Source organism: Haliotis rufescens, unplaced genomic scaffold (assembly GCF_023055435.1).
Source record: "Haliotis rufescens isolate VD_foot unplaced genomic scaffold, xgHalRufe1.0.p SCAF_23, whole genome shotgun sequence".
NCBI classification, from domain to species: Eukaryota; Metazoa; Mollusca; class Gastropoda; order Lepetellida; family Haliotidae; genus Haliotis; species Haliotis rufescens.
Genome location: NW_025963924.1, coordinates 12,909,293 through 13,038,974, shown reverse-complemented (window position 1 = coordinate 13,038,974; position 129,682 = coordinate 12,909,293). Strand labels below are relative to the sequence as shown.

The 129,682-nt window shown below is 40.5% G+C and overlaps 6 protein-coding genes across 17 annotated transcripts; 1 reads left to right on the top strand and 5 right to left on the bottom strand.

Annotated features, from left to right (window-relative positions):
- The first annotated feature begins 12,914 nt into the window (after nucleotides 1–12,914).
- On the top strand, nucleotides 12,915–22,620 carry LOC124133107 (L-threonine dehydratase catabolic TdcB-like). 2 transcript variants are annotated; one of them, XM_046497359.2, is made up of 7 exons: nucleotides 12,915–12,993; nucleotides 14,561–14,742; nucleotides 16,510–16,703; nucleotides 18,118–18,248; nucleotides 19,280–19,428; nucleotides 21,397–21,486; nucleotides 22,365–22,620. In XM_046497359.2, exons 2-7 carry the CDS (start codon nucleotides 14,562–14,564, stop codon nucleotides 22,610–22,612), a joined length of 993 nt encoding a protein of 330 aa, XP_046353315.2. In that variant the 5' UTR covers nucleotides 12,915–12,993; nucleotide 14,561; the 3' UTR covers nucleotides 22,613–22,620. The 2 variants fall into 2 exon arrangements, with proteins under 2 accessions (XP_046353315.2, XP_046353314.2); XM_046497358.2 differs by having other exon boundaries at nucleotides 12,923–13,215.
- Nucleotides 22,621–27,691: 5,071 nt separating this feature from the next.
- LOC124133143 lies at nucleotides 27,692–33,509 on the bottom strand. Its single transcript, XM_046497401.2, has 4 exons — nucleotides 32,686–33,509; nucleotides 31,864–31,932; nucleotides 28,445–28,534; nucleotides 27,692–28,021 (listed from the first exon to the last, which is right to left on the bottom strand). Exons 1-4 carry the CDS (start codon nucleotides 33,127–33,129, stop codon nucleotides 27,878–27,880), a joined length of 747 nt encoding a protein of 248 aa, XP_046353357.2. The 5' UTR covers nucleotides 33,130–33,509; the 3' UTR covers nucleotides 27,692–27,877.
- A 2,740-nt stretch (nucleotides 33,510–36,249) lies between these two features.
- On the bottom strand, nucleotides 36,250–60,770 carry LOC124133130. 5 transcript variants are annotated; one of them, XR_007222779.1, is made up of 12 exons: nucleotides 60,624–60,770; nucleotides 57,609–57,777; nucleotides 56,418–56,563; nucleotides 54,301–54,418; nucleotides 53,953–54,011; nucleotides 48,802–48,918; nucleotides 45,842–45,928; nucleotides 44,295–44,364; nucleotides 43,761–43,846; nucleotides 42,575–42,591; nucleotides 37,429–41,032; nucleotides 36,250–37,155 (listed from the first exon to the last, which is right to left on the bottom strand). XR_007222779.1 is itself a non-coding variant. In XM_046497388.2 (11 exons), the coding sequence occupies exons 1-10, from the start codon at nucleotides 60,729–60,731 to the stop codon at nucleotides 42,577–42,579; spliced, it is 975 nt and encodes a 324-aa protein (XP_046353344.2). In that variant the 5' UTR covers nucleotides 60,732–60,770; the 3' UTR covers nucleotides 36,250–41,032; nucleotides 42,575–42,576. The 5 variants fall into 5 exon arrangements, 1 of the variants encoding a protein (XP_046353344.2); XR_007222780.1 differs by having other exon boundaries at nucleotides 36,250–37,428; nucleotides 37,506–41,032; XR_007222781.1 differs by having other exon boundaries at nucleotides 36,250–36,960; nucleotides 37,584–41,032.
- Nucleotides 60,771–65,114: 4,344 nt separating this feature from the next.
- On the bottom strand, nucleotides 65,115–68,840 carry LOC125383491. 4 transcript variants are annotated; one of them, XM_048401804.1, is made up of 2 exons: nucleotides 66,393–68,840; nucleotides 65,115–66,158 (listed from the first exon to the last, which is right to left on the bottom strand). In XM_048401804.1, the coding sequence occupies exons 1-2, from the start codon at nucleotides 68,838–68,840 to the stop codon at nucleotides 66,036–66,038; spliced, it is 2,571 nt and encodes an 856-aa protein (XP_048257761.1). In that variant the 3' UTR covers nucleotides 65,115–66,035. The 4 variants fall into 4 exon arrangements, with proteins under 4 accessions (XP_048257761.1, XP_048257760.1, XP_048257759.1 ...); XM_048401803.1 differs by having other exon boundaries at nucleotides 65,115–66,665; nucleotides 66,705–68,840; XM_048401802.1 differs by having other exon boundaries at nucleotides 65,115–67,172; nucleotides 67,212–68,840.
- Nucleotides 68,841–69,922: 1,082 nt separating this feature from the next.
- LOC124133104 lies at nucleotides 69,923–86,247 on the bottom strand. Of its 3 annotated transcripts, XM_046497356.2 has the most exons (11): nucleotides 85,761–86,246; nucleotides 83,820–83,988; nucleotides 82,652–82,800; nucleotides 78,942–79,059; nucleotides 78,389–78,447; nucleotides 77,266–77,382; nucleotides 74,877–74,963; nucleotides 74,001–74,070; nucleotides 73,490–73,576; nucleotides 71,433–71,453; nucleotides 69,923–70,278 (listed from the first exon to the last, which is right to left on the bottom strand). In XM_046497356.2, exons 1-10 carry the CDS (start codon nucleotides 85,869–85,871, stop codon nucleotides 71,434–71,436), a joined length of 987 nt encoding a protein of 328 aa, XP_046353312.2. In that variant the 5' UTR covers nucleotides 85,872–86,246; the 3' UTR covers nucleotides 69,923–70,278; nucleotide 71,433. The 3 variants fall into 3 exon arrangements, with proteins under 3 accessions (XP_046353312.2, XP_046353311.2, XP_046353313.2); XM_046497355.2 differs by lacking the exon at nucleotides 71,433–71,453 and having other exon boundaries at nucleotides 85,761–86,156; XM_046497357.2 differs by lacking the exons at nucleotides 69,923–70,278; nucleotides 71,433–71,453 and adding an exon at nucleotides 71,486–71,735 and having other exon boundaries at nucleotides 85,761–86,247.
- Nucleotides 86,248–90,424: 4,177 nt separating this feature from the next.
- On the bottom strand, nucleotides 90,425–125,972 carry LOC124133103 (poly(ADP-ribose) glycohydrolase-like). Of its 2 annotated transcripts, XM_048401799.1 has the most exons (20): nucleotides 125,596–125,972; nucleotides 121,623–121,883; nucleotides 114,730–114,830; nucleotides 114,042–114,138; nucleotides 113,245–113,352; nucleotides 109,836–109,979; nucleotides 109,312–109,527; nucleotides 109,093–109,194; nucleotides 106,095–106,178; nucleotides 104,776–104,850; nucleotides 104,121–104,213; nucleotides 102,810–102,970; nucleotides 102,496–102,575; nucleotides 101,956–102,092; nucleotides 100,095–100,242; nucleotides 98,100–98,178; nucleotides 96,739–96,847; nucleotides 95,456–95,561; nucleotides 94,400–94,528; nucleotides 90,425–91,891 (listed from the first exon to the last, which is right to left on the bottom strand). In XM_048401799.1, the coding sequence occupies exons 1-20, from the start codon at nucleotides 125,680–125,682 to the stop codon at nucleotides 91,785–91,787; spliced, it is 2,424 nt and encodes an 807-aa protein (XP_048257756.1). In that variant the 5' UTR covers nucleotides 125,683–125,972; the 3' UTR covers nucleotides 90,425–91,784. The 2 variants fall into 2 exon arrangements, with proteins under 2 accessions (XP_048257756.1, XP_048257757.1); XM_048401800.1 differs by lacking the exons at nucleotides 114,730–114,830; nucleotides 125,596–125,972 and having other exon boundaries at nucleotides 121,623–121,749.
- Nucleotides 125,973–129,682: the final 3,710 nt, after the last annotated feature.

Genomic DNA, 129,682 nt, shown 5'->3' with positions numbered 1-129,682 from the left:
AGGTGACACATTAGTAACTGATAAATGTGATATAGCCAATAAATTAGGAGAAACTTTAGCAAAACATTCATCCTCATCAAATTATTCCCCCAAATTTCAGAAATTTAAAGATCAAAACGAAAAAAAGGAAATTAATTTTAACAGTGATAATGGTGAGGATTATAATGAAATATTTTCTATTCATGAGCTGCATACCGCATTAGGACAAGCTCATGATACTGCTACTGGTGCAGATAATATCCATTATCAGTTACTAAAACATTTACCTGATTCATGTTTAGAGACATTATTGACTATATTTGATCATATCTGGACAACGGGTGATTTCCCTTCATCGTGGCGAAATGCTGTCATAATTCCTATACCAAAACCTGGCCGTGATCACACTGATCCAACAAATTATAGGCCAATATCTCTTACTAGCTGTGTTTGCAAGACAATGGAACGTATGGTCAACAACAGACTTATATGGTACTTAGAAACAAATAATATTATAACAAATATTCAATGTGGTTTTAGGAAAAACAGAAGTACCATTGACCATTTGGTTAGATTAGAGACATATGTGAAAAATGCTCTCATAAATAAACAACATGCTGTATCGATCTTTTTTGACTTAGAAAAAGCCTACGATACAACCTGGAAACATGGAATTTTAAAAGATCTTCATGAGATGGGGTTGAGAGGCCGTTTGCCTTCTTTTATATCTCAGTTTTTAACAGATAGAAATTTCCAGGTACGTGTGGGATCCACTTTGTCTGATTTTTACGATCAAGATCAAGGTGTCCCACAAGGTAGCATTTTATCAGTAACGTTGTTTAGTATAAAGATAAATAGTTTAGCTAAGGTTTTAAATGACTCTGTTGATGGGTCGTTATTTGTTGATGATTTTAATATATCATGTCGAGGTAAAAATATGCACACGATAGAAAGACAGTTGCAACTTTGTCTAAATAAAATCAATGTTTGGGCAGAGCAGAACGGATTCAAGTTTTCTAAATCTAAAACAAATTGTATCCATTTCTGTCGAAAATATAAACCGCATAAGGACCCAGAATTACATCTAGCTGGAACTCCAATTAAAGTCGTAAAGGAAGCTAAATTTTTAGGAATAATTTTTGATCATCACCTTACGTTTTTACCACATATTAAATATTTGAAAGCTAAATGTCTGAAGGCACTAGATTTATTGAAGGTAGTTTCTAATTCCAAGTGGGGAGGAGATCAAACGACCCTCCTTCACTTATATAGATCACTTGTCCGTTCTAAGCTCGATTATGGCTCCATCATATATGGTGGAGCCTGTAAAAGCAATCTTAAACTTTTAGATACAATCCATCATCACGGTCTAAGACTTTGTCTTGGATCTTTCCGAACCTCCCCTATTGACAGTTTGTACATTGAGGCCGACGAGCCATCTCTTCAACAGCGCCGTATTAAACTTTCATTGCAGTATATCACAAAGTTATATTCTAATGAGTCAAACCCCGCATTCAGCTGTGTATTTAATCCCCTTTATGAGGAACTGTTTAGTAAAAAGTCATCTCTTATTCCGCCTCTCGGAATAAGAATTAAACCTTTTATTTCTGCTGCTGACATAAACCTTGAAAATATATCTCCTTTCCGTCTGTTTTCCTCTCCTCCTTGGCAATTGATAAAGCCACAGGTAGATCTTACATTATCTACACTAAAGAAATCTGACACGAACCAACTACAATATCAACAAGAGTATAATCAGTTGAGAAGCGAATATAACACTTACAAATCAATATTTACAGATCGATCCAAGGATGGAGGTGCTGTTGCCAGCGCAACTATCATTGGATCCAGAACTCTATCAAACAGGTTACCAGATGACTCCTCAATTTTTACAGCAGAATCAAATGCCATATTAACTGCTCTCAACTATATCAATAGCCAGTCCAAACATAAGGAATTTATCATTTTTTCAGACTCATTGTCCTGTCTTCAAGCCATAAAAAATATGTCGTGTCAGCATCCAGTTTTACTTGACATAATTGAATTACACAATAATCTTGCAACTGGCCAATACGACATCGTCTTTTGTTGGTTACCCAGCCATGTTGGGATCGTTGGTAACACTTTGGCTGATGCTGCTGTTAAGGCAGCACTCAACAAATCTGTGACACCACTTCTTATACCCTATAGTGATTATAAACCTGTCATTAGATCTTACATCCGAGATCTAATGCAGAAGAAGTGGGACACCCAAGTGGGTATAAATAAATTACATGCAATAAAAGCAAATATCGGTTATACTTTCTTGGGTTGTCAGTCCAGATTTGAAGAGGTCGTCTTAAGACGATGTCGTATTGGTCATTCTCGATATACTCATGAATATCTACTTAAAGGTGAGGATCCTCCATTCTGCATCCCTTGTGATGAAAGAATCACGGTCAAGCATGTCCTGCTTGACTGTATTGATTTTTCCATCACAAGGGATAATTTTTTCAAATCATCATCGCTTAAGGATCTTTTTACCAATATGAGTCCTCATTTAATTATTGCATTTTTAAAAGAAATTGAACTGATAAATAAATTTTGATGTACATAATTGTTTCTTAATTTGATAGTGTCTAATTGTGAACTGAGATTGTTACTGGCTGTGCCCTTGACGGGGGTTAAAGTACTGTAAAATTATTGTCCCCCTGAGAGGGCATAGTAAGTCCATATCATTCGAAGTCTGTTATTCCTACCATAGTTTTAATCGTAGAATATATGTTCTTTTAATTACAGCTAAATTCCCTAATCGTCGCCAACAACTGAAGGGATGATGTAAATCCTGCTGGGGTCCATGCAGGTAGCAAAGGTACTGTGAGTCCCCATGGTCCCCAGTATGGTGATCTACCTTCAGTTGCTGGCGATCTATAGCCCATTTTATAATGTATTGTCCTGTCTAGTGATGTATTTTTATGGTTCCCTGCTAGTTTTACATACTAATCTGTGATAAGTCTAGTTATTTTACTGTCCCTTGTCGACAGGTTTTTTATGGTTTACATGTATTTATTATATATAACTTTTGAAAGTCACGATATGGCTGAAATATTGCCGATGTGACTTAAAATCTTAACTCACTCACAATCTTACGTCACCTCCGTAACCGAGTTTTGACAGCTACATCAACCAGAAATGAACTGTTGAGGCGTAGACTGAGTGCGCAAACTGTTCGAAACCGTCTGAGGACAGCTCACCTTCAAGCACAACGGCCATACTGCGGGCCGATTTTGACTCAATTACACAGACGTCAACGTCAATTGTGGGCACAGCGACACTTACGATAGAGGAATTGGAATCAAGTCGTCTTCAGTGATGAATCCCGATTTAATCTTCGATTTGCTGATGGTAGGGCGAGGGTGTGGAGGCGCCGTCATGAACGTTACGCCCAGTGTTGTGTACAGGAAGTTGACAGATTTCTAGGCGGAAGTGTCATGGTTTGGGGTGCTTTCTGTGGCAATGCACGTTCCCGGCTTCTTGTCATCCGTGGCAACCTCAACGTTGCTGCTTACCGCGACCAGGTACTGGCACCAGAACTTCAGCCTTTTATGGCAGCACATGGACCCTGTTTGATCTTCCAACACGACAAGGCCAGACCCCACACAGCAATTTTGACAAGGAATTTCCTTCAGAATGCGGGAGTCAACGTCATGGACTGACCGTCAAGGTCTCCCGACCTCAATCCCATCGAACACGTCTGGGATGCTCTTGGCAGAAGTGTGCGCACTCTCCAGAACCAACCACAGAATTTGCAAGAACTTGGCACCATTTTGCAGCAACAATGGCGTAGTCTTCCCAATCATGTGTTCACAAGCATCAGAAGGTCCATGCGGAGGCAGTTGTCAACGTACATGTTGGCCATACACGCTACTGAACTTGTGTGCCATCAGATTCTCGTGCTTGGGACTGATTTAAACTGTTGATGTTTTTACCGAATACCGTAGGTGCTTGGAACAAATTATGGTTACCACCGTTAATTAAAATCCTTCTTTGGACAATAATGATTAAAAATTACCTTCTCTGATACATTTGTCCGTTGTATATCATATTTGGGATTACTTTTAAAAATGTGAAGTCTCTAATTTGACTCAGTATATTTAAAGAAATGAATGCAAAACAAACTCAACGGTTAAAATTTAGACTTTGTACTGTGTATGAATATTTTTCCTGATGAGTATTATACATTTTCTGTTAACAAATATATCAATCGTAGCGTTCGGGTTACTTTAATTTGTATTGCAACAAGACTTGGGACTAAGCCTGCACACCTTGTCCTCAAGTAGCAATGCGTCTAACATCTATACACTAGGTATTAATCGTTTGTGACTTCATGAAATTAGGGGGCACGGGTGGCCCAGTTGTCTAAGGCGCCGCGATTCGCTGTGCAGAGTTGCGTCCCTTTGGCACGCCAAATACCTATGATTGTGGGTTCGAATCCCGGTTCGCCCCGATTATGTTTCTAGGTTTGTCAGCACCATACCCGCGCTCGTGAGTTTCACCGAAGTGGTAAACGTCTGAGACCTGCATCACTTGGGGCTTTCCTCCCACATTAAGCTGACAAGCGGCGATGTAACTTAAATACTGTTAAAAGCGGCGTTAAACCCAACACACTCACTCACTCACTCACTCAGTAATTAGTAGGTAAGACCAGGCAGGTAAAGCGGGATATCTGCGAAACTAGTTGCTCCTTTTATGTGACCGATTAGTTTTATGACCACGGGCCTCGGCACAAGCGTGGTGTTGGAAGACAAGTTATACATGTACATCCCATATGCTGACTGTTTTTCACTATTTATATTCTAAATTCATTCATAATACCACAACATTTTAGTACTCCTTGAAACTTTACAATGACTTCAAAATGTACAATAGACTGAACGAGAACAAATGATATATTGCAGATTATTCAATCATTGTCTCTATTATCAGCCGCTACGTTTGCATTGTACAAAGAAATATTTTGTCTGTCCTATTGCAGATTTAGCCTCAGAATGTGCTCATTCGAATTAGGAACGAAAATAATTGCTTATCATGAATATATATGATACAGTTAAAAGTTACTTGTACACTGTAGATGTATTCACTTTAGAGTCGTATACGACTTCGCCAGCGAGTTGAATGATCCAGGTTAATTGGAACGAAGTCTAGAACGGGTTATAAAGTTTTGTATTTGGTAATGTGTAGGTTTGTTAAATATGATTTTTTAAAATTCCTTTTATTCAAAATGTAAACACATTAATTATGCGCTGAAAAATAGAGCTGACTTGATGCGTTAGCCACCTGAGATTGTCTGGTGGACACGGTTTAACCTTACTGTGCCCTCACCCTGGTTGTTGTTGTTGTTATAAGGGATTAAGAGCTACAGCTCATTGCATGTTTTGGTTACAGTCTGTCTGACTAAAGTGGACATGTGCAGGTGAACTCTGTTCAATTAGTGTCTGAAATGCCCAAAAATGTGAACTCCAAACAATAATAACCTAAAAGTAAATCGACGTGCGTCTGCCTTTCCCCTCGTTCACCTTCGAAATCCTTGATCATGCCAGAGTTCTGAAATTCAGTGACAATGTTGCTGAACAGTAGAATCTGATGGACGTATTTGACACTATGGGTTCCAGGACCACTAACACTGGGAAGAGTGGCACTCTAAGCTGAAAAAGTTTGGTCCTAACCGCCCCAACATCTCCAAGTTTGTAAGCTTGTAGACATCATTGAGAAGAAATTAACAGTCCCATGTTGAGACCTTTCTCAACAAGCAGATACATTAGCGACAGTGACTAGACTACATGTACCTAATCCGTATCAATCAAAGGTGTAAAAAAACTGAAAATCATATCTGTCGGAGACCTACCAAATTACCAAGTTTTATTATTACTATATTTATTACAAAGTAAATACTTTAGTGATACATTTTTCAGAGGAGAGGGCACACACACACGTATATTGCTTCCGTGTGTGAATGCAGGTTTTACTTGGCATCTCAGTTCTCAGTTTCATACCGGTTGTATATCTGAATTTGTATATGGTACCATGCGTACAGCATGACAATTACTTGTTAGTCGTCAGTCTACAACACACATAACACGGTCAAACAATTTATGGCACCGCTTTTGCAAGTTGTTTAGTACAATAATGTTTTTATTAAAATCTCTTTCAATTTGCTTTCACCATTTTCCCTTTTCCGTTCCATGCATGTTTATGTTGCTACATCTTATTGCTCATGTTCCCAAGTATTATAAAACACTTTAATGTTTCCCCTTCCTAATCTAACGTTATAACATGTCAGGTCATTACCATCATCTAATACACAAAAGATGATACCAAGACATATTTTATTCGGTTTTATGGTCTATGCGGTCTTACAATTGATTTTATTAGTCTTTAAATCTCATGTCTAGTGCATATTTTCACAAACAGGGCTGTTAGCTGATATAAGGAATGTAATATCCAGTTGAATTCCCAGTTGACGTTCTTACTTTTTTTTATCAAATAAGAGGACTGAATACGACATTCGTCAGTCTGTTAACGAACTTTCTACAATTAATATTTTGAATATGCTGTTAATACGCCACTTGTGACAGGGATGATGGTATGATAGCTGTAGCAGACAGATTGACAGTAGTTGTTACGTGCGTCACAAGGTTATTAGTACGGCATTCACCTAGTTGATTGTTACTATACTTTGAGGATTTCTGTGGCCAGTGGAGGACGTAATTCAAACTCCTTCAACACTGACACTGCATCAAATATATTTGTGTACCGATGACATAACTCTTACTGACAGGGTGGGGTGGTAGTTCACCGGACAACACTGTGTATATTGGGCGGCTCCTTTGATATCGCCTCCAAACATACTTTCGTTGAATTAAGTTAAAATGAGTTAAATCTTGCGTCATGATACTTGAAAGAAACACGTTTATGTATTTGCGAAACAAAAACATGAGTTTGGAGCAAAGGAAAATAGTCTCGCCCATGGGCGACATAGTGTAAATATTGAGTTTTTGAACAATTTATTTTTCATTTTTTCTTCCTTGGTATGTTCCCATGAAACAGCATGTTTAATTTTGTAAATACCTTTGACCGAGACTAGGTAAAGACCTTAGAGTTTCTGGACTATTGGGTTTCCAGAATTAAAATGGGACGTGTTATACCGTATTCGACGTAATACGCGCCCCGCTATAATAAGCGCCCACGGCGATATTTACTAATATATTGGCTAGTGAACAATCTCAATTAGCACCCCTTCCGATTGATCAATGTACACAAGACTTATTTATTCGTGTATAATACATGTCTTATATGCATCTTATTATGGGAAATTAAATTCTGGAAAAATATATCTGTCGTATATAAACATTTCAGGCTGTCAGCATAAACCACGAAATTTACGATCTTTCAACTCTGTTGTTTTTCACCAAAATAATATTCTAATAAGAGACCCCTATTTATAATTTTCAGAGCGCCCTGGGCGCTTATTATGTCGAATACGGTAATTTTGTTTTTGGCATTGAATGATACAAAAGGTTTGGACTCATGGTAGCTGACACTAAACACACAACAAATGCTCCATCTTTTCATTGGAGATGAGGGGTCGAAGTTATCTATCCTTTCCAGGTATTGTCCATTGTATTTCTTTTATGGACAAAACAAAGAGATTTAATTAAAGATTTTCAAACTATGTCTTATGTTTATACCACCATTTCTAAACTAGCGGGCAATAGAAACGCCACGAAATAAATAATGGTCGTCAGTTTTCAACAAATTTGCCAAACAGCACGAAAACAGTTGGGAAAACATAGCTGAAATGCATATTAGCTATTCCCTGTGAACATGTACACGTGTTTCACGTGATTTGCGAGAAAAGTGAATTTAATCACTAAGAAATGCAAAATGCGCACAAAGTTACACGTGTGAAATTCTGGTATAAAACATGACCTGGATTGTACTCTCTCATCACATGAAACCGTTTACAACAACGAACATGCCTCGACCAACCGCAGAGCAGAGGGAGAGCGCCATCGGTATGTTCCAAATGGGAGCGGCGCAGGAGCACGTTGGCAGGATAATGATCTGCTTCAAGTGTCACACGTCACAAGCAATCTGGCAGAACTGCAGACAGGCCGATGAGTGGAAGACCCAAGGTCACGACCCGACAAAAAGACGGGTATTTACGGGTGCTTCACCTAATGTCCCGATTCCTAACTGTGACGTCATCATCCGCAAACTGCCTTGGACATCCAGTCAGCAGAAGGACCGTTGCTAGACGACTCCTCATGTATGGTGCCTATCGACCTTTCAAGGGCATGACGTTAACATTTTTACACCGACGTCGCAGACTGAGATGGGCCAGGACTGTACAGCATTGGCAGCAGAGCAATTGGCGAAGAGTGCTCTTCAGCGACGAGAGTAGGTGCCAGCTCTTCAAGTCTAATGGCCGGGTTCGAATCCACCGACGACGTGGTGAACGGACGGCACGTTGATGCGTCCAAGAAGTGGAACCTTATGGAGGTGGTAGTGTCATGGCCTGCGGTGGCATCTGCGGGGACATCTCGAGTCACTAGCGACTTTCTGAACGCCAACAACATGACAGTATTACAGTATAACAGTGGCCAGCCAGATCACCGGACCTGTCGCACCTCTGTGTCCAACTTTGACGCAGGATTCGGAAACGTCAACAGCCGCCATCGACGAGGGATGCCTTGGCAATTGCCCTGCAGGACGAAAGGCGTATGATCCCAAATCAGGATGTCGGGAGACTCGTGTACTCAGTTCGACGTCGTGTTAGGGCCTCCATCGTTGCTGGATGGGGGTCACATCCGATACTGAGCCATGTGTGTAACACGGAACTTTAAAAGAGATCGACGTCGATTCTGCGGGTGTGATCGAATACTGGACAGTGCACCCAGCATGAAAAACGTAAATGTGTTTTGATCTTTTCATTACAAATACCGTTTTTGAATAATTGTTTTCTATAATAAAACTGTTCCTATTTTGCGTTTGTTTTGTTTTAGACCAGAAAAGTATTTGGAGGCTTTTCTTTTGCCCGTTAGTTAAGGTTGTTTTGCACGTCATGGATTATCATGATAATGTCACACATCGGCTCCTAGATACAGTATGTATGATGTTTCAGCGCAGGCTGTGTCCCATCCTATCACCTGCGGGACTCGCGCCACCACGCAGTGTCAGTCTTGCTGAGAAGGTACCACGAGTTACTTCCCTTTTCATTCGCCGTCGCTTGAGTCGATATTGTCGTGTGGTGCGTTGGTTTCCTATTTCATTAATCTTGTGTATATGGTATCAAGTATGGTTGACTCTCTGACACATTCATAAAACACATTCCACCATGAATACTCGATAGGAACAGAGTTTTAAATAATACGAGCTTGCAGAGACAGATATCAAGGATTATAATAGGCCATTTGTGTTGCGTATTTTTCCACACCACACAGGGGCATGCTCAAAGCGCTGTTGTTACCCAGGTAACTGGATCAGCTTCTCGTCATTTTCAGCTCCCTGGGGAGTATACAGCCAAAGCTGTCTGGTAGGCGCTTAAAGGTTCATAGCCACATTGCAATCTCCTCCTACCGGGTACGGATGATATAAATCCTGCCGGGGTCCATGCAGGAAGCAAAGGTACTGTAAGTCCCCATGGTCCCTAGTATGGTGATCTACCTTCAGGTGCTGGCGATCTCTAGCCCATTTTTATATTGTGTTGTTCTCTAATACTTACTAACTTTTAATATTTTTTTCAACTAGTTTTAAAACAAAATCTGTGATATACTAGTTATTGTACTGTCCATCGTTGACAGGTTTTTATTTCGTCTCCATATATGTCTTATTAATGTAGTTCTCGTCACGATATGGCTAAAATACTGCCGATGTGACGTTAAATCTTAACTCACTCACTAACTCACTTACTCCTACCGGGTACCCATCCACTGTTTGGTTAACAGAAGCACATTTCGAACAAAGTCACTTTCCCAAGGAGACACCACATGTGTTACATGTGCTTCAGTGTGGGGCAGGACCGAAGCCCTAGAAACTCTCAGGAGCCATGCAAGTACTCTCCGCCACCGTCATTGCATAATTTCACTTTTTGTGACCTGTACCCTTGACATAGGACCACGTGCCACCACGTTTGTGTAAAGGGTGTTGGGTTGGGTGTGAAATATTACATTCGTAACTCCACTTGGGGGGAGGTCGGGTAGCCTAGTTGTTAAAGCGTTAACGCCGGGTTCGATTCCCGACATGGGTACAATGTTTGAAGCCCATTTCTGGTGTCCCCCGTCGTGATATTGCTGGCATATTTCTAAAAGCGGCGTAAAACCATACTCACTCACTCACTAACTCCACTGTGTGTGGGACGACGAGTGGGTGACCAACAACTTGTACAGAGAACAATAGGTGTTTTAGGTAAACATGTTACATGGACTGTAAGCTTACCCTGAACCTAACGATTCCTATTACTATCTCATAGCATTTCGACAACAGAACCAACGTAACAAATAAAATTAAGTTATCGTTACCTTTCTAGGAGAGTTTTTAGAACGAGTGTTACTTGAGGAAGATGCTGAGACAGACAGTTTTTTTCAGTAATTTCAGTAATTTAGGCATCACGGCCCATAGTACAATGCAGATTGGATATTTGTCTCGTGATTTACATGATTAGATTTTAAATCAAGTTACACATTCCTCATTATAAAGATATGTTTTAAGAATACAGAAACAGCATGGATCATACCAGGATTTTCAGAGTTTAGCAGATTTATCATTAACGGTCTTTAAAAAAACCTTGCAACATGAGGAGAAATTTATACCTAAAATGGGAATACGTTTCACATATAAGTAAGACATGGTATTCATCTTCTACTCCTCCGGATGAACAGTTTGTACAAATAGAGCTCACAGTATCACCGTCTTTGGACTTATTTACACATATACTTACACACATATTTACATTAAAATTGTGCAGTGAAATTCTAAGTTTACAATAAGCTCTGATTAAACATTAAATGATTTAAACGAGTTAAATATCTTTCAGTTTGTTTTACTTTGCTGTAATTGCTAAGATAAAGTGATTCTGAAATACTTTGGTGCCACTGTTGACAAAATATATCCTTCAGTCATTGCTTAAATGAATATAAAAATAACTGTGGATCTCCCTCATCTGGAGAAATCCATACATATGAAAAGCCACTAACAAATAATAGATTTCTCACATCTGAAACCCAATTATTTTTTCCATCATCATCAAGTACCTTTAACATTTTGTAACACGGATATGGGTATCTATCAGGCATCATTCCAAGTAATTTAATCCAGTACTTAATTACCCTTAATTGGCAAAATATGAAGTGGGAACATTTTCAATTGCAGCGTAATACTTAGCACCCCATATTTCAGAACCATACAAAAGTATAGGCATAATTTTGCCCTAAAAAATAGTACATGCTGTAAAAAAAGACACACGACTATTGTTCCTGAACAAATTATAAATAGGCATAATGACTTTCGACGCCTGAACAGCGAATTGCTTACATGCCATAGACCATGGCAATCTAGAGGAGAACATAAGACCTAAATATTTATAGTAGGTGACTACACTCAAGGCAGACGAACCAAGAAACATAATAATACTAAGAATAAACTGTCTGTCTCTCTGATGCTGAGATAATTCAGCGTACGGAGCTTCTGAACAGGCATGAGCTCGTGCCAGAACCGACTTCAGCAATGGCGTCGATCCTCAACGGCCACGTCCCTGACGCAGACGAGAAGAAAGTTGTCGCCGTCATTGTCCCGCCCGAAGAACTCAACGCAGTGATGCCAAATCTTTCTGTAATAAAATAAATCTTTATCGCTTCATGGCTCATCAGTAATTCCTTCTATCAAAACCCCTCACAAGTTCTAAGTCATGGTTTATAGCATGGGACTGAATGCTGTTTTACGCCGCTGTCAGAGATATTGCAGGGATATGAGAGGATTACATGTGTAGTCAATATATTGACATGACCGTAATCTCATCATCATGCGGGGCGGTCGGGGAGCCTAGTGGTTAAAGTGTTCGCTCGTCACACCAAAGACCCGGGTTCGATTCCCGGCACAGGTACAATGCTTGGAGCCCATTTCTGTCCGTGATATTGCGGGAATATTGCTAAAAGCGGCGTAAAACAATACACACTCACTTGGAAAAGAATAGATGGAAAATTACTGACAAGGGACACACTCTTCAATTTCGACACTTCTATACCTCTCTTGCCAAAAAGCTCCTGACAAAACAGTTGTAGGGCCATACAAAACTGTTGAATACCGCTCAGGAGAGCGATTGAGTGAGTGAGGGAGGAATGCAGCGTGCCGGCGTGGGACCGCGGGATCGGGCTTAAGACGTCGCACTCATTTGGGGAATCGAACGTGCTACCGCTGTAACCACTGGTCTGAAGCTACCCTACTGACCGCCACCACGTGTACACACACACGTCGCTATATAAGTGCAATATTGCAATATTCTGGAAGCGACCTCAAACCCCATTTTGACCTCACCCTATTTCACATCAACTCACATCATATGACCTAACTTAAATTAAACGCTGTTGAACGTGTCATGCATTAAATAGTGTATCCCTTTTTTAACAAAATATCAATAAGTCCACCTTGATTTTGTAACCGTGACCGACCACTCTATTGCGTTCTCACTATGTTAGCTAATTGCTTGTCTGGCCAAGAATCGATACATTTAGTCAAGTTAGGGATAGTATTAATATTATCGAAATAATGGACTTGAATAACAGCAAAATAAATACGACGAAAATCGACGTAGGCTGTAAAACAGGAAACGATGCATGCAGATACGGTTTACTGCGTTGACCGTCTTACGAATCCTATTTCGTTTCTTCCCGATATTTCGTTTTGATAACACAACGTAGGCTTGAGCTCGCATGCTGTCGAGTTGCTAGCCTGTATTGATTTACTTTCACAGATACAATGGTAATGTAGACTATGTTCCGTGATAGTGTCTAACGTGTAGTAAGTCAAAAAGATATTGACAAGAAAAGCTATTCAAAATTGTGAAAATTCTTAGCTTTTAAACAATTCACCGTTGTCAACTGGTATTTATAGTTGGGGTGCATGTAAAATAAGAACGAACCACCTACTGCGGACTGCGTGGATCGAGAGAAGTGTCTTAAAATCTGATCTTGCGACGTTGAGGTACGTGCATTTGAAGCATTAAGATTTTATAAATTATGATTTATTACGCCAACTATTTGTTGCAGTGATAAATGTGACCACATTGGGCCGAAACACAATACAAAATGTATTTTCAAGACATACAATGAACAGTTATTTTATAAAGGACTAGGAAGTGGGTAATTGTGGGTAACTACCACAGTTCGCCATAATTCAGGTATGTGGAGAAGGCACAAGCTAACCTGTGACAGAAAATACGGGACCGACCCGCGCCATGCGGATACGAAGACACGGAATTATTCAAGTCGATCAGCCTGACCACCCGATCAATTTTAGTTCATACTGGGGACTTATTCGTCCGAGGAATTATGTAACTGGGTGCAAACAGACAAGGTCTACTGATCATTTGTTCAGTTGCTTTATGGCCAATTTGAACAGAATTTCAGATATTTTACGACGTGTCAAATTAAAATAAAAAGTCACAGCGTCTCATGTCATGGACATTTACCACTTTTCTCAATTATTTCAGCAACCCATGCTTGCCGTAAAAGGCGACTATGCTTGCTTATAAAGCGACTAACGGGATCGGGTGGTCAGGTTCGCTGACTTGGTTGATGCACGTCATCGGTCCCAATTGCGTTGATCGATGCTCATGATGTCAATCACTGGATTGTCTGGTCCAGACTCGATTATTTACAGACCGCCGTCGTATAGCTGAAATATTGCTGAGTGCGGCGTTAAACAGCAAACAGACAAAATAGTCAATTATGGGATATCGTGACAAATCGTCACTATATTGTCTATATGTAGGTCTTCCGTGAAATAGTCGATTAACCAAATACGTCTTTGATTAACCCAATGAGTGAGTGAGTTGACGCCGCTTTTAGTAACATTCCAACAATATCTCGGAAGGTGTGTGTGGGGTGTGTGGGGGGTGTGGGTGGGTGGGTGGGTGGGGGGGGGGGTTCGGGGGGGGGGGGTGGGGGGAGTAGAGTAGATTGTGTGCCGACTGGGGGACATTAATCAGGCGAGACGCGTCATCGCCTAGACTTACGCTTCGTCTCTGAATAATTTTGATAGAAACAAACAACTACATTTAATCTGAACAGGAGCCCCAATGTGATGAGAGATTCAGTTGAACCAGGGGCCATATCTAGACTTGCTTCATTTAGGATTATAGCATTACAGTTAGGGCTGGGCGGAAGGGAAAATACTGTGGTTTAGGGACTGTGAGACAGGCTAGTCATCACCTATAGCTGCAGCCACAGTTACTAATGACTTGGCGAGATAACCAAACACGTTTGTCCTACATTCCTTTATGTGGTACCGTACCGTCATCACTTGTTCTCTGACCGCATCTCCGCAGTATGGCTGATGCCGGGTGGGATCTCGTGACGGTGGGGGACATGCAAGAGGCGAGGAGCGTTATCACCAGGCACCCACTGTGTGTCCGGACCCCGCTCCTGAAGCTGGTCCAGGACATGTTCCCGCAGCTGGCCGGACACAAGCTGCAGCTGTACCTCAAGCTGGAGAACATGCAGACGACAGGTAAGGGAAGGGATCTACCAGCATTATTCCATGTTTAGGAACTCATTTATTATTTTCATACAATGCGAGGCTTATGTAAAAATAAATTTGCAAACCGGCAGATTTTTATTAACATTCTTTTCAAGAGAAAATCCGCCCCATCCTGAAAATCATGTAGTTTCTCTCCTTACTCTGGCTCGCGGAGATCGACAACAGATTAAAATCCACATATTTTTTTATATACAGTGTCAATCCGTTAGCGCGGATCTCGTTAGCCAGACAGTCCCGCTTTTTGCATGAATGCAGCTAATATATAATTAGGTATTACTACGGTGTCCTCCCATTAGTTAGACGTCCCAATAGCTTATAACAACTCTTTAAACGGTTGAGTGCACACTAATCCTTATGCTTCTTACCTCAGACTTTAAAATGGAATAGTCCAGATAAGATCTGACAAACAAAGCAAAGCAGCTTTTAATACGCACTTTCCACGCTCTGAAATCACGGCATCGCTGGGATGTTGGCTTCATCTACTTGAGTGACTTGCTTCTCGTACGATGCCTGCATCTGTGTGGTTTCTTCTCGCGCTCTTTTATGAAGATTGCTGACAAAGTTCACTCTGGTTTCATCTTCAGGCGGAACCTGTGCTGAGAGTAAGGTAATTTAGGTTAATTAAACGAAATTGTAACATATATACTCCCTAAAGTGTGAGTCCCCTATCCAAACAGAGTACTTTAATCTAATTAGGACTGATCCATTACACCTGTAGGTATATTCCCTCTTTGCCTAAATATATTGCCCATGTGACGTTAAATAATAACTCACTCACTCAGTTTGCCTAAATAGAAATGTCTAACAATTGGGACGTCTAACTAATGGGACGTCTAACTAATGGGATATAACCATTACTACACATATATGATTCGTTAATCCAGACTTGTTAATCAGGACGATTCCTCATGGGACCGTACCGTCTGGATTAACAGGGTTTCACTGTATTACATTAGCGGTACACTTTTACGGACATTGCGTTAAAATGGGTGCAGACATCCTTATACACATGCTTCCTGAACGACGCACGTTTGGTGTATTTACCTGCATTTATAAACTAAAATTGTTGAAGATGTGGTCGATAAGCAGTCTAGTCCCGATGGGACTTAGTCGGGTGTTACGAACAGTTAAACATGACGAATTCCAATTCTATAGTATACGTAACGCACTGGTCAGAAATCGGATGAACTTTAGCAACGCCGGTGGCAGGTAGTAGGTGGATGGGTGTCCTCGTTCGGCAGGTTGACTCCTGAGAGTTTCTAGGGCTTCGGTCCGGCGATACAAAGAAGCACATGTGATGTCTCCTCGGGCAAGTGGCTTTGTTCGATATATGCTTCTGTTCACCCAGCACTCAAAATGGAAACCCGGTAGGATGAGAGGGTAATGTTCTGTTAACCTTATGGGTTTGAAAAGTATGATCCCCAGGGAGCTGGGAATGAAAATTGCTTGCCCACTGATCCATTGACCGGGGTAATGATGTTAGCATGTACGCGGGCATGTAGGCTAGCGCAAGTTTAAGTACAGACCTTATTTAATGTTGTTATTCGTGTTTTTGGCTTTGTGAAAGTCGTATGTAAAGAACATGATTTGAGCGTCCCTTTGGATTTCGCCATAGCCATCGTAGAATCTATTCATTGATTATGTGTTGAATAAACTAAATGTCATACTGTTTGATTATTTTGCATTTTCACACGATCAAATACCAGCCATTTACAAACATCAGCCATGCCCACCTAGGTTCGTTCAAGATCCGTGGTGTGGTCAACCAGATGCGACATCTCGAAGCACAGCTGGCCTCTGACAAGATCCCCATCACAATGTCAGCTGGTAACTATGGGAAGGCGTTTGCCACATATTTACACCAGAGAGACATTCCTGGGAAATGCATGATCCCGGATACAGCACCACAGAGCAGAGTTCATCTTATACAGGTAATTTATATAAGGCAGCTCTGTTGTGATGAACCTGATGCAGTTAACATAAAACAGGAACGTCCCAGTGAAGATCCGGGTTAGAATTGGTCTGCAGCAACCTATGCTTGTCATTGGGGCGACTAACGGGATCAGGTGGCAGGCGCGCTGACTTGGTTGATGCATGTTATCGTATATCCATTTGCATCGATCAATGGTCATGGTGTCAATCATTGATCTATCATGACTTTATTTCTGGACTTTCGAACAAACGCTCGAAACTTGATGACGTAAATTCAACGACGTTAGTTTTGAGAGGGGAGTGTCTAGTAAGTTGTTCCCCCTTGATGTAGCTGGGCTACGCAGATAAACGCAGTAGTGGCTTAACGTTGGCATCCAAAAGTGGGTGGGATGTGACAGTCGGTATTTGGAGAAAAGGTACAGATAATCGAGATGAGGATTGTGAGAATATGCAGGAATTACCAAACCTACTTCCCTGTTCGTAAAATGGACATGTCCGACATTTCCGAGGTTGGATTCTATTCAGGGAGTCATCATAATTAAAATTTTGATAAATATTTTTAAAGCTTGTACTTTTTATCAACATCCTTAAAGAGGCTATATATAATGTTGACATCTCGTATTGGAAGTGTGAGTGAGTGAGTGAGCGAGTGAGTTTGGTTTTACGCCGCTTTTAGCAATATTCCAGCAATATCACGGCGGGGGACACCAGAAACTGGCTTAACACATTGTACCCATGTCGGGAAACGAACCCGGGTCTTCGGCGTGACGAGCGAACGCTTTAACCACGAAGCTACCCGACGGCCCTCGTAAAAAAAAATAACGACTCGTACAATAAAACACTGCAGCGAGAGTAAACCATGAGGGGTGTTTATTGTACCGTAAACAACTCCCACCCACCCTTTTTAAATATAATTATACACTGTTTGTTTAATATGATCCAAACCGAGAGGGAAGCTTCTGAGACCGACCCTACCAATAGTATGTCTGAGGTTTGCGAATTTATGTATGCCGACACCTGTTTCGTTATAGCAGTATGACACACACGTAGTGGATGTCTCTGTGTTCAGTAGCCTATAGGCACACACAAACCACCCAACTGATTCTATGTAACCCGAGGGGGCACGGGTGGCCCAGTCGTCTAAGGCGCCGCGATTCGCTGTGCAGAGTTGCGTCCCTTGGGCACGCCAGAAACCTATGATTGTGGGTTCGAATCCCGGTTCGCCCCGATTATGTTTCTAGGTTTGTCAGCACCATACCCCTGCTCGTGGGTTTCACCGAAGTGGTAAACGTCGGAGAGCTTTCCTCCCACGTTAAGCTGACACATCGTGATATGACTGGAATACTGTTAAAAGCGGCGTTAAACCCAACTCACTCACTCACTCACTATGTAACCCGAGATCTTCCTGCTCAGAGTCTGGGAGTGTCGGTGGAGCAGATGCGGACAGCGGACCTGCAGGCCGCCGTGGACGATTACACCAGTGATGGCAGCCATGTTTTCTGTCACCCGTTTGACGACATCCACCTCATCGCTGGATACGCCAGGTAGGCGAGGACGATAAATCTATATTCCCTTGCACACGGCCCCTCTCAACCGAAGTGGACCTAAGCCAGCACTGGCTGGAACCCATTGTGTTACTAGTTTTGTGCACGTGACAGTCACATGACTGAACACCACCTGGCGATGGTTCTCAGCCTAGTATGACTATTCAAACTGTTTCCTTTTATTTTTGTCTTTAAATCAAAGTGACTACCTGATATTCAGCACATATATAGCTATGTGCTGTTCAGCACATGAAAAACCTGTGTTTTAAATGGGCGTTATGTTATGCGAACTAACTGCGGAGGAATGTGGCGTTACACGGTTTACAGTGAATTCGTGCAATATCACAACGCAACTGCTCGAGGTAATGCCGAGAAGACCCGAGTACTTCCTGGGATAGCAGGAAAGAGCTCTTATTGGCACGTGCAATAATCCTAACCCCTTCTATCACTGTAACATTTTGTGTCTGAATAGCACGTGCTGCATGCATGCGCATTTGGGGAGGTAACCGCGTTAACTTTTTCAAGCTATGGCCAAGTGATCGCATGGCCGCTAAAGAGCCAGTTTAGAATAGGTCTTCAGCAACCCATGCTTGTCGTAAGAGGCGACAAACGGGATCGGGTGGTCAGGCTCAGTGAATTGGTTGATGCACGTCATCGTATCCCAGTTGCGTTGATCGATGCTCATGATGTCAATCACTGGGTTGTCTGGTCCAGACTCGATTATTTAACGCCCGCCGTCTTATGGTTGGAATATTGCTAAGTGCGGCGTTAAGCAACACACAACCAAACAAGGCATGGCAATGTTCCATTGGACAAGAGCCTTCAGCTGTGCTCACAACTAACTGTAACAAAAATGTACCGCTACAGAGAAGACCCCGGAACTTCTTGAAGGTAGAGAGGATAAAATATTTTGCTCACGATTACATTTTGAATAATTCATTATGAACGATAATTTAATGTCATTATATTATGTTGAAATAAACACAACTTGGGATATTGCAACGAATACAAAGGGTTTGTTATCATTACAGTGTTGCTATGGAGATACTGGATGAGGTGTCTGACCCTGACATTGTCCTGGTTTGCTGCGGGGGTGGAGGGTTGGTGTCGGGTGTGTCTGCAGCCATCAAGACACTCGGGCCGTCAGCCTGCAGAGTGTATGCCGTAGAGCCGGAAGGAGGTCAGAGTTTGAAATATTACATATTGTTGCCAATGTTCTTACTTAGAGAGGGGGGCACGCGTGGCCCAGTCGTCTAAGGCGCCGCGATTCGCTGTGCAGAGTTGCGTCCCTTGGGCACGCCAGAAACCTATGATTGTGGGTTCGAATCCCGGTTCGCCCCGATTATGTTTCTAGGTTTGTCAGCACCATACCCGTGTTTGTGGGTTTCACTGAAGCGGTAAACGTCTGAGACCTGCATCACTTCGGGCTTTCCTCCCACATTAAGCTGACACGCCGTGATATAACTGGAGTACTGTTAAAAGCGACGTTAAACCCAACTCACTCACTCACTCTTACTTAGGGAGATAATTCTATTAACACATCTTATGTGCATACCACTAAGAATAACTCGTTACTCGCTTTCCCTTACATCCAATGACATGCATTTAACTAATCATGTTTTTGATTTGTAGGATAATACACAATATGCATTTTGTCGTAACTATGTTTAAATTATGGGGATGTTGTGTTTTTGTGGTGTTTAGGCTGTGTAACTATAGCTTATTTCATGTCTTTCGACCCTAAACTTTGTAGACATTAAACACCAAATGTGGATTTAAACGCACTCCTAAGCATGTTTACTGTTTAGACCTACGCTCTGTGCACATCGTTTACAGTGAAGCGCTTGTTGTAAGAGACGAAATTTGACCAGGCTCTGACGTCAGGTGTTGTGTGATGTTATTATCGCGTGAAGACATACAAATCATTTCTTTGAAATTACATGTATAAGCAAAACACTTATTGTACATTTAACTACTAGTATTCTTCGAGGTAAAACTGATTTATTTTTTCTCAACAATTAATATCACCAAAGAAGTCCCAGTCCACCAACAAATCAAATCGCTCGACCCCTATGTGATTACAATAAATAGAGACAAAAAACATTTCCATATTAACAAGAAATCTCGACTAAAAGCGAGAGTCCATTGTACAATTCGGGGGCGCGGGTGGTTCAGTCGTCTAAGGCGCCGCGATTCGCTGTGCAGAGTTGCATCCCTTGGACACACCAGAACCCTCTGATTGTGGGTTCGAATCCCGGTTCGCCACGATTATGTTTCTAGGTTTGTCAGCACCATATCCGTGCTCTTGGGTTTCATCGAATTGGTAAACGTCTGAGACCTGCATCACTTCGGGCTTTCCGCCAACATTAAGCTGACACTCGTGTTAAAAGCAGCATTAAGCCCAATTCACTCACTCACTCATTGTACAATTCCGACTAAATTATATCAGGAAATTGTGTTTGGTGACAGTGAATAGTGATAATACCGGGTTACATGAAAAGGTGAGCGTATCCCGACTTGCCTGTGGCACCCGTAACAAACACATGCAAAGGCAACTCAATTGTTCCCATGAACAAACACAGTATCACATGGTACAAGTGAAAATAGGTAATTGCGTCAGACATAATTTTTGACACTGGCGAGTCAAATTTGGAAATGTTCTTCACATTTATTCCAATAATACTTTTGAAAGCTTAACTGAGGCGGGGGCACGGGTGGCCCAGTCGTCTAAGGCGCCGCGATTCGCTGTGCAGAGTTGCGTCCCTTGGGCACGCCAGAAACCTATGATTGTGGGTTCGAATCCCGGTTCGCACCAATTATGTTTCTAGGTTTGTCAGCACCATACCCGTGCTCGTGGGTTTCCCCGAAGTGGTAAACGTCTAAGACCTGCATCACTTCGGGCTTTCCTCCCACATTAAGCTGACACGCCGTGATATAACTGGAATACTGTTAAAAGCGGCGTTAAACCCAACTCACTCACTCACTCACTTAATTGAGGCCTTGAATACTGTCTCCTTGATCAGACAACCTTTGTACAAGAGTTGTACAACGCTAAAATCAATTTCAGTTTACTTTGCTTGGATCTTATCTCAACTTTGATTTGCTCACGTAGCGACTGGTGTGTAATAATGTTCATTTCATATTGCAGCTCCGAGTATGTTTGAAAGTTTCAAGGTAGGCAAAGCTGTGAGCCGTTCTGTGAATACAGTAGCCACGGGCCTCGCGCCACCGTATACAGGTACGTGTTCATGATTTTGTAATTTAATGGTGATTTCAAACTACTTCTTTTGCTTCCATTTTTCGTTTTAGTATTTCGTCTAGTTGCTTTTAGCTGGAATTCGATACGAACTTTAACCTCCACCGAATACTGGAAAATCACTGCAGTGTGACATAAACCAAGTGATCACGATTACCTGTGTATTTGCATAAAATAGGCCTAATATATCATCCTAACCCACTAATTTTGAAATACGCAATAGTAAACTATATAGTGTCAAAAACAGATTAATCAGCATCGATTATCTACAAAGAACTTGGGCGTTAAAGGCAAAATAGAGGGGAAAATAGTATGAAGGGATCACTGAAAAGGAGTGATGACACCAGGTGTTCGCGAAAAGGGTAAGCTTGTCCCTTTCATGCCCACACACAATGTGCATAAAAAGTAAGTCTTTGCTGTTGCCTGACACCGCACTGCAGGAGGATGGTGCCATACAACCGTGGCCTGTAAACAACCAAGGCTTGAATAGGCGGCCTATTCACGAAACTGTCTTAGCTAAGAAAAATCCTATCGACTTACGACCAAAATTACGACTGTCATCGGAGCTATTCTTGAAACTGTCTGTAACCTGAGTTTCGCAACGTTATCCTACTTACGACACAGATCTTAGCTGAGACAGGGAGCTCTTTTGCGACGGAAGTAAATTAAGCTGGGTGTTTCCCAATGACGTCATCGATTATTCAGGGAATTCCCAAGATTGACATTTTGTTATTATTCCATTATTAACAGACCGCCGTCATATAGCTGGAATATTTCTGTGTGCGTTGTGAAACAAACAAACAAACAAACAAACAAACAAACAAACAACAATCTAACAACTTTTACTCTTACCATTTCAGGCAGGTTGACGTATCGGCACTGCGCAGAGTTTGTAGAGCGTGTGTTACTTGTGTCAGATGCTGAGATAGTTCAGAGTATGGAGCTTCTGTACAGCCGTGGACTCGTGGTAGAACCGTCGGGTGCTGCAGCAATGGCGGCACTCCTCAACGGCCACGTCCCTGACGTTGACGGGAAGAAAGTCGTCGTCGTAATCACAGGCGGGAATGTTACACCGGGGGAAGCTAACTCCCTGATAAATAAATCATGATGTCATAACTATTGTTTATTTTTATATATATATATTTTTATTACACTGTGTGTCATGTTGGTCTCCACTGATACTTGCATAGCGCGCTTAACAAGGTGATGACTTGCTGAAAGTCGGTTACTTCACATGTTTTACACAGCAATATTCCAGCTGTATGACGGGGTCTGTACATAATGAAGTCTTGACAAGACAATCCAGTAATTAAAATCATGAGCTTCGATCAACGAAATTGGGATACGTTGACAGGCAACAACCTGACCACCCGACCCCGTTAGTCGCCTCTTGCAACAAGGATAGTCGCCTTTTAGGCAAATATGGGTTGCTGAAGACCTATTCTAATACTATAGTCTACATCTGTACTATTGCTGACAGAAAGGTAAGATCACATCGCTGAATTATTGCGGACTACAGCTCGCCTTGATATACATGTAGCTATGATATTGCTGTCTACAGGTCGCTATGATATTGCTGTCTACAGGTCGCTATGATATTGCTGTCTACAGACCGCTATGATATTGCTGTCTACAGTCCGCTATGATATATCTGTCTACAGGCCGCTATGATATTGCTGTCTACAGACCCCTATGATATTGCTGTCTACAGACCGCTATGATATTGCTGTCTACATACCCCTATGATATTGCTGTCTAAAGACCCCTATGATATATCTGTCTACAGGCCGCTATGATATTGCTGTCTACAGACCGCTATGATATTGCTGTCTACAGACGGCTATGAAATTGCTGTCTACAGTCCGCTATGATATTGCTGTCTACAGACCCCTATGATATTGCTGTCTACAGACCCCTATGATATTGCTGTCTACAGACCCCTATGATATTGCTGTCTAAAGACCCTATGATATTGCTGTCTACAGACCCCTATGATATTGCTGTCTACAGACCCCTATGATATATCTGTCTACAGGCCGCTATTATATTGCTGTCTACATACCCCTATGATATTGCTGTCTACAGACCCCTATGATATTACTGTCTACAGACATCTATGATATATCTGTCTTCATGCCCCTATGATATTGCTGTCTACAGACCGCTATGATATTGGTGTCTACAGACCGCTATGATATTGCTGTCTACAGACCGTTATGATATTGCTGTCTACAGACCCCTATGATAGTGCTGTCTACAGACATCTATGATATATCTGTCTACATGCCCCTATGATATTGCTGTCTACAGGTCGCTATGATATTGCTGTCTACAGACCGCTATGATATTACTGTCTACAGACCCCTATGATATTGCTGTCTACAGACCCCTATGATAGTGCTGTCTACAGACATCTATGATATATCTGTCTACATGCCCCTATGATATTGCTGTCTACAGGTCGCTATGATATTGCTGTCTACAGACCGCTATGATATTGCTGTCTACAGACCGCTATGATATTGCTGTCTACAGACCCCTATGATATTGCTGTCTACAGACCCCTATGATATTAATGTCTACAGACCCCTATGATATTGCTGTCTACAGACCTCTATGATATTGCAGTCTACAGACCCCAGTGATTTTGCTGTCTACAGACCGCTATGATATTGCTGTCTACAGACCGCTATGATATTGCTGTCTACAGTCCGCTATGATATATCTGTCTACAGACATCTATGATATATCTGTCTTCATGCCCCTATGATATTGCTGTCTACAGGTCGCTATGATATTGGTGTCTACAGACCGCTATGATATTGCTGTCTACAGACCGTTATGATATTGCTGTCTACAGACCCCTATGATAGTGCTGTCTACAGACATCTATGATATATCTGTCTACATGCCCCTATGACATTGCTGTCTACAGGTCGCTATGATATTGCTGTCTACAGACCGCTATGATATTACTGTCTACAGACCCCTATGATATTGCTGTCTACAGACCCCTATGATAGTGCTGTCTACAGACATCTATGATATATCTGTCTACATGCCCCTATGATATTGCTGTCTACAGGTCGCTATGATATTGCTGTCTACAGACCGCTATGATATTGCTGTCTACAGACCGCTATGATATTGCTGTCTACAGACCCCTATGATATTGCTGTCTACAGACCCCTATGATATTAATGTCTACAGACCCCTATGATATTGCTGTCTACAGACCTCTATGATATTGCAGTCTACAGACCCCAGTGATTTTGCTGTCTACAGACCGCTATGATATTGCTGTCTACAGACCGCTATGATATTGCTGTCTACAGTCCGCTATGATATATCTGTCTACAGGCCGCTATGATATTGCTGTCTACAGACCCCTATGATATTGCTGTCTACAGACCGCTATGATATTGCTGTCTACAGACCCCTATGATATTGCTGTCTACAGACCGCTATGATATTGCAGTCTACAGACCCCTATGATATTGCTGTCTACAGACCGCTATGATATTGCTGTCTACAGACCCCTATGATATTGCTGTCTACAGACCGCTATGATATTGCAGTCTACAGACCGCTATGATATTACTGTCTACAGACCCCTATGATATTGCTGTCTACAGACCGCTATGATATTGCTGTCTACATACCCCTATGATATTGCTGTCAACAGACCCCTATGATATTGCTGTCTACAGACCCCTATGATATTGCTGTCTACATACCCCTATGATATTGCTGTCTACAGACCCCTATGATATTGCAGTCTACAGACCGCTATGATATTGCAGTCTACAGACCGCTATGATATTACTGTCTACAGACCCCTATGATATTGCTGTCTACAGACCGCTATGATATTGCTGTCTACATACCCCTATGATATTGCTGTCTACAGACCCCTATGATATTGCTGTCTACAGACCGCTATGATATTGCTGTCTACATACCCCTATGATATTGCTGTCTACAGGTCGCTATGATATTGCTGTCTACAGACCCCTATGATATTGCTGTCTACATACCCCTATGATATTGCTGTCTACAGACCGCTATGATATTGCTGTCTACAGACCCCTATGATATTGCTGTCTACAGACCGCTATGATATTGCTGTCTACAGACCCCTATGATATTGCTGTCTACAGACCCCTATGATATATCTGTCTACAGGCCGCTATGATATTGCTGTCTACAGGTCGCTATGATATTGCTGTCTACAGGTCGCTATGATATTACTGTCTACAGACCGCTATGATATTGCTGTCTACAGACCCCTATGATATTGCTGTCTACAGACCCCTATGATATTGCTGTCTACAGACCGCTATGATATTGCTGTCTACAGACCGCTATGATATTGCTGTCTACATACCCCTATGATATTGCTGTCTACAGACCGCTATGATATTGCTGTCTACAGACCCCTATGATATTGCTGTCTACAGACCCCTATGATATTGCTGTCTACAGACCGCTATGATATTGCTGTCAACATACCCCTATGATATTGCTGTCTACAGACCGCTATGATATTGCTGTCTACAGACCCCTATGATATTACGTACAAGAATTTTGTGTGAAGCCAACAAACAAACAACAAATGGTATACAATCAACAAATGTATTACAAAATTCACTAAGTTTACCAATCAATACAAATTACATTGTAATTACACAACAATTACAATAACAGTTAATAGAGTGGTAGTACAGTAGTCAGTGGCAATGAATAACATGATGGCAGGGGTCAGTGTCAAATACAAAAATACAGTGGTGACAGCAAAGTCAGTGATTATAATGTATATTCACCCAGCGGCGACAGTGGTCAGCCTTCCGAGATGGGCTAGGCAGGAAATCAGGGATGATGAACGATCCTCACGTGAAAACTGGTACCAAAGCGATGAACAAGCGTGAGGTGATAGGCGTGAGAGACAAAAGGTGTGGGAGATACGCAAACACACAACTCGCTTCCAGAACACCACAAAATATTTTATACCAATCTACTGAATGTCGGAAGGTTACACACCACACCAGTATCTTAATAACATAACTTCCTGGCAACTTCTTAGATTAAACCATACCACATTCCTGACGACTATAGCTAATCACTGCCCCAAAACAATGCAATGAGCGTCTACCGAATGTCAACTGAAACATTTAACACAGTTACAATCATTAAACAATAAAATGCACTGTCATATAATGTAAACACTCGGATTCTTTGCACTCAAGCCAGTAACGATGTTGTCCCTTAGAACAATGAACACAACAATTATGTTAACTTGCAAAAACATATAATAAACTTGACTTTGATTCTTTATTACTAATCTTTTATGAGGTTTTCCGAGAGGACGTATTTCATGGAAGATTTATAAACAGAGTTCTATTCTGGTAGCTGTGGGGCGTGAAGTCTCTCCAATGTATTTGTCTTCACAGTTGTATGATATTTCATACACACGTCCACTGGGTTTTGGGGTGGATTGGGTGGGACCTTTATCGTTGGCTTGTACGATCTTTTTGTGTCCTGTCTGATGTGACAGCGTCTGTGTTGGCTGTTTTGGTGAGATGTCCGCTGATCTGATCTGACTGGTAGGGCCTTGGTATAGAATGTGTAAGTACATGTAGATGGGTGATGGGTCTGGTTTGTTTAGGCCATCTATGAGAGGGGAAATGTAATTGTGAAGCCTCGGTCGCCAGTGTTGATGCATTTATATTCTAGGTGGGATCTTTTGAGACAAAGAACAAATTTGTTAATAGAACAAGCTCCATTGAGTGGTGTAGTTTTGATTGTAGCAGAGGCTAGAAGGATTGTATTTTGTCTGGCAGTTTGAAGTGGTATGTCTTAGGAGCGTGCTTTTTGGTAGTTTGTTGTAGTTCTGCTGGCGAGATGTGTGATCGTTTATTACTTTTAGTAGTTTTTGGTAAGTTGTTGAAGGTGGTGGTGTAGTGTAGCTGCGAATGGGTTGGGACGGTGTTAAAATGTCCAGGTCGATACCGAAATCTATGGAAATGAGGTTTGTGTGGAGGTGAGACCTGGTAAAGTTATTTTAGTTTGGTGTAGAAAATGAAGATATGAACAGGAAAGGGGGACATAATTGCCTGAGTTGAAAAAGTTGGTAGAGAGAGAAAACAAAAAATAACTAAGCTTGACCCTTTAAGATTCCGGGGTAGAATAGGTCTTCAACAACTCATGCTTGCCGTAAAAGGTGACTATGCTTGTCGTAAAAGGCGACTAACGGGATCGGGTGGTCAGGCTCGGTGACTTGGTTGATACATGTCAGTACAATGGAGTATTCTATGGCGTCGACATTACATATTTCCAAAGTGACGACGTCAAAACACGCCAAAGTAAACAGCCATTAGTTCGAAAACGTTAAGTTGAAGTCAAATACAAGTTGATGCAGTAATATTGCCGTTGTGTTTGCATCCTGTCGACATCCATCAGTGGAATCGGGTTTAAACTGGATCACGATGAAAACGTAGGTGAGGAGGGTACCGATAATCTGTGTAAACAAAGAGGCAAAGTTTGTTTATGTATTGTTTGTTTGTTTGTTTAATTTCGCACTCGCCACAAATTCAATCTATTTGACGATTTGAAATTATTGTAAATAATTTAACTTGGAAAAGACAATCCACTGATTGACATCATGAGCATCGATTTTTACAAAAGGCTACGTTGGCATGCATCAACCAAGTCGGGAAGCCTGACCACCCGATCGCGTTAGTCGCCGCTTACGACAAGCAAGGTTTTCTGAAGACCAATTTTAACCCGGATTTTCATGTAATGGTATGGCGATTACTCATTGGGCTGTAATGTATGTTCTGTAAGGTTTCAGTGGAGGATAGAATTATGTCTTATCTTACGATTTGTGAAATGAAATGTCATTGTGGACAAATATCTTTTCACCAATATTTATTCAACTTACCGCCAGAACAGTGTCCTTCGTGATGGTCATCAGGCCTAAAACACTGATTCCAATCTGACGTTGAGACAACTTGTTGGCGAACAGTGTGACCTGGGTGTAAAGTTCATAGGAAAAATATGATAATGACAACACACAACATATACATGTTATGACAAAAAAGAGTGTTTAATAACAACATCAATCATATATTTTGATAACGTAAAGTCAAGTCTGATAATATGGATACTACAGTTCACAAGACCCACAATCAATACAGGACGCTTTTCTCTATTGTTCCACGAGGTTAATTCATTCCTATAACCCGCCGTCATATAGCTGGAATATTGCTGAGTGCGGCGTTAAACAACAAACCAACCAACCTACCAACATTCCTATAACCACTACACGCGTGAGTGCGGAAAATTAATATTAAGCATCTGGGAATGTTTCAGGGATAGATTTACCGTCTGCACTAACAACCGCTAACAATATTGATGAATTATTTTTATACTACAGTTTCAGTGATACCTGGAAAATGCAAAATAATACAACATATTCACATTGCCTCCTTTTACCTCTTTCCGAGATCATATGTTGAGATCACTCTTTTTAAATATATAACTGTGTTTCTGAAGAATGAATTCAGTTGTTTATATTTAACACAAAGCCCATAAATTACATGCATGTACATACCTTAAGCTGATGCTTTTGCATCATGCAATCTCTACCAAACAAAAATAGACCAGTTCCAAAAGTGAGTCATGTAATGATACAATCTTCGCGTCCAATGGACTGATGGATGACTATCTTATGCATATGTGTTCCAACCATAAGAACATTTGAATTGGCTTAAATATGTACAGTGTAAATACGAGAATAAATCATTTACAAAGATTATTAAAAAGTATCCTGATGAATTCTTTCAAACTCAGTGTTAGTTGTAAAAGAAAGTTTAAAACCTACACGTATACCCAAATTACCAAGAGTTAATTAGCAGAGTTGTTATCACGTGATCAGACGTCATAGTGAAGAATTTACTTGAAGACGATCACTGATTCTGTGTAGTGTTCGGTAGATTACTAGCATTCGTCATGGCATCACAGTACAATTGAAACAGTCAATGTTCTTTCAATGACCTTGCCAATATTTGTCCATATCAATATGAGCCCGTGGTCAGTCCGCCAGACCGCCCCGATGGTCTTGTGGATAGAGCGTATCCCAGTAGAGTGAAGGTTCATGGGTTCGGTCCCCGGCTGCGTCATACCAAAATACGTTAAAAGATGGTACTTGTTGTTATCCTGCCCATCGTTCCGAGGCAAGGGAGTTAACTCACTATAAAAGTCCACTTCCCACCCTTGCCGAACTAGGCTGGAATTACAGGGTTACACATGTATATATTGGCTTGACAAACGAGTCTATGCATAGTCCAATTAAAATCGCGAAACCAAATCGATATCCGGTTCGTAAACTCACGTGAAGATTTCGGTCGATTGCAGAATTTGCAACGCATGTGTACCGTCAACTCGATGTCAACATATATTTCCATATATATTTTGTTCATGTTTTAAATCAAGGTGCTCACGTGATCTGATGCACTTCGCGAAGAAAGACCCGTTTTATTACAACATAGATTTTGATTACTACGTGCATGCACGTCGGTGTATAAATGCAATAATATTGGGCGCGACGTTAAACCGCATTTCACGTCAACTCAATGTGGTCACATGAATGCATTTAGACATATAAGACATTAGACATACATTAAGCATGAATTTATTACGAGTTTTCATGAACGCCACACTGACCTAAAAAAGAATGTGATTCCTTTCTACTCCAGCTGTAAGCAAGGGAATCGCCTAAGTAGTATGTACCAGCATCAGTGATAGAGTTAAGATTTTACACTTCGGCCTAATCATTACTTACTATTTACAGTCCAAATAAAATATCGATATCAGTATTTGTCGATCGTCGACGTTTGGGTTTGTTAGTACCTGTTCCATAGGATGCGGATCACAGGCTGTGAAACATTGAACGTATTGGCCAATGCACGCTGGCTTCTGCCAGTTTCCAGCATGCAAATAGCCCGTAGACGCTTCGCGCGCTGCAGGTTCTACTACACTAAATCAGAACTGGTTGTGACAGTGCGGTTTTCGTAGCCTTCAGTGCAGATCAAGAGACATATGCAGGCTGTGATTGGATGATATTGTGTAAGATTTTTATGTCTTTTAAATGCACATCCATCCAGTAATTAAAATTGCCCATATTTTTCAATATTTGGTGCTGACTTTTTGAACAAGATGACTTGTGCTTTATGTGAGCAGAGATATTTTCAAGTAGGTGACATTTGGTGCGGAACTGGGGGTAGTGTGTTCAGCTTCCTGTACTCGGAAAAGGAGCTGGCTAACCTGTGCTAATTTGTGTTTTTATTGACAGACTGTGCACATATGTAAATGTAATGGCTGTTGAATGCCTAGTTATTTTTTAAAAAGCTATAACGTTACTATAGAAGTCTATGGGAAAACATTTGGTTGTGTGTGACCTGCAGGAGCCGCATCGCTAGTCCACACATAGACAATGAATCGAATCAAGTAAATCACAACTGTATGATGAGCAGGATCAATAGTTTTGTTCGTTTATTTGTTGCGTAACGTCGCACACATCAATATTCCATCTATATGACGACGGTCTGTAAATAATCGAGTCTGGACCAGACAATAGAGTGATTGCCATTAGGATACGATGACATGCATCAACCAAGTCAGTGAGTCTGACCACCCGATCCCGTTGGTCGCCTCTTACGAGGATCAATAGTTTTGACAGAAATGCTCGTCCAAATGGAATAATCGACCATCTTTGAAAGTATCAGAATCAAGAATGACACCCTGCTTGAGACACGTGCAAACTATAGGATGTATTTTGGTGTAACGTTTTACAAACATGAACGTTCATGCATAGCATGTTTGTCGTCAAAACCTCTCTTTTTCTAAACTTTGTATTAATATTTATAGTGTTAGAAAAGTAGATTATCAAATACCACAGATCATATTTCACGCTTCATTACATACCAAATGAACGCGCATAGATCACATAGTTTTTAATAAATGCAGTTACCATTATTCTTATCATATTAGTGTTAAAGATGAATTGTTGTATCTAAATGTATTGTTTGAGTGGTTGCTTGGTTGGTTTGTTGTTTAACGCCGCACTCGGCAATATTCCAGCTATATAACGGCGGTCTGTAAATAATCGAGTCTGGACCAGACAATCCAGTGATTGATATCATGAGCATCGATCCACGCAATTGGGATCGATGACATGCATCAATCACGTCAGCGAGCCTGACCACCCGATCCCGTTAGTCGCCTTTTACAGCAAGCATGGGTTGCGGAAGACCTATTCTACCCCGGATCTTCACGGGTCTTGCTTGAGTGGTTTCTTACCAGTCCAACTACTCTTTCTGGCATATTTCTTCCATCCAAGTCATGCAGAATATTCAGAGGTCGGTGTGCCTGAGGATAACATTCTAGTTATTTCCTTTAAAATTAATAACAGAAACCAGTTCATATTAGCACATTAAAACTGACACAAAATCGGATTACGTAATATGTTCAGTGAGTGAGTGAGTGAGTTGGGTTTAACGCCGCTTTTAACAGTATTCCAGTTATATCGCGGCGTGTCAGCTTAATGTGGGAGGAAAGCCCGAAGTGATGCAGGTCTCAGACGTTTACCACTTCGGTGAAACCCACGAGCACGGGTATGGTGCTGAAAAAACCTAGAAACATAATCGGGACGAACCGGGATTCATAGGTTTCTGGCGTGCCCAAGGGACGCAACTCTGCTCAGCGAATCGCGGCGCCTTAGACGACTGGGCCACCCGTGCCCCCGTAATATGTAGCATAATAGTTAAATCTTTTACTCATCACGTCTAAATAATCTGCAGTGATACATCACTGGAACATTGCCACAAGACCAAACATTACTCAAAGTTGTAATCCCACAAAAGTAAGTATTATCAAATACATTTGCATTGTAACATTGTGGAATCATGATAAAAACGTTATAGGGATCGTCTAGATATTAGGGAAAGGCATAGATAACACAACTATTGAAACCCTGCTGAAACGCAATATTCTGACAAACGAATCATTCAACCTCTATGTAATCATACATTGCATACATATATTAATCAAAATGTATGGTTTTCTGTCAAACGGGGTTTCTCTGTACATCATCATCATCATCAGCAACATGTTAACACTTACCGCTTCGTGCAGTCTGATACCAGTACAGGTGAGAGCGATGAGATGCAAAATGGAAACGTACACAGAAAATGCGGCGACAGCCACATTGATATAGGACTTGTCGTCGTTAATAACGCTGTACAGGCAGAAACAGATGGTCAGGAAGGAGCTGACGTAGCCAGCAGCCACGTGTCTGGTCATCAGAGAAGACACGTGTTCCACAATGTCTGTTAACGATGCATGGTAGCCTCGAATGTCCTCAATATCCTCTTCTTTGACGCATCCTTCAGATGCCCCTGAGAGTCTCAACGTGCAACCATCATACTCGTAAGTAAGAAGAAGGGAGATGGTCAAGAACAGAAGCAATAACGCATGGTTAGGCAAAGTCATAGAAGCACCAACTATCACAGTCAAGACAATTGAAGGCCAATAGAAATCATTGCATGTATCATTTAGAATGCCCATATTTATTCCACTGGCCACAGATATCACAGCTGAGAGGATCACAATACATACACATGCTCTCGTCACCCTCTGCTTCAATGTAGTGTTTGAAACACGGCTGTTAAACTTCAACCGTGGTTCCTGGAGACGTTCGCAGAATATGCGTACCTTGCTGTGGATGTTGGTACTGAGACCCACAAGGGTTAGAGATAACAGAGTTACAATTTGACATGCTATGATAGGACTTGCGTCGAGGACAGATTCAGCTTCCGAATAGTATTGTGTCGTCAGGATAAAATATAGAATGTAAAATATGCAAACCAAACTTGGATATATCCGTGAAGCTGCCAACGAGGAGGAACACCTGTTTACAGACTTCGGCTGCTGATAGTCCCATGATGACCCGGACAATGATATCAGTTTCTGGATAATTGTAAATGTGTCCTGTACATCATCTGCATCACTGAATGTAACAACGGTATTTGGGGAAACCTTTAACATCTTCAACAGATTGGATAATGAATATAGGTTGTATTCTCTTTGCCGGCTGGACTTTCATCTGGTTCTGTTCTCAACTCAATGTCTCATGTATCTAGAGTAATAGATTGTTTGACGATGCATCAGCTAATATGCAACTCTGCACGTAAATTTAATACAATAACAGATCCAAAATGGAATTGAAGAGGCAATCCAATATGTCATACAGTGTGAATAAAAATCACAACATTTAATTGTATGTCTGTCATTGAATGCACGTTACTTGGTTACCTTGTAATGGAGAGTCAACAAATGAGATGTTTTGAATCAATTTATCAATCAAGCTATGGCACATAACTATTTGCTGTCCAATTTATCTCCACCAAAATATTTGAGCATCAAGAAAAGACTTCTTTTTCTGTGGCTTGACTACTGCCTTTTTTAAAACAAGCCTGTACTGTTCTTGTTGGCAATCTTAAGTTGACAATTGTCGTGATCACAGGAAGAACCTCATCCAATTTTCCATAGAGGAATTTTAAAGGTTTCAGATCTAAAAAGCACGACGTTGGCTTTGATGCTGTGATGAGTTTCTTTAGATCACATTCTGTGAACGAATCAAATTTGGTTCCTGTGAATTGTGTTCATGGAACTAGTTTGGGACCACAATGGCCATAAAGTGTCCACAATATTACAAAACATCTTAGAATTACTATAAATAAGATTGGGTAGCTTGTAATGGAGAGTCAACAAATGAGATGTTTTGAATCAATTTATCAATCAAGCTATGGCACATAACTATTTGCTGTCCAATTTATCTGCAGTTGTACTAATGGATTCTTAATGGAAGCTGAAATTAGGCTTGTAATTTCTGGCAATAATTGTCCACATTTGAAAACTACAGAGTGTCATCCCCAGTGAAAATGTTCCGTGAGTATGCTAACAAAGACAAAGTGTAAGTGTTTGAAAGTTATTTGCAAGTCGATCATGAGCACAATGACTGTGCCAGGTACTTATTCTCTCTACCAAACTTTGATTTTAATGTTATGTACACAGTTCTCGGTAATGAGGTTCCTTCATTTCTGTTCCCGGTGTATCATGAATCTTTTGAATTACAGGGTCTTGAATGCCATTACGATACATGATAGGGTGAATTAGTGAGTGGGTGAGTGGCGAATATTGTTCTTCATCTTTCCTTCTGACATGAAATCACAACGGTCAACGTTGGCTGCATCAGTGAAAGACAGCACATAACACAAACCTCACGTTGTCTCTGATACAGTGAGTGAGTGAGTGAGTGAGTGAGTTGGGTTTAACACCGCTTTTAGCAGTATTCCAGCTATATCATGGCGTGTCAGCTTAATGTGGGAGGAAAGCTCTCCGACGTTTACCACTTCGATGAAACCCACGAGTTCGGGTATGGTGCTGACAAACCTAGAAACACAATCATTGGTTTCTTGCATGCCCAAGGGAATCACGGCGCCTTAGACGAATGGGCCACCCGTGCCCCCTCTCCGATACAGACCCCTGAGGGACACCTGACGTGAGACTTTCACTGTTGGACATAGCTTTGTTTATCTGAACTGATGGTGTCCTGTCGGCCAGTTATGATGAACACCACGCCAGGACATTGTTGCGTAAATCATAGGCATTTTCCGAGTCACATAACAACCTTGCATGAGCTATGGTCGACTGACGTCTTTATGTTATTCAGAACACAGTTCAGAGCCGTCTCAGTACTGTGTGTTACTCTATATGCTGACTGATACTTGTTCATCAAATAGGATTTTGTAGATATTCAAATAGTTATGCCTTGATGACATTTTACAGAATATTTGACATGAAGGACAAACTGTAGTTGCTCATGAAAAATATTTGAGCATCAAGAAAAGACTTCTTTTTCTGTGGCTTGACTACTGCCTTTTTTAAAACAAGCCTGTACTGTTCTTGTTGGCAATCTTAAGTTGACAATTGTCGTGATCACAGGAAGAACCTCATCCAATTTTCCATAGAGGAATTTTAAAGGTTTCAGATCTAAAAAGCACGACGTTGGCTTTGATGCTGTGATGAGTTTCTTTAGATCACGTTCTGTGAACGAATCAAATTTGGTTCCTGTGAATTGTGTTCATGGAACTAATTTGGGACCACAATGGCCATAAAGTGTCCACAATATTACCAAACATCTTAGAATTACTATAAATAAGATCGACAAATCCGGTCCATTGCCACAATAACTGTACGATTCCGACTATGTCATAATTATCTGTTTATAAATCAGCAGCAAATACTGATACCAGGTTTTCGCGAAAATGTGAGCGTATCCTGCCTCAACGGTGGCTTCCATCACCAACACATGCAAAGGCAAGGCAATTGTTCACCTGAAGAACACGGGAACATATTGTACGTATGTGTGTGCATGATGCCTCAAATCTTGAAATCTCGTCAACATGTCTTCCACAAGGCATTTTCAAAACTTTGTGATTACTAGCCTTACGCTTATTAAGTGTTTTCATTGCAGTATTTGGTTTGACGCCCCCAGCACCAGCGGGCCAAACATGCTTTGATGCTTAAGTCATCTAATTAAATTGATTTGATTTATTTATTCAAATCTGAAACTTGGCTTCCCCGACACCCTACCAGAAGTAGCTACACATAATTTGAGAAATGTTTAAAAGTAATACTTTATTTCATAATAGAAACCTATCATAATTGAAATTTTGCACAAGCAATTACAATTCATTTTGCAACAATGACATTCACAACATTGTTGATAAAACTTTTCCATTCCAGTGAAGGCAAGCATCCCCAGATGGACATTGACAGCATTTAATTGATACCTTTGCTTTAACATGTCTTGTTTAGTTTCATGACTTGACAACGCACCATTTTGAAGTTCTAGCTTTAACTAATACATGTACACACACACTTTGAAAAATACAATATACATAATTCTATACAAATTAACATTACAAAACCATTTTGTGAATTATTAAAAGATGTCATATCTTGCCAGATAAACACTGTTGAATGTTTGAAATAAACTTTTGACATTTATCACCATACTGAAATATGTTGATGTATGTTGTTTCATATTTACACAGCACGACACAAGACCCTTAAAGGGGGATACGCTATGCTATATACCTGTCATGCCAACGCAGACTCTTCCGGCATGCTATATACCTGCAATGCCAATACAGACTCTTCTAGTATGCCATATACCTGCCATCCTAACACAGACTCTTCTAGTATGCTATATACCTGCCATGCCAATACAGACTCTTCCAGCATGCTATATACCTGCAATGCCAATACAGACTCTTCTAGTATGCCATATACCTGCCATCCTAACACAGACTCTTCTAGTATGCTATATACCTGTGATCCTAACACAGACGCTTCTAGTATGCTATATACCTGCCATCCTAACACAGATTCTTCTAGTATGCTATATACCTGCCATGCCAACATGGACTCTTCTAGTATGCTATATACCTGCCATCCTAACACAGACTCTTCTAGTATGCTATATACCTGTCATCCTAACACAGATTCTTCTAGTATGCTATATACCTGCCAAGCCAACATGGACTCTTCTGGTATGCTTTATACCTGCCATCCTAACACAGACTCTTCTAGTATGCTATATACCTGTCATCCTAACACAGATTCTTCTAGTATGCTATATACCTGCCATGCCAATACAGACTCTTCTAGTATGCCATATACCTGCCATCCTAACACAGACTCTTCTAGTATGCTATATACCTGCAATGCCAATACAGACTCTTCTAGTATGCCATATACCTGCCATCCTAACACAGACTCTTCTAGTATGCTATATACCTGCCATGCCAATACAGACTCTTCCAGTATGCGATATACCTGTCATACAACATAGACTCTTCTAGTATGCTATATACCTGCAATGCCAATACAGACTCTTCTAGTATGCCATATACCTGCCATCCTAACACAGACTCTTCTAGTATGCTATATACCTGCAATGTCAATACAGACTCTTCTAGTATGCTATATACCTGCCATCCTAACACAGACTCTTCCAGCATGCTATATGCCTGCAATGCCAATACAGACTCTTCTAGTATGCTAATACCTGCCATCCTAACACAGACTCTTCTAGTATGCTATATACCTGCCATGCCAATACAGACTCTTCTAGTATGCTATATACCTGTGATCCTAACACAGACGCTTCTAGTATGCTATATACCTGCCATGCCAACATGGACTCTTCTAGTATGCTATATACCTGCCATCCTAACACAGACTCTTCTAGTATGCTATATACCTGTCATCCTAACACAGATTCTTCTAGTATGCTATATACCTGCCATGCCAACACATATTCTTCTAGTATGCTATATACCTGTCATCCTAACATAGACTCTTCTAGTATGCTATATACCTGCCATGCCAATACAGACTCTTCTAGTATGCGATATACCTGTCATACAACATAGACTCTTCTAGTATGCTATATACCTGCCATGCCAATACAGACTCTTCTAGTATGCGATATACCTGTCATACAACATAGACTCTTCTAGTATGCTATATACCTGCCATGCCAATACAGACTCTTCTAGTATGCGATATACCTGTCATACAACATAGACTCTTCTAGTATGCTATATACCTGCCATGCCAATACAGACTCTTCTAGTATGCGATATACCTGTCATACAACATAGACTCTTCTAGTATGCTATATACCTGCCATGCCAATACAGACTCTTCTAGTATGCGATATACCTGTCATACAACATAGACTCTTCTAGTATGCTATATACCTGCCATGCCAATACAGACTCTTCAAGTATGCTATATACCTGCCATGCCAATACAGACTCTTCTAGTATGCCATATACCTGTCATCCTAACACAGATTCTTCTAGTATGCTATATACCTGCAATGCCAATACAGACTCTTCTAGTATGCCATATACCTGTCATCCTAACACAGACTCTTCAAGTATGCTATATACCTGCCATGCCAATACAGACTCTTCTAGTATGCTATATACCTGTCATCCTAACACAGATTGTTCTAGTATGCTATATACCTGCCATGCCAACACATATTCTTCTAGTATGCTATATACCTGTCATCCTAACACAGATTCTTCTAGTATGCTATATACCTGCCATGCCAATACAGACTCTTTTAGCATGCGATATACCTGTCATACAACATAGACTCTTCTAGTATGCTATATACCTGCCATGCCAATACAGACTCTTCTAGTATGCGATATACCTGTCATACAACATAGACTCTTCTAGTATGCTATATACCTGCCATGCCAATACAGACTCTTCTAGTATGCGATATACCTGTCATACAACATAGACTCTTCTAGTATGCTATATACCTGCCATGCCAATACAGACTCTTCAAGTATGCTATATACCTGCCATGCCAATACAGACTCTTCTAGTATGCCATATACCTGCCATCCTAACACAGACTCTTCTAGTATGCTATATACCTGTCATCCTAACACAGACTCTTCTAGTATGCTATATACCTGCCATGCCAACACATATTCTTCTATTATGCTATATACCTGCCATGCCAATACAGACTCTTCTAGTATGCTATATACCTGCCATCCTAACACAGATTCTTCCAGCATGCTATATACCTGCCATGCCAACACAGATTCTTCTAGTATGCTATGTACTAGCTATGCCAATACAGACTCTTCTATTATGCCATATACCTGCCATCCTAACACAGATTCTTCCAGCATGCTATATACCTGCCATACCAACACAGATTCTTCTAGTATGCTATGTACTAGCTATACAGACTCTTCTAGTATGCTATATACCTGCCATCCTAACACAGATTCGTCTAGTATGCTATGTACTAGCTATGCCAACACACATGACGTTCATGGACTTATCGATCCCAATCAGGGGTCGTTGGTAGTGGATTATGGTTACAATACCTGATTATTGAGCAGCTTAGCGCATCATCTACTGCCTTCATCATCTACTACCTACACCATCTACTGACTACATCATCTACTACCTACATCATCTTATTGAGTCTCATTGCCCTTACACTGATTGTCATGAGACAGGTATTCCAGACAACATGTCATAAGTTTTGTGAATGTTGTTTCTGGTTAAAAGGATTATCTATTGATCCAGGCTCTTTTTAATTCTTAGTTAGCATAGTACCCATGTTGACAAAAAGGTAGTATTTAAATGAAAGCAATTCAATAGTTTAGTTTCAAGACATGTTTGTTTCTTTGTTGTTCTACACCACACTACAGAAATATGCCAGACGTATGACGGCGGTCTGTAGATAATCGAGTCTGTACCAAACAATCAAGTGACTTACATCTTGAACATCGATCTACACAATTGAGATACCCTGACAAGCTTCAACAGTATCAGCGAGCCTGACCACCCGATCCTGTTGGTCGCCTTTTACAAGCATGGGTTATGAATACCAATTCTTTCCCAGATCTTCACAGGGGACAGACAGCGGCTGCTGAAGATCAATTCTGACCCAGATCTTCACAGGGTTTCGATACATAATAGTGATATCTGAGTGGTTGGATCGTGTTGCTTCATGAAGTATCAATACTTTGATACTCAATGAAAGCCACGGAAACTAAGAAACAGTTACATATTTGGACATTCTCGTATTCATAAAACAACATTTGATGACATATATTAAAATAGTATCTGCAGAACATTGTTATTTTGTACATGTATGGTTGTTAAAATGTATCAGAAAAAACAGGAATGACAAAAGTTCTTTTGCGAAATCTTTAACATTGTACACAAAACATAAATGAATAACCGCATGTCGATCAAGCAAAACACAGTAATTGTACATAGCTTAAGAAACATGAACAAACAAGATTATAAAATGTGACACTGCAGGAGATATGGGACCTTAGGGGTGCTTGGATACAATTGTGCTACATTAATATGATGTCATGAGACGTTTGACGTCAACTTACTTCAGTGAAGATCGCCATGTGTGATGTCATGTATCTCTGTAATATATATTAATTGAAGCGTGTGAATTGTACACTTGTCTTCAGAAAATGCTATAGTTTTAAAAGAAAAGTCCAAATGAGTTTTTTCACCCATAAGGTCCCTTATCGCATGGTTGGTCACAAATGAAATTCACAGACACGTAGCATATCACGACAGTATTTATGAAACGATATATTTCAAGATCATTCTTACACAATAATAAAATAACAGGATAGCAGGAGGCTTGCAAACTAAGTAGCGGCCACTTGCAACATGGGCACCATCATCTACATCACACACCTGCTTGTTTTTATAAAGCTTGTAATATATTGCCATGGGAACTGGATTCGTGGAATTTGTTAAACTTGAATCATTGCCAACTTGACCTTCGTCCTGTCAACAAGTACATGTAGACGTTCTGAATCTGCAAACAATTAAAGTTTATCTTACTGATTATATTGTTGTGTTGGCTGTTCATACATCTTCCTTGTTTATTTACTTGTTTCATGAGTCATCATAATCATAGTAATAACTGGTATGATAATAGCTAATTAAACGATTGTATTGTAGAGAAGATTTCAAGTAAAAAATGATGTCTGATGCAATTCCCTATTTTTACTTGTACTTGTTGCTATGTTAATTCAGGTAAACAATTAACTTGCCTTTGCATGTGTTTGTGACAGATGCCATTGGTGAGGTAAGAGATGTACACCTTTTCGCAAACACCTGGTATCATAACTATTTGACAGTGATTCGTCCATAAACACATGCTAGTGATAAAGTAGGAATCGTTAAATGGACGCTGCATTTTGTGGAAGTTTCTTTTGATTATGGAAAAGGTTTTGTTGCTTATATTTCAGACAGAACAGGTGTTTCTTCCATCAGCAGCAGTACCCCTTACATATTAAGGGCCAGCATTAATATTGTAAAGGGAAGAGTGGAGGGTAGGAATGTGATTTGCAGGTTACTGGGGAGCATTGCCTCTGTCAGCTTGGGGGATGGGGACGGGTAGATAACTATATAACTTGGGGCATTGTCAGTTTTTTCTGAGCTGAAACATCATACATATATGTTTGGATTTCAAATTGTGAAAATGTTGAATCTTTAGGTGACTTTGGGGACTGTCAAAAACGGACAAAACAAACGGAGTCACAGTGTAATTTAAATACATTTGCATTTGTAAAACTGTTCTGTTCACTGGTTGGGAAACGTTACGAGACCTCCTCTGTCTATTATGAAAGACAGGACCCTCACCACATTCCCTATGATATGATGATGGATTACACCAGGGAAAGTAGGTGAGCAAGTGAATGTTGTGTGTAACACAACTGCCGCTAGACCAGATACCTGAATGTTAACCAGTGGTATGTGGTCTGTGGAACCATCCACACAGGCTGGTCATGTAGCCGTATCACTGACTTTCATTTTCAGTATCATTTTGCTGTAGGAATTGGTAGCTTGCACTCCAATCTGCTCAGGAAAGCCATCAGGTTGACAAAAAAAACTTGGAGTACCAGTGACCTCTACCTGATCCACATATGGAAAACATGTGCTACTGGTGCCCGTTACTGTCCCGGAAACCCCACAGGGAAACGGGTCTGGAGCACTGTTGACCGTGAATGTCATGGAATTCCCACAGGGACACAAGGCTGGAGTGACTTCTCCATGAGGACCGAAAACGTCGCTCTTAATTGTAATAATTATAAAGAAGTTGTTCATCCATAAATTCTAATCCTTACTAAGTCTGGAGTAGTATTTACCGTAACTGTCCCTGAGTCCCCACGGGGAGAATGACAATATGACTGTGCAAATGCAGTGCGTATACATTTGTTTGTTAAATGTAAGGGTTTGGGAGCGTATGTATAGCTGTGCACAGGCTGCAGGTACTGCACAGACCGGGGATGACTTGGGTTTGTTTGGATGTACTGGAGGGGTAGAGGGCAAAGGGACATTTCATACTGCTTACCATCATTTTTTTGATATCTGGAAAAAAGTTCAGCATGTCCCTTATCTTGGATTGGCGATTGATTCCTTATGTTTACTATTGGCACCAAGCCATTTGCACCCTTCACGGTGAAAATTTTGGTGAAAATGTGTGAAATGCTAAAAGACAAAATGGATACCGTCAACTCACAACCGAGTGACTGACCAGCAACAGGGCCCACGTGAACAAAGCGAACTTAGCGCTAAGATGATCGTAACTCCCATACTTTAACATAGGCTTACAATAGTCGTAGCGCTAAAATCGCTTTGTGCAAGTGGGCCCAGATCGTGCAGACCTGAATTTGGACCATTGAGCTGTAACAACTGACTGAAGTGTTAGTGAATCAGGATACGTTTTGCCATGAACAAGACAAGCAGTAGGTGAGTGAGTAAGGTTTAATCCCGCTTTGAACAGCATTTCAGTTATATCACGGCGAGTCAGCTTAATGTTGGAGGAAAACCCGAAGTGATGCAGGTGTCAGACGTTTATCGGTGTGGTGAAACCCACGAGCACTGATATTGTGCTGACAAACCTGGAAACATAATCGTTGAGAACCGGGATTCGAACCCATGATCATATAGGTTTCCGGCGTGCCCAAGTGACGCAACTCTGCACACCGAATTGTGGCGCCTTCACAATACAAGCAGAATAAGGTTAGATGATACAACATAATTCTGTGTTTGTGTGTGTGTGTGATTGTGTTTGTTTGTGTGTGTGTGTGTGTGTTTCTGTGTTTGTGTATGTGTCTGTGTGAGTGAGTGTGTGTACATGTATGTTTGTGTGTGTGTGTGACATTCGTTTTCCGAAGGTATTATCAAAATAATCAATAAGCCACTTTTGCTGTAATTAGTGCAAGTTTATGAAAAAAAGTTGTTTTTTGGCTCTTGTCATTCCTAATTCCTCATGTCGACAACAAACAGAAAACTCAATATCCCGACAAGTACTCCACTGTTATTTTTCATTCACTATGTTACCTTCAGCGAGTTTGGAGCCACACACTATTTGTCAACCAACTGTAAAGTCAAAAATCTTTTATCTTTAAAATGGATATGTGTACTTCTTGGTGGAAAATGAAGATTCCTATAAGCTCACCTGGTTCATATGGGTGAATTACAACAGATAAATTACAACCTGTTTAAGATCATGAACGAGAAGATTCAATATTTACCTTTTCTTTGAGTCCTTTTCCAAAGTTTCGTTGTACAATGTCGAGATGAGCTATCAGGATGAACCAGGAAATCAGGGCAATAGCTCCTGAAACAAGAAACAGACAGTGAGAGATCGTCGTCGTCGTCATCATCATCATCATCATCCTCGGCGTCGTCGTCGTCGTCGTCGTCGTCATCATCATCATCATCTCATATTTTTTCATTCAGTAACTGCTAACTGTAATCATATTTCAATTCCTTATTACTATAGACAGTGGCTGACTGACACTCGTTTAATTACATAAACCCAAATTTGTAATGATTGAGGTAAAATTATTATTAACACATTATTATATCTTCTTAATTCAATTGCTACTTTTACTAATATACATATTAATAATTAAAGTAAAGCTTAGCACTATGTTATATTCCCGGAAATATGTTTCTCAACAGTTTGACGAGTCACCAATAGATGCTTCCCAGTCTTTCACCAAACAATAACGTACAATGCTGCTTCCGAGACCACTGCCAACTACGGCGAGAGTGCGAGTTACCTGCAGCAAGGCGGGACCACACGATGGTGATGCTGTAAGAATCAGTGTCATCCGTCAAGTGTGCGTACATCTGAGGGGAAATTGATAAGAACTACAATCAGCAGTAGCAGCAGTAACTATCTTCAACATACCACTATCACCACCACCATCATCGTTAAAGGGGAAGTGTACACGCAAAAATCACTTTCTTTCTTTTTCTAAACATAACGCAATTTTAGAATTAATTAGTATCTGTGTTTGAAAATATACACTCATTTTTTTCACAGTGAAAGTAGGAAGCTCACAATAGTGTGAAAATGATATGCCGTTATGAGGCCTTCGTTTTTCGAGCTAAACAGGCCTGAGTTATCCCCCTTAGATTATGACGTAATTGGTGCCAATTCAACTGGGTCCCTGTCTATTCTCAACGCAAAAGATATCAAGTACCAGTTTGCGGTAAAACAACATGGCCTACGACACACTCCGGCGCAGTGGTGACTCAGCATAACACTATGCTGGCTGGCATCTGAGACGCTAGAATCACACACCTAGACCTACACCACGTGAAGCGGCTCTAACAAAGCATGATGACGTCATAATGTTTATCAATTGGCACCAATGACGTCATATTGCAAGGGGCATAAGCCATGGTGTTTTTGTTATGGAAATAGAACACTTGGTAAATGTGAAAAATATAAATCGTTTTAATGCGAAAAATATGTTAATTAATTGTGATATTTTTATATTTTTGTCTATGGCACTTCTAGGTTAACACTTTTAATGTGGAAAAAGTACAAGAAAAATAGGTTAATTTCCGTGTGAACTTGCCCTTTAATAACTGCTATCAACTGTTATCAATGCATCGTTATAGTATTATGTGGCTAATTAACACTAATCCTATTGCCTCAACCAAAATTTGCAGTGGTTCAGATAAAATTATTCAAATGACAAAGGCTTTCCCAAGCATATCTTCATGAGGATTATTGACAATAAATAGATCACAAGATCAAATAATCAATGATTTCTTCATTCATATGGCAAATGTATTTATTTCTAATGTAATACTGCCCTTGCAGTATCAAAGTATCACCAGCCTCATATTACAATATACTATCTATACATCACTTAGCAATTAACCAGTCTACCTTCACAACTGCACATATAAGTAATGTCAACACCACAAACATAGCCTTCATAATTCATACGGGGCGGCGGTGAAGCCTTCGTTCGTCACGCCAAAGACACGGGTTCGATTCCCCACATGGGTACAATGAGTGAAGCCCATTGCTGGTGTCCCTTTCGTTGCTGGAATATTGCTAAAAGCGGCATAAAGCTATATTCACTCATAATTCATACTGTTCCACTAGCCTGTGACTACCAAGTTGTGCCAAGGATAACAAAAAGTTCCATGATGGTGCTCCCCAATGATGAGCAGCATTTAAAATATTAAAAACATATTAAAAAGTGTTTATGTCCTCCTCCCCCACCCCTCCCACACACACACACAACAACGAAGTTATAATTACCTGAGATATTTAATGTAGTAATTCCATATATTCATTACTCACTTTAATAAGTTTATACACGTAGTAAGCAGGCTTGGCAACACCGGCCCCAGCAAGCACCCAGGTCCACCTCTTCAGTTCTCTGCGAAGCTTGGGACAGAGTAGAAACTTCCTTACAGTGTAACTCACATAAAAACTGTAAAGTCGTTTAACCTTCACCTAAGATTCATGTAAATAACACAGAGTGTTGTGTTGTATATGTACATTGTGTCTTACTTTGTAAATTTCTTGCGGTAATTTTGATAAGGTACCTGCTGCATTTTGTGAAGACGTAAAGACGTAGTGTCAAAACCCATCGCTCAGTACTTGCTGGTGGTTTTGACAAATGAAAATAATGACCTCTAATGGCTTGTGGTCAGTTTCAAGCTCAACCTTTATTCTATACATGTACTTTTGAGCTCGCTCACGTCCCCAAACTAATGCTGTTGCTTCTTACTCGGTTTGAGAATATCTTTTATCTACGAGTGTTCTCTACTCGCATATGCTACTTGGTAAAAGCTTCCAGCCTCTACCTGTTTCTGAATTAGGATGGCTTCAAACTGGACTCGCATCAACAATATTCTTGACATAGCGTCGTTTTTGTAGTACACCATAACTAGTCATTTACCTGAATCGAGTTTTGCTGTTGCTTTCCCCAGTGCTATTCTCTAGTTGAACGAGTAAGTCGTCCCATCGGTTCTGATATAGTTGCCAGATCAGGAATGAACCTAACACAGTCGTGTACAAGACCTAAGAAACTTCTAACTTTAGGCGGTGTTGTAAGTTCTTTGACATTTACCATGACGTCAATATTGCTTTCGCTGTAATGCCATGTTATGGAAGACGTGTGCCCTGTTAAGACTAGCTTGTCCATGCCAAACTTTTATTTTGACTTGTCTTGTGTCCACCCTGCTTTCTTGATCATGTTCAGTACAACTACTTTCTGGAGCAGATGAAATCCCGAACATCAGTCTTTTGTCATGGGATAGTCCTTTGTGAGCTGAGAAGGTCATGATAACATGTGACTCAGGTTCAAGGTCGATTTGGTGAATCTTGTAGCACCATTCATGTCATGAGTAATATCTTCAACTGTTGGTATGGGTTGACTTTTACGAATACCCACTCTGTTAACCCTTTTCATGTCCACGCATATCCTTCCCTAGTTTGGGAGTGAAACTCATGGAGTAGGTCCTATGACAGTTTCAATTACATCAACTTGTTCAAGTTCTTTACGTTTCTCGTCAACTTTTTTTCTGACACTTAATGATAATTGTCTCATTGATTGAGATTGATGACGGTTCTGCAGTTATGCATCTATCAGCATATGCATCATCAGTAGATAAAGTTCCTTTAATCTGCAACGGATCTTTTGACCCATACGAAAATACGTTTCTATCAGTAGGCTGCAATTCTACTCCTCCGCTTTCAGTATTTTCCATACTTCAGTGTTTTCCCGAATCGACGGTAAGTTCGGCCTCATTGGAGAAGTTTCAGCTAAATTATTTTATTATACCACTAGTATAATGATGGAACATACAACTGAAGGAAGGAAGAGTGTGGTGTATTTGCTATGCAGAGGTCTAGGGGAAGTAACTCTGTTTGCTTCACGTGCGAAGTGCGTCACGTGCAAGGTGCATCACCTACGAAGTATTGCACGTGCTAGCTGGCGATCGGCCATATTGAACGTCGTTCAAGATTGTAACCATTCTTGAATAATAATATGAACCTAACAAAGACTTTTTCATACGACAAATACAACTGCAGTGCTTTTTGATAGTGTGACATGTGTTATAAATTTTACTTCTTGTTGGTAATGTGGTCACCCTTGCATAGCTATGACCTCAGAAATTGGTACTGAAAGTCCCAATGACTTACCAAAAGATAGGCCCAGGTAAACCCATGCTTTTACCTTCAACTGGAACCATTGCAACAAAACTCAAGCTTATATTATATGAAGCAAGACAAAACGTGAGACAGGCTTACTGATACCCCGACTTCGATTCCAACATATTTCTAGGTTCAAAACATAAAAAAGTGTTTTTTTCCCCGCAGGAAACCTGCTTATCAAAATCCAACTTTGCACTGCACCTTTCCTACTGGTATAGAAACTGTACCCCTAATTGGAAAAGAAACCATGAAGAAGTTTTCAAGTTAGAGGTCGGACAAATATTTCAGTAATAAAATCTAAATTAAGAAATGACAAAAAGCTGTATTTATTCAGAAAATCCACATATTGAAATCCAACTTCGCATTATACCTCTCATATAGATGTTCACCAATTTTGAAAAGAAACTATGTTGTAGTTTTCAAGTCATAGATACCACAAACAAATGTCCTCAGAAGCAGGAACGGAAGGACTTCCTTGGTATAACCATATACCCCTGCCCTTTTAGGTCGGGGGTATGATAAACTATGGACTGATGACCAAGGAGGGTAACTCTTGAGAGAATCTCGCACACAATGTTGTCCAAACCAGACTGGTCTGTGTCTCAGGAGAGATGTAGTTTTGTACTGGTATTGATCCAATAACTCATGATACATGGACATTCAGTGAAAATGTATTACCTCCATTGACCTGAACAGCATTTTAGTTATATCACGCTCTCAGTAAAATGTGGGAGGTAAGCCCAAGTTCATTTAAGACCTTCACCATTCTGGTCAAATACAAAAAAATGTCTTCTCACATCGTACCGGGCTAGGATTTAAAAAAAAAAATTCCTCAGCTTCAACCCCCAAAATACATTGTTCACTGGACATATTCTGGATGGTTTAAATAATAATGTGCTTGGGATATACAGTACTTTTCGCTTTGCATATTGATTGGCATATTGGACTGATGGCACAAGGTTCTTAAAGCATATTGGTCTTATCACATGTAGTTCCACCCCTTCCCCAACGCCCCCCCCCCCCCCCCCCCCACACACACACACACACACTTGGCTGCAGTGACAACTCATTACACGTGTTTGTACATGCACACTCACCACAAACCAGCCAAGTACTGACCACACCAGTGTGTATGGTATCCCCAGGCCCAGATTGACCTGTTCCAGCACCGTGATGTCGGTACCATTCTTCAATACCAGGATCATAAAGGATATCTAGAAATGTAAATAAAAAAATATATTCAATTTAATATTAAATAATTTTCCTGTCTCACAGATCGCATTTTGTCTCTTCTTTCTACCAAAAAGTGGAAACTTTGCTCGCAAACGCGACTTCGCAACAAGAAAACCCCCAGTCCAAAATGGTGAAGACCAGTAACGTCTTCGAAGGAGACATCACAGAGGATGTGACTCGCAAATACAATCTCAGACAGGCAGAGGCATCCCTCCCTGATACTAGAGCCAGAGCAATGACGACGAAGAGTCAATGTTGGTGCGAGTGCACACGTCTCATGCGTATTGCAAGTACTGGAAGTTTTTACATCCGGAAGTTGGTAAAGCCAAGAGGAATGTAGAATAGAGCCAAAAGGCGACAGTTGTGAGGGAGATAGCCGGTGACAGTTTAAATAAAGCATGAGTTCCTGCTGATTTTCAAATCCAACGATCAATGAAAGTAGTGCAACAGTAAACATGCGGTCAGGGTGACCAGAAAGTCCTTCCTGGGATGAAGATGCAACACCCCGTGAGTGTGTCATAATAAGGCGAAAAGGCGTTTAAAGTCACATTCAAAATTATTGCACTAATAAAGCGACGTGCATGTACGTGTGTGTGTGGCTGTTTGTACTTGTTTGGACTTATTTATGATTAGATAATGAGTGAGTGAGTATGGTTTTACGCCGCTTTTAGCAATATTCCAGCAATATCACGGCGGGGGACACCAGAAATGGGCTTCACACATTGTACCCATGTCGGGAACCGAACCCGGGTCTTCGGCGTGATGAGCGAACGCTTTAACCACTAGGCTACCCGACCGCCCCGATGAGATAATGAAATTAAAAAAGCATAAGTTAAGAAAACATCACTCACTCACTTTCCTCGATACCAATGTCACAACAATATGGCATATAAGTATTAGAATTGAGGAGGAGGTGTGTGTGTGTATGTGTGTGTGGCTTGTACAGGTTCGGACTAATCCTGTTTTTACAATGCTAGCCCACTGAGATACCATGCTTCAGTTAAACATGACTATGCCACTCAGACACAGTATACTGACTCCGAGCCGAACAGTCCTTGTTTAGAGCTCTTAATGCCGAGCGCCAGGCAGGGTAACAACAAGTACCATCTGTTAACGTCTGTTTGACGCGGCCATGGATCGAGTCGCTCTCCGGAGAGATGCTCAATCGACTAGACCACTGAGGGCGTCCTCTGCAATCTAGAGCATGTACATTGCAGGGAAATATGTTGTTGTCACAGTATTTTGCAAACGAAGATAATTTCACACCATAAAGTTATCATGTCAAGAACTAATAAGCAACACATGACGAATAACCCTTACAACTCAGTGATTTCTGAATATGAGCCAAACGTGTAGGTAGAACGCATGTCGGGTCGGACGACACTGTCGAATTTGAGGGTGAAGAAGGAGACTTCTCCACACTTGAAGTCAGAAACAGGAGACATGGCTACGTCGAGAAGGGCGTGATAACCACAGTTGTACCGGGCCCAAAGAGCGCTACCATAAGTATTAGTCCTAGAGTTCGAGTCTACTGAATCTTTCCTAGGATGAGAGGTAGAAGCGCTGAAGGAGAGAATGCAGACCTCCCTTGGTATGAAAAGCACGTCTTGGGGTTGTTGAACCTGGAGGCGAAAGAATCCACCAGTTGATGACTGATGATTGTGCGTGAATGTGACGTGCTAGAACTGTGATCTGGATCATGTTGACGAGACGAAACAGGCTGAATGTTTGATGAAACAGAGACTATGACCTTGTGAATCCCTGATCTGCTATACCACTGTGGTGTTGTCCATGATGATCATAAGGCAAGAATTCTGAAGGAGTGAAATTATTCCCCAGTGAGATATGGCCAGAATAACGGCCTCAAACTTGATATGGTTGATGTGCCAAAAACAGTGGTCGTCTGACTACATGCAGGTCTGGAAGTTGGGCACAGCCCTGTTGAGAGGCATCCATGACAACATGGTCATTGGCGATACACGTCGTCACGGAGATGCTATTGCAGACGTTAAATGGCCGTGTGCACAGGCGAGGAACGGGTGAAGATGAGGTGCGCGATTAGGTAGGAGGAAGTGGCGGTTTGACTGCTGAACAGCTGGAGGAAATGCTAGAGTGGTCGTGGTTGGAGACGACCATACCATGAGTGCCTGTGCCAAAGCGAGAAGATCGATACGTTCCTGCCGCTGGTGCAGACTTTACACGACTAGTGTTTGGCCCCTTTCTGGTTGGAAAAGAATGTGGTTGTTGGCTTTAAGGAAGACTGCCCCAATGAAAATCAGACCTTGCCTTGTTGACTAGCTAAACTAGGCAGAGGAGAGGGCATCCGGTAAAGAACAACTGATGTAGAAGTACATCCCGCTTGGCATGGTTCTGCATTCAATCTACCAGGTATGCCTCAAATGGAGGTAGGAGACGACAGGCTTTGTGATTTTGGTAAAGAGAACTTGGACAATCAGCAGACTGGCAGGGAAAATTTAGGATGACAAGTGGCGATGACGCCAGCGGCAGTGGTTCTGTTATGGGAAGCCGATACCCCTCTTCTGGGTCAGTTGTGACATACTGGTCGCTCAGGATGGTCCAGTGGGGCAAAGTCTTCTGTAATCTTCTGGTGGGGGTCACTCGAAAGACAATACTTGGGCGTGGAAGCCTGGGAATGCTGTCCAGGGTTTCAGGCTCTTGTACAGGATTGGTCAAAACGGGATCTGTAATCAGTCCTAGTGGAGGCACGGAATAAGCTCTGGGAAGTGGGGATGACCTCAGCCTGAGGCATGATAGGAAGAAATGTTTGGCAGTTAACTGTAACACTTGCATCATCGACTTCCTTCTGTACATCATTGAAGAGTATGGGAGCTGATCACAGCTGCTTCAAAATTTGAAGAGGGCACTCTGAATCCATTTCCGACTGAGTGATGTATCCCCGACGTCAAAGTTGTTCCTGCCGCTGGTGCAGACTGCACGTACAGGTAGCACTCGCCATGAAAGGCACAGCATTAGCATTCGCCTTTTACGACAAGCATAGTCGCCTTTTACGGCAAGTATGGGTTGCTGAAGACCTATTCCACCCCGGAATCTTCACGTGTCGCACGGCATTAGCAAGATCATGTTGCTGCAATTCCACTGTGATAGCAAATCGGGACTCGCGAAATGTGGGATGTTCGAGAGCTGCAATCACATAAGAACCTTTATAATTAGCCTTTAACGTCTTTAAGTATTAAGCGGACGCTTTACCATGAGACCACGGAGGCGGTCTCATCTACTCATGGAGCCTTCAAATACCACAGTGATCGGACAGGGAAAGTATGACCAAGATAGGTGGGCGCATTAAAGGACTCATTCTGGAGGTTGAGATGTGGAAGGTTCTAAGGAGCTTTCCAGAGGCGTCTTGTGGAGGAGCACGGCGCAAGGGATGATGGCGGACGTTCACTGCGGATCCGTGAAGAATGTGACTGGGAACCATTCTCGTCGGGAATGGGAACAGCCTCTGGATAGAGTAGCTCATAGAACCTTTGACGGTTATAAGTACCAAAAGAGGGAGAAGGCACGGCGCATACGTACCTACCTGTCTCCTCAGCCGATGATGTAATGTCCTTTGTGACAGAAAGTGGTGTACGAGGTAGGACTATCTTTTCTACTGATATGTCAAAGGCGGCGATGGGTGAAACGTCAGACTGATCGCCAGACATTGTCGAATGGTAGGTGGTATATCAACCACTTCGGGCACGGTAGATAATAGACCCACTGCAAAATTGATGAACTGAAGCATTGCGTAACTACCGTGTGTGTCTATGGTACAACAACCACGTAGATCTAGCGGCAAAGACACGTTGATAAACAGCATGGTAATCCAAGTTTAACCAGGAGTAAAACCACAAGTCTTGAACACTCAGCGACTGAAGGTTCGTGCCTTACGGGTGTACTGCGTTCGGGTGAGGTGTTTCAACCTGCGAACGGTTGCATTCGCGAGCACGTTTTTCCGCCTTCTGTTCGTAGAAAAAGACTAATTGCAATGTGTGAGATAGGATAAGTAAAGATAATGTAAGTATGTGCACCAAAAGTAAAAACACAACGCAAGATTATGCATTATCTAATTGTTGAACATTGTTGAAAGGAACAATGAATCAGGATGTTTCGGATGTTGTCTAATCAAATTATGCCAATAGGGAGGGTCCTGAAGGGGTATATGATTTAGCGTAAAACAACCCCTTTATAATTAGCTTTTTATGTTTCATAATCGTTCTAAAATCTCGTAGAAATCATATTTAACCACATCTAACGACACAAAAAGTCAGTTTTTGGAATTTGCAAAACAGAAATTGCAGAAATAAAACAGAATCAGCTGTCCGCATGTTTAATTAAACAGACTGATGATCCACATTTCCACAGAGATGCTTTCGCATTTTACATTCCGGTGTGCTACAGTTTTACTGACTATCTGATACCGAGACCAATCACAACATCATACTGACTAAACCGAAAATATATTGACCACTGACTTTGACTAAGGCACCAAATTGTACTGACTACTGACCAACGACCACTCCCCATCAAGACCCGAATTTACGAGAAAATGATACAGTGTTACCTAAAGATTTAATCTGGGTCAAATCAGTGCAAGGTACATGTTAGTTAAAGCTCAGGAAAAACATGAGATCGTATGAGAATGCCAACCCCGCCCTCTCCTGAATCCTGAATACTATGTAATGTTTCTCTTATTGCTCAAACCTGACTCCTGAATATTACTTAAAACTAAAACACTTGCGATTTGAAGTTACGTTACTGAAAATATGAATTTAAATGTATAAAGGATTATTTTGGCGAACACCATTACTTTTTTTTCAAATGTTAAATATGTCTTTCAAATACTATTTTACTTGCGTCCCGCGAAACCACACGGCTGAGTCCCGAAAACCCTCTAAATAGATCCCCGAAACCAGGGTACTAAAAGGGTACAGGCAGCCCCTCATATGTGTTCGTCATCAATAAACGCATTCTATACTTGATGAAAAACGTTTTACCGACGCCTGACAGTCAAACTTTAAAAGACAGGAAAATATGTCTGCCTGTCTGTAGAGCTCTGAAAAACAAACAGCAAGTATAGTCAACATGAACACCATAAATTACATAAGTCATGCAAGTCACCACCAGTGATCGAATTAAAGGGGCCATGGGTTCATTTAGGTTTGCTCTTGTAGTATTTAAATCATGTGACCCTCTCAACCTTGAACATTCAACATTAGGATAATGACAAGGACCCTTGCCATTGATTTGTAACTATCATGTCTGATTCAAATATTCCAAATACAAATTTACAGGTTATTATTTTCGTTTATGGTAACGATCTGAAACCGAAGGCTGATACTTACGATTTAGGTGTGCTGAAGCTGCAACTGTTTCAAACCTCACATATCCAAAAGCCTTTGCAACAAAGTAGCCCAGTGCATAGTTTGGCGGGGTGAAGACGATTGCTAAGATCATACGGACCTGAAAATAAAACACAATTTTACTATAACATTTACCAAAGGAAGAGAAGCTAACTTTCAGTGATGATGTTCTAAACCAGCTATTTGGCCTGAACCTACACTACACTTGGATAGGGTACAGTGGTTTCCACTGATACTTCTGAACATGTTGTGTGATACCATTTGGGATGTTCTGGGATATATAGATGGCGTTAGAGGGTGGGAAATGCGTCTGAGAGATGTCAGGTTCATGTTAATTATATAATGTTCAGAAGCGAAACCAAGCTTTCTTGAACTCATGGAACAATCTGTGTATTACATATTATTAATTTAAAATACACGTTGAACAAATGAAAAATCCATTGAAATTACACGACTGCATTTCAGAACTATAGTGTTTGTACAAAGCACAAGTGATTACTGCATATTTGATAAATGTCATTGGGAAACTTCACAGTCATTGTGGGGGGCACGGGTGGCCCAGTTGTCTAAGGCGCCGCGATTCGCAGTGCAGAGTTATGTCCCTTGGGTACGCCAGAAACCTATGATTGTGGGTTCGAATCCCGGTTCGCCCCAATTATGTTTCTAGGTTTGTCACCCCCCATAACCGTGCTCGTGGGTTTCACCGAAGTGTTAAACGTCTGAGACCTGCATCACTTCGGGCTTTCCTCCCACACTCCCACATTAATGTGACAGACCGTGATATAACTGGTATACTGTTAAAAGCGGCGTTAAACCCAACTCACTCACTCACAGTCACTGTGTAGACTAACACATGTTAAATCGGTAAAAAGCATTATTCTTAGTGTTTCTACAAAACGAACATGAAGTGAACCTTGCATGCTTTTGTTGCATTATTGACAAACATAGAGTGGGTCCAGGGGACCCCCAATAATTAATTTTAAGGGCCCTTGCAGGTAATTTAAGGGTCCTGTAAAGTAATGAAATGGTTCAGTGTACTTTACGTTTACATAATTACTTCAGAGCCAGGACTGAATCAATGTTCGTGTGTACAGTGGTCGTGATGAGTGGATGAAATGCACGTAACAGACACAGTAACTGCTCTTGATGCACTAAAGCTATAGTGAATATTATTATCTTTTTCCTGTGTACATTCTCTACATTTCCGCGGACTGGACAGAGTATACCACCATCATGATGTCACAATGTGATAATAAAGTTAGAGTTATTGACAAATCGCAAACTCTGTGTTGACTCTCAAATTTGCAATACACTCTCTTACATGATTTCTACCATGTATTCTGCCCCAATTGTTTTGTCATACATACTTTGCATGGTGTTTGAACTGCAAAGTTGCATTATATAACTTCAAATTCTTGATATCACTATTTGAAAGTGCCTACCAAACACGAGTGTGAATGATGAACTTTCTATAAATATCAATCGACTGTTTCAGAGGTTATTAGTGGATTTGAAACCTCTGATTGACTAGAATTGGGTATGTACCAAAGTCAAGGAAGAGCTATTTCACAAGTACTGATTGTGACATCGTTCCTAGTTGGCATACTACCTTAAAAAAATGTAATACTTAAATGAAGCAAAACAAATAGTTCCAAGACATGTTTATTTGTTGTTTAACACAACACTCAGAAGTATTCAAGATGTATGACGTAAATAATCGCGACTGGACAAAACAATTCACTCATAAGACATCATGAGTATTGATCTTCGATGAAATGCATCAACCAAATCACTATGTCTGACCATGCGATCCCGTTAGTTTCCTGTCAAGTCAAGCATGGGTCAATTCTATCCCGGATCTTCACGGGGGAGTGAACAAAGCCTTCTCAGATACAAGATACAGATGTCAGTGCCAAAATAAACATCCGGCACCTTACTCGGAAATAGCATTCACTTGTTCTTGTACCGGTAAATCAACCAACCTATGCAAATAAAATGCATAATTATTCACCTACACAAATGCATTCTTATTTCGACCCTCCAAGCTATTAAGTAAACCCCAAATCTGTCAAAAATAAAACATAAAAGTGTAGATTTACCAGTTTGATGGTTGTTCTCCCTTCTTCATTAACACCAAACTCCAACACACAGTACATGGTGACAACAAACATGGCCGCCATCAGTGCGTATATCTCGTAGACACGCTCACGAAACAAACCATGGACGACGTAGAAGATGCAGAAACCTGAACATGAAAACAAAACTTGGGGATGTTTGGTCATGACACAGAAATTGTGATTTTGCAAACTTTCAAATAATAGAGAGACCAGATTTCCTTTATTTTCTGGTTTACGGATTTGCAGGTCAGTGGAAAATACATCTAAAAGACGTTTCAGATGATGCTTGACCTTACCAAAAGTTATCTGAACCTGTTGCTATGTGTGCCGTGGTATATAAAGCCTCGCCCTTCTTTTTACTTTCTTTGCAACGTTTTTAAAGATTGTTACAGGAAAATGCATGCAGGGGAAAATTAGCACAAAAATATGCAAATCCGACTTTTATTGGTACTTTTCTCAGTCTCTCCAAGTAGGCTTGTGTAAAAAGAGCATTTGCACATTTCGACACTAAGAAATTAAAGCTTTGGTTTCCACGGCTACAGGGAGAGAATATGTTTTTCAGAGAAGATTTTTTTCAGAAGTAGCATTCTCATTTCTGTTGTAGTAAAACCCAAATCAATATGATGCCTTAGCCAGTTAAAAAAATGAATCCTTTGTCTTTTAAAAACTGTGTTTATTTTCTTCATTATTGTACGCAGCCCAACGGTAAACGCGTAAACATGATGATAATGATATAATAATTTGCATATTAATAATGCAACAAATCCACACCCTAAAGCACGATGAAAGCGCTACATTATTGCCCCCGGTCAATAGATCACTGTGCATTCGACTTAATTCTCAGCTTCCTTGGGTTCATACAACTAGCTGCCCGTGAGGCGCTAGAAAGTCAAGTGTCAAACTGCCATCTCATCCTACCAGTTACCCATTCACTGCTGGGTGAACAGAGGCATATTTGTAATGAAAATGGTTCCACTTAATCACTTCACGCACTACTTATAAAAACAAATATGAATTAAATAACTTATGGGTCAACAGCTAATACACAATGATTTTCAGGAAGCATATTTGAAAGTATTTTTTTCAGTCAGAGGTAATTATTGTGATTTGAAACCTCTGGTTTACAAAACAGAATTGAGGCTTTTTTTTAATTCATGAAAGAATGTTTATTACCAGCATTGATAAGTAGAAGTATAGTGAAGGTGAAATCTGATGACTCCGGGTCAGTTTTGAGGACCACTACCAGACTGTAGATGGTCAGTCCAACCGCCACCAAGATGTTGATAGTCGACACAAGCAGAAAGAACCGTTCTTTTCGATCAAGGCGAGCAAATGTCTTTATCTTAAATCAGAAAACAGGAAATACCGGTAATTCGGTAGTTCCTCTGTCGTTAAACACAAGCATAGATATTGCCTGAATGGGAGTGTGCAGCTTTAAAAGACACAGCCAGAAATACCGATTCTTTTTTATGCAAGACTGCAATTGTCTTAATCTAAAATCAGAAAAAATGAAATTATTAGAGTTGCTCTGTTGTCATGGTTGTAAAACACAGGCAGAGATATAGCGTTTAAGAAAAGGGGGACGCAGACCTTTCATAGAGCATGCCAGATGAAAACAAATCACATATCAATTGTGTTTGGTTGACCTGTTTAACAAGTTTGGAACAAGTCACTTGCTTGATAACGGCGCAGTACCTACACCGCAGTGTCTGCCCATAGAACTACGTCACATGTTTATCATGCCATCTTCTAAATGAAACATAGAAGAAAAATACTTTTTGCTGAAATTTTATCCCCAACTGGTCAAGTTACATATTCTCACATGTTATAGAAATATGCTTCAAGGAGGTGGGATGGGAACCCCTGCATCCCTGCTGGAACCATAAATGTGCCTTTTTTTACTACCCAGGAAACAAAATACAAACTTAGCATTTTCGTAACTGGATATAATATAAGTACAGATTTTCTTCATGGGAAAATGTGTTCCATGTGTTTCTCTTTTTGTACTGTGAGGCCCATTATAGAGAAATAAACACTTCAGAATATCTTTTTTAAGGAGAAAAAGTACCCTAAAAGCTACAAAAATTCTTTTGCAAAGCCTTTTTCGTGAGAAGAAACATATACTTTTTAAATGGAAATATAAAATTGTTGAAAGGTTGAAACTGAATGTTAATTTAACTACAATAAATGACATTTCACAATTATAGTTGTTCATCATCGATTTATTTGTTAAAAATAACAAGGATAATTACATTATTTTCAGTTAAAAAATATTTCCCCTCCTGAGTCCAGGCTAAAAATGTTTTACTGAACCCTTCCTTGTTGTTGTTTAATGTCTCACTCGGCAATATTTCAGCTAAAATGAGGGCCGTCTATAAATAATCTTGCAACAAGCATAGTCGCCTATTACGGCAAGCATGGATTCCTGAAGACCTATTCTAATCCGGATCTTCACGGGTCGTGCAGTAGAGGGAATACGGTATGGACTCCACGTATGTATATGGGCCTATGGCCAGAATACAATAAATGATGATGATGATGATGACTCCTGTTCTGATGGGTTATCGGAGGCATTTGCTGTGAATAGATATGTATGCTATCGATGTATTCCTAAGCATGATGTTTTGTGTGTGAAAAGGCCTAATTTAAAAGAGATTTCAGTGGGAATAAAGGATACCTCTTTTTAACTAATCAAAATCAAGCATTCTTCAATGTCATGGAAGAATACACAACAAACGAATAATCAACAACCCTGACAACCACTACTACTACCACTACTACTACTACCACTACTACTACCACTACTACTAGTACTACTACTACTACTAAAATTGCTACGCATTAAGGTCTTCTAATTAATGTCTAGAACTACTAAACTAAATAAACTGCTACAACTACTACTACTATTGTATATTGAGAGTCAACTTGTCATATCAGTATAAAAACATCCGTATTTTGACGGAAGTGACGTCAAGAACTACGCTGATTCAGGCACAGGTAGACATAAAGTAACAATAACGGTAATAATGCGAACCGGTGTATCACAGAAAGCAAACAATAGTCGGATTGTGTACTTAACATACCCACTGAGGCACTCAAAAGATACGTGATAAACCTGAAGCATCGCACACTTGTACTTTGACTGACCCGTATTGTTTGCGAAATGTCTGTGTTGATGATCCGACATGCCCAGAGATAACTTTCACAGATATGTTTTGCTATCTGACAGACGCTCCACAGTTTACCAACGAATTTGTGAGAGCCTACAAGTTACTTTTACGCAATGTCAGTCACAACATGATAAATGACAGTATTTGTTATATCCAGATGGTGTCTGATCATCTCCCAAAGTTTGTTTACTTAAAAAAAAATCTAATCATAAAAAAAGGTTCATTAAAGATTCAATGACAGACTTCTTGTCTTAGAACCAGATTCCTAACCAATGATGAAAGAGAGAAGGGATCACACCCATTTTGATCTATTACTGATGATTATTTTTGTTTGTTTGTTGCTTAACGCCGCACTTAGCAATGTTCCAGCTATATGACGGCGTTCTGTAAAATAATCGAGTGATCGACATCATGAGCATCGATCCACGCAATTGGGATACGATGACATGCATCAACGAAGTCAGCGAGTCTGACCACTCGATCCCGTTTGTCGCCTTTTGTCGACAAGCATAGTCGCCTTTTACGGCAAGCATAGTCGCCTTTAAAGACAAGCATAGTCGCCTTTTACGACAAGCATAGTCGCCTTTTACGGCAAGCATAGTCGCCTTTTACGACAAGCATAGTCGCCTTTAAAGACAAGCATAGTCGCCTTTAAAGACAAGCATAGTCGCCTTTTACGGCAAGCATAGTCGCCTTTAAAGACAAGCATAGTCGCCTTTAAAGACAAGCATAGTCGCCTTTAAAGACAAGCATAGTCGCCTTTTACGGCAAGCATAGTCGCCTTTTACGACAAGCAAAGTCGCCTTTTACGACAAGCATAGTCGCCTTTTACGGCAAGCATAGTCGCCTTTAAAGACAAGCATAGTCGCCTTTAAAGACAAGCATAGTCGCCTTTTACGGCAAGCATAGTCGCCTTTTACGGCAAGCATAGTCGCCTTTTACGACAAGCAAAGTCGCCTTTTACGACAAGCATAGTCGCCTGAAGACCTATTCTGATGATGAATTATCTCCTGTTTACCTTGCCAATTGGGGTAGGTGCTGTGGTTTTCGGGTCCGTAAGGCCAAGATGAATGTTATTCGTCGAACCGTCTCTTGAGGAAGGTGTCGCAGATTGATCAGACTCCATGTTGTCGTTTGACTCTATGGAAGGTGTCACGAGGTTTTAAATCTGTCATACACTCTCATGTTTATCTGTCGATGCCCTGACCTTTACTCTCATATCAATCAGGAAGTTGGTATACAGTTTTCATAATATATTCTTTTTGATTTCTCCTCTCGTCAACAAATGACCTTCAATGGACTCCTTTTCGAAATCTATCACATGGAAGACTTACCAAACAATACATGTATCTTGGACGGTTTTTTAAAACTTTTTTTTAAATCCGACGCTTCTTCTTAGAATAACATCTTTTGCCTATGAGTGAGTGAGTGAGTGAGTAAGTTTGGTTTAACGCCGCCTTTAACAGTATTCCAGTTATATCACGGCGCGTCAGCTAAATGTGGGAGGAAAGCCCGAAGTGATGCAGGTCTCAGACGTTTACCACTTTGGTGAAACCCACGAGCACGGGTGTGGTGCTGACAAACCTAGAAACATAATCGGGCCGAACCGGGATTCGAACCCACAACCATAGGTTTCTGGCGTGCCCAAAGGACGAAACTCTGCACAGCGAATGCCCCCAGATGTCTAAGACCCATCAGCAATTGTTTTGTGCGTATTATTTTTTTACGTTTTAAACTCTTAAATCAAATTATATTCTAAAATATAAAAGAATGTAGAAGTATGCTTTGAGTGCTGACCAAACACAAGTACATGTACAGTTCATTTTTAAGATATCACGCTAACTTATATATTTTTAATTGAAAATATAACATATCATAAAATGAAGTGGGAGCAATAGACTGTGGATTCTTTTGACCCTCGAGATATATCTCGGTTCGAGATATAATGGTAGTAGCTGTTCCAACCAAGATGTAACCTCCATGAAGTTGGCTTGGACATGAATGTATAGAAAAGTGCCGATATGTAGACTTTAATAAAATACCTGCAAGAAGGAAAAGAAGTAACGTCTTTTTGTAAATATGAATACAGGTAGAATGACAATCGTTTGTTATTCTTGATTTATTTTATGTTGCTTTTCTTTCCGTAAAGCCTTATCAGAGACTTTCTCGTGGCCCTACACACTTCTTGTCCACTCAATCATACAATTACTGACTGACTCATTCGCTGACTGACTCCCTGACTGACTGACTGACTGAGTCACTGACTGACTTACTCACTCACTGAGTCACCGACTGACTGACTGACTCCCTGACTGACTCACTGACTGCGTCACTGACTGACTCCCAATCTGTAAATTCTCACCCACTGTATTTATCTGAACTTGTATATGGGCCGATGGCCTTTGATACAATAAACATCTTTGACTTGACTATGACTCACTGACTGACTGACTCACTGAATTACTCACTGACTGACTCCCTGACTGACTGACTCACTGACTCTCACTCACTCTAGCACCCACTCAATTGCTTATATTTTTATAGTTTGTACTCTCCTCTTTCATTTCATATCAGAATAATGATACTTTAACATTAGGAACCTGGAAATTCCCCGAATTGTAAAGTTAAGAAATTTAAATATGTTTAATTAAAATTCGGGCTGACATGTCTCAAGTTGCTTTTACTAGAGGATCTCGACACCAAAAATAAGGCCATTTTCGCATGGTTATTGAATAATGAAGTAAACAAGTTTGAACTAAATGTTGTACAGGATAACTAAACACCTCATAAATTAAAGAAGACCATTTTATAGCTTTAAAAATATACTTGATATGTGTTTCTCACTGGTACCTGCACGATAATCTTTTCCGTTAGCTGTAACTGTGTGTGAAGTATCGAAATCAAGTTGATATTAATTTGTACATATGGACTGAGGAATGCTGGTTTGCTGATAACTGAATGGAGTGAGTTTAATTTAGTTACAAGAAGTGGGTTATAATACATTGGCCCCTTGAGGATCCGGGATAGAATAGGTCTTCAGCAACCCATCCTTGCCGTTAAAAGGCGACTATGCTTGTCGTAATATAAAAGGCGACTAACGGGATCGGGTGGTAAGGCTCGCTGACTTGGTTGATGAATGTCATCGATCCCAATTGCGTGGATCGATCCTCATGGCATCAATCACTGGATTGTCTGGTCCAAACACGATTATTTACAGACCACCGTCATATAGCTGAAATATTACTGAGTGCGGCGTTAAACAACAAACAAACAAACTATAATACATTGAATTGTCGAGGAGGAGAGAACTATAGCGAATGGCGGTACCTAAGTAACTGGGCCATCAACTGTACTATCTTGCTCTTCCGGGATAGGTAATCTCCTGGGATATCCAACTTGCCCTGAATGTGTCTTGCCTCGATCCTGTAAACTCACTGAGTCTACCAAGGCAAACAAACCTGTAGCCTCCTTCAAGAAAGGCTGAGACTTCGTGCCTGCCTGTTGCTGTTTTTAAGCACCCGAGTTCTCTTTTGAGATCTTTACTGACGAATGCTGCAGACGATCTAGCCATGCTTCTGGATCTAGATTTATCACTCTCATTTCTAGGCAGTTGATGTGTAACTCCTTTTCGTGGGTGGACCATTGTCCCTGATCTGTAATGTCGTTCATGTGGGCGCCCCATCCTTCGCCTAACGCGTCTGTGTAGAGATGATGTAGAGGAGGGGGTTATTATAGTGGGATTCCGGGCATAACGTTCTGACGAGTTAACAACCAATGTAGTTCTGAGATTCGAACTGGTGGAGGTGGAACTTCTAGCTCCAGTGCTTTGGTGGTGTTCATCCACATTTGCACGGGTCGTTACTGTAGTCTGCCTCTGTAGACAGGAGTCCTCATCCCACAATACGTTCTCTAAACTAATTACTTTCCAGAGACTTCTACCTTCTTATACCTCCGTTCTCTGCTGTAGAACTGCGAACTGTTTGTCTGTAGTTGAAGCTTGTGATGATCTAGTGTGACTTGTAAAGTGTGGAACGGTAATCACATGTTAAGGTGTATCAAACGAAAAAATTCCTTGTCACCTGGACACACCGGAAAGAAGTTAGGTGCTCCCGCCTTGCGCATGCGCAGCTGCGCCTGTCGCGAGGGATAAGGTTTCCCTCAAACTATCAGATATGTTGGTAGGGAAGAGGACGTCTGTTGAAAATGTATTAGAAAGGTGTTGTGTGGCTCTCGGCATAAACAGGAATTTATGGTTATAATATAGTGTCTTTCTTTGCGCATTTCTTTGCGCATACACTTTGTTTTGAAACATTCTGTAATTCTGTTTTTGAGGTGTCAATCATCCAGGGAAATTGACGTGTCGGCACTGCGTGGAGTTCTTGTTATTTGTTCGAAATACCTTGTGTCAGATGAGGAGCTTGTTCAGTGTATGGAGCTTCTTTACTGGTGTGAGTGAGTGAGTGAGGTTTTACGCCGCTTTTAGCAATATTCCAGCAATATCACGGCGGGGGACACCAGAAATGGGCTTCACACATTGTACCCATGTCGGGAACCGAACCCGGGTCTTCGGCGTGACGAGCTAACGCTTTAACCACTAGGCTACCCGACCGCCCCTAACTGGTGTGAACTGGAGGTAAAGACGTATGGTGTTGCAGCAATAACGGCTTCTCAATTGTCTTGTCCTGGACGTTGAGGGGAAGAAAATCGTCATCACAAAACATGACACCCTCGAACACGTCCTCCTTACAACCATTTTGAAAGCATTACCAGCTTCAGAGTAATTTCATTGCAGTACTTGGCAGCATACCAAACATGTTTGACACTTTGTCGGCGCCAGTATAATTTGAAATGTCGTTTTTCGACACCCTACAAAAAAGTATCTAGAGAAAATGTTTAAAAGTAATACTTTATTTCATAATAGAAATGTATCAAAATTCAACTTTAGCACAAGCAAGTGCAGTTCACTTTGCAACAATGACATACATGTTCATAAGCTTTGCCATTCAGATTTAGCCAACAATGAAGGCAAGCACCAGATGTACAGTGGCAATATTAATTGATGTTTTGCTTCACATGTCTTGGTCCGATTAATGACGTGACAAAGCACCATATTGAAATTAAAGCTTTGACTAAAACATACATACAATTAGAAAATTACAGTACACTTAAATTCAATACAAAATGACAGAAACATTTAGTGAATTTAAAATAGTTACCAGATTTCAATAGCATTATATATGTTTATACATGCATAATAATAATAATAATAATAAGTGAGCTAGGTTTAACGCCGCTTTTAACAGTATTCCAGTTATATCGCGGTGTGTCAGCTTAATGTTGGAGGAAAGTGCGAAGTGATGCAGGTCTCAGACGTTTACCACTTCGGTGAAACCCATGACCACGGACATGGTGCTGACAAACCTAGAAACATAATCGGGGCGAGCCGGGATTCGAACCCACATCATAGGTTTCTGGCAACCCTGCATAGCGAATCCAGTGATTGATATCATGAGCATCGATCCAATTGGGATCGATGACATGCTTCAACCAAGTCAGCGAGCCTGACCACCCGATCCCGTTAGTCGCCTTTTACAGCGTAATGAAATGGTGTAGTTTACATTATTTTTTTAAAAGCATGGAATGAACCAGTGACCATGTGATGGATGTAATAACAGACGCCCATTACTGCTCTTAGTGCGCTGGGGGTACAATGACTCCTGGGGGACGCAGTATATTCTTTTTCTGGCGTCCATTCTCCACATTTGAGCTTACTGGATGCACATATGTGCATCGTTTAAAACCGTGTCGTGAGGCATTGATCCCCTTCAACAGACAAAGCACAGCGAGTCCCATGTCGATGGGATATGTACAGAATGTATGGATCACGGTTACAATTTGCAAGTATCAGTTAAATGCAAATTCAAATTGCATGACGTGTTTGGAAGTGAATATTATTTTGACATAAGTGATACTGATATTGTCACACACGTTACATCAAGACACAAAACCAACAGTGTATAAGAAGTGTATAGAACAAGCATCCTGTGTATCAGGGGGAGTTGAGGTAGCCAGATACAGGACAGTGCTAGATTTCAGCTGAGGGTGAGTACATGAATATTTACACCACCAAACAGACCTTAACAAGGTATGTACACGTATTCTCAAGGAGAACTTTCCATGACTGTGATTTCGAGTGTGACATTTTTTTCATGTAAATAAAAGTAATGGGACAGGGGCAGTCTGGGAACGAGGAATAACATAGATGTTTGTTGTTTGAAGTAAGAAGTATCAATTTAAAGTGCAATATCAATATCAATAGGTATGTTGAGAGGACTTAGCAAAATCAACAGTGTCTAATGTTTCTGATAAGTTAATGAACGGTGGCGTCAAATGAAGTTTTGTTTTGTTTATTTGTTGCTTAACACCGCACTCACCAATATTCCAGCGGTCTGTAAATAATCGAATCTGGACCAGACAATCCAGTGATTGACATCATGAACATCGATACGCGCAATTGCGAAACGATGACATGCATCAACCAAGTCATATATACCTGCCATGCCAACACAGACTCTTCCAGCATGCTATACACCTGCCATGCCAACACGGACTCTTCCAGCATGCTATATACCTGCCATGCCAACACGGACTCTTCTAGTATGCTATATACCTGCCATGCCAACACGGACTCTTCTAGTATGCTATATACCTGCCATGCCAACACGGACTCTTCTAGTATGCTATATACCTGCCATGCAAACACGGACTCTTCCAGCATGCTATATACCTGCCATGCCAACACAGACTCTTCCAGCATGCTATACACCTGCCATGCCAACACGGACTCTTCCAGCATGCTATATACCTGCCATGCCAACATGGACTCTTCCAGCATGCTGTACACCTGCCATGCCAACACAGACTCTTCCAGCATGTTATACACCTGCCATGCCAACTCGGGCTCTTCCAGCATGCTATACACCTGCCATGCCAACACAGACTCTTCCAGCATGCTATATACCTGCCATGCCAACACGGACTCTTCCAGCATGCTATACACCTGCCATGCCAACTCGGGCTCTTCCAGCATGCTATATACCTGCCATGCCAACATGGACTCTTCTAGTATGCTATATACCTGCCATGCCAACACGGACTCTTCCAGCATGCTATATACCTGCCATGCCAACACGGACTCTTCCAGCATGCTATATACCTGCCATGCCAACACGGACTCTTCCAGCATGCTATATACCTGCCATGCCAACACGGACTCTTCCAGCATGCTATATACCTGCCATGCCAACACAGACTCTTCCAGCATGCTATACACCTGCCATGCCAACACGGACTCTTCCAGCATGCTATATACCTGCCATGCCAACATGGACTCTTCCAGCATGCTGTACACCTGCCATGCCAACACAGACTCTTCCAGCATGTTATACACCTGCCATGCCAACTCGGGCTCTTCCAGCATGCTATACACCTGCCATGCCAACACAGACTCTTCCAGCATGCTATATACCTGCCATGCCAACACGGACTCTTCCAGCATGCTATACACCTGCCATGCCAACTCGGGCTCTTCCAGCATGCTATATACCTGCCATGCCAACATGGACTCTTCTAGTATGCTATATACCTGCCATGCCAACACGGACTCTTCCAGCATGCTATATACCTGCCATGCCAACACGGACTCTTCCAGCATGCTATATACCTGCCATGCCAACACGGACTCTTCCAGCATGCTATATACCTGCCATGCCAACACGGACTCTTCTAGTATGCTATATACCTGCCATGCCAACACAGACTCTTCCAGCATGCTATATACCTGCCATGCCAACACAGACTCTTCCAGCATGCTATATACCTGCCATGCCAACACAGACTCTTCCAGCATGCTATATACCTGCCATGCCAACACAGACTCTTTCAGCATGCTATATACCTGCCATGTCAACATGGACTCTTCTAGTATGCTATATACCTGCCATGCCAACACGGACTCTTCCAGCATGCTATATACCTGCCATGCCAACACGGACTCTTCCAGCATGCTATATACCTGCCATGCCAACACGGACTCTTCCAGCATGCTATATACCTGCCATGCCAACACGGACTCTTCCAGCATGCTATATACCTGCCATGCCAACACAGACTCTTCCAGCATGCTATACACCTGCCATGCCAACACGGACTCTTCCAGCATGCTATATACCTGCCATGCCAACATGGACTCTTCCAGCATGCTGTACACCTGCCATGCCAACACAGACTCTTCCAGCATGTTATACACCTGCCATGCCAACTCGGGCTCTTCCAGCATGCTATACACTTGCCATGCCAACACAGACTCTTCCAGCATGCTATATACCTGCCATGCCAACACGGACTCTTCCAGCATGCTATACACCTGCCATGCCAACTCGGGCTCTTCCAGCATGCTATATACCTGCCATGCCAACATGGACTCTTCTAGTATGCTATATACCTGCCATGCCAACACGGACTCTTCCAGCATGCTATATACCTGCCATGCCAACACGGACTCTTCCAGCATGCTATATACCTGCCATGCCAACACGGACTCTTCCAGCATGCTATATACCTGCCATGCCAACACGGACTCTTCTAGTATGCTATATACCTGCCATGCCAACACAGACTCTTCCAGCATGCTATATACCTGCCATGCCAACACAGACTCTTCCAGCATGCTATATACCTGCCATGCCAACACAGACTCTTTCAGCATGCTATATACCTGCCATGTCAACATGGACTCTTCCAGCATGCTATATACCTGCCATGCCAGCATGGACTCTTCCAGCATGCTATATACCTGCCATGCCAACACGGATTCTTCCAGCATGCTATACACCTGCCATGCCAACATGGACTCTTCCAGCATGCTATATACCTGCCATGCCAACACGGATTCTTCCAGCATGCTATACACCTGCCATGCCAACATGGACTCTTCCAGCATGCTATATACCTGCCATGCCAACACAGATTCTTCCAGCATGCTATATACCTGCCATGCCAACATGGACTCTTCCAGCATGCTATATACCGGCCATGCCAACATGGACTCTTCTAGCTTGCTATACACCTGCCATGCCAACTCGAGCTCTTCCAGCATGCTATATACCTGCCATGCCAACACAGACTCTTTCAGCATGCTATATACCTGCCATGTCAACACAATCTCTTCAAGCATGCTATGTACTAGCTATGCCAACACACAGGACGTTCATGAAGTTATCGACCCCACTCTCTGGCCTGTTGGTAGTGGATTCTGGTTACAATACCTGATTATTGAGCAGCTTAGTGCATCATCTACTGCCTACATCATCTACTACCTACATCATCTACTGCCTACATCATCTACTGCCTACATCATCACACCGAGTCTCATTGTTCTGTCACTGATTGGAAATTCTATACATCTTAGAAAAAGTATATCAAGTCATGAGACAAGTATTCCAGACAACATGTCATAAGGTTGTGAATGTTGCTTTTGGTTAAAATGATTGTTATTGTCAAGGCTCTTCAAATTCTTAGTTGGCATAGTACCAATGTTGACAAAATGTAATACTTAAATGAAGCAAAACAAATAGGTCCAAGACATGTTTGTTTGTTTCTTTGTTTAACACCCAAGTCAGCAATTTTTCAAGCCATATGACGACAATCTGTAAATAATCAGTTTTGAGCAAGACAATCCAGTGATTGACATCATGAGCATCGATCTATACAATTGCAATACAATGACATGCATCAACATTCAGCGAGCCTGACCATCTGATCCTGATAGAAGCCTCTTTCAAGCATGGGTTTCTGATGACCAATTCTAAACCGGATGTTCATGGGACAATCATGGGTTGCTGAAGACGAATTCTAACCCAGATCTTTAGAGGGTTTGGGGATATAATAGTTATATCTGAATGGTATTTGGATCTTGTTGCTTGGTGAAGCATCAGGAGGTCACGCATCAATGCATACTCAGTCAAAACCATGGAGACTAAGAATTGTACCATTTACCATGATTATCATAAAATAATAAAACAACTCTCACACCTGCTACATATTTGCCACTGAATATTCACATTTATATTCACAAAACATCTTTTGATGAAATATATTAAGATATCTGCAAAACATAATCTTTTTGTCCCTGGTTGTTAAAATACATCACAAAAAAGGGATGAGAAAAGTTATTTTGTGAAAATATTAAAATTAAACATGTACACAAAACGTAAATAAATTACTGCATAATGATAAAGCAAAACACAGTAATTGTTCAAGGTTTCAGAAACATGAACATGAACATGAACATGAACATGAACTTCTTCACCAATGTATCTGAGAACTCCACCATCAAAGTGTCATAGTGATTTCATAAGACATGTAACATATTGCCACAGTATTTCACAAACACTATGTTTCAAGATCATTCTTACAAAAGAAGGCTTGCAAACTGAGCAGCCACTTGCAACATAAACACTATCATCTACATCACAGATTTGCTTGTTTTTATATAGCTTGTGTTCAACTGCCATGGCAACCGGAATCATGGAAGTTGTTGACCTTGAATCATTGCCACCTTGACCTTCGTCCTGCCAGCAAGTTGGTGTTTTCTGCTGCAAGGACTTCAAAAGCTGCAAATAATAACAAACACATATGATGTCTGATGTCATTCCCTAGCTATTTTGACTTGCACCATGTGTTTCAGTAACAATTGACTTGCCATTGCATGTGTTTGTGACAGATGACACCAGTGAGGTAGAATATGCACATCCTTTTACAAGCACCTGGTACCATTACTATTTGATAGTGATTCATTCATAAACCCATGCTAGTGATATAGTCGGAATCGTATAATGGGTTCTGCTTTTTTCAGAGATTTCTTATGATTATAGAAAGGGTTTTGTCGCTTATATTTCAGACAGAACAGGTGTTTCTTCCATCAGCAGCAGTACCCCTTACATATTAAGGACAAGCACTAATATTGTAAAGAGAAGAGTGGAGGGTAGAAATGTGATTTGCAGGTTATTGGGGAGCATTACCTCTGTCAGCTTGGGGGGTGGGGATGGGTAGATAACTATGTAACTTTGGGGATGGGGAGGGGAAGCTGACCGTTTAACTAAGGGCATTGTCAGTTATTTCTGAGATGAAACATCATACATATATTTTTGATTTTCCAATTTTGGAAATGTTGAATCTTTAGGGGACTTTGGGGACTGTCAGAATCGGACACTGTACTGTAAATCTGGACAGTTTTGCGCCATGATATTACTGTGAGTGGCTAACAATAGCCTTAACTTTGTCTGGGAAGTTTTGCGACATCCTGTTACGATCCTCTGTGTCATTCACACTTTTCGCAGCACTCTCCTGGTCTCAAAACATTCCAGATTTACAGTAAATACATTTGCTATTGAAAAACTGTTTTGTACTCTCATTGAAATCCACAGAGGGAGTACTGTCTGAGGTATTGGTGATTATTACTGTATGTTAGGTTAGGTATGTTCTATATTTGATAATATATTCATAATATTTTCAAAAATATATTTTGAGAAAGTGCAACCACAAGCATTACTGAAATTTTTCTATCGTCTGACCTTCTCATGGCATATGCTGGAGTGACAATATGACTGTGCAGATGTAGTGCTTATACACTGTATGTGAAGTAGGAGGGTTTGGGAGCATATACATTGTATGTAGGTGTACAGGTAAGGCACACACTCGGGGTGCCGAGGGGTGTGGTCGGGTTGGGGGAAAGGTAGAGCGCAGAGGGGCATTTCACACTGCTTACCTCAATTTAGATTTTCAGAATCTAGAACAAAGTTCAGCAAAATCATATCCATTATTTTGGATTGGCGATTGGATTACTTATGTTTACCATTAGCAGCAAGCAATACGCTTCCTTTGTGGTTCAAATTAATTGTGGGAAAAATGTGTGAATGGGTTAAATTTCAGGTTACAGTTAACAAAGAACTAATTAAACATTTTCTCTACTGAATTCAATTCATACAACCATGTAGATTATTCTGTTGAAACCGTGGATTCATGAAAGTTGTAAGTGGAAAAGATGAAGTGGTGAGTTAGTTCGACATTCCTGGAAGAGAGAAACCAAGAGAGCTGTTCAAAAGTCCTTCTCTACCCCCTCCTCCCCACGCACACACCACACAGAAATGATGGAACCATTGCATAAATGTTGTCAAGACATCGGTAATGGAAGTTGTGGAGCGATGGCAAGACACCATGGATATTGCAATGAAGGTTTTGTTGCATAGTTCAGCATAAATGTAAGATTGGTTGGTTGGTTTGTTGTTTTACGCCGCACTCAGCAATATTCAAGCTATATGATCGCGGTCTGTAAATAATCGAGTCTGGACCAGACAATCCAGTGATTGACATCTTGAGCATTGATCCACCAAATCGGAAACGATGACATGCTTCAACCAAGTCAGCGAACCTGACCACCCGATCCCATTAGTCGCCTCTTAGACAAGCATAGTTGCCTATTTACGGCAAGCATGGGTTGCTGAAGAACTATCCCGGATCTTCTCGGGTCATGATTAAATATAAGGCAATTGCAAGATGGAAAACATATAACCTGTTACCTAACCCCTCATCCCCCAATATAAGGAATTAATTTTTTTTTATCTGACATCAAACTTTTAAACTGCTCCCTAACATATATTTATGGACAGATCGCCTCAGTGGTCTAGGGGTAGAGTCTCCGCCCAGAATGCAGAAGGTAATGGGTTCAATCAATGGGCACGTCATACCAAAACATGTTGAAAGATGATACTTATTGTCACCCTGCCTGGCACTCGGCATTAAAGGGGTACCACAAGGACTGGTCAGCTTGGAGTCAGTATACTGTGTCTCACTGGGGCATTCATGTTAAATTTCGGCATGGTATCTCAGTGGACTAGCACTATAAATCGGCATTAGTCAGGACAAGTACAAGTGGCCAGAGACACGCATGCATGTCGCTACATAAGTGAAATAATCTTGGATGATACGTTAAACCCTATTTCACCAAACCTGACATTAACATACAGCAGTAATCTCCCTTGTATGACAAAGCTAGCTTACAATAAGAGATACAGGTCTCAGTTGTTTACCAACGAACAGACACATAATAATGGCAAAAAACTGGGTTTTGGAGCCATTATCAGCCATGATCAGCATGCCAAGGGACGCAACTCTGCACAGTGACTTGTGGTGTCTTAGATGAGTGGGCTACTTGCTCCCCAACAATACAAGCTGAATGAGGCGAGTTGTATTGATACAACATACTAATGTGTGTGTGTGTGTGTGTGTGTGTGTGTGTGTGTGTGTGTGTGTGTGTGTGTGTGTGTGTGTGTGTGTGTGTGTGTGTGTGTGTGTGTCTGTGTGTATGCATGTGCATGTGTGTGTCCATGTGTGTGTGCAACATTCCTTTTTTTAGAAATACCAAAGTAATTCTCAAGCCATAATTAGTGCAAGTTTATGCAAAATAGTTTGTGTTGGCTCTAGTCATTCCTCATTCCTCAGGTCGACTACAAATTCAAACAATTATGTCCTAACAAGTAAAACATTGTTATTTTTCATTTACCAATAGTATGTTACCTTCAGTGAATTTAGGGCCATACACCGCCACCTTGTTTTTTGTGATCATGAAAGTGAGTGAGTGAGTATTGTTTTACGCTGCTTTTAGCAACATTCCAGCAATATCACATCATGGGACACAAGGAATGGGCTTCACACATTGTACCAATGTGGGGAATTGAACCTTGGTCTTCTGCGTGACGAGCGAACACTTTAACCCCTAGGCTACCCTACTGCCCCTGATCATGAAAGACAAGAGTCAATATTTACCTCTTTCCCGGAGTCCTTGGTTAAAGTTTCTGTATACAATGATAAGCTCCACCATCAGGATCAACCAGGAGATCAGGGCAATAGAACCTGTAACAATCATCATCATCATCATCATCATCTGCTACAAATACATCACCATCCATCAATGGTATCATCCACTGGCTTATTGGCACTTGTACAATTACATTAACCAATATTGTGCCATGCTGAACAGGCTAACATACAGGCAGCTGCTGAGGCCACTTGTCAACTGATTTGATTTGTTTGTTTGTTGTTCAACGCCACACTCAGCAATATTCCAGCTATATAATCGCGGTCTGTAAAACATTGAGTCTGAACCAAACAATCCAGTGATTGACATCATGAGCATCGATCTACGCAATTTGGATACAATAATCATGACGTATCAAGTCAGCGAGCCTGACCACCCGATCCCGTTTGTCACCTCTTACGACAAGCATAGTCGCTTTTTACGACAAGCATGGGTTGCTGAAGAGATTGTGTGAGTTACCTGCAGCGAGGAGGGAGTACACGATGGTGTTGCTGTAGGAGTCAGGGTCGTCTGCCAGTACTGTGTACACCTGAATGGAAATTGATAACAATCATCATCATCATCAGCAGCAGCAGCAGCAGTCGCATCACTCTCTACCACCATCATCATTAGTGGTGTACAATACAGCGAAACAGTATTGTTACGTGATACAAACTCACAATACAATACACCAATTTACAACCCCTGTATCACGACACATACAATACATCACGAGTAATATTGATGTTAAAACATGTGAATAACAACAGAAACTGTTCAACCACCAGCTTATGCAGATTCTCTAGTATTTTCAAGTGAGCCATAAATAGCACAACATTCACATGCCCCAAAGTCTATATGTTTCTGCCCTACAATATCCCATCTTCAATCTCTGAACTGAAAACAGATAATTCAGGGTTGTGATTCTCCTGTAAAATTACTAAAAAGGAAGAAAATCAACTTAAAATAAAAGTGCTGTATCGGAATACACATTTAATCGCGAACTCACCGTATTGTTACACCAATCTAATCATCACCACCACCATCATCATCAATAACTGCTATGTAGGCATTACCATTTCTTAAAGCATCATACGGATATTCAGTGGAAAATTGTTACTAGTCCTACTGCCTTAACCAAATTTTGCAATAGTTCAGGTTAAATTAATCAAATTACAAAACATTTGCCAAGTACAGTGGAAACTGTCCAATTTTTACTCGGTTGGAACCCCAGAAAAAGTGTGGGACTGAAAGCTCAAAAATGAAGGTGTGTAGTTTTTCTTACAGTAGTAATGAGATCTATTAATTCTTTTTTTATGCATTTAAAAAATCTGTTTTTTTCTTTTCATTACTCACTTTTATAACTTTATACAGGTAGTATGTAGGCTTGACAACACCAGCCACAGCAAACACCCACGCCCACACCTTCAGTTCCCGGCGAAGCTAGGGATGGAGAAGAAACAAAGCTTCATCATACAGTAACTTACACAAAAACTGTAACATTGGTTACATTATAGTCTTGTTACCGTGGTTACTGTTACCTAAGATTTAACTAAAACACCATATAGCATACCATGAAGGGAAAAATAAATTTTTAGAAAAAACTTCCTGATATCCTACAAGGAAGACTGGCTGCACATGGATTTCTGAGGGCAAGAATAAATCCCTTATATCCCTCTTCGAAGCAAAAAGCTGCAAAAGTCACCAAGTTAACCTCGGCTCAATCGAACAGCTGTTTTCTATCAATTTTGAATTTGTCCTAATTCTTTTACAATGACAGATAAAAACATGTTGGTAAGATGAATTTGTTGTAGCAGTACCCCTCGTGATAATGCTACAAATTACAATACAACATCATGTCACACTTGTACACTGAGTTTAAATCGAATGCTAAAAAATATGTCATGCTGTATTTCTAATCCAAGTAATCTAGCTTTCAATAATGTCAAGTCCTATATCCTATATCCTCTGAGTGAGTGAGTGAGTGAGTGAGTGAGTGAGTGAGTGAGTGAGTGAGTGAGTGAGATGTTTTACGCCGCTTTTAGCAATATTCCAGCAATATCAGGGTGAGGGACACCAGAAATTTGGCTTCACACATTGTACCCATCGATCTTTTATAGCATATTGACAGTAAGGGTGTGGCATGTGTTGTCTGTAGTAATGTTAGTGGATGCAGGGTTGTTTATCACACAATAAAACATATTTAAACACATAAAAAATATTTACCCGTATCTAAATCATGATGACTCCCTGAATACAATTGAAACCTAGGCAATGTCAGACAAGTCCATTTTACTAACGGGGGGGGGGTATCGTGTTTATTTCCTGAATATTCTTGCAATTCTGACAGCAGTTATCTGTACCTTTTCTCTCAAAACTGAGTGTCATATCCTGCTACATCTACCCTCGTAAAAATAATGTCTTCCAATTACACCATCATCATGCTGCGAGCTTTTGTTTCGGATCTCCAAAAATGATGTCATGATAGAACAATGTTTAATCATGAAATAAAATATCCTCCTTCTTCGTTTTTCTTTGCTATTTATCGCATAGCTATCTTATATTACTTCATACAGGATACGGCACTCAACACTTCCGATGACAGGAAGCCATGCTGAATCACCATGACGACTCAACCAGACGAGCGCAGAGCCACCAGGTTAGACTGTCACCAAGTCACTACATCACTAGGTGGTGTTTCAAACACCATGAACAAGGACATCTTACGAAATCTCATCTTACTGGGACAAGGGCATTAACTGACTGTTAAAGTCCAGTTTTCACCCTTGCAGAACTAGGCTGGAATTTCTGGGCTTGATTGTAGCACCACCATTGGCTATGTCTCTCCTGTTGACCAATCAGATTCTACCTCTCATATCACTTGCATCAAACAAAATAATGGTGCCCAGTCAAGACGATCTGATTGAATAATCAAGATCCATATTGTGATAAAACAGGTCTTACTTTGTGAAGTGCATCAAATCATGTGAGCACCTTGACAAAATGCATGAAAAGATTTGGAAAATATCTGTTGAAACTGAGTTGGCGGTACACATGCTTTTGGGAAATCCTGCAATTGACCAAAATCTGCATGGCAGTTTACGACCTGAATGTCGATTTCGTTAAGTGATTTTGATTGGTCTATGCATAGACTCATAAATCCAGCCAAAACATAACTCAATTATTTAAGCCTAGTTCGGCAAGCATGGAAACTGGAAGTTATAGTCATTTAACTCCCTTGCCTCGGGAAGATGACAAAATTCATAACAGCATAGGGCATCTTATGTACAGTAGTCACTGTTTCAAAATACACTATGATAGCATTCAAAAAGACAGAAACAAAAACATAACTATCACTCCATTTTGGGGTTCAAGGGCAAATTTCAAGACACACTGGTAGCAGCAAGTTACCGAGAGTGTAACGAAGGGGTCACATGCTGGTAAGGAGATTGTGGACTTCATTACCAAGGGGGTTAACTCTAACTTGCTCACAGTGCTGACCAAACCAGACTGTAATTTGTGTAGCTCTTTGGCCTATTGTTTCCGTAATTTTAAGGCTGTAATTTTAAGTTTTTGCATGTTGTTCTAATTGCATGTAACTATTTGGCATAATGTTCTAATGGCATGCAATTCTTTAGGCATACTGTTCCAATGGCAGGTAGTTCAAGTCCCCCCTACACTTCCCCATCACCCCCTCCTGGCTGCACTGACAACTCATTACACGTGTTTGTGTATCAACACTCACCACAAACCAGCCCAGTACTGACCACACCAGTGTGTATGGTATCCCCACACCCAGATTGACCTTTTCCAGCACCGTGATGTCGGTACCCTCCTTCAAAGCCAGGATCACAAAGCTTATCTGGCAATGTAAAAATATGACGTCAAAACTAAAAAAACAATGGAAGTATGTGGATCAATCTTGGCACTAGTAAGAGAAACATGCATCATCTGATTGTTGAATTGGATACAAATCAGGAATTTTGGATGTTGTTTAACCAAGTTATTTCGATAAGGAGGGTCCTGATAGTGTATACTGTTTAGCGTAAACTAAACCTGTGTGATTAAGCTTCTGTTTATCATAATCATGCTACTATCTTGTACAAGTTACAAATGTTATATTTGGGATATCACTTTCTTAGTAAAGTATGGATTCTCGTACGTTTTTGGGTTGAGTCCCGTCCAGGATTCGAACCCACACTTGCCAGAGTGAGGCACCTAACCGCCAGCACACAAAGTCAGCGATCTAACCTACTCCACCACCGAGGCTTCCACAAAAAATGAAAGTCCGACAACTGGTAGTCTAGATCTGGTACTTTGAGTACCCCTCTGACAAGTGTAAATTGGCAAGGCTCCCATGGCAGAAAGCTATGAATACACAATGCTATTTAGAAAGTGGTCAAATGTAACAAATGATACATTTTAGGATAGTTGTAAATAACTACATCTAACAAAACAACAAAGCCAGTCAGAATTTTGTACATGGAAATATCCGTAGAACTGTCTGTCCCCATGTTTCACTACAGACAGACCGACGATTCTCATTCGTGCTGGGAACCTTCGCAATTTACATTCTGGTTCATGATGTTATTATTGACTAAATATGATACAGAAAACGTTCTTACTGAATCATCCGAAAATGTAAATACTACTTACTCAAAGCACCAAATTTTACTGACCACTGACAAATGACTCCTCCCAATCAGGACCCTCATTAACAAGTAAAATACAGTGTTTCAAGTGTAGTTACCTAAAGATTTAAACTCAAACAAGCGCAAGGTGCATGTCAGTTAAAGGACAGTAAAAGCATGAGATGATATATGTTGGTCAACAATAAATGATTTCTATACATGACAATAATGTCTTACCGATGCCTGCAAGTCTAGCTTTAAGAAACAGGAAAATATGGCTGCCTGTCTGTAGAGATCTGAAAAACGAACAGCAGTTAATCTTTACACCACAAATTATATAAGTCAGTAAAATCAGTATCAGTGATCGAACTAAAGGGGTCATGGGTCATTTAGGTTTGAATCTAGGGACCCTCTCAACCTTGAACACGCTCCTTACATCTCGGCTCTCCCAATCATGGCCTCCGCCTAGCCGAGCATGCCGAGCATGCGTCACGCCTTCCCAGCCACTATGCCCGCGTGGGCATAAGCTCCTACAACGAGGACTACAAAGATAGGTACTACATCAGCCATTCAACTCCCCCTTAAACTAACCCACCCACTACATTCTTAAATATATCTATCTACCCACAATAATCCCCAGTCGACCACACAAAAATTGGATAATAACAAGGACCCTTGTCATTGATGTGTAACTATCATGTCTGATTCATATATTCCAAATATAAACTTTCAGGTTATGATTAACGTCTATGACAACGTTCTGAAACAGAAGGCTCAATCTGATACTAACGTTGCAGATATTCTGAAGCTCCAACTATTCTGAACTCCAAATATCCAAAGTCCTTCGCAACAAACCAGGCCAGCAAAATGTTTGGTGGCGCTAAGATGCATGCTAAGATCATACGGACCTGAAAATAAAACACAATTTTACAGTAAAATGAACCAAAAGTAGGGAAGCTCACCAATCTCATTAAAATCAGATCTTAGTTCTTGCTACCGCTAAAAAAGATCTGAGGACATCACATTAAGGGTCACGTCACGCGAACTGTGACCGACGAATTGAATGATTGACAAGAAGTCGACATTAGCCAATCAGAAGGCAGCTTTCCTTGTGTTTTACGGCACTAATTTCAAATTAGCCACTATGCTTCGAAACATAGTTTGACAAATTCTCGATTAAAGATTTGAACCCTGAAAAAAAGAACATTCTGGAATGGCTAAATAGACGGTCTAGATTGTATGGATTCAGTTGTTAAGCCCATAACTATGGTTTGGAATACCCCCTGTTAAAGTTTTTGAGATTGCATGATTAGAAATCACATTCCGACTGTCACTTACATGATCTGGTAAGCAACGCAGTGATTGGATGGATGAAAGGTCGTTCTGATCTGACCCTAATGGATGTCCTTAGATCTTTGTTTAGTGGTGAGGTGAGGGGAAATGGGGTTAAACGTCGCGTCCAAGATTATTGCACTTATATAGCGACGTGCATGTACAAGTGTGTGTTTGTGTGGCTGCTTGTACTAGTCCGGACTGATGCCGATTTATAGTGCTAGCTCACTGAGATACCATGTACCATGCCGCAGTTTAACATGAATACCCCACTCAGACACAGTATACTGACTCCAAGTCGACCAGTCCTTTTTTTAGCCCCTTAATGCTGAGCGCCAGACAGGGTAACAACAAGTACCATCTTTTAACGTCTTTTGGTATGAGGCGGTCGGGGATCGAACCCCGGACCTTCCGCTCTCCGGGCGGACGCTCTACCACTAGACCATGGAGGCGGTCTTGTTAAGTGGTAGCGAGGACTAAGATCTGATTTTAATGAAATTGGGAAGCTCACCTTCAGTAAAATCAGCTACTTTGTCCTAAAATCAAACTGCACTTGGATTTGATACAAGGGGTTTCCACTGATGTCTCTGGACATGTTGTGATACTCTTTTGGAAGTTCTGGGATATTTGAAAGGAGCTAGAGGGTTAGAGATGTGACTGATATTAACATATTGCTGATCAGGTTCCTGTTAGTTATGTAATGTTCAGAAGCAAGGTTTCATTAACTAATAGTACAATCTGTGTATAACATATTTATGATTAATAAATTGTTGAACAAACGAAAAAAACACCCATTCAACTGAAGCGACTGCTTTTCAGAGCTAGCTTATTTGTACAAAGCACAAGTCATTTCAGCATATTTCTTTATGAATGGCAAAGGGAAACCTCGGAGTTATGATGTTTTGATTAACTGAAGACTTGCAGGTTTTAACCCAGTAAAACACACCATAACTTTAGCTTCTACAAACAGAAAATGAGTGAGTGGGTGAGTTAGGCTTAATGCTGCTTTAAACAGTATTCCTGTTACATAACGGTGTGTCAGCTTAAGCGGGAGGAAAGCACGAAGTGATGCAGGTCTGAGATGTTTACCACTTTTGTGAACCCACAAGCACGGTTATGGTCCTGACAAATCTAGAAACGTAATCGGGGTGAACCAGGATTTAAACCCACAAACATAGGTTGCTGGCGTGCCCAAGGGACACAACTCTGCACAACTGCAAAGCAGCAGGTCATAACTTCCATTTTTTCGACTTGAAAGTGTCTACCAAACATGATTGTGAAAGACCTACTTTTCCATAAATAGCAATCAGCTGTTTCAGTCAGAGGTAGTTACTAGATAGTGGATTTGAAACCTCTGATTGACCAATCAGAATTGAGTATTTTCGAAAGTCAAAGAAATGAAATGCCACAAGCACTGATTGTGATATCATTTTTGTTTGCATTGCCTGTTTTCACTTGTGATAATGATTATTCAAACCACAAGCTAAAGAATTCACAGAAGCTATAACATATGAGAACAGAAACAGTTAGGCTTATTTTAATTTTTGGGGTCTTGACTTAACAGGGCCAAAAGTGACAATTCAAAAATAAAAATTAAAAAGTTAAAACATAGTTTCTGTTCTGTCTGACCATGTCATCTCTGTTGGATTAGAAGACAAAAAAATACAATTACAAAATTCAAACAAGACTAAAGTAACTGTAAACTCATCAAATAATTACTGATCCAATGTATTGCAAGTAATCTCTGGTCATTGTCAACAACTTATACAGAGAATAAAGTTGGTTTGTGGTATAATGCCCCGCTCAGCAACTTTCTAGCTATATTACATCGGCCTGTAAATAAACATGTTTGGGCCAGACAAACCCTAACTGATATCATGAGCACCGATCTATGCAATTGGGATAAGATGATATGCATCAAACAAGTCATATCTTCACAGGAGAAAAACAAAGTCTTCTAAGAAAAAAACCTTATACATCATGCTAGTGCCAAAATAGTAAACATCCTACTATTAGTCATAAGCAAAATTATTTTTTTATTGTACACTGAACCAATCAAACAAAGCAAACAAAATATAAAAATATTCACCTACACAAAATCATTCTTATTTCCACCTACCAATCCTCTATATCTCTTGGTTCGCATTTCGGTACACCCTCACTAACCCCTGGATCTATTCCCAGTGTACTCGCGATCTCAAATTACCTGCCCCTTGATTTATTGACCAATCAAATGTCAAGATAAGGAAGAAGGAAATGGGTAAGTGAGGAGGACATCCTTTGCATCAAAATGATTTCTGAGTGATTTCTTTAGCCTGTCAGTCAGTTTTCCAATGTTATATTTTTCGGAAACTCTATCGTAATCCATTGGACTGACCGCCACGTTGTCGATATCACAACCCAACATTGAGGCTGACTTGAAACTTGCATTCAGACTGGTCTGTGAGATTGAGTAGTAATCAAATGAAAATCAAGGGTAGGGAATTTGAGATGACGAGAAACACGGGAACTGATCTGGGGGTTGGTGAAGGTTTACAAAATGCAAGCTGTGGAGATGTACCATCTTCCCAAGGCAGGGGCGTTAACTGACTATAGAAGTCCAGTTTCCACCCTTGCTGAATTAGGTTGAGACTCTAGAGATACATTTTGACTGGACTAACAAGTCTATGCATAGTCCAATCAAAATCATGTAATGAACGACATGGATTTAAACGTGCAGATTTCGGTCGATTGCAGGATTTGCAAAGCATGTTTACTTGGCTTGGGCAGATATTTAAAAAAAAATTCATGTTTTTAATCAAGGGGCTCAAGTAATTTGATTCACTTTGCGGGGAAAGACCTGTTTTACTAGAATAAAGATCTTGATTATCGATCAGATCGTCTTGACTGGGTGCCGCCATTTTGTTTGAAGCAAATGCAAGTGATATGAGAGATGGTTACTGAGTGGTCAATAGGAGAGACATAGAAGAGACATAACTCGTTAATAGCCACTGGTGGTGCTAAGATGGAGCTTGGAAATTCCAGGCTAGTTCGCCAAGGGTGGAAACTGGACTTAACTAGTCAGTTAACGCCCTTGCCACGTGCAGATGTAATGTACAGGATGCGACCATCAAGCCAATCAGTAAACCCCATATATGTCAGCAATAAAACATGAACGTGAAACTATACCAGTTTGACGTCTGTCCTCCCTTCTACATTGAAGGCCGCATACTCCAACACACAGTACATGGTGACAACCAAGATGGCCACCATTAGTGCGTACAGCTCGTACACACGCTCACGCAACACACCATGGATGACGTAGAAGGCGCTGAAACCTGAACAGGAAAACAGAAAATTGTGACGTTGCAAAATTACAAATACCAAATTTCAGCTTTACAGATTTCCAGGTAGGTAGGTGTGAAATATATCCAACAGACATTTCAGATATGCTTAATTGCTTCTAGAAGCTATCTGAATCTGTTGCTATGTGTGCAAGCTATAAGGTCACATGCTTTATGGAACTTTTACAGGAAAATATCAGATAGCTTTGCAAAGAAAGATAAAGAATGGTTTATTACATGATAAAACATTGCTCTATCATGACGTCATTCCTAGAGATTCAAACATAAGGTTGAAACTTGATGATATAAATTGGACGATGCTATTTTTGTGGGGTTAGTGAGTATGTTTGAGAATGGAAGAATTTTTTTTCCAATTTAACAAATTTACAGTCGGCGGGTGTTAGCAAGAAAAATGTGTGGCCAAAGCTTGTGTAACTGCATAACTATTGTAACCTATTTGCAATTTAGCATTGTATGCATTTCAGATGTTACTTTTCCCCACTCTTCATGTTTAAAGGTCTTTCTCCAAAAGACTAAATAACTACAACGTAAATGAGTTTTCAAGGATTCTTAGGACTAAGAAAGCTTTGGTTACCATGGACACAAGGAGAGAATATTTTTTTCAGAGAAGAATGTTTTCAGAAGTACCATTCTCATTCCTGTTGCAGTGAAAGACAAATCTATATGATGTCAAAATCAGTTTCATAAAATAAATCTTTGGATTATTTAAAACTGGAGTAATTTCTTTTCACCATTTGTTCACAGCCCAAGTCCAAAGCATACTCATGATAATAATAAAATAATAATGTGCATATTAATAATACACCAAATCCATACCTGTTTTCGAAGCACTACATTATTATCCCAATGGATCAGTGTGCACTCGATTTTCTTTCTCAGCTCCCTAGGGAGTAAACAAACCAAGCTGCTTTTTCAATCAGAGTTTGTGGTTGTGATTTGAAACCTAAGATTCACCAATCAGAATTAAGCATTAGTGGTAGAATGTTAATTACCAGCATTGATAAGTAGGAGTATAGTGAAGGTGAAATCTGATGACCCCGGGTCAGTTTGGACGACCAATACCAGCCTGTAGATGGTCAGTCCAACCGCCGCCAAGATGTTGATAGTTGACACAACCAGAAAGGCCCATTCTTTTGGATACAGTCCTGCAAATGTCTTTGTCTAAAATCAGAAAAAAAGGAAATAATTATAGTTGCCCTGCTGTAAAACTCAAGCAGACTTATAGCCTTCAGGGGAATGGCACCTTTAATAGAACAGTCCAGATGAAAACCAATAGTTCACAGAACAACTTGTGTTTCGTTGTCCTGTTTAAATAGTTTTGTTGAAAAAATGTCACCAACTGGTTCAGTTACATATACACCCCCGCATCCCCCTCTAGAACCATACTGACTGCCCCCATGGTCCAGTGGTAGAGCGTCTGTCAGGAGAACGGAAGGTCTGGGTTTGACTTTCGGCCGCGTTTACCAAAAGACGTTAAAAGATGGTACTTAATTTGTTTTTACACTGCCTGGCGCTCGGCATTAAGGGGCTAAAACAAGGACTGGTCCGCTTGGAGTCAGTATACTGTGTCTGAGTGGGGTATTCATGTTAAACTGTGGCATGGTATATCAGGGGCCTAGCACTATAAAATAGGGATTAGTCCTGAGTAGTACAAGCAGCCACACATACACACACATGCATGCATGTCGCTATTTAAGTGCAATAATCTTGAACGCACCGTTAAACCCCATTTCACCTCACCTGGAACCATATACATGTATGGGTCAATCTCAGAATGCTCATGCATTTTGTACTACAAAGCAGCAAATAGAAACTGCATTTTTTTTTAACTGGATATAATAAAATCACACTTTTTCTACATATTTGAACTGGTAAATGTGAGCCATGTGTTCAAAATATTTTCTTGAGGAGACATATAGTACCCTAAAAAATTTCTTGTCCAAACAAGTGCCAACCTTTGAAAAGCAACATCTGTTTTGTAAATTCAAATATAATATTGCTGAAAAATTGGAACTGAACGTTAATCTAAGGATAATAAATGACATTTAAGACCAACAATTATCATTGTTCTTCACTGATTTAGTTATTATATATCACAATTTTTTACATTTTTTATTTTCAAAATTATTTTCCCTCCTTTTACCAGACTGAAATTTGTTTACTAAGTTCTCCCTTTGTTGTTGTTTAACGCCGATATATGCCAGCTATAAGACAGCGGCCTGAAAATAACTAAGTGTGGACCAGACAATCCAGTGATTTGACATCATGAGCATCTATCGGCTCAATTGGGCTACAATTACATGAAATCAACCACATAGCTGAGCCTGACCACTCGATCCATTTAATTGCCTCTTTAGAACATAGGTTGCTGGTGACCTATATTCTTACCTGGAAACCAGGGTAAGGTTAATTAACACTATGATGAAAATGAATATGTTGATCATAATCTAATTTTATTTATTTGCATTTGAAACATGACTACCATGTTCTTTTGAACCATATTGGATTTTTCACATCCAACTGAGCTGATTCATTTCAGTTTCACTTCAGAAACCTGAAAAATTTATAGGTGGAGATAAAATATTTCCTCTTTCAAAAGTTAATTAACAATTCTTATTTTGAACGTAGGGCTACTGATGCAATTCATGCTAATAATTAATATAGGTTGTATCGATTTCACATAAAATAGGGTTGCATTCATTGCCTTGACTAATAACCTCATATATCATATGAATTATGATATAGGGTTTCAACACTTGTTTCAAATTTTTATTACATCAAGTCATAAATTGAAACGGTTCATAATTTATTTTATGATAGAATTTGATGTCCTGTAATCAATTTTATAACCAATGATAAAACAGAGAAGGGGTCACACCCATATTGCAGCATTTTTTATGTGAGGGATGATGTTGATCTAATCTCTTGTTTACCTTTCCGAATGCTGTAAGTGTTGTGTACTTCGGGACGTCCGTGATGCCATATTGAGTGTAATCTGTCGAACCTTCTCTCGGAGAAGGTGTCGCGGGTTGATCAGCTTCCATGTTGTCAGGTGACACTTGTATTATTTCATACCGTGTACTTCGGGTACACCGCTAGATGAAATCTACATTTTGTGTGGGAGGTTTCCCCTGCAAGTCACATGAGTTCTATAAATAGATATCCAATGAAAAAAGTCGTAATATTTAGTGCTGGCCAATCGGCGCGCGAATAACAATATAACCATGGACGGTATCACGAGGTGTCTCTAGACTGTAAACAGGCTTCATTAACCCGGTGTAAGTGTGATATTTTTCTGACGCACATTTAAATAAGATCTGAAAAGTGAAGACTTCGCGAGAATTGCGCTCGCGCGGTATTGGATCTACCTCAAGCTATAAAATTACGCCATCGTCAAAACAGCACATGATCACGTGCACCGCTTCAGATATACAAATTACATTTTTTTAATTTTCTCTGGTATCGTACTCAATTTTTAATTATTCATTTAAATTAATAAGGAATGTTTTTCTTTACGCGTAAATTAGTCACGTGACACCCGTGTGTCTTTTCTAAAGTTGTATTTGAGCAAGGTGATTTAGCCTATGTGGTTGTTTTTGGGTTTTTTAAATTTCCTCACAAGATTCAGTTTTCTTCATCATTCTTGGATAAATATTAATTTTCTCTCTCTAATGAAAACGAGCAAAAGTAAAACGAGATGCGATCACGTGTGCTCTGTAGTAGGGTCCTGGGCGATAAGTTAAGAAACTGTCGCCAGTCATGATCAGATGTATGATATATGAAAGTTCAATCTCATTAAAATCAGATCTTAGTTCTCGCTACCGCTAAACAAACTAAGATCTGATTTTAATGAGATTGTATGAAAGTTTGGTATGACGTTTGAACTCCCAGTCCCAGTATGTAGACTTTGGCAAAATAGCTGAAAGAAAAAAAGAGAAAAGACAGATTGTTGCTTCTCTTTGTACACATGAAGAAAGTTGGAATGACAATCCTTCGACATTATTGATTTGTTTTTTATAATTAAGTTTGTTTTTCTTTCCGCTAAACATATCAGAGACGCTCTCGTGACCACACACCTTTTTTTCCTACTTACTCACTCACTCACTCACCAACCCACTCACTCACACACTCACACACACTCACACACACTCACTCACTCAGTCACTCACATCCTTCCTGAATTTCTAGTCTTATATTTCGATAGTTTAAACACTTTTCACCTTAATTTGATATAAGGACGAACAATGCATTAACATAAGGAACCTTGATATCTTTGTATATAAAATTTCGAATTTTATTTTTATTATCAAACATTCGGGTTTATATGTCTCAAGTTTTGCCAGAGCTGCTCGATACCAAAAATATGCCAAACAGTAACTTTTTTGACGAAGTGATTACTAAGTAATTGATAAAACAAGTTTGAACTAAATGTTGTACAACATAACAGAATACGTCATAAATAACACAAGGTAATTTTAATGTGGCCAATTTCGTATGGTTATTGAATAATTGATTAAACAAATTTGAAGTAAATGTTGTATAATATTACAGAACACGTCATAAATAACTCAAGATAATTTTAATGTGGCCATTGAATAATTGATTAAACAAGTTTGAACTAAATGTTGTACAACATAGCAGCACACGTTATAAATAACTCTAGATAATTTTATAGTGGCCATTTTGATATGGTTATTGAATAATTGATTAAACAAGTTTTGAACTAAATGTTGTACTACATAACAGAACACGTCATAAATAACTCTAGATAATTTTAAAGTGGCCATTTTGATATGGTTATTGAATAATTGATAAAACAAGTTTGAACTACATGTTGTATAATATTACAGGACACGTCATAAATAACTTAAGATAATTTAATATCGCCAATTTCATATGGTTATTGCATAATTGATTAAACAAGTATGAACTAAATGTTGTACAAGATAACAAAACTCCTCATAAATTTAGGATAGCTTAAAAGATTAACTTGACTATTCTCATTAGTATCTGCTGGGGGCGGTCGGGTAGCCTAGTGGTTAAAGCGTTCGCTCGTCACGCCGAAGACCCGGATTCGATTCCCGACATGGGTACAATAGGTGAAGCTTATTTCTGGTGTACCCTGTCGTGATATTGCTGGAATATTGCTAAAAGCTTCGTAAAACCATTCTCACGCAGTAAAATATGTTCCGTTAGTTGTAACGGCGTGTGTAATATCTATAATGAACACATGAAGGATCGGAAACATGTGGACATTAAATTGTAAATATGGGCTGTAACTGAAGAAAGTGAGTTGGGCCGATTTGAACAGTATTTCAGTTACATCACCATGTGCAAACTTCATGTTGGAGTGAGTGAGTGAGTTGGGTTTAACGCCGCTTTTAACAGTATTCCAGTTATATCACGGCGTGTCAACTTAATGTGGGAGGAAAGCCCGAAGTGATGCAGGTCTCAGACGTTTACCACTTCGGTGAAACCCACGAGCATGGGTATGGTGCTGACAAACCTAGAAACATAACCGGGGCGAACCGGGATTCGAACCAATCATAGATTTCTGGCGTACCCATGGGAGGCAAATCTGCACAGCGAATCGCGGCGCCTTAGACGACTGGGCCACCCGTGCACTCGCTTCATGTTGAAGGAAACAGTCCATAGAAATGAAAGTTGTAGAGATGAACCACATTCGGCGAAATCCAAGAAATTCGAACCACGATCAGTGATTCCTCATCGCCAAGGATCCTTCTTCCTCGATTATGTAAATATAAATCGTCAATGCAAGAGAATAACCAACCTAGATTTTCTGCCAAAACGGATTCCACTTGGTGTAAAGGGCAAAATAGCTGTGAAAATTATACGAATGGACCAATGAAAATCAGCGAGGACACTAGGTGTTCGCGAAAAGGGTTCACTCCATTCTATTACGATACATACCCTGGACCCACTTGCACAAAGCGATCTTAGCGCTAAGACTATTGTAAGCCTATGCTAAAGTATGGGAGTTAAGATCATCTTAGCGCTAAGATCGCTTTGTGCAAGTGGGCCCTGGACCCAATCACTATTGTGGCTTTGTGTTGGAAGTGACGTCACTATGTCCCTCCCTGTCATCACAACTTAGCACAAAGGGTGCGTTGCAAAGCGCCAATCGCTTGCAAGCGATGTACAGCGATTCGCCTTACAACAGTGCGCTAACTTTCAGCCGCTTGCAAGCGAAACAATCGCTGGCTGAGGTCGCTTCGTTCTCAAACCAAAATGGCGGCTTACTTTGACAGCGGAACAAGAAATTATTGACTGGATCAACGAGGAAATGAGCAAAGGCAGCCAACACCCCATCATCCATCCCCATCAGCCTGCTCTACATCTTCAAAGTAATCATAAATTCCATCAGCTCGTCATCGAGCCTCTTCTATTACGTTCTTCATTACGTCAAGGCAACCAAGCGCTAGTTGCGCCGCCATTTTGGAAGAGTGCGCAAGCGCTTCGAACTGTTGCAGACACCGGGATGAGCGATTAATTTGCTTTCTCTTAGCGGTTCGTGGCTTGCAACGCGCCCAAAGTGTCGCACGTTCATCTACAGTGTTATATGACTGGGCAGCTAATGCTTAGCGTCGTGCCATTCGAATCGAGATCTAGCGAACCCATGGTAGTAAACGGTTCCAGTGTGGTTATAGAAAGGAGTTATGATACACCGGATTATTGAGAATGAGTGGACAAGTGAATAGTGGTAGGCCACTGGGACCCAAGTTCCAGTGATCGGTTCCATGACACAAAATTCGGATTTATTGGTCAAAACATTTATTAGCAACTAATAATACATCCAAAGAAAACTTCACCATAATTATCTAAGGAAATTGACACATACAATCATTTACGCCGTTACGCGTTCACAACCCACACAGTCAGACCTCTTTGACTGTGTATGTACTGGGTGCCAGGAAGGTGGAATAATCAAATATCAATTGCACAAGTCTGCTATTTGCTTCAGAAGAAAGCCATGTATGTTACATGTTTATCCATATTCCCAAGGCAAGGGAGTTGACTGACTATAAAAGTCCAGTTTCCACCCTTGCCAAACTAAGCTGATATAATGGAGTTACATTTTGGCTGGACTAACGTGTCCAATCGAAATCGTGCAACGAAATCGAAATCCGGTTCGTAGACTGTCGTGCAGATTTCGGTCGATTGCAGGATTTGCAAAACATGTGCACCGCCAACTCGTTGTCATCAGATATTTTCCAAATCTTTTCATGTTTTTAATCAAGGTGCTCACGCATTGCGCGATGTAAGACCCGTTTTATCACAACATAGACCTTGATTATCGATCAGATCGTCTTCACTGGGCGCCACTGTTTTGTTTGAAGCAAATGCAAATGTTACGAGATGTGGAATCTGACTGGTCCAAAAGAGAGGCTTAGAAGGGACATAACTCGTTATAGCCACTGGTGTCGCTACGATAGAGCCCAGGAATTCCAGCCTAGTTCGGCAAGGGTGGAAACTGGACTTTTAAAGTCAGTTAACTCTCTTGCCTCCGGAAGATGATGTTTATCCTGCATGTCTGTCATGAAATGTATGGATGTTTTTTCTGCTTTTTGCACACGTAACAGGACAGGGAACAGCTGGGCTGGGCGTGGACAAAGAATCCAGATTGGTTACTAGCCATCACGTGAAATCTTGCAGCTGTACAGCATCTACGGATATCGATAAATTATAGTTCGATTTTTCAACAAGGAATCTTATAGTGAGTTACTGAATGCTGATTTTCCCCACAATCAGCAATAGTCCAGTAATGTCACGACTTTCTGCATATACCCGAGTTTGGATAAGGCAAACGAGAGGATGACTGCAAGGACACTCACTCACACATCCAGTCAAGTCTCGTTAATCCGACACTCGTTAATCCGACAATCGGCTTTATCCGACACTAATGATGGGAACGGATTAAATCAGTGATATTTAGACCCGTTAATCCGGCAGTCTTGCACTCCTACTCCGACACACCTAATTCGCAACGAATTACCAAAATCACTCAATAATAATAGTGATCGTTATCCATCGTGTAGTTGTCCGATTTTCAATTACGAACGGTGATACTACTTATCCGACATAATCATCTGCAACCAAACATGTCGGATTAACGGGACTTGACTTTATTACTATATACAAGCTATTTCAAATACATATATCAGTCCATAAATGAATGATTGTGAGCAATTCAAATCGTCACCGTCATGTTTCCTTTCTTGTGAGTAGGAAACCAAGTTACATTTCATCCAAATCAGTCAAGGCCGAAATCTAATCCACCATGACATTTTATCAGAACTTTAATAATATCAACGCTGAATGGGTCCCATGTTGGCTGTAAATAGGTTTGACTCCTTTAGACATCTGTCATTGTGAAAAGGGACGGAGCCTGATTAAAACGCCCCAACTGTAAATTCCAATTACAAGGCGTAAGACCAAAACTAACACAAAACCAAAAAAATGTTTCTCATCTCCGTCCGGGTCATGTTGAACCCAGCTGGTCGATGCGTTTTTTCCCGGTTTCGTCATTTTAAATTAGAGTCTTCAGTTAGAGTTATCTTTCCCTTACTGTGTGATCGCCATGATGAAAACATTATATTCCACCCTTTCCTTCTTGGAATTAAACAATGTCTCTTCTTATCTGGTGTCTTCTTCCATTGGCTGTTTGAACACGAGACCGTGTACACACTAATGTGGCCATAAAAATAGAACAACGAACTATTTTAACCTTGCTATTTCAAAAATCGGGAATTGATGAGAAACACTTTGTGTGTGTGGTCTTAGTGTGAACATCATCTGTCCAAAAAAAACACCCGCGTGGACATCTTCAGCAGCAGGCACATGCCTTCATGGAAAACCCGTGTGAATATTCATCAGTCCAGACAAGGTGTTACAGGAAGCCTTCAAAAGCCCTCATTATGGAATCCACTGCTATATAACTAGTCTTTAGAAGACATAATGAACTGAAACACATTTCTTCTAGGCCGAAATATTTTCTGGTGGATGATCTCTTGGTGATAGCCGTGGATGAGTTGAAAAATTTGTCCTGAAATTGAATTCATAATTAGTGGAATGACCATGGAGGAGTTACAGATAATGCCTACAGTTGTTTTCCTCGATTTTTCAACCCTTTTGGACTCCAGGATTCTATCATATTTAACATGTTCATTTTTCCAAAGTTAGAGTGAGTGAGTATGGTTTCACGCCGCTTTTTGCAATATTCCCGCAATGTCAACGACAGGGGACCCCAGAAATGGGCTTCACACATAGTATCCAGGTGGGAAATTGACCCCGGACGAACGCTTTAACCACTAGGCTATCCTACCACCCTTAGACGTTAGAGGGGTACTGGCGGATGCAAGAAGTCAGGCAGCGGAACATATGCACCTGGTCACCTCTTTACGAAGATGCTTTAATCCACACATGAATAATAAATAAATAAATAAATAAATTCAATACTATGTAATCCAACCCAACTACCAGCTCACTCAGTCACCTCACATTTCAGCTGGGACTTATAATACGAACCTTTGACATTGACATTATTGTATTCCGCTTTCAAATGTACTAAACTGTCTACCTATTTTCCTCGAACTTCGAACATGGTTAAGATGCAATATCCTTCTGACATTGCAACGGAACGGATGTGTAATACAGCAGATACGTCAACGTGTATTTTCCGACTCATAGTATCAAAATAGATAGCAGTGTCCCTGATTGTGCTAAAGAAAACAGTGATTGACATCATGTACATCGATCTACACGATTGGAATACGGTCTGACCTGCCGATCCCGTTAAGACGAGCATGTGTTGCTGAAGACCATTTTTCGCCGGGATCCTCACGGGGTAATTCATTAATAAAACAGTCATATTGGCATGAAACCTGTGGGAATTCGGTGTAAGCATAGATGCTCCAGCAACATACAATGTATGTTGGCCGTCAGAGACGACTACATGAATCGGGTGGTCAGGCTCCGGGACTTGGATGATTGCATGTCATTGAACACCGACGGCGAGGCACGTTGCTTATAATATCAATCACTGGTTCCATGAACCAGACTCGATATTTACAGGCCGACATGAACCTGACCCATTATTACCTAACCCAACCCCCAAAACATACCAAAAATCCAAATATGTGGCACGGCAGTCGTCAGCCACTGATGATGTAATCAACACTACTGTAGCAGCCATAGTCGATTACGCTGACGTGAAACAACGCCAACGAACAATGTATGGCCTTCCCAAAGCCGGGACATTGTGTTCTGGGCAACGTTGACAGCCCATCTTCCCGATGTAAGGGCGTAGCTGACTATAAACGTCCGAATAACATTTCGGCTGGATTAACGAGTCTATGCATAGTCCAATCAAAATCGCGAAACGAACGAGACATCCCGTTCGTAAACAACATGGATTTCAACGTGCAGATTTCGGTTGATTGCAGGATTTGTAAGGCACGTGTATGGGCGGCCATTCGGTCAAAAAATATAAAGTTGAAAAAAAGGACAAAGTACGCAATTAAGGTCAAATATTACGAATAAAGAACTAAATGTTACTACTAAAGGTCAATATACAAAACAATATTAATAGTCAAATGTTACGAAAAGATGTCATAGGAAAAGAAAGAACAATGTGTACGAAAGAACGTCAGAGAGCACGAAAGGACGTTTTCAATAAAGAACGTCAGTGAGCACGAAAGGACGTTGATAATAAAGAACGCCAGATGGCGTTGCAATTTGTAAAACATTCCGAGTTTAATCGGCTTGTTCCGCTGTGTATATAATAACCGCATGCCGAGGTGCACAATGTATTACGTCATTCCTCGTGCACTCACCGTCTGACGTCACACATATCTATATATACATGTGTAATCCAACTTTTGCCTAACATTGGTACATGTATTGTGTATACCGCCTTCAAACGCACATTTTCATCAACTTACAAGTTGTCTTTGTCACAAAAATTTGATTCAAACAAAATGGCGACGCCCAGTCAAGACGATTCTGTTCGATAATCAAATATATATTGTCATAAAACGGGTCTTACTTCGCGAAATACATCAAATCACGTGGGCACCTTGATTAAAAACATGAAAAAGTTTGGAAAATGTCTGTTGACAACGAGTTGGCGGTGCACATGCTTTGCAAATCCTGCAATCGAACGAAATCTGCATGACAGTTTACGAGCTTGATTTCGATTTCGTTGCGAGATTTTCATTGGACTATGCATAGACTCGTTAGTCCAGCCAAAATGTAACTCCATAATACCAGCATGGCAAGTGTGGAAAATGGACTTTTATAGCCAGTTAACTCTCTTGCCTCGGGAAGATGCCAAGAGAACGGATCATAAAATATCAATGGCCTTCAATATTAACTCTATCAAAAACAATATAATCGTGTTATGACGCTTTATCAGTATGAAATAACATAACATATTAAATCATTTACTTCCATTTAGCAATGCAAACTTTCCATCAACAGAATCTTCTTTTGAAATGTCTTTTTATCAACTGTGCGTTTCATTTCTTGCAGACGAAAATTTCAATAATCTCACCAACAGTGAAGTCACGGTCCGACAGATATCTGTGTATCTCCAACAGCTCGTCTCTGAATTCATCGTCCCCTGCTGTCATGAATGACAAGTGTCTCTGTGCTGCTGATGCTGCTAGCATTTGTATTAAAGCTAAACATAAAGGTAAATAAAGGTAAACACATGCTCATAAGAGATTTCTTATGATTATGAAATTGTTTTTATTGTCGCTTTTATTTGAATATAAACAAAGTATTCACATGTGCAAATGCATTTTTGCTATTTTTTAATCAACATTAAAAGGCAACTCCCAATTCGAGTTTTATTTTACTGTTTAAACATCGATTGTGAAACCTCTTGAGTATTCATAGTACATGCGTTGAACGTTGAGATGTCAATTCTTTGAAAGGCATTTAGAAGACTAAGTGATACACACAAGGAAGAGAATTTATCTATTCATGGATGTCAACTTCTTTATTATGAGGAATACAACGTTTCAGAGGATATGCTTACTCCTCCATCAGGTGAAGATGCTAACGCCTTCTTCAACTTCACTTGATGAAGGAGTAAGCATATACTCCGAAACGTTGTGTTCCTCATAATAAACAAGTTGAAATCCATAAATTCTCTTCTTTGCTGAGAAGTCATTTCAAAGGAAAATCAAGTATATCTAATAAACTTTTATCTATACACTTAATTATAACACTATACCAATGATATGAAAGATGTACTTCGGTGCAGCCACTGACATGTAAAACGTATTCCGTAAAATAATACTGATATGATTATGAGCTTAAGTGAGGAGATTTTCAGTGTATGCACCAATAAGGACACAGCTTAAATGGGAATAGTTCAAATGCGTCATCTCTGCGAAAGAAAAGAAAACTGATGACACTACGTCAGCAAGGGCATTGCCAACGCGCTATCTCTGCAATCATATCATACTGCAGGGGAGAAGTGTTCGTCATAAGACATAGGTGTAATCATCTTCCCGAGGCAAGAGAGTTAACTGACTTTCAAAGTCCAGTTTCCGTCAGCTAACTCTCTTGCCTCGGGAAGATGAGGTGTAATAGAACATACCTTTCAGTCTTTTGTCTCCACCTGATGCCCCGCATCCCCAGTTGCCCGTCACCACCCACGGCAGTTGGGCAGGGGGGACATCGCCATTAAAGAATCCAGTATAGGCCTTCAAGCAGAAACATTTACAAGTTTGTTTCTTTCTTTCGTTGTTGTTTAAAGCCGCGCTCAGCAATATTCAGCTATATGACTGTAAATTATCGCGTCTGGACCCGACAATCTATTGATTTTCATCATGAACATCAATCCACGCAATGGGAATACGATGACATGCATCAACCAAGTCGGCGAGCCAGACCACCCGATCCCGTTAGTTGCCTCTGGCGACAAGCATAGTCGCCTTTTACGGCAAGAATGGGTTGCTGAAGACCTATTCTACCCCGGATCTTCACGGGTCACATGGGGCGGTAGCCATGGAGCGGCTATTTTATACAAAAAAGGTATGTAAGTGGTGTGTAACAAAATGACAGGACACAGTGTACAATGTTTACCCAGTTAAATGTTTGTTTTAAAGGATACGTTCAATGATGATGTTGTGCTGCTGATATATGCGGAAAGAGAATTCCCGGCCACGGGTTACGCTAGGCTAATAAGTACGACTTGATGATGACTGCCCCAATCAAATGTTTTCCAAAGTCTTGCTATCCTACATTAAACGTTTGAAGTTGTTCCCAATGACAAGGCCTCAAATAGCGAAACCAGTTTATGATAGCAACACTACATTAACAGTTCGATTAAGATATTTGGTGTAAGTGACACATGTAATAATGCCATAAATAAAGTCCAGTATGTTATAATTAACTGAGGAAGAAATCTGCCCAAACCATGCATCAGTACTATGCCCCTTTGACTTGAAGGCATGCCCTTTCCTCTTTCATTATGAATTCCAAAACTCCATAATAATCCGTGTACATATTGCTGGATTCGTGCAATTCCAGTTTGCTATTCCCCCGAAAAAAACATTTAACATGCTGAGGAAGCCAGAAAGATAATTCATCATAAAGCAAAGTTCATTTGGTTTCGTAATGTTCAAGGAGACGCACATGATGAAGTCAATATTTGGATATGAATACCGTCATATTTACAGGAAAAAAATATAATAAAATAATAATTATCTTTCTGTCTTCCGGTGCGGGAGACTGTGACGGGGCTTTCCTGAAGAAAATAATCTGTCCAAGGAAAATATCCGTAAATTTCCCTTGTTCGAAAATGTATATTGTTACATGCAGTATGTCGAAAGACAACCGACAGATTACCTTTTCGAACCTATCTGATTACTTTGTTACCTTATTGAGCTCCCGAATCAAACAGTCCTTCTTGAACTGGGCTTTGTAGTTCTTGATGTGGAGAGGGTCAATAGCTACGATTTGAGTCTGACGATGCCCGTCCTCGTCTCTGAAAACAAATGTATTACCCCATCATCGAACATAAATCGACCACTACCTTGCCAAAGAATGCTTCTCAAATCTATCACCAATGTCAACTGTAATGACGTAATCAAAATGTCCACAATCGGCCCCATCAAAACACACCAGTACTATAACGTGTGTACATTATAAGTTGTCTACCGATCTCGAAGGGTATATAGTGTGATGTTCCCTGTGTGAGCGTATGTGCCCCGAATCGGCTCTCACACTGAGTACATCACACCATATGCCTCTAGGGATCGGCTGACAACGAATTCATGTACCGACATTCATATGGGTCCCGAATATATGTCCGCAATTTCACTACTCGTAGCAGACGACGCTAAGAACCGAGTTACTTCCCTTTACCCAATGATATCGAATGAACATCGGTTCATTTCAACTCAACGATACTTGAGGGAGCTACATGAACGGGCTTCATTGAAGATAATTGCCCGCTCCTTTACCAATCAGAAGCTGGTTACTTAATGTAAAGTGGGAAAAAAAACATATCTATCATTACGTCTCCAATCCCATCTACACGATTCCCATAACGTACATGCTCAAGGAAGTTCTTTGATCGAGGTTAAAACATTCAAGGCATCTATAAAGCTTTCAAAAAGTTATGGTAGACATGTGGAGGACATTTCCCAATTTTGCCCATCCGATGTCCGATGCAATTCCTTGTACCTTATGCTCCCGTGTTTTTTTGTTCAGGTAAACAATTTACAATTTACATGTTTGTGACGGGTGCCACCGGTGCTCGCCTTATTGCGAACGCCTAGTAGCATAACTATTTGAAAGTGATTCGTAAACACATGCTCATATGCATGATATACTCGTAACAGTTCACTCGACTCTGCTTTTGGCAGAGGCTTCCTAAGACGTTTTATCGCTTTTATTCACATCATCATCCATGTGCTGTCAGTAGGATCCACAATTCGCTGTGTCCCTCGAGTGAGCCAGAAACCTTATGTCTCCACTTTTGTCAGTACCATGTATACAATGTATACCCGTGTTCGTGTTAAATGTCAAAGACCCGCATCACTTAAAAGCGGCGTTAAAAACATTCACTCACTCATCATCCCGCTAGATCTACATCAATACTGATACTGTGCCAGATACACATCAAAACGACCACCACGTCCATTACCGCCATTATCTTCATCATCATCACCATCATCATCATCATTCCACAAACCAGCAGCTATTGCTACTCATCTGCTCAATGGACTAATTACCTTGTCGTCATGTCTTGTCGATCTCCAAGCCACGTGAATGTGTCCCCCAAACCAGCGCACATACTGAATACCTCGCAGCCTGCAACGTCGAGAAAAAAACATCACACAATATTGTTTAGAGGTAAATCCATTGTTATTAAAGGTACTTTAACCTGGTTTTTTCTTTACCAAATTTATACCAGGAGGTACGAGTGGCGCAGTCGTCTAAGTCATCACAATTCGCTGTGCAGTGTTGCGTCCCTTGGGAACGCCAGAAACCAATGATAATGGGTTCGAATCCCGGTTCGCTCCGATCATGTTTCCAGGTTTGACAGCACCCGTGCTCTAGGGTTTCATCAAATTGGTAACGACCTGCATCACTGCATACATCAGAATAGGTCTTCAGCACCCCATGCTTGCCGTAAAAGGTGACTATGCTTGTCGTAAAAGGCGACTAACGGGATCGGGTGGTCAGGCTCGCTGACTTTGTTGATGCATGTCATCGATCCCAATTGCGTGGATCGATGCTCATGATATCAATCACTGGATTGTCTGGTCCAGGCTCCAATATTTACAGACAGCCGTCATATAGCTGGAATATTGCTGAGTGCGGCGTTAAACAACAAACCAACCAACCATATCCGGTCAAGGCCTCAACGTTGTCATCAGTGACATTTGTGAGACATAATTAACTGTCAGATGTATTACATTAAAAAATACAAAAAAGGCTAGCAGTCAACAAGGTGGTGTTGGAACGATTTATATAACATTTGGTAGTACTGTCACAGTGCATCTTCAATGACAGGTACCAGGGAACTTTATATTCTTAGAGCACAAAGCAAAGGTAATACACTGAAAATATTATCCCATTAGTGAGGTGATGCTATATTTATCTGAAGCCGATATTGCACTCGCGTGAAACAACACTGGATGTTGGAACTTCTTTCAATCCTCCTCATTGACACTGGAAGTTATCATGAAAAACAGCAAGAACATACGTGATAGACAAACCTCACTTCGGAGCAGTGATGACTTTAGAAATATACCATTGCCACACGCTAATTTGCACATGGCGTGACCTGACTATTCTCTTATTTGTAAAAAGACAATTCTGAATTTTTCTGAATATTGCAAATTCTGAAATCAGAACAACAGAAAGGCCAAATGAAAGCCTTTCAATGGGCTTTACATATTGTTTTGCACAATTATATAGATATGCTGCTGCCATTGCGACATTGAGGTGCATGGCGATATATCCTGATGCATCGCCAGTACTTCGACAACAGCACGCGAAGGAGTACAACCAATGTTAACACAGGATAAAAACGCAAATGGAAATATTTTTTCACGTATTAGGATATTTTCTCAGTTAAAGTTAACAATTCTATGTCATATGTTTATCTACATGTGAGGACTCGTCAAAAGTGAAAAAGATGAAATACATAATTATGCAATATATTGAATGGACTGTGTAGGATGTGACGAATCCTCACATGTCACTCGCCTGTGGTAGAGGTAGAAAGCTTACTACATGTAACTCTGGGAAGGAGAGTGGGATAGAACATACATCTTTTTTTATCAAATATGTTCATCTTATCTCGATATCTACAATAGTTAACATTTTCGCTGTGAATCTCATGAAAATATATGCTTTGTCAGTTCATATGATGAGATTAAGAAAGGGACATTAAAATACGAAACAAACATGTGAATTGCCGCGTTAGAATAGGTTTTCAGCAACCCATGCTTACCGTAACAGGCGACTATACTTGTTCTAAGAGGCGACTAGTGGGATCTGATAGTCGGGATCGCTGACTTGATTGATGCATGTCATAGTATTCCAATAGATCGATGCTCTTGGTGTCAATCACTGAATTGTTTGGTCCAGATTTTTGGCCGCCGTCATATGGCTTGAATTTTGCCGATGGCCACGTTAAACAACAAAGAAAGAAAGAAACATTCGATGGGATAAACACGCAGAGCAAATAAAAGAATGCTACAACAAATTTATCTGACCTGTCATAAAGAGACACTCGTCCTCCCCCAGGGATTCTGTGAAGAGACGCGCAATGATCATCTCGGGGCACATGAAGAGTCGAGCTTGTTGCTGACCCACAAAGGACTTATATAACGAACCCCCGATGTGGGTATTGGCAAACAGAACCTGTAACATAGAGGATGGACACATTACATTTACAACATCCATGGCAACAGAACATGTAACATAGAGGATGCACACATTACGTTGACAACATCCATGGCAACAGAACGTGTAACATAGAGGATGCACACATTACGTTGACAACATCCATGGCAACAGAACCTGTAACAAGCAGGATGGACACATTACCTTGACAACACCCATGGCAACAGAATATGTAACATAGAGGATGAACAGTTGACGTTGACAACATCCATGGCAACAGAAGATGTAACATAGAGGATGCACACATTACGTTGACAACATCCATGGCAACAGAACATGTTACATAGAGGATGGACACATTACGTTGACAACATCCATGGCAACGGAACATGTAACATAGAGGATGAACAGTTGACGTTGACGACATCCATGGCAACAGAACATGTAACATAGAGGATGGACACATTACGTTGACAACATCCATGGCAACAGAACATGTAACATAGAGGATGCACACATTACGTTGACAACATCCATGGCAACAGAACATGTTACATAGAGGATGGACACATTACGTTGACAACATCCATGGCAACGGAACATGTAACATAGAGGATGAACAGTTGACGTTGACAACATCCATGGCAACAGAACATGTAACATAGAGGATGAACAGTTGACGTTGACAACATCCATATTAACATAACCTGAACATAGAGGATGGACATTATCATTGACAACATCCATGGCAACGATCTCTTTGATATAGAGGATGGACAGCATGTATTGAAAACAGAACTTGCATCACAGAGATATTGTAGTTAAAGTAGAGTAATTACATATGCACCTGAGTGCTTTGACTTTCAGGGGAAGCTATACTATAAATATTTAGTTTTATATGTAGTAAGCTTACCGCAACTAACCCAAACGAATGATTTTTACTTTATACTTAATGTCAAATAATTATTACAAAACAATGATAAGTATATGGTTTAACATTCCAAAAACACACAGTGAAATCCTACTGCCCGTTTCTTTGCGGTGTTAAGTTGGTTTGACTTGTTGTCAGGATCGATGCAAAGTATTTTCAGATGCGTAAAGACGTAAACACATTGTATAGTGATTATCTTCAATTGGTGTGCTAACTTAAATGTGGTAGTTGGAACTCACATTGGATAAGATAACTGACATGCGACTGGCAACTGAAGCTCACAGAGGGTACCTCCCCAAATATGATGAAAACAGGAAGTGAATCCCTATATTTTCAATGTTAACATATGATTTCATGTTCAGGACACACTGAGGCTTCAGAAAAAGTAGGTGTTGTTGGGAGGTGGGGGGATGCACGGTGGACCTAAGTAGCCCATGGCTTAATAGTTGGGATGTGCATTTCTTCATTTTGTTCACTAGGATGGATCGTAGCGAGGATATTCGTGAACAATCATGCAGTTAAACTCTCTGACGTTACTCAATGTATACTGAAACGCTGAGTTCAAGATTAAAGTTTTATTGATAAGAAACAACGCTTCTCTATGTATTCGTGCTTGGGAAGTAGTCCGTCAGTGTTTACGTCATTTGAAGAACACGGTCTCGTGAAAGACGTATGAACGTCAAATTGTGTCGTTCGTGCACTTCTGAACGTAATTTCGCGGTCATGTGACCGACCTCTCGTCCAATGGAATAGCCGTATATCGTGTTAAGTTCAAACTACAAAATTATTCTATAGTGTACCTGAAGCATTCCTTGCCCGCTGTCCTCTATTGTGCCGTCTGATGACGAGGTCAGTTTAGACAGTCCTGTCTGTAGCTCCTCCCACTTCGGGAACCTGTCAATCACTTGACGGCGATATGTCACTTTGCCCTGAGGCACTGAAATGATACCAATAATATTCACAGGGCATCATTGGGGTAGCCTAGGGGTTGAAGCATGACACCAAAGGCCCAGGTTCGATTCCCCACTGGTACGATGGGTACAATGTGTGAATCCCATTTCGAATGTCACTCACTCACTCACTCACTCACTCGTTCACTCACTCACTCACTCAGTATTATAAATCACAACGACATGGGGCCAGGTTTAAGTTTCAGTTCCATTTTGAAAAAAATACCCCGAAAAATGCGCACATACACGTGAAGAATCCTGCATTGTTAAACATGTAGTTGGCTATTTTCTCCGTGGCAATGTGCTCTGTTGTGACTTTGCATTTACTTCAAGAATCCATAGTTACAACTAGTTTATTAATTCAATGAATGTAAATAGGATAAAATATACTTTGCTGTGTGACTCGCATGAAGTAGTGCAGGATGCATCTAATTTTCTCATCCCTCCGTTTGCTTTGATCTTGGAACAGTCTAAAAAGAAAAAACGCAGTTAGTTCATATACATAAAAGCGACAAAATTATAAGAAGTATCTACTAAAAGTCCATTGTACGATTCCCACCATATCATAAGCATTTTTTAAAATCTTCACAATGACATAATAAAAACATATAATCCATGAAGCTTCTAAAATACCACTAAAAATATTATAAATATTTCACGTCCATGTATCTGCTGCTATTGGAAGTATAAGTCATTCCACCTACCTGTTGAAGTTAATGTCTGGGTAATTGCAAAATTCCTTCTGTGGTTCTTGGGAGTTCCTCCGTGGAAATGTACAGAAGAAGGCATTAGCCAATAGACAGGCAACTTGATGCTGAGTCAAGGTGATGCTCTTCTTACTCCCTTGTTTTAACAAGGGTATTGGCTGGAATTAAAGCAAAACATTCCGTTATCATGAGACATATCCACCAAAAGCGGAGTCCTTTGTACTGTTCAGACCATATCAAAAGCATGTGTTAATAAAGCACTATCAAATAGCGTATCAAGCTCCACCGGTGCAAAGGCAAGTACATTTTTCACTTGTGTAAAAACCCACAGAAACATGATGGTTCAAGTCAAAATTGCATTTGACATTATTGTTGTCACTAATGCCACAGCAATTACTATATGACCTACCGTTTCCGAATGATAAATAGTATACAGTCACATTTCCCAACGTCTGTGTACCGAAATCTATGTGAATAATTATATTAAACTATATATGAACGAAAAATAATTACTGTGCTTCAAATAAAGTTCAATAACAATAAATATATTTTGAAATTTAATAATACGTCTTATAATACATATTCATGAAGACATCTCTTCGACCTTGCATGTGTGCGTTTATCCACTACGCACAGTTGGGATGTTTGTGTGTTCGTTGGGAGCATAATACTCACACACGTGTTTTTGCAATATGAACAGCATATAATAATGGTTAGCTATCAGGTGCTCATGAAAAAAACGTTTGTGTCATTGTTTATTGTTAATTGGGTTGTTACACAACTCCCCTTTTAGAGCGTTTCGGGGATGGGTTTTGTCAATAAATGTGTTACGATAAACTTTTATCAGATGAATGTCCAAATAATATTTTGTTATTTCCAATAGCATTACATTTATAACACTTTATATATTCACAGTTAAGTGTTTACCGTAAGTATATTATATCCAAAGGATGATGGCGTTTCTCAATGACTAAGAAGACTGAGTGAGTGAGTATGGTTATACGCCGCTTTTAGCAATATTCCCGCAATATCAATGGGCTTCACACATTGGACTAAGAAGATGTTGTTTCTGCTGGTGAGTACATTCATAGAACCAAAATACCCTTTACTACGAAAAGCCTTGAAGGAGTGACTTGGTCATTGATTATCACAAAGGTTTGAAGACGGCCATTGTAATAATATTCATTTCGTATGAGGGGGGTAACTAATATGCTTTTTATCAATACACCGGGCAATGACCATGCACAAAACACTTCTACTAAAATTTCCGATGAAGTCATTAATAAAAGCAATGCTTCATTTGTGTACCTCGTGGAAGAGAGTAGGAAGCGCCAAAGCTAGATCTCTAATGTTCGGCAATGTCGTGGTCAGAAATTCATCAAGATCTTTTTCAGTAATACACTGAAATGTAAAAATGACAAAGACCTATTGACAATGTCACATAATAAAACAATATCTTCATTTAGACACTCTGACACAGTGTGTTTGAATGGAGAGGTGCATTTTATTATCACATGTTAACTTTCAAGTAAAATTTTGTAGTCGTGTTATTTAAAACATAACATATCACCTATATTCACACAGTGACTTCGTATACACGAATCCCGTGTGAAATCCAGGTTACAATTTAAGCCTTGCACCCTATGTTGGTCTAAGACGCGACTTAATGAATCGGGTGGTCAGGCTCGGTGACTTGGATGGTGACGTGGATCATTGCTCATAATATCAATCACTTGGTTGTCTTCTCCAGACTCGATTAGTTACAATGCGGCGTTAAACAACAAAAACATAGTATACATTATCACCAATGCATATTCTAGATGTACAAATAATCAGTATGCAGCAACAAAATTAATAATATTTTCGGAAAAAATCTCTGGCCCCCATCATACAATCAAACGGTCGGTCTCTTTGGCTCTTTATATTGTTATAAAGCAAGTAAGTAAGTACGTTTGTTACTTACATCTGTCAAAAAGTGTCTGAGTGACGTAAACCTCGATCTCACAGCATTTGCCTTGTTGATGATGTTGATGGCTTTCTGAAGTAAACACAAATTCAGATGTGGGTGAGTAAGGAAACGAGGCTCCGATGTTTAAAAAGAACGTACAATGATGATACATGCGCTACATATATGGTGTATTATCATACTGTAATACAAGTACTGTACTAAACATATTATGGTGTATCATCATACTGTAAGTCAGATACTGTATTACATGCACTACATATTATACAATCATACTGGAATACATAATGACATACTATCAAGCGTACTTATATACCGTAAAACATATTCTTCAAATAATGATCTTCTATTATATGTTGTAATAAATGCACTACAGATAATGACATACTATATGCACTGCTATGCATGACATACAATTTACCATTGTGTACACAATTTAATGTTCATGAGGATTGGGTGGGTGGCCGGGATATTTCTTTGAGACAGGACATTTGTTCAGTCAATGCTTCAAACATATATTTCTGGGAACGTTTTAGTCTCAGGACCAAGGAACAATTTATTTTTTTGGTTGACCTTTTTTGCTTCATTTATTTTCTTCTGGATTACAGTATTCTTTAAACTTAAAAACAATCACGCGAATATCCCTGAACATCAAATGGTTGGCCCTTAAATGCGAAGCAACAAAATAACCTCTGAAAATGTCCAAGAATGCCTGTATGGAATTCGTTTACAGATACCTGTTCATTGTATTTATTTGCTTTGCAATATAAAGGTATATCTTTTAGCAATAGTTTGCCTCTATGTTATTCGGATTTAGGATCTTTATGTTTTAATGTCATGAACCTTAAAATGAATCTATAAATATGAAGAATAACGCGATAGTCTGGATGTTAAAACACATACGTGGTAGTAGATGCATGTAAATATAAAACGACAACGAAGGAGAAGAGCCAGTCTCGCCTATCAGACGAAACAGATTACATTGGGCGTAAAAGGCAAAATAGCTGTGAAACTTATGTGGATGTATCGCTGATACTCAGTGATGACACCAGGCGTTCGCTTAAAGGGTAAGCATGTCCTGCCGTACAGGTAACACCCACCAATCACACAATTTGCATAAAAACGTATGTGTTATTTGCCTGACACCACACATAAGTATCCCTGCTATGCCACGTCATACGAGAATTATGTACAACTGATCATGACAGCGATTAACACCTTTCCAGTCAACACAGGCACGAGAAATAGGACAAGGTTCACACGTGCACATACTCTATACCAGTATACTCGTATACAAGTATCTAAACTGGACATACCTCAAGATCGTCTATGCCTGCGAAGGACTTGTTTAATGTTTCGTGTATCAAATCCCATCGTCTTCTGAATGATGATGAACCTCCCTAATAGCGACAGCAAGGTATAATTAGTTACTGATGCAGGCGGATCAGATTTGGTATAAGGACATCTTGAAGGCAGGTCAGACTTAGGATGTAGGACTTGGCATGAAGGGAAGGCAGATGAAACGTCCATCTCAAGTGAGTGAAACAACTTTACAATGAATGGTGATGAAGTGTGGGGCATATCGCGCACGTTTGGTACTTTACACTGCTCAAATGATAGTCTTGTTACCAAGTTGGCTGAAATTGAAGATACACTGAAACACAATTGCACGATATACCTAGCTGCAGAAGAGAAATACTAAACTGAGAGGCTTGACCAAGTGTATGGATGGGAGAATTGACTATTCGAAAATCAGAGCAATCGCTCTGGTCTAATGTTTCACGGTGTTCCTCATGCCAAACTGGGTGATTCATGGGCCGACTCTAAACAAATTGTGAATAACATTGTCACTGAGGCTTTAGAGCTCACTAAGGTTAGCATACAGAGAGCACATCGCATCATCAAGGGTAAGGCAATTATCGATAAGGTCAACGACGGACACTGCATATTGGAGGCGTCTAAAACTCTAAGATTCAGATTCTGGCTTGTTCATCACAGAGGATTTGTCACCAACTGTTAGACAAAAACGTGAGCATCGTTTCCCGTTCATGGTCAAGCCAGAGAGGTGGATCTAAAAGCACTACTACGTTTTGACAAGTTGAATGTTGAGGACAGTGTTTATTCATAAGATATGTCGTCAGACTGTATCACCATGTTAAAACGAGGGCGCAAGGCTAGGATCTTATGTAAGGTCCGCGCCCGACTAGCTGCGAGGGGAGTGGTCCGGTCAAATGGTTACCGACAGACAGATGGTGACTCAAGATTTGGCTTAATATTTATCGTAGGGAACGTTAACGGACTGAAACATAAACTGGATGATAAATGAATTTCATAAGATTTTGTTTCAAGTTTTCATGTTAAAGGATTAGTGGAAATGTGGAACAATGCCACACGGAGACTGTAACGTCCTCACTGATGCATTACACAGAGTTTATCAATCAGAGGGATTTCAAAAACAGATGCGGTGTCACATCATGTGTTAATGAGAAAGCAAATAAACATCTTCTGAAAATTTTGGAATAACAACATTTTTATACTTTTTCTTGATTAAACCATTTTGTGGATAACCACATAACATTTTGTTTGGGTGTGTCTATATACATCCAATAAACTCTATCAAGAGTGATTCCAGAGTGTTGAAAGGAACAGACTATTTATAACACTGTTTACTATCTGTCAAAATATACCAAAATCTAATGTACTGTAATAGGTGACCTAAATGCCAGGGCAGATAATAACATTAGCGATTTCTATCATCGTAAGGCAGAGGGGACATGGAATGTAGTAAAGGCAGACTTGAGTTTGGATATAGCGAAGGCAGATATACTTCGGAAGAAGTGAAGGCAGACTTGAGTTTGGACATATTGAAGGCAGATGTACACCGGAAGTAGTGAAAGTAGATAGGTCTTTGGATGTAGTGAAGGTAGATAAGTCCTTGGATGTATAGAAAGCAGATGGGACTTGGGATGTAGTGAAGACAGATGATATTTGGGAAGTAGTGAAGACAGATGCGACTTGGGATGTAGTGAAGACAGATGGGACTTGGGATGTAGTGAAGGCAGATGAGACTTGAGAATGAGTGAAGACAGATGAGATTTGGGAAGTAGTGAAGACAGATGAGAATTGGGGTATAGGTGAAGGCAGATATACTTCGGAAGTAGTGAAGGCAGATGAGACTTGGGATGTAGTGAAGGCAGATGAGACTTCGGAAGTAGTGAAGGCAGATGAGACTTGGGATGTAGTGAAGGCAGATGGGACTTGGGAAGTAGTGAAGACAGATGAGACTTGGGAAGTAGTGAAGACAGATGAGATTTGGGATGTAGTGAAGACAGATGATATTTGGGAAGTAGTGAAGACAGATGCGACTTCGGATGTAGTGAAGACAGATGAGACTTGGGATGTAGTGACGGCAGGTGAGACTAAGTGTATAGTGAAGGCAGATATACTTCGGAAGTAGTAAAGACAGATGCGACTTGCGATGTAGTGAGGGCAGATGAGACTTGGGTTGTAATGAAGGCAGATCAGACTTGGTGTATAGTGAAGGCAGATATACTTCGGAAGTAGTGAAGGCAGATATGAGACTTGCGATGTAGTGAAGGCAGATCAGACTTGGTGTATAGTGAAGGCAGATATACTTCGGAAGTAGTGAAGGCAGATGAGACTTGCGATGTAGTGAAGGCAGATGAGACTTGGGTTGTAATGAAGGCAGATCAGACTTGGTGTATAGTGAAGGCAGATATACTTCGGAAGTAGTGAAGGCAGATATGAGACTTGCGATGTAGTGAAGGCAGATCAGACTTGGTGTATAGTGAAGGCAGATATACTTCGGAAGTAGTGAAGGCAGATGAGACTTGCGATGTAGTGAAGACAGATGAGACTTGGGTTGTAATGAAGGCAGATCAGACTTGGTGTATAGTGAAGGCAGATATACTTCGGAAGTAGTGAAGGCAGATATGAGACTTGCGATGTAGTGAAGGCAGATCAGACTTGGTGTATAGTGAAGGCAGATATACTTCGGAAGTAGTGAAGGCAGATGAGACTTGCGATGTAGTGAAGGCAGATGAGACTTGGTGTATAGTAAAGGCAGATATACTTCGGAAGTAGTGAAGGCAGATGAGATTTGGGATTGTGATTATGAAGGCAGATCAGAGGTAACGTAACCTACATGTAATGGTAACACAACACTAGCGAAATTAGGAAGACACGCTAATTAAAGGTACTCCGTATTGTCCCAATGCACCTCTCCATATTTGATCACCAAAATGCAGAATATTTATGAAGTTACCTACATCTTCTCCTAAACAATGTATTCACCTTGTCGTCGTCAAAATATTCATTGCGTGGAGAGCACGGCATCTTCACGTGGTAATTGTCCCATTTGTCTTGATTGACAGCCACCGGAGGTGGTGCTGATACCTGAAAATACAACACACCTAACGCGACTAAAAGGGGTCGCCAATGACGTCAGTGTATTTCAAAAATATTCGTAAACATTCATTATTCATTTTTAAGTTCAATCCAAAAAATATTTACCGCCGAAGAAGCATCCGCGTCTACTGCATCGGGTTGAACATGGCTTTCTTTCTGTTTCCGCTTCCGGTAATTCGCCAAAGAATCTTTGGATATGGTAATTTTCCCCAATGGAGAAATAACCAGGAATAAACTTTCAATTAACTTTTGTATATTTGACACTGACTGGTCTGTCCCCCATTTGGTCACGAAACCCGTTTCCTTCATGATAGAGAGGGGCTGAAAGTGATAAATGTTGTTTTGTCAAATATATACATGTACCACCATGGTCTAATATTAGCCATCACAACGGTCTAATATAAGCCACCACAAAGGTCTTATATAAGCCACCACAACGGTCTATTAACTATAACTGAAATGTCGTAGTTCTGTTTTACATTTATTTTCAACTCTGAGATGACAGTGTTGTGTGTGGCTTGGAAGTGAGTGTGCAAATTTCATCAATGTATCGGTTTGTTGTGTGCCTTAGTCACAAGCTATTTCCTTGTTGTAAAATAAACAACACAAGTAATTAATTATAGAGATACTTCTTTTGGGTTTTTGATGAAGTCGCTGAAAGGACTGCAGCTTAGGAGCTCGGATGTACTTGGCCTCTTCTCCTGCCTTTTGTCAACCATTTTTGAACCTGCAATTCTCAGATTCTTGCTGTACAACGTGTCGATGGGAGGAATCTGCAAGATTGAACAATTTAATTCAGTGTTACAGACAATTATATCACCATTTTACCACCATTAAGATTATGGCTATATATCTTTCTACCAAAAAATACAAAACTGATCCCCGAATCGTACGATAAACGACACCACCCTCAGACATTATCTTTAATTCTTATACCTCATAACTTTGTTATACCAGGGAGTCTATACATAAAAAGACTAACTATATTATTTTATTTCCATATGCACTAAACAACGCACAGTTTATCCTCGACCTGAGCAACGTTCTTTTTAATTTACCATAATAAAATATGCGTAACATAATCAAACCAAATAACAATTTGAACGATTGTGTCCCAGATATGTTTATTGGGAATCTGCATTGGGAACAAGCCAGTGATGAGTAATACAACATACCACGGATTCTTATAATACTTGATTACTTTGGATTAACACAACACCTGCTTCCTTTCAAGGATTCTCCAAATTGAACCATTCATTGTTATAAGCATAGTATATCCATGCAAGTAATGTTAACAAATGAGTGAGTGAGTGAGTGAGTTAAGATTTTAAGTCACATCGGCAATATTTCAGCCATATCGTGACTTTCAAAAGTTATATATAATAAATACATGTAAACCATAAAAACCTGTCAACAAGGGACAGTAAAATAACTAGACTTATCACAGATTAGTATGTAAAACTAGCAGGGAACCATAAAAATACATCACTAGACAGGACAATACATTATAAAATGGGCTATAGATCGCCAGCAACTGACGGTAGATCACCATACTGGGGACCATGGGGACTTACAGTACCTTTGCTACCTGCATGGACCCCAGCAGGATTTACATCATCCCTTCAGTTGTTGGCGACGATTAGGGAATTTAGCTGAATTTAAAAGAACATATATTCTACGATTAAAACTATGATAGGAATAACAGACTTCGAATGATATGGACTTACTATGCCCTCTCAGGGGGACAATAATTTTACAGTACTTTAACCCCCGCCAAGGGCACAGCCAATAACAATCTCAGTTCACAATTAGACACTATCAAATTAAGAAACAATTATGTACATCAAAATTTATTTATCAGTTCTTTTTAATTTCTTTTAAAAATGCAATAATTAAATGAGGACTAATATTGGTAAAAAGATCCTTAAGCGATGATGATTTGAAATATTTATCCCTTGTGATGGAAAAATCAACACAGTCAAGCAGGACATGCTTGACTGTGATTCTTTCATCACAAGGGATACAAAATGGAGGATCCTCACTTTTAAGTAAATATTCATTCGTATATCTGCTGTGGCCAATGCGACATCGTCGTACAATGACCTCTTCAAATCTGGACTGACAACCAAAGTAGGTGTAACCGATGGTTGGTGTTATAGCATGTAATTTATTGCTACCTACTTGAGTGTCCCACTTCTTTTGCATAAGATCACGGATATAAGATCTCATCACGGGTTTATAATCGCTGTATGGAAGCAGAAGTGGTGTCACAGATTTGTTGAGTGCTGCTTTAGCTGCAGCATCGGCCATGGTATTACCAGTGATTCCAACATGGCTTGGTAACCAACAGAAAACGATGTCGTATTGGCCAGTAGCAAGCTCATTAAACAATTCAACAATTTCCATTAAAAGTGGATGCGTGGAAGACATGTTTTTAATAGCTTGAATGCAAGAAAGAGAGTCTGAAAAAATAATGAACTGTTTATGTTTAGTTTGGCTGTTGATGTATTTTAGAGCCGTTAAAATAGCACTTGCCTCTGCTGTGAAGATAGAACAGTTATCTGGTAATCTGGTTGAGATAGTTCTGGATCCAATGACGGTGGCGCTGACAACAGCATCACCATCCTTGGATCCATCTGTAAATATAGATTTATGAGTATCATACATGCTTCGTAATTCATTATATTGCTGTTGATAAATTAATTGATTTGTGTCGGATTTCTTTAGTTTACTTAATGTTAGGTCTACCTCGGGCTTCACTAACTGCCATGGTGGAGAAGTGAACAGCCGAGTGGGGACTATGGTTTCAAGATTGATTTGGGCAGCAGAAACATCAGTTTGTATTCTTATTCCAAGGGGTGGAACAAGAGATGTCTTTTTATTGTATAGATTTTTGTACAGAGGATTAAAAACACAGTCATATGCTGGATTGGATTCAGTAGAACGTAATTTAGATATATACTGTAAAGATAATTTAATGCGTCGGTGTTGAAGGGATGGCTCATCAGCCTCCACATACAAACTTCGAAGAGGTGAAGTACGGAAAGCTCCAAGACAAAGCCTCAGGCCTTGGTGATGAATGGTGTCTAATAATTTTAAATTGCTCTTACAAGCCCCACCATAGATGATGGAGCTGTAATCAAGTTTAGAGCGTACAAGAGCTCTGTATAGTTGGAGGAGGGTTTTCTGATCCCCTCCCCACTTGGAATTAGAGACAACTTTTAACAAATCTAGGGCTTTCAGACATTTATTCTTTAAGTATTTTATATGTGGTAAAAAGGTTAAATGATGATCGAAAATTATACCAAAAATTTCGCTTCTTTTACAACTTTAATGGGGTTGTTATCTAATATTAGTTCCGGGTCTTTGTGAGGTTTATATTTTCTGCAAAAATGAATACAGTTAGTTTTAGATTTGGAAAGTTTAAAGCCATTTTCTAGACACCATGTTTGGATTTTATTTAAACACAGTTGCATTTGCCTCTCAATCGTATGCATGTTCTTACCACAGCAAGAAACATTAAAATCATCCACAAACAACGATCCATCAATTGAATCGTTTAAAACCTTTGCTAAACTGTTGATTTTGATACTAAACAAAGTGACAGACAAAATACTGCCTTGTGGGACACCCTGATCCTGATTATAATGATCAGACAGGGTAGAGCCCACGCGGACTTGAAATTGTCTGTCAGATAAAAACTTGGATATAAATTGAGGCAAACGGCCTCGCAATCCAAAGTCATGTAAGTCTTTTAAAATACCGTGCTTCCATGTAGTGTCATATGCTTTTTCTAGATCGAAAAAGATAGACACTGCATGTTGCTTATTTACAATGGCATTCTTAACGAATGACTCCAGTCGAACTAAATGGTCAATGGTACTGCGATTTTTACGGAAACCACATTGAATGTTTGTAATTAAGTCATTTGATTCCAAGTACCATGTTAATCTATTATTGACCATGCGTTCCATGGTTTTGCAAACGCAGCTTGTTAATGAAATGGGTCTATAATTGGAAGGATCAGTATGAACTCACGCCAACTGCCAACACCGTGTAGACGAGGAGAAGAGGAGATACCTCATCAAACGCTTTCCTCCCGGACGTGATTTCAAACAGAACACAGCCCAAGCTCCATATGTCGGCCTGAAGCAACATCGTGGAGACACGGATATAAGTCGCCTTACTATTGTCAGGAATTCTGTTTTCATCAGCTCGAAATCACGGACTACTATAGAATATATCCTTTGCGAATTTCTGTTGAAAGTTCTTCGCCAAGGTCACCCTTAATTCATCGCAGCTCGTAAGGTATTCTCCAAATATATGGCACCGTGACAGTAATGAATGATACAATGATTTCAATATTCCTGTACATATTTAAGTCGCGGAAAAGTAAGCTGGTACAGGCAAATTTATTATTGATACAGATGGCCCTGTGATCTTTAGAAGGCAATCCGCTATGCAGAGATGCGTCTTTTGACCAGGCTAGGATTTGCTGGTCATGTTTTGTGTTCGGTCAGTTCATCAAAGTGCAAAATATTTTTGCCTTTCCGGCCTTTCATCTAAGCTGACAAGCCATGATATAACCTCAATACGATTCAAGGCAGTGACTAACTACCTCATCCACACATGTTAGATCCAGATCCTCCGCAAACCATGATTGTCGTAAGAGACAACTAATGGGACCATCGTATCCCAATTGCGTTGGTCGATGCTCATGATGCCAATCACTGTAATGTCTGGTCCAGACCGCCGTCAAATAGCTGGAAGATTGCTGAGCGCGGCGTTAAACAACAAACAAGCAATGTGGTGAAGAGTATGACATTTACAATCACCTTTTGATTATAGCCCTTCTGCATCAAGATCTCGGGGCTCATGTAGCATGGAGTTCCTATCACAGTGGAGGCCATGTCCGCTGGCTGAGCCAATACCCTGGAATAAACGCACAGTTCATAAGCACGGTATGGAATAAAATATTTATTTCTAAATGGTCGAGGCACACACACTGAAACTAACGTAAACAAGTTGATATCATCAAAGAGGTTTTCAGAAAGAAATACACATAGTAGAAATATGTTGAAGAAAAATTATCAAAACAGCACTTCAGACATAGAAGTAAACATATGATGAATTGGGCTCTTATTTATTGACATGAACTATAAAAACATGAAAGTTGTTTGCAGGCCAGGACATCCTAATTAGTTCGGGAACACCTGGTGTCATCACTGATTTTCAGTGATCCATTCATATGATAATTACCACTATTTTGCCTTTTACGCCCAATGGAATCTGTGTCGGCGTTGACGTTATATATATAGCAACCACACAACATGTTTTATCGAATAGAATACTTGCTGACCTGCTAACCTCCTACCACGAAACTTCTTCAATTCAAATTTGTATCCTTTAGCCTACTTCGTTTATCATTTCATTGACTTAAATCATTTTAAAAATATGTTCACTCTTTATCAGTTATTCTCAGAGGAACAATGAACACAGTACAATGGACACGTTGGGTCTTACCGAGCGATGCCAAGATCCCCGAGTTTAGCATGAGCCTGTCTTGTCAGGAAAATATTGTGAGGCTTCAGATCCCGATGTAGAATATTTCTGGCATGCAAGTACTAAAACAGATAGTCTTCATAAATTTGTATGCAATTGTCTACACTTACCTGTGCATGATTTACACCCACGCTATAGAGGCTGGATGTGTTGCCTTTCACTTCTTACATGGCAATATTTGCAGAGTGTGATTTATGTTCGGTTACTTTAAGCAGACAATTCCTGTCAAACATCTCTTGTAATGCCAATCAATACTGCATGATGATGTATTGCTATTAAATAATAATACTTTTAAGTAAACGATGCCAGGTTATGTACAGAGATACCCCACAGTCCGGAAACACCCCTGAGGGAAATATTTAGATATGATATAAATGCAACGTGACATAACTGAATAATAACAATAATGATAATGATAATGTGTTGGAATGTCTTTGTTCATTTCATATTTACATTTTGAAGCAAAATCACACATTGTCGGTTTCGAGTGGGAAGTGACTGGTCCTGAGCAGCAAACAGAAAGCCTTCTGTTTCATTTTTCAGGCCAGCCGACTTCATCCAAGCGATGGACTCTGACGGGTTACTGTTCCTCTCAACACACTGCACATAAACTTGATACAAAGGTCGTTGAGATGGGTTTGGGCCGAATAGATATGACACTTGGTTGACCCTCATTTCTGTACCGCCCAGCAGTAAATAGCCATCACGAAAATCTACACTGACATTGAAATTATGTCACATGTCCCTGGTTCGTTTGAGGAAACTGTGGAATACCTTTTTCATCATGAGTCACGCCCTGCTTCACAAGAGGATCATCAGACAAATAATGTATGTACACTGAATTTTCTGTTTCGTTCAATCAACAACACCATAAGAATACGAAAGGACGGGTACAGCATAAGTATCTGTGGCTTGGACGTTATTGGGAGCGTTCAGCTCTGAACTCCAGATTTTCTTAAGTCTACATTTGTACTTTGCCCGAAGTTTGTCTTTGTTATTGGCATTGACATTCAAGTAGGTATAGGCCCGACTTTCCACCAGATGGTAAATAATTCCTCCCCAAAGTAAACTAGCCGATCCTCTCTCTTGTACCTTTCCACGTTTCAGACGAAGAATGTTGCATTTGTCGAACCCAAAGGAGATGCCAATATCATCAGAAAAGTACTCGGCAAGGAGAATCTTCTATTCTTTAGTGTGGATTCTCCTTTGCCAAAGTTTAAGGTCACCCATGTAAAGGAGGTGAGAAGAGGTGTTGGGGATCTGTGTTGATGGTATTCAAGATGATAACCTTCCTCTTTTATAAGCGACAAACAGTAAAGCGAAGGACTAAAACAATTGCCGTGAAGCAATAGTATTCCTCTTGTGATAGGAATGGGTTCCGAAGACACCACCTGCCCTTGCGAATACGTCTCAAGTTGAGTTGACCAGCAATTCTTTAAATACTTGAGTAAAACAAGAAGAAGCTCGGGGAGGTCAATGCATTCCAGTGCATTTCTGTTGTCTATCCAACACATTGAGAGGTTACGTATACTGTGGTAAGTTTCAGGAACATTTTCTGAACTAGCAATTGATGCTTACAGCCCAAACATCCCTCTCTGGTTCATTTCTGCTCTATGTAAATAATGTTATTGGAAAGGGAGTATGACACAAGACACCCTGTAAATAATTTGTACTGTGTATTGAGACAGGTAAAAGTGTTTTTATGGACACATTTCTTCGGTAAAAGTATTGTTCGATCAAGGCAGAACATCCACTGTATCCATAAGAGAATTTAATTAGTGAAGTAATGGTGTTTGGACACATGGGAAGAGTTTTCCAAAATAGTATTATTTGTAGTAGTAGTAGTAGTAGTCACGACAATTCGGAGACATTTGAGGGCATACTGAGAGTACAGCATCCCATTACCACAGACTACCATTACCACGTCAACTCTGATGGAAAATTTGGAGCAATTTAAGGGCATAATGAACACCTCCTTCCAGAAAGCCTTGATGAATGGTATCGGCCAGATGGCTGCGTCCGGAGGTCCATGTGTTTGTTTGTTTATTGTCAGCAATATTCCAGCTATATGACGGCGGTGTGTAAATAAACTAGTCTGGACCAGACTATCCAGTGATTGACATCATGAGCATCGACCCACGCAATTGGGATACGATGTCATGCATCAACCAAATCTGACCAACTGATCCCGTTTGTCGCCTCTTACGACAAGCATAATCGCCTTTTACGGCAAGCATGGGTTGCTGAAGACCTATTCTACCCCGTATCTTCATGGGTCGGAGATCCATAGGAGTGTCATACAAAAGGCCACTATCAGTTACATCATACGTGCCTCATGATGACTGGACGTTCGAAAGCTCAATGATACTTTCATTATATGTCTCTTTAAAGAACAAGCGTTGAACCCAAACATTGATACACTAACCTACTACGTAATCCAAGAATCAAAGTGGCGTCACATTTGTGTGCACATGAATGGATGATGGAAGCAATGGCTACGGTAAACAAACTTTTCAATGACGAGTGGGAAATCTTCCGCATTTTCTTATAGTTGAATAGTTGTTTAAATGATCAGTGAGTATACAAAATGAAATCGTATATTTCAACCACTTGTTTCGGTAGGCTTTCATTTTATCAATGAATCAAGTTTATTCGAGAGTAAAGACTGTTAGGCTATTAAGCAGATGATATATAAGAAACTGTTTGGCTTGAGAAAGCTACTTAACAGTTGACCTTCTCATTTCATTTTTTCAAATTGACGTAACAATCTGCATGATGCGTTCGTAAAATGTAAATTTGTAGATTCAATCATCTTTGTCTTGTCGACATAATTCAAATTTTAGCGACAAACGCGAGACATTCACAGCAGTCCATTGTGTGAAAGGAGCTTGTACGTATTATATTTGACAGTAGTACATAGTGTTCCATAACAAGTTTTACAAATCATGTTTTTTTTCAGGGGGAAAATTGAATTGCCTTGCATGTGTTTGTGACGGGTGCCACCGGTGGGGAAGGATACGCTCACCTTTTCGCGAACACCTGGTGTCATCACTATTTGATAGTGATTCAGAAACACATGCTCATGATAAAGTCGGAATTGTACAATCGACTCTGCTTTATGCAGAGATTTCTATTGGATATTGAAAGGGTTTTGTCTCTTTATTATTATTAGTAGTAGTAGTTGTAGTATTGATTATGGTAAAACTGTACTCTTGGGCAATCAAAGATAACAGAATAGTTTATTTCTGTTCATGATCAATTCATCTTATGACGAGACAAGATAAGTAACTGGTTTGGGATAGGATGATCGCAATGCATGCAATGGAATACCAAATATTATTTCTAAGGGGGATAACTCATATTGCTTCTTTTGTGCTTTTGACAATTACAAAAATATCAACCCAAAATGGAATGAAAAAGATTACTATTTTACACAGTTTGGGATTTCACACGAGTGAAATACTCAGAAATCATAGTATTTAGATGTCATGGAAGACATCAGTGATAAAAAGGATGTCCCATGCAATTCCCTATTTTCACTTGTACCATATGTTCCCGTGTTTCTTTCAGGTGAACAATTGACTTGTCTTTGCATGTGTTTATGACGGTTGCCACCAGTGAGTCAGATTACGCTCACCTTTTTGCGAACACCTGGTATCAACACAAATTGAAAGTGATTCATTAATACATCTTTTGGATGTGGAAAGTTTTTTGTCGCTTTATTTACGTTTGTGGACACCAGGGGTAGGGCGCTTTAATTTCGTTTGTATAAACTGTGGGTGACCGTAAGATGAACTTGTAGATCTGTTGTAGATAATAATCCACTTATCAGTGTATGTCAGGAATGTGTACATGGATGTATAATTTTCCAGCAATATCACGGCAGGGGACACCAGAAATGGGCTTCACACATTGCACCCATGTCGGGGATTGAACCCGGGTCTTCGGCGTAACGAACCACAAGGCTACCCGACCGCCCCTTACAATAGACAATTTAACCGACCAACGATAACAGAATGCTATGTGCAGGGCAAACCTTCACATCTACAGCCTAGTTCCTACGTCACCACATGACCCTGGTATAATGATTACACACAGTTTACCTTTTCCTGTTTGACCCGGTATGAAATTCTTTAGGATTCAGTTTAACCTTGTGCAGAATTGTGAATATTGAAACAATTATATGTGATTATTTTTCATTCTTGGTCGTTTAGTTATTTGAACGCACTTTATGATACCGCATACTGCAAAATAAGGAAAATCTTGCATACGAATAACATAGCATCATTCAGGGAGCTACATGTAGGTCTTCAGTTATAAAATTGTTTGTTGGCATACGTGACCGACACAGAGTTGACCCATGAGGATCCGGGGTAGAAAAGGTCTTCAGGAACCCATGCTTGCCGTAAAAGGCGACTAACGGGATCGGGTGGTCAGGCTCGCTGACTTGGTTGATGCATGTCATCGTATTCCAATTACGTGGTATGCTTGTCGTAAGAGGCGACTAACGGGATCGGGTGGTCAGGCTCGCTGACCTGGTTGATGCATGTCGTCGTATCCCAATTACGTGGTATGCTTGTCGTAAGAGGCGACTAACGGGATCGGGTGGTCAGCTGGCTCGCTGACCCAATTACGTGGATAGATGCTCATAATATCAATCTCTGGATTGTCTGGTCCCGACTCGATAATTTACAGACCGCCGTCATACAGATGGAATATTGCTTAATGCGGCGTTGAACAATAAACAAACAAAAACCAAACAGAGTATAAAGGGTATGTCAAGCTTAAGGTGTGGAAACCGTAGGAGAATTACTGCACGTCACTTTGTTATCATCGGTAACTCCGAGGTCATACTGATTAGGATGCATCGCTGCATGTTGTTTACCCAAGTGAAAAACAATATCAACTGCGATAACACAATTGACACAAGGGTATTTATCAAACTACGCTATGCAAGTACATATACATATAGATTTGTACAAAACGAGAGACACATTGCAGGTTAATCATAAATAAAATGTTCATGTCGAAAAGAGTATATAAAGACAACGTTATTATGGCAGGAATATTTTACAAACTGGTGTTTATATGTATTTGTAAAACATTACCTGCAATCACAGTGTAGCATCATACATTTAGAGTGAGTGAGTGAGTGAGTGAGTGAGTGAGTGAGTGAGTGAGTGAGTGAGTTGGGTTTAACGCCGCTTTTAACAATTTTCCAGTTATATCGCGGCGTGTCAGCTTAATGTGGGAGGAAAGACCGAAGTGATGCAGGTCTCAGACGTTTACCACTTCGGTGAAACCCACGGGCACGGGTATGGTGCTGACACATAATTTGGGCGAACCGGGATTCGAACCCACAATCATAGGTTTCTGGCGTGCCCAAGGGACGCAACTCTGCACAGCGAATCGCGGCGCCTTAGACGACTGGGCCACCCGTGCCCCCTCATACATTTAGAATTTAGCCTGGTTATATTATATAGCATTGTATTAAATTGTGTTGATTTTACTGTGGAAGTAATATAAGTCAAGGAGGAACAACATGCTTTAACCTTTCATTAAAATACGAGCTTCCAATTGGTTAAGGAGCGGGCAGTATTTCCAATGTTTATCGTGTCGGCCGTTTTGACGTCTTGTATTTGATGTAAATGTATTATGACGCGCTGTCATTGTGACTGACTTACTGCGGTTGTTATTAAAGACCTTTCTCATATAATGAGGATATTATTTGAGTACATGTGTTGTTCAGAAACTAGAAAATGTTCCCGTTGAGCATGTTGAGCATACATAAATAAGCTCATGGCACCTCTCGTTTTGAGGAACCATTTTATTACGCGATATATATGTTGTATGGCTGTCCGTGTAATCATGAAGTCACACTTACTTAACATAAATGTGTATGGATCAAGGTATACGTCATTTGAGATAAAAATAGTGTGAGGACCAAACATTGTATGAACATCCGCAAGCTCCGACGTTTATACAGTTTTGATCTCACTCCATGAAGGTTCATAATCCAATGAACTCACAAAAAGTGAAAGTCTACTCTTAAATGTACCCAGTTGTTTAGCTCGAGTACCCATGTCATTCTCAATATCAAAAGTGAAAGCAACCGAGCATGTTTAATGATGCATTATTGACACCTGTGTTCCAGAAATACGTTGTGTTGAATGAAATTTGTATGTCCAATTACTCTTAATCGACGTGGGGCACGGATGGACCCGTCGCCTAAGGTGAGGTGAGGTGAAATGGGGTTTAACGTCGCGTCCAAGATTATTGCACTTATATAGCGACGTGCATGCACGTGTGTGTGTTTGTACTAGTCCGGACTGATGCCGATTTATAGTGCTAGCTCACTGAGATACCATGCCGCAGTTTAACATGAATACCCCACTCAGACACAGTATACTGACTCCGAGCCGACCAATCCTTGCTTTAGCCCCTTAATGCCGAGCGCCAGACAGGGTAACAACAAGTACCATCTTTTAACGTCTTTTGGTATGACGCGGTCGGGGATCGAACCCCGGACCTTCCGCTCTCCGGGCGGACGCTCTACCACTAGACCACGGAGGCGGTCCCGGTCGCCTAAGGCACTGTAAATGGATGTACAGAAATGCCTCCCGTAGGAGTGCCAGAAACGTATAATCGTGATTTGCATCCTGGCTCGTCCTCATTATGTTTCTTGGTTTGTCAGCACAACACCGCGCACACGGATTTTAATAAATCGTTAAATATCTAAGACCTGCATCACTTGGGGCTTTCCTTCCACATCAGACTGACACACACCGATACAGAAGTGAAATAATTTTCAAAGCAGCGTTAAACCCACTCACTCACTTACGTATACGACATACCTCAAGAGCAGACAGGACCTGCGTCATCCAACACACGACCAGGTCCTCGGGTATCCTGGAGACAGAGTCGTTGAGAAACTGCTTCAGATCCCCACCATCGCAGAATTCCGCGAAGATGAAAAGTGTAGTCCCTTTAAAGTACGAGTGCACATACTGCACCACGTGACTGTGTTTGAGACCTCTCATTAGCTTAGCCTCTTTCTCGGCGAATGCCTTCTCGTCATCGCTGGCCTTGTCTAGGTCCACAGTCTTCAGTGCAAGCTGATGGTAAAGAGTAGAGATGTTTTAATATGAAATACAAGGCTGACTGACGAAAAACACAGATGTGTCATTTTAGTTTGGACTGATATGGAGATTAATGGATGAAACGAATGGATAAATATTCATCTGTTTTGTTTTGTGTTGCTTCTTTCTTTCTTTGTTGTGTAATGCCGTACTCAGCAATATTCCAGCTATATGACATCGGTCTGTAAATAATCGAATCTGGACAAGACAACCCAGTGATTGACATCATGAGCATCGACCCTCGCAATTTGGATACGATGACGTGTGTCAACCAAGTCACCGAGCCTGACTACCCGATCCCGTTAGTCGGCTGGTACGGCAAGCATGGGTTGCTGAAAATCAATTCTCACACGGATCTTCACGAGTCGGTGGACTTTTGAATACTTAAGAATTAGCTTGAAATGTCGCATGGAGTTGCCTTGTACCATGAAATGAAAGTATCGGTGCCCCAACAGTTTGTCATGCCGCGGTACATGGGTGAGTCACCAACCTAATACACGGTGTCTCTCCCGTATCTGCTGTTCGATGTGTTGTGTGTGATGCTTGATGAATGTGTGTGATGTTTGGGGTGTGACGTTCGGTGTATGTGTGTGATGCTTGGTGTTTGGTGTGTGATGTTTGGTGTACGTGTGTGTTGTGAGGTTTATTTGTATTATGTTTGGTGTATGGTGTGTGATGTGTGATGTTTGGGGTGTGATGTTTGGTGTACGTGTGTGTTGTGAGGTTTATGTGTGTGATGCTTGGTGTATGTGTGTGATGCTTGGTGTTTGGTGTGTGATGTTTGGTGTACGTGTGTGTTGTGAGGTGTCAGTGTGTGGTGTATGTGTGTAGAGTTTGGTGTTTGGTGTGTGATGTTTGGTGTACGTGTGTGTTGTGAGGTGTATGTGTGTTATGTTTGGTGTATGGTGTGTGATGTGTGATGTTTGGGGTGTCGTATGTTATGGTTGGTGTGTGGTATGTGATGTTTGGTGTATGTGATGTTAGGTGTGTGACATATAAAGTTTGGTGGCGGTGTGTGTGATGCATGATTTGTGATACGTGGTATATGATCTGTGTGGTATGTGATGTTTGGTGTGTGGTTTGTTATGTTTGGTGTGTGGTATGTGATGTTTGGTGGGTGGTATGTGATGTTTGGTGTGTGGTATGTGATGTTTGGTGGGTGGTATGTGATGTTTGGTGTGTGGCATGTTATGTTTGGTGTGTGATATGTTATGTTTGGTGTGTGGTATGTGATGTTTGGTGTGTGGTATGTTATGTTTGGTGTGTGGTGTATGATGTTTGGTGTGTGGTATGTTATGTTTGGTATGTTATGTTTGGTGTGTGGTATGTTATGTTTGGTGTGTGGTATGTTAAGTTTGGTTTGTGGTATGTGATGTTTGGTATGTGGTTTGTGATGTTTAGTGTGTGGTATATGATGTTTGGTGTGTGGTATGTTATGTTTGGTATGTTATGTTTGGTGTGTGGTTTGTTATGTTTGGTGTGTGGTATGTGATGTTTGGTGTGTGGTATGTGATGTTTGGTGTGTGTTATGTGATGTTTGGTGTGTGGTTTGTTATGTTTGGTGTGTGGTATATGATGTTTGGTGTGTGGTATGTTACGTTTGGTGTGTGGTTTGTTATGTTTGGTGTGTGGTATGTGATGTTTGGTGTGTGGTATGTTATGTTTGGTGTGTGGTATGTGATGTTTGGTGTAGTATGTTATGTTTGGTGTTTGGTATGTGATGTTTGGTGTGTGGTTTGTTATGTTTGGTGTGTGGTTTGGTGTGTCGTATGTTATGTTTGGTGTAGTATGTTATGTTTGGTGTGTGGTATGTTATGTTTGGTGTGTGGTATGTGATGTTTGGAGTGTGGTATGTTATGTTTGATGTGTGGTATGTGATTTTTGGTGTAGTATGTTATGTTTGGTGTGTGGTATGTTATGTTTGGTGTGTGGTTTGTTATGTTTGGTGTGTGGTTTGTTATGTCTTGTGTGTGGTATGTTATGTTTGGTGTAGTATGTTATGTTTGGTGTGTAGTATGTGATGTTTGATGTGTGGCATGTTATGTTTGGTGTGTGGTGTATGATGTGTCATGTGTGGTGTGTGAAGTGAGTGAGGTTAAAATAGTTTTACGACGCAGTTAGTTTTGCAGTAGTCGAGACATACACCAGCCGTATAAAAATGCTGTTAGATAAATACGCCACTCCAACATTCCTTGTCATCTACAACACATGCATCTATAGTGAAAACATTACTGACTGACCCTGAGGTAACTTTGCATCACACCGCTTCCTATTCATAAGAAAGAGCACCTGCAACAGTGAAGCTTTGATCTTCGTAAATCTCCTCAAGACAGTGTCGCACATCTTTCCAGATGCAGTTGAGGTTAGTGTTGGACACTCTCAATAACTTCATGGAGCATAACGTATGGTGTTAGATATGTGGTGTGTGGTATGTGGTGTGAGGTGTGTGGTGTGAGATGTGTGTCGTGAGGTGTGTGGTGTGAGATGCGTAATATGTGGTGTGAGGTGTGTGTCGTTAGGTATGTGGTGTGAGGTGTGTGGTGTAAGGTATGTGGTGTGAGGTGTGAGGTGTGTGGTATGTGGTGTGAGGTATGTGGTGTGAGGTGTGTGTCGTAAGTTGTGTGCTGTGTATTGTGTGGTGTGTATTGTGTTGTGTGAGGTGTGTGTCCTGAGGTGTGTGGTGTGAGGTGTGTGTCGTGAGGTGTGTGGTATGTGGTGTGAGGTGCGTGTCGTAAGTTGTGTGTTGTGTATTGTGTGGTGTGTGTCGTGAGGTGTGTGGTATGTGGTATGTAGTCTGTAGTGTATGGTGTGAGGCGTGTGTCGTAAGTTGTGTGTTGTGTATTGTGCGGTGTGAGGTGTGTGTTGTGAGGTGTGTGGTATGTGGTGTGAGGGATGAGGTGTGTGTCGTGAGGTGTGTGGTGTGTGGTATGTGGTCTGTGGTGTGTGTTGTGAGGTGTGAAAGGGGTTGTGTGAGGTCTGGTGTGTGTTGTGTGCTATGTTGTTTATCGCATGTGGTTTGTAATGTATCGTGTCTGGTACGTGGTGTGTATTGTGGTGTGTGATGGGTTGAATATGGTACGTGGTATGTAATATACGGTATGCGGTTTGTATTGTATGGTGTGTGATGTGTTGCATATGGTATGTGGTATGTAATGTGTTGTAAAGAGTGTGAGGGTCGTGGGGTTGATGTGTGGTGTGTAGTGTTTTGTGAAACTTGATACATGGATGTAACATATATAGACAATGTGTCCCGTATCTGGCGTATGACGTGTGGTTCGTGATGTGTTGTGTGTGATGTTTGGTGTGTAGTATGTGATGTGTGTTGAGTGGTGTGATGGGTAAGGTGTACATTGTGTGGTATGCGATCTTTGTTGCGTGGTGTGAAGTGTGTGATGTGTGGTTCGTGGTATTCGGACTTTGGTGTGTGGCGTGGGATGTTTGGTGTGTGGTATTGGGTGTGATGCGTGGTAGTTTCAATGTGACAGTGTGTAGTGTCCCTTGTGTGGGGTTTGGGTAATGACGTGGTGTAGCGAGAGACGGACAATCAAACCACCTACGCACCGTGAAGCACATTCCACGATATAAAGCTACAACGTTGAAAGATGCACCTTGTACTTGTAATAATCGTGTACTCAACATTAAACTCAAGACAAACATATATTTTGCGATCCATTCTTAATCAACTTACCACTTCATCCGACTTCGTGTCCTTGATGAGATACACGACACCAAACCCTCCCTTTCCGAGTAACTTCACCGCCGTGTACTCCGCCATCAGCCCTGTCGTTCTTGTCCTTCCTTGTTGTATTATCCTACACAAAGAGTTATAGTTACAGCTGATACGAGGTTGTGATAAGATGTCGGTTACCGTATAGGTCAAAACAAACACACATGTGCTACTTAACTTTGCTGTTCATTAGGAAATATGCTTTTTCTCTGAATATGTTATTAATTGCTGTTCATTTATTTCATATCCACGCACGCGCACACACATTCTATAATACATTAAAACACAGACAGAGAGTCATAAATACACAGGCGCAGTCCGCTCGTTTTGCGTTACATTAGACACTAATATATACAGAGCGTACAAATGTAATAATGTTTGTTGCCGAAGATCGATGTTGGTGCGGTGTTTACATAAACTATCAACGCCAGGGAATAACCAGCCGAAACACTTTTCATTGGGTGTTAAAGGTTGGTTGGTTGGTTTTTTAACGCCGCACTCAGCAATATTCCAGCTATATGACGGCGGTCTGTAAATAATCGAATCTGGACCAGACAATCCAGTGATTAATATCATGAGCATCGATCCACGCAATTGGGATCGATGACATGCATCAACCAAGTCAGCGAGCCTGCCCACCCGATCCCGTTAGTCGCCTTTTACGACAAGCATAGTCGCCTTTTACGGCAAGCATGGGTTGCTGAAGACCTATTCTATCCCGGAATCTTCACAGGTCTGAAGTGTTCGGAGGCTCAGATAAAACTTAATTATGTTTTATAAGTTGTATGTACAAAAGGTAATCTGTCCGAATTGACACGTGAGTACTATATATAGACAGGTATAGTATTTTTAGTGATAATTATGCAACGTAATGAGTATTGAATAGATGCATTATTCCTGGGGTTGTTTTCATATGTTTATCGGTATGATCACTACATATACACACACGTGTTACTTTATCTATATCATATCATTGTTATCACTAATTTATGTTGCTGTTGAAATGTAATCTGTGCTGTGAATATCACTAAGTGTTGATCTTTTACCATATTGTAACATAACCACAAAACAGAGACGTCAGTGTGCGGAAAGCCAGGTGGTGTGTACTGTGCAAAGCTTCATGCTTTCCATGGCGAGTGGTTGGTAGAGAGCAATAAAAGGGTTGCAGCTCATGGTTAGAATCCACAGGTCATGGGTTTGTTTGTTTGTTGCTTGACGCCGAACTTAGCCATACTCAATCTGTATGACGGCGTTCTGTAAATAATCAAGTCTCAACCAGACAATCCAGTGATTGACATTATGAGCATCGAGCCACGCAATTGGGATACGATGACAATGCATCAACAAAGTCAGTGAGCCTGACCACCCGATCCTGTTAGCTGCCATCGTTGGATCAAAAACTATTTGTTCCAGATTACCAAACAATTGTTCTATCTTTACTGCTGAGGCCAAGGCTATTCAAACAGCTTTGGAATATATTCAGAAACAAAATATCTGCAAAAAACTACATCACCCTCTCTGACTCTTTGTCATTCCTACAAGCATTAAAAATGTCCGCTCAAATCATCCACTCATTCTTGATATTTTAGAATTACACAATACTCTTGCCACTGGCCAATACGGAATCGTCTATTGCTGGTTACCCAGTCATGTTGGAATCACGGGTAACACTATGGCTGATGCTGCCGCAAAAGCAGCTCTCAACAAGTCTGTGACCCCACTTCTTATGCCATACAGCGACTACAAACCTTTAATTAGATGCTATATCAAAGACCTTATGCAAAAGAAGTGGGACACCCAAGAAGGTACAAATAAATTACATGCAATAAAGCCAACTATCGGTTACACCTACTTGGGTTGTCAGTCCAGATTTGAGGAACTCATTTTACGACGATGTCGTATTGGCCATAGCAGATACACTAACGAATATTTGTTGAAAGGTGAAGATCCTCCATTTTTTATCCCTTGTGATGAGAGAATCACGGTCAAGCATGTCCTGCTTGACTGTGTTGATTTTGCCATCACAAGGGATAAATATTTCAAATCATCATCTCTCAAGGATCTTTTTTATAATATTAATTCTCATTTAGTTATTGGGTTTTTAAAAGAGATAGAGTTGTTTAACAAATTTTGAAGATATGTATTGTATAACATGATTGACCTTTTAAAATTTAGTAGAACGAAATTATATCTGAGTTTGTTACTGGCCGTATCCTCAAAGGGGGTTAACGTAGTGTAAAATTATTGTCCCCCTGAGAGGATATTGTAAGTCCATGTCATTCAAAGAATATTTCTGGCTATTAGTGTTTTAAACGTAGAATATTTGTATTTTTACTTGTGGCTAACTTTGCAAACAATCGCCAGTTGCTGAGGGTATGATGTAAATCCTGCTGGGGTCCATGCATTTAGCAAAGGTACTGTAAGTCCCCATGGTCCCCAGTATGGTGGTCTGCCTTCAGTTGCTGACGATCTATAGCCCGTTTTTATATTGTCTCGTCTGTTATAATCTGATTATTTTATTGTTCAGAAACTAGTTTTACATTTAGAATCTGTGATATTTTGCTAGTTGTTGTACTGTCCTTCGACGACAGGTCTTAAGATATTATATCAATGCATAACTTGCTCAAGTCACGATATGGCTGAAACAATGCCGATGTGACTTTAAATATTAACTCACTCACTCACTAGTCGCCTCTTACGGCAGGCGTGGGTTGCTGAAGACCTTGCCTCTACCCGGATCTTCACGGGTCTTGTGGGTTTGAATCCAAGAGTGGCCTCGTATATAGCCACCCATGTGGAATCCGGGCTAGAATTGGTCCCAAGAAACCCATGCTGCTCGTAAGACGCCACGTAATGGATCGAGAGGTCAGATTAGGATGATGCCATGTCATATCAATCACTGGATTGTCTGATCCAGACCCCATCCAGGCCGCCGTCATACATGTGAAATATTGCTGGGTGCGGCGTAAAACAAACAACACGCACAGACTCCTGTAAAGCTTCGATTGTCAACACCATATCCGTACTGGTGTTTTTTACCAATGAGGTGGTAACGAATATGTCATTAGTACAAGAATTTAGAATTGGTCTTAAGCAACCCATGCTTGCCACAAAAGGTCACTATGCTTGTAAGAGGCTACTAACGGGATCGGGTGGTCAGGCTCGCTGACATGGTTGCGTGGGTCGATGATCAAGCTGTCAATCACTGGCTCAGACTCGATTTATTTACGGACCGCCGTGATATAGCTGGAATATTGCTGAGTGCGGCACTAAACAAACAAACAATCAAACTTCCGAGAAGTCCAGGGGGTCGAATTAGATACCAGGTCCGTCTGCAAGTATTCCTTATTTAACTTAAATTCGTTGGATTTTATCTTTCAGGCCAGTATATAACAGCCCTAAAATTGTCTCGTAACGTTTGTCTACGGACACATATATGAGTCACCCGGTGCCACCTGGAATACTCGTCCCCATAATCTACAAGACACCCAGTGGTGAGGAATGAACCCATATAGCGCTTTAAGCGTTGAGGTCACGAGTCTGCATGAATGTCTTGGTCTTTATAACTATTTGTTGAGTGATTTTGTCACACAAAGTGTGGGAGGGGATGTGGGAGGGGATGTGTCATGATCAGGATAACCTGGATCATAGTAAAGAACTTGGAAGACACAGGCATACGTGTACATGATTGTAGCTACTGCGCCACGAGGGTGAGTCGGCCTTTGAATCATTACTGATGTAGTGCAGTGAGTGAAGGTGGCCTGGGTGGCCAAAACTTGACATGAAGCCACTTCATCCTGCTCTGTCGACGTTTGTGTAAGATGAATAAATAAATTCAACTGAAAATGTGGCAATATTTGAACGCAATAAAATAAACACGTATACACTGACAAGTGCATTTATTTGCGTGCTACGTGTCATCGGCTCACATGCTTCAAAATGCATTAGAGTAAATGCATTAGAGTGAGTGAGTTCGGTTTAACGCCACTTTTAACAGTATTCCAATTACATCACGGCGTGTCAGCTTAATGTGGGAGGAAAGCCCCAA

Excerpts from the sequence above, each read along its gene's own strand:
- LOC124133130 (XM_046497388.2), bottom strand. The coding sequence starts at position 60,731 with ATGGAGTCTGATCAATCTGCGACACCTTCCTCAAGAGACGGTTCGACG. Across the intron at positions 45,929-48,801 it reads CAGTACTTGGCTGGTTTGTG|CTTCGCAGAGAACTGAAGAG; the intron begins GTGAGTGTGCAT and ends CTCTGTCCCAAG. Across the intron at positions 43,847-44,294 it reads GTGGTCCCGCCTTGCTGCAG|GAGCTATTGCCCTGATTTCC; the intron begins GTAACTCGCACT and ends TTCTTGTTTCAG.
- LOC124133103 (XM_048401799.1), bottom strand. The coding sequence starts at position 125,682 with ATGGCGGAGTACACGGCGGTGAAGTTACTCGGAAAGGGAGGGTTTGGT. Across the intron at positions 104,851-106,094 it reads CAGGCATAGACGATCTTGAG|AAAGCCATCAACATCATCAA; the intron begins GTATGTCCAGTT and ends TGTTTACTTCAG. Across the intron at positions 102,971-104,120 it reads TTCCTACTCTCTTCCACGAG|CCAATACCCTTGTTAAAACA; the intron begins GTACACAAATGA and ends CTTTAATTCCAG.
- LOC125383491 (XM_048401803.1), bottom strand. The coding sequence starts at position 68,840 with ATGCTTGAAGAGATTGTGTTGACATGGCAGGTATATAGCATGCTGAAA. Across the intron at positions 66,666-66,704 it reads AGTCCATGTTGGCATGGCAG|GTGTATAGCATGCTGGAAGA; the intron begins GTATATAGCATG and ends TTGGCATGGCAG.
- LOC124133104 (XM_046497355.2), bottom strand. The coding sequence starts at position 85,871 with ATGGAAGCTGATCAACCCGCGACACCTTCTCCGAGAGAAGGTTCGACA. Across the intron at positions 78,448-78,941 it reads AGCTTCAGAATATCTGCAAC|ATCTCTACAGACAGGCAGCC; the intron begins GTTAGTATCAGA and ends TTCGTTTTTCAG. Across the intron at positions 77,383-78,388 it reads AGCTAGACTTGCAGGCATCG|ATAAGCTTTGTGATCCTGGC; the intron begins GTAAGACATTAT and ends TTACATTGCCAG.
- LOC124133143 (XM_046497401.2), bottom strand. The coding sequence starts at position 33,129 with ATGGGCATTCTAAATGATACATGCAATGATTTCTATTGGCCTTCAATT. Across the intron at positions 31,933-32,685 it reads GTATCAGACTGCACGAAGCG|GCACACCGACCTCTGAATAT; the intron begins GTAAGTGTTAAC and ends TGTTATCCTCAG. Across the intron at positions 28,535-31,863 it reads CAGAAAGAGTAGTTGGACTG|GTCACACTGTTCGCCAACAA; the intron begins GTAAGAAACCAC and ends CTTTACACCCAG.
- LOC124133107 (XM_046497359.2), top strand. The coding sequence starts at position 14,562 with ATGGCTGATGCCGGGTGGGATCTCGTGACGGTGGGGGACATGCAAGAG. Across the intron at positions 14,743-16,509 it reads GGAGAACATGCAGACGACAG|GTTCGTTCAAGATCCGTGGT; the intron begins GTAAGGGAAGGG and ends ATGCCCACCTAG. Across the intron at positions 18,249-19,279 it reads CTCATCGCTGGATACGCCAG|TGTTGCTATGGAGATACTGG; the intron begins GTAGGCGAGGAC and ends TTATCATTACAG.